This window comes from Carcharodon carcharias, chromosome 10, assembly GCF_017639515.1.
Source record: "Carcharodon carcharias isolate sCarCar2 chromosome 10, sCarCar2.pri, whole genome shotgun sequence".
Classification (NCBI taxonomy): domain Eukaryota; kingdom Metazoa; phylum Chordata; class Chondrichthyes; order Lamniformes; family Lamnidae; genus Carcharodon; species Carcharodon carcharias.
Window position 1 is genome coordinate 29052637 of NC_054476.1, and position 130161 is coordinate 29182797.

The following is a 130161-nucleotide window of genomic DNA, read 5'->3' on the forward strand; positions in this document are numbered from 1 at the left end:
CCTGTTTCTTTCACTCCATCATTGTTGGCCGTGCCTTCAGCTGCCTAAGCCCTAAGTTCTGGAATTTCCTAAACCTCTCTATTTCTCTCTCTCTTGTCTTTTAAGATGCTCATTAAAACACAACTGTTTGACCAAGCTTTTGGCCACCTGTCCTAGTGTGCCTTTCTTTTGCTCTGTGACAGCCTTTGTCTGATTTTGCTCTTTTGAAGCACTTAGGGATGATTTACTATAAGTGGAAATTATTGCTGTTGTTGTTAATTACTCCATTTAAAAATACATTAAGACATTCCAAAACACTTGATAGCCAATGAAGTACTTTCAAAGTTCAGTCACTGTTGAAATGTGAAAGATGCAGCAGCTAAATCATGCACAGCAAGATCCCACAAACAACAATGTGCTAATGATCAGATCATCTGTTTATTACTTGTGTTGGTTAAGGGATAAATATTGGTCAGTACACCAGGGTAAACCCCCCTGTTCTTCTTTGAAATAATGCCATGAGACCTTTTTATATTCACTTGAGAGGGCAGACGATGCTTTGGTTTAACATTTCATTCGAAAGATGACAACTCCGGCAGTGCAGCTTTCCCTCAGTACTGCACTGGAGGGTCAGCCTTGATTTTTGCATTCAAGTCTCTGGAGTGGGACTCAAATCCGAACCTTCTGACTTAGAGATGAGCAAATAAGCAACTAACTAACTTTTGCTACAGTTGTCACACATTTGATATTTAATTCTGCATTGGGGGAGGGGGAGGTTGCAGATCAGCAGAACATGTGCAGATTCCCTGCAATGCATTTGAGGAACCCAACTGAAATGGAGGGGCTTCCTGTAAGTTGCTCAAAAAAGGGCAAAATATAGCAGAGGATGAGATTGCATTAATGCTAAATGTCAAAAGAGGATATGCAAATTCTTAGGCACAGCTCATAATGTTTTATTGACAGTAAACATGTACATATTAGGTCTAAGAATTCTGCAGGCTGGCTTTTGAGGTTAAAATTCCAAAGGATCAAGATCAGCTGTTTTTAAAAAAGCACCTAAATTTCAAGCTGCAAAAACAAAAGTGCTTAATTTTTAAAATGGCACCAACGTTTCTTCATAAATACATTAAGGGGAAGTAGAGATAAGAAGTTTCCAAAACAGCGCTTTGTTGAAATTATTCTGCAGATAAGTTGAAAGTGACATTATTCATTACTAATGCATTTCAACATCCCTGGAAGACCTTCACGAGTCAGAGAAATTACTTCATTTTTCGTTGGTGAGGGAGGGGTGGTAGTGGTGGCGAATGAATACTATCTCTTGTTAGGAAAATGGTTGATTTCCCGAGATGCTGCAGGTTTTACTCCGACTCAGGCATGAAAAAAAAAGAAACCATTTTTTTTTTGACATACTGGTAATTTAAAGCCACGGGGAGATTTGTGAGTGAGCTTTCCCTTGTTTTGAGCAAGGCTGCAATTAAGTTTAATTTACTGCTTTGAAAGACGGCAAAAAAATGCGCAAAGGCACTCCTTGGAGATAGGCGTAGAAGAGGGAAAAAGCATACTTTTCCTGTAAGAGTTATCTTCTGCTCTTCAACAAGTATCAAGGTCACTCTTTGCAGCTACATACCACGGTACGTTGTAATTAATGTGCTTGCAGCTGGCAGTACCATTGTGACTGCTTCAGTCTCAGGCTGTTGTTCCATATTTCTGCAGTTTGTTTAACCGCATTTGGACTACTTCCCATCTCCCTTCAAAACCCTGAAAGTGCTGGATTTCAGTTTTTTTTTTGTCTTTGGAGGGGAGCCAGCTAGATTTTTAGAAATCACCCCATTGTTCCTTTCCATTGCAGTTTGGTAATCAATTATATTTTAGGATTCAAAACTTCAACACCAGTGTAACTGAAGGAGAGTGGTTAATATTTTTTTGAATCTCTGCTTTCTGATTGTAATACTCACATTAGTTATGGTGACAATTGAACGGTAGTTTCTTAAACTCCTGTCCAGGGGTTCGGGTGATAACAATTTAACTCTTTGGCATTCTTAGTGCTGGACTACATCATATAAGGCCAACAGGAACCACACTCCCCTGTCAAACCCTTCACACCCTTTCCCGGAAATAAGATCCTGCTTTATTTTCATACAGTACTTCAAAGACACTTTAAATTATTGTTCTTTCATGTAAGTAATATGTGGTGTACACAGGTGTATATGCAAGGGAATTGATGGTGGCTTGGCCTTTGATTAATTGAATTCCTCTTGTGAGCTTGTGTGGTGTTAGTACCTTAGAACGATACAGTGCAGGAGGAGGCCATTCAGCCCATCGTATTTGTACCTTGGCTTCATTGGTTTATTGTCCTCCTGGGCATTGAATTTAAAAGCATCATTCTTGTTTGCAAACCTTTAATGGAATTGGTTCCTGCTAACCCCACAAACTTCTCCTCATTACAAGAGGAATGGGAATTAGTAGGTGGTAGCTATGGAGGAGGATGGGAAGAACTTGATGGGCAATAGGGGGAGCTTGGAAGCTTGTTGCACTTACAAAAGTCATGAACAATATGTTTGCAAACGTTGATGAATGATGCAGTTGGAAAAACAAGCTTGAAAAAACCAATAGGGTAGGGGTCTCAGGGCATGTGGGAGGAGTTCAGCAAAACAATTTTGGGTCGATTGAAAGGGCACCTATTAAATTCTTGCTCAGATCATGGCTCGGCTGAGTGCTGGACTGGTGGGTCCAATGCACCATGAGCGAGCTTTGGGGCTTTGCTCCTTTATTAATTGTGTGCATTCAGGCAAGAATCCATTAAGTTTTGGTGCTGCATATTGTCCAACTGTTCCTGACAGAGGCATGTGAAAAGGGAAGGAGGATTAAACAGTCAAGGACCATGGCTGCTGCACAGAAGCTAAATGGGCCCTACAAGCCTCATTGTTCCCAGTGTACTGGTCATTGTTTACAGTCGTGACACAAATACAAGGATTGGGTATCAATAGTTATTGTCTAGGCTAATTGAGAAAAACTGACAAGAGCTTGATTGAGGGCTATAGCACATGGGTCTGTTGAGCCTAATGAAGACCCTCACTGTGAATGCGCAGTCATGTCTGAGGGGGATGCTCAGCCACCTGTTGACCAGGATGTAATCAGCCTGCAAGAGGTGGCCTGGGGATATCATGTCTAGACTGAGGGAAGGTCAAAGGCTTGAGACTGGATTCTTGCCTTGTTTATGGAGGGAGATTATTCGAGGGGGCTACCATTGATTGCTCAGATGTATCCATTCACAGATACGATGAGGAGTGGAAAATGCAGGCTGCAGGCAATGCTGCCTTGTTGATAACCATGATTAGAATGACGAGAAGAAGGGCCTATCACCAATTGGCACAGCTCCAGGAAGACCATTGCCCTTTGGGAGCAAAAACCAGCGGGGCCCTAGGAAGTTCAGATGCTCACCAAGGAGGAGTAAAATCCACAAAGACGCTTGACGTGACCAAAGGTCTGTGGAAGATGCATGGAGATGAGCAAAAGACAGTGCCGCAGGTGCCTTCACTTGTCTAGGGATGTGGTAGTTCACATTTTCTAACTTCTCTGTGAGGAACTCATGTTGTAAGGACTTGGAGGGTATCCCATGCTGGTTGCTTTGAAGGTAACTGCCGTACTTAACATTTTTGCCAATGGATCCTAGCAGGGCTCCACTGGGGACCTTTGTGGAATCTCACAATCAGACAGAAAACAACATCAGACAGAATGTGGACAGACTCCTCCATCCTTTGTTCCAGTCTGCTGATGTCCTCTGATGGCCTGATGTTCTCCTGCTTGTCTTTGCATCTCCAGCATTTCTTTTAGGGCCGATTCCAGACACATCATCAGACTTGGTCTCAGCAGGGGCCTGGTCTCCAGCAGTCCTTCAAGTGTCAGAGACCTCAGCTGCCATTGTCTCCATCTGCTGTGGATCCATGCCTTTGAGGTGATCACCAGACTGTGAAATCAAACCTGTTCTCAAACTAGGATCCACCAAGTTGAGTGTATCTGTGTTGGTGAACGCAGTGGCATATCTTTATCTGAGGGCAGGTCTTCTCCTCAGAGGTGGTCAGGGGGCTGTAGCTGAGTCTTCTCGTCGAGGACATCCTCCCCCTTTCCTTGCTGGTACCTGGGCCAGAATTTTCACGTCAGCATGTGGGGGCGAACCCAGCACGCCAACACGTAAAACAACACACGGTGACTTCAGGCGTGCATCCCGACGTCACCGTGTGTTATTCAGATCTTTCATTCAGCGGGCACGCGCCCACCAAACTGTCAGAGGCCTGTTAAGGCCATTAGGGTACTAATTTAGATAATTAACAGGGCTGCCCATCCAACCTTAAGGTTGACAGGCAGGCGAAGAGCCCAAGTGGTCCTTGCGTTTTTCAAGAAACCTCATTCACGGGCGGGATGAGGTTTCCTGAAGATTTAATAAAATCTAAAAACATTTTTTGAACAATTCATAAACATGTCCCAGCTCATGTGACACTGAGCGCTACTGGCCGCGCGCCATGCTGGGCGGGCCTTAATTGGCTTGCCCACGTAAAATGGCGACGCGGAGCTGATCGCGGGTGGCGATTGGCTCCGCGCCCACTCCCAACTGGCCTGCCTAACATGGGGAAAATTCTCCCCTTGGAGTAGAGAGAAGAGAGAATAAGTGATTGACTAGGCAGGCTCATACTTTAAAGAACACTCATAGTCATTGTCCGCATGTTTTCAGTGTATACTGGATACACCCTCACTGGCTTGTTGGGAGAGGTCAATCTCGCCTTCCGTGCAGGAACAATCCCTGTTTTCACTAACCAGCTCTGCGGCCTGTCCCTCAAACGGTGAGAGTTTCCTCAACTCCTGGGTTCCCCTGCCTGTCTTGGCTCTCTTCCTTTTTGTTATGGGGGATCATGTCCTGCATAAAGACGATGGATTAACTTCTGAGCACTATGGATGAAAAGTTTAGAAGCATGCATGCCTGTTGTGTCTGCTGAGCCCTACCCAGTAATGGATTAAGACACCACTTGTGCAGGATCTAACATGAGATGGCGAGCTTAAAGTGGCTGGCAGACATTCAGTACTGATATCCCATCTGCTGCTAGAGTGTGACATCGCTGTGGGTTCTAACCCTTAGACTACATGATGCCTTTATGAGACTGTGAGTTTGGAGTGAGTAGAATTATCATTAATCCTGGCAGAGCAGAGCAGATGATTCATCCTTTTGTGGCACTTCAGAGAAATCCTTTTTTGTTTGCCATGGGTGCTAACCTCCCTGGCGACCTCCTCCCAGGCTGGCGTGATCAGCTGGGAGGACCTCCTGCTCCCATCCCGAGGAAAGAGGACATCTGTTTTTCCTGGACAGCCTGGAGGAGAATCCTCAGGGAGGCCTCGCTTGAACGGTGATGCAGATGGTTTGGTTTTCCCCAGTGGCATTGATCCCCTGTGCAATGTCACACCTGGGCTTCAGCGAGTGAAAGTCTGTCTGGGTGCTGTTAAAATATGGTGCCAAAACCTTCAACTCCATGAGGTAACGACGGGGTGCGCAAATCCCCGTCCGCCCCGCCACAAGATTCGACGAACTTCTCACGGATACATAATTAATGAGCTGAAAAGCAGATCGCATGCGCCCAGCCATCCCACAGACTTTCCCACCCGCCACCAAACTTAGTCTCCAGAATGGAAAATTCTGCCCTGATTACTGATACCCTTGATATTTCAGAGGCTTGTGAAGGACTGTGTTTTTTTTATTAAATGGACCATTGGCACAATTGGATCTTTTTAAATTCTTTAGCAAAGCAAATATTTTTTGTAATACTAAAGCTTTAATAGTTTCTTACACATATATACATTGAATGCATGTAAAATTCAGAAGTCACGACTTGTAGATGACATAAGAGTTCTAAGGAACCGTTAAGCCAGGGCTTTAATATGCTACCATACACATAAGTCTTTAAGTTACTGCTGACAATATTCATGGATAATACAGGAACAACAACTTGTATTTATATATTGCCTTAACGTGATAAAATGTCCCAAGGTGCTTCACAGGAGCATGATAAGACAAACCAAATTGACACCAACACAAAGAAGGAGACCAAATGCTTGGTCAAAGAGATAGTCTTAAGCAGCAAGTTAAAGGAAGAAAGGGAGGTCAAGATGTTTGGAGAGGGAATTTCAGAGCTTATGGCTTAGACAGCTGAGAGTTGGCCACCAATTGTGGGGAAACAAAAGTGAGGGATGCACAAGAGGCCTGAACTGAAGGAGCAAAGAGATCTCAGAGAGTTTTGGACTGGAGTATTTTACATAAGTTGGGAGGAATTTGAACACAAAGTTTAGCTGTTAACATCTGATATGCTGACCAACCATTCAAATGTGGTTCTGAATATAAAAACTGTTAAACGTGGTGTGATGTATTATATGAGGAACATGCATTCAGGTACAAGCAACAACAACAACTTGCCTTTGTATTGTGCCTATTACACAGTAAAATATCCTAAGACACTTCACAGGTGTGTTACTAAGCAACAACCTGGCACTGAGACACATAAAGAGATATTAGGGCAGATGACCAAAAGCTTGGACAAAGAGGTAGATTTTAAGCAGTGTCTTAATATATAGAGAGAGAGGTAGAGAGGTGGACAGGTTTAGAGATGGAATTCCAGAGCTTGGGACGTAGGCAGCTGAAGGCATGACTGCCTCTGGTGCCTCCACTGAAATGCCAGTAGGAAGAATGTTATATGAGCTTATTATATTTAGCATGGCCTGTAGCGAACTCTAGTCCACCACTCTTTCAAAATATTTTTTTTCACTTATCTCCTTAGTTGGTGAGCTGTTTGGAAATCTACTGCATGATGGAATCACCAACAATGCAGCAAGATTAGCTGATCACTAAGAATGACTCACTGATCCAATTTATATCTACAGAAAAAATATTTATAACAAAGAATAGGAAGATGGAAAATAAAATAAAGAATATTCTTTCCGTATAGTCAGCTGACTCAGCTGGAAGATAAGTAGAGATATCACTGTTGCGGTTAACTGGTGAGTTGCTTAGGATTCAATTTTTTGGTTATCACATACAGGTCAGAGCTGTTAAAGGTCATTCTCACTCCTTACCTCCTTATAATGCCTGGACAATATGAATCTATCTAATGTGATAGATTAGATGCTGATACATGCAGGGGTAGAAATGCATTTTGTTATTAAATTGATCACCTGCACTAGATATGAATTAATGTAGGGGGATTTTCAGTAGAACCATAAAATTGTAGAAGTTCATCAGAGAAGTAAGACCATTTCAGTTCAACATTTCAGTAGCTCTTTTCATTAGAGTTATCCAGTTAATCCATTTCCCTAAGAACATAAGACATAAAAAAAATTGTAGTAGCCCCATTTGGCCCTCCAAGCTTGCTCTGCTGTTCAATAATATGATCACTGATCTTCTAGGTCAACTCCACCTCCCGCATGATCCCTGTATCTTGAGTATCCAAAAATCAACTGAACTCTCTCTTAAATATAAAAACAGAATTACCTGGAAAAACTCAGCAGGTCTGGCAGCATCGGCGGAGAAGAAAAGAGTTGACGTTTCGAGTCCTCGTGATCCTTCGACAGAACTTGAGTTCGAGTCCAGGAAAGAGCTGAAATATAAGCTGGTTTAAGGTGTGTGTGTGGGGGGCGGAGAGATAGAGAGACAGAGAGGTGGAGGGGGTTGGTGTGGTTGTAGGGACAAACAAGCAGTGGTCTATCACTGCTTGTTTGTCCCTACAACCACACCCCCCCCCCCTCCACCTCTCTGTCTCTCTATCTCTCCGCCCCCCACACACACACCTTAAACCAGCTTATATTTCAGCTCTTTCCTGGACTCGAACTCAAGTTCTGTCGAAGGGTCATGAGGACTCGAAACGTCAACTCTTTTCTTCTCCGCCGATGCTGCCAGACCTGCTGAGTTTTTCCAGGTAATTCTGTTTTCGTTTTGGATTTCCAGCATCCGCAGTTTTTTTGTTTTTATCTCTCTTAAATATACTCAGTAACTGAGCATCCACAACTCTGAGGTAGATAATTCCAAAGATTCACAGGCCCCTGACAGAAGAAATTTCCCCTCATCTCAGTACTAAATGGCCAACCCCTTATTCTGAGTGTGTGGCCCCCATGTTCTAGATTCCCCAGGCAGTGGATATATTTTCTCAATGTTAACCCTGTCAAATCCCTTAAGATCAGGTGTGTCAGCCTGGACTATATGCTCAAAGTTCTGGAATGGGACTTGAACCACCAGCCTTCTGATTAAGAGGTGAGAATGCTACCCACTCAGGCCAACGTGCATCAGAATAATAGAAATTTTATGCATATGAATACTTAGGTCAGTAAATCGGTGGTTCTTAGCACTTAAATATATCTCTTTAGAGAGGCTGTGTGTTTAGAAGGCACATTTAAAATTGGGACAGCAGAAGTAGCTGCAGGAAGTTTTGTTCCACTGGCAGCTTCAGGACTTCATAATTGAAGACGACACCAATACAGAACTGAGTGAATGCCGCATTGCTGGAGGCAGCATAATTTAGATGAAACACAAAATCAAGGCTTTGTGTTTTTGTTTCGGTGAGTTCCGATGAAACTATTCAAAGAGCATTGAGGTCTCTTAATCTCTTGACCAATATTCTTACATCAATTAAAGCAACCAAAGCAGATTAACTGGTCATTTATCTCATTTTCTGTTTGTGGGACCTTGCTATGCATCAACTGACTGCTTAAGTTAGCAATTCTTAACAACAATAACCAGACCTCTCAATATGTTGACTATGAAGTGCTTTGGAGTGTCCAGAGGTGAAAGGTCCTGTATATATGCAAATTCTTTACTTCTTTAGGCCAAGGGGACATAACCTTAAAATCAGAGCCAGGCCATTCAGGAGAGGAGTTAGGCAACACTTTGTCATACAAAGGTTGGTAGAAGTGTGGAACTTTCTCCCACAAAAAGCTGTAGATGCTAGCTGAATCAGTAATTTTAAATTTGAGATTGATAGATTTTTGCTAGCCAAAGGCATGAAGGGATATGGAGCCAATGCAGGCGGACAGAGGTTGTTGAATGGCTTACTCCTGTTCCCATGTGCACACCAGACAAAGATACCTGAGATTCATAAAGGAGCACTGTCTTCAGAAACTATATATAAGAGAGACTATGGAATTCCTTTCATGAACTTCTCCACCTTTCTCTCTTCCTTTAGACTTTCCTTAAAACCTACCTCCTTATGTGATTTGGTGCCAAATTTTGTTTGATAATGCTCCTGTCTAGCATCTTGGAACTTTTTACCACAATAAAGGTGCTGTATAAATGAAAATTGTTGTTGTCTTCTGTAAGAATACCAGAACATGAATATCTGCATTACATTACTCATGGCACTGAACATTATTAGGGTGCTGAATTTCTAAGTAACAGGGACCATTCCAATCAACCACTGGTGGCAGTTTTCCTTACACAGATTCATCACTAAGTCATGGATAACGTACTTCCATTTGTGTATTTGTGCCATATTTTGGATAGAAAGGGATTTGACTTCATTAGTGTCTAGCTGGTACAGAACAGCAAACACACAACGGTGTAGGTCAGCACTAAATATTCTTGGTCACACACATAAATGACAGGAATTTCCTCCTGGTTTCTCCTGCTGCATTGCTGTATCATTGGCAAAAGTTTAGAATGTGCAAATACGTAAGTTGTACGACAATGTTATGCTATTGCAGCACAGAGAGATTCCTGGCTAACAACTCCTTTTGAAGAATTCCCATTGCTAAAAGAGGACAGAAGACTGGAAAACTGGCATCACAGAAACATTGGTTATCTGTGCAGCTGTGGCAATTGATACTCTTGTGTCACTCGCGTGCACTGGTGGATGTGAATGATTATGACATTTGTGCACATACAAGAATTGAATCCTGAAGCGGTTCATTGATATTTGCATTAGTCAAGGTGGGGAGGATGTGGGAGTGAGGAGGGAGAGGTCTCCAAAATTATTGTCATTAACTGAGTGTCATGCAACTTCACTGTTCAAAGAGGCCTAATCGTGGTAGATAATGGGGTGTATCTTCAAATCATGACAGCCCACATTTGACTAGGATTCAGGGAGAACTGCCAGCTGTTCTCCAGAATACTATAGTGCCATGGGGTTTTTACATCCACCTGAGAGTACAGATGGGGGCCTCTATTTAATGTCTCATCCAAAAGAAATGCTTTAACCATTAGATAAACTCAGTTAAAACTTTGTTCTGATGGGTTGACGGGAGCGGAAGGGGAAAATGCAGGTAGATGATGTGGGCCGAGAGTTTATAGAATAAGAGGAAAGGCTAGTGTAATTGAGGCTGTTTGGAGCTGGCTGATCGTTTAATGATCCATTAAACGCAAGTGGCTGCACGTGCACCCAGAACCCTAATTAAAATAAATAATACAGTAACTTATCTGTATTTACAAAAAAAATTGGCAAGGAGATTGCCTTCAAGGCAACATTGCAAGATCCAGTTAAACAAAATCTTTAAGGGGCTTTGTGGAGAATTGATGTAAGCAGTCTGTCTACTTGGCACTAATTTAACATAACAGCCTTTTCATAATCAGTCTTTTGTAGAGATTAAAAAAAAAATAATCTTTGTATAGAAAGATTTATACAAGGACTGCACTGTTTAAAGTCTTCAGAAATGATGCAGAAGTTATTTATTATTGCAGGACTGGGGAAGATTGAAGAAGGTATTGGTGCTGTTGGATTTCCTTTTGCAGACAGGTTGGGAGTTTTGGCTTCTGCTTAGATTGTTGTTGGAGTGTGGGTCACACAAGTAAGGATCGTGCTTATTCCTAATATGCAACTGAGTGGCATGCCGGGCCATGCCAAAAAGAAATAAGGATCAACCATACTGGAGAAGAATTTATGATGGTTTTTCTTGACCTCGTGTTGTAACTTCAAACCAAATGTGCTTTGGTAGCTCCCGTAGTCATTTCTTTCCGATGCTCACTCACCAATTGCAGTATTCACTGATATATTTACGTTCCACCACAGATTGAACTGATGCCTACTCATTAAAAATGTATGAGTGTAGACCACAAACAGATTGGGTGAATAAATTACAAATATAAACAGAAAATTCTGGAGTTACTTTGCAGGTCGGGTAGCACCTGTGGACAGAGAAACGGAGTTAGCGGACGGAATTCTCCTAACCCTGTAGACACGAGGATGGACGTGAGGGGTCATGGGGAACAGGAAAATAGTGGGAAGCCTTGCCGGGACGATACACTCCCACCACCAAGCAAATCTTACGTACTCCAAGAAGGAAAGGCCACTCCCTTGGCTCCAAAGATTTCCTGGGTTGGGGGGGGGGGGGGGGGGGGGGGGGGGCGGTGAGGTGGCTTTCCTCTCTTCTGCAGGGTCTGCCGCCTTCCCCACTCTGCATTATTAATTTCAGTTTACACCTCTGTGGGTGCCTCCATTTTGAGGCTCCCTTTTGGTCTCCTAGCTGCCTCAGCAGCACCCATCTCTTCCAGTGGGGCTGCCGGAGCTCCAGATTCTGATTGGGCTGGCAGCGTCGAGATTGCACCCACCATCCCTAATAGGACAGTGAGCGTGGAGGTGGCCAATTAGGAGGCTGCCTCTGGGAATACTGCAACACCAGTTTTGTTGCAATCAAGTGTGGGCTTGGGAACCCCATTTGGACCTGATGTTGGAATATTGAAGTCTGCAGAAAAATCCTGTCCAATGTTTTAGGTTGCTGACCTTCCATCAAAATTGAAAAATGCAACAGATGTAACTTGTTTTAAGCATTACAGAGGCCAGAAAAGGGGAGAAGAAGGACAAAAGAGAAGGTCTATGATAAATTGGAAGACAGGAGAGATTAAATGACAAAAGGGATGATGGTGCAAGGAAAAAGGGGTGGTAAAGAAATAAAATATAGGTGAAGACAAACTGTAAATGACAGCAACAAAACCACTAATTACAAATATAGTTTTGTGACAATATAATTTAAGATGAATTGATTCATAGATGAATAATCCAGAATAGCCTTTTAGATTAGAGATCTGATTCTTCTCTCATTTTGAAAAATTAATGTTTGCATCATTGACAAGGCCAGCATTTACTTTCCATATTAGGGTGCTCTTGAGAAGGTGGTGTTGGGCTGCCTTCTTGAGCAGCTACAATCCTGTATGGTAACGGTTCTCTCGCAGTGCTGTTAAGTAGGCAGTTCCAGGATCTTGACCCAGTGGCCATGAAGGAACAATGATATATGGCCATGTTGGGATGGTGTGTGACTTATAACTTGCAGGTGATAGTGTTCCCACGCACCTGCTGCCCTTATCCTTCTAGGGCGGTAGGGGCCATGGATTTGAACCATGAATAACTCAAGTTATTCACAATCTTGGGCAACATCAGCTTCATTAATACATCTATGTAAGGTCAATAATAAGATGAAGAATGGACAACAACCTTAACCTTCAATGCAGCACATAAATTGAACACTAAAATTGACCAGAAAACTATATCTTGCTAACACTAAACTGCATTGCTTTGCTACTTCTCTCATAACCTTTAAAAATCTCCCCAAAACCAGTCTATTATTCATCACTTCTAACTCTCCTACTACTGCTGTCATCTGCTGTGAAGTGCCTTTGGACATTTTATACATTAAAAGTGAAATGCAGACATGCAAAAACTAGGAAGTTGTGAAGTGTGGAGAAGGTTGGAGTGGGTCAGTTGGAGAAAATGCAAGGACAATAAAGATGTTCTCAGAATGGTGGAGAAAGAAAGATCATTAGTGAATATCAAGAAAATGCAACAAGGTTGGACTGGCCTCTTCTAAGGCATGAGAACTTGCTGAAGAAGCTGATTGAATGAAGGTTAGAGGGATGTACAAGAAAAGAGAGAGAGTGGTGTTAAACAACTTGAAATTTAAAATAAGATGGCTCATATGAGCAACTGAACAAAAAAGCACAAAAACATGAAGCTTGGAGAAATAAGCAGAGGGCCTCCCTTAGGCAGATCATCTTATGTATGCACACGCAAGTTGTTGTTGATGTTGATGATACCCGGTTAGAGGAAAGAAAAATAGCTTGACATGGAAGTTAAAGACCAGGAATAATTATATTGGCATAGGGGCATGTTTGGTGCATACATTTGAGACTGAAAATGATGTTCATGCCCATAGGGCAGTCTTATGGAAAATAATAAATATTGGAAGTGTGGAAGATGTAGGAGCAAAAAGACAAGTGGAAAAGGATATACGTTTGAGAAGTCCCTGTTGGAATTACTAGTCCCTATGTACATTAATGACAAAAGGTCATTCACCTAAAACGATAACTTTGTTTCTGTCTCTACAGATGTTGCCAGGTGTGCTGAGTGTTTCCAGTTTCTTCTTTTAATTCAGATTTTCAGCATCCGCAGTACTTTGCTTTTGTTTCAAAGGTTAAATATTCTGATTGCCTCAATTATCTGATTAGCTAAATGAGAGCCGATCAGCAATTTCATTGACTGGGCATTTAGTGAAAGTTACCAACCAGAATAAAATTGTGGATTTTTTTTTCCCCTAAAGGAACCATCTGTGAAATAGTAAGTGTCACAAAGCTGAGCACTCAAATTGGTCAAATAATTTTACACCAACGGCTTTGATCGGCCATACGGCTTTTCAATGTTGCAGTGAGCTTTCCTGATGGTACTTCACAACCTCAAACTACAGTCATGAGGACTCGAAACGTCAACTCTTTTCTTCTCTGCCGATGCTGCCAGACCTGCTGAGTTTTTCCAGGTAATTCTATTTTTGTTACAGTTTTATCTGTTTACTGCCTCGTTTTGAAGGAGGGAGGGAGGGAACGAGGAAGGAAAAAAGAAATAAGAAAGAAAAAAAATGTTCATTCATTCTGGATTTAATTATTTATCCTAAATTTCCACTACATAAAGGAACACACTGTAGTAAAGGTAAAAATGTGCTCAGCTCAGTAGCCAGGAAGAGTTTAGTTCCCACGCAAGCATCGGTAACTCAGGGCAGAATTTTTCGCTCAGCGTGTGGGCGCGCGCCCAACCTGCTCGAGCATGAAATAGTACGTGATGATGTCGGGCAAGCATCCCAACGTCATCACGCACTTGCGCAATATTTCAGTCGGTGGGCGTGCACCAGAGTCGGCAGCAGACCCGCTGACAATTAAGAGGCCTATTAAGGCCATCAAAGTGGTAATCAATGATAACATTGGCGGATGGGCGATTCAGCCATGCAGCCTTTGCCTTTTTGAGGAAACCTCATCCATCATTAAAAAATGCTTGGACAGAATTTACATCAGCCATATGTTCAGGTGACTGACCCTGATGCGTGGACATTATTTTCGCCATTTGGAAACCTTTATTTATGACTTTTGAATTCTTCAGCTCCCTGAGGCAGCTCTCTGCCTTCAGGGGGCTTCCTGTGAGTACTCCCCCGTGTTCGCGCTGACTTCAGTGCTCGCCCTCCTCCCGCCTCGCTTCCCCCCCCTCCCACGGCGGCGCTGAGCAGTTCAGCACCCCTTTCATGCTAGCTGTCCGTTAATTGGCCAGCCAGTGTGAAATCGCAGTTGGGGGCTGATTGTGGGCCGTGGCCTGTTTCCCGGCCACTCCCAGACCCACACGCCGAACTCAAAATCCTGCCCTTGGACTTTGCTTGTTGGGGGGGGCGAGGGATGGTCTTTGAGAACATTCTGTGTAATTATTGCATTGGAGATTATTGGGACCAGTGGTGTCACTGCCCTGAATTAATTTGCAAAGTTCTTTTATTGACCCAGAAAGTTGTTTCAGTTTCTTAAAAATTAACTGCCACTGGTAGGAAAGCTATAATCCACATTAACCCCTGACTTTACTTGTCGATTCAGTTGATTCTTCAGTCACTTGCTGCCTTGTGGCTACTGCCCCAGAATCACTGCCTCCTGGCTTCCTAGCTCTAGCTCTTTCTCAGCTCAAGCAGACTCACCCTAGCCAACAGGAGCAGGACGAGAGAAAAACCACTGTGGGCCCTCTCATAGACAGTAATAAACACAGCATCAAACACTGACAGCACATGGCAACAGTATTATTAATAAAACAATCTGCTTGTCATGGTCCTAATTTTTACCATTGCCATCCAGTGCCAGCTCTGGTCCTTTGCTTCCGGTTCCTCACAATCCATGCACTGGCTTCACTTGCACCAACCTGAAAAGATGACAAAGACCTCACTTCCTCCTCTTCCCTCACCCCATCCTTTGATGGCCAACCCGCCAGGATTGCCCTGGACTCTCCAGGAATTAAAGATTATTCTGGACACTGCTTGTGACAAGCAGGAAAAAGATCATAGGGATCAAAAAGAACTGTGTCCTTTTTATCTTCTTTGACCATATTTGTTTATTAGTTATGAAAATGCCAGATATGGGAGGAGAAGGGGTGTTTGTTTAACAGTTAAGAATCATCCCATGAAGAATCTATTCGCTTTCTGATTGGGCAGGGTAGGTGCGCCACAGGCAGAGGTGGCAAGCACCAATGGTGGGTGTGTGAGACAGAGTCTTTGGAGGCATGGAGATCATGTGGTGACACCTCCAGGACTATGTTCAACGAGAGTTGGCAACCCTATGCCCCCGACCTCCAATCACAGAGTAAAAAGTGCAAATCAGCAGAAGATACTGGAAATATGAAGAGCATTATGTGTGATATTCAAATACACATTTAGTGCTTTGTTTTGTGGAGATTTTTAAAAGCAGGGAAGGAGGTGACAAGGCAAGAGGAACCAATAAGGAGTGCTGAAGAGCAGAAGTCTCACAGCTGATCAAAAGTTCATCAGAGGTTAAGTGAAAGGAGCATGGGATAAGGGGACACCTAAGAGGAGCAATGTGCACACACAGGGGCACTACTTTGAAAGTGATTTATAAAGTTGGATGATCAAGGGCATGGATGTCTTTGAAAGCAAGGACAAGAATTTTAAAGTTTTTAAAGTCAGCGGGGCACAGGAAGACTTTGGAGCTTGGAGAGGGTGCGGGTGATGGTTGTGAGGACTTTGTGTGCATGAGTACACAGGCATTGTGTTGTGAATGAGTTGAAGGTTGCATGTGTTGAATCAGGAGATGAAATACCGGTGGATGTGGCCAATATTGCAGAAAGTGGTCCTAGCAGCAGAGCAGAAGGAGGGGGGCGGTGGTGGGGAAACTGAACCTAGGGCTGTGCAACATGGTATTGTTCTGCACTTCCTGACACAACTTGAAATGTCACACAAGAATGTTGATGCTTGTTGGGGAAAGAAAAGATTGTTTTTGCTTTATTTATATTCAGCAGGACCAATGTTCAGTTCATCTGGTTCTTGGTTTCAGAGTATACTTTGGAGTCAGGTGACATCAGTATGCTCACTGAAACTAACAAGTGTTTCCTATGAACATTATGCATTATTACATAGCGGAGATTTTGTAATTTAATGGAAATGTTGCTGGTCTAGTAATTCAGAAGGCCTGGTCTGATATTTCACGACGAATGTGAGTTCATAATTCCATCAAGACCATTCGAGAAGCTGAACTCAGTTTATAATTGACCATGAAGCTGTCAGATTGTAGTTAAAATCCAACTGGTTCACCATTGACCATTAGGGAGGGAACCTGCCTTCCTCACCAGTCTGGCTCATATGAGTTTCCAGTCCCACACCAATGTGGTTGACTCTTACCTGTTCTTTGGAATGGCCTAATTCATTGGCATTGTGAAACCACTTTCACCACATGGACTGCAGCAGTTCAAGAGGACCCACCATGTCAGGTCAGCTAGGAATGGACAATTATTGTTGACTTTTCAGTGATGCCCACACCCTGAGAATGAAAAGAAAAGTTGTCAAGTGTGGTCCTGGTAACATTGTGTGTACATGGTAAAGAAGAGGAGAGAACATATGAAATAGGAGCAAGAGTTGGGCACACTCGTCCTACTGCATCATTCAGTAAGATCCATCTCATCCTGTCCACACATCCCAATTGATTCTGAATGGGTTATTTGAGATGGCGGAGAAAGCAGAGAAATGCTTGGACTGGAAAACCATCTAAAGTCTGAGGAGGAATGAGGGCATCAGAGATAGAAGTGAGGTCGTCACAGGTGGTGGGACAACGGGAAAGGTCAGCACTTTAGGTGGTACTTGTAGGAGAGCTACAGATTGGGGTTTTCCAAGGATTTGGAATGGGCAGAGGGATCATAGTATTGCAGTGTCTTTACAATGCTGAAGGAGACCCTTCGGCCCATTGAGTCTGCACTGGCTTTCTAAAATGCCATTCCGCCTAGTACCACTCCCCTGCATTATCTCTGTAACCTTGCACATTCTCTCTTTTCAGGTAGCAACTCAATTCCTTTTTGAATATCTCGATTGAACCTGCCTCCATCACCTTTTCAGGAAGTTTGTTCCAGACTCCAACCACCTTCTGGGTGAAAAAGTTTTCTCACACATCACTTTTACTCCTTTTGTCAATTATTTTGAATCTGTGCCCTCTAGTTCTTGATGTTCTCTCGAGTGGGAACAGTTTCTCACTACTTACCCTGTCCATCCCTCTCAGGATCTTGAATGTCTCTTTCAAGTCTCCCCTCAGCCTTCTTTTCTCCAAGGTAAAAAGTCCCAACTTCTCCAACCTATCCTCATGGCTACAGTTCTTCATCCTGGCAATCATTCTTGTGAATCTCCTCTGTACTCTCTCCAATGCCTTCACATCCTTCCTCAAGTATGGCACCCAGAACTGGATGCAGTACTCCAGATGAGGCCTAGCTATTGTCTTATACAAGTTCAACATGACCTCCTTACTCTTGTACTCAATGCCCCTATTAATGAAGCCTAAGATACTATCGTCAGGATTTTCAGCTCGGCGTGTGGGTGCACGCCTGACACGCATGAGCATGAAATAGCGAGCGATGATGTCAGGCGAGCGTCCCGGCATCATTGCACGCTCGCGCAATATTTTGGTTGGCAGGTGTGTGTGGGAGTCAGCAGCGCACCCACTGACAATAATGGGGGCTGTTAAGACCATTAATCCATTAATTAAAGTAAAAATTTCCCTGCCCGTCCAACCTTATGGTTGATGATTGGGCGAATAGGCCAAGTGGTCTTTTGCATCCACGGGCGGGAGGAGGTTTCGAATAGTGATTAAAAAAAAAATAATTTAAAACTCAGTTGCAAATTTTGAAATCATGTCCTGAACACCATATATCAGGAAGTGCAAGGGTCCCAACAATGACCCCTGGGGACCTCCACAACAAACCTTCCTCCAATCTGAAAAACAACCATTTATCACTGCTTTCTGTCTCCTGTCACTCAGCCAATTTCTTATCCAAGTGCCTACTTTCCCTTTTATTCCATGAGCTAGAATTTTGCTCACAAGTCTGTTCAGTGGCACTGTATCAATCCTTTTGAAAATCCTTATACACCACATCAACAGTGTCCTTTATCAACCTTCTCTGTTACTTCCTCAGAAACTCCAGCAAGTTAGTTAAGCGTGATTTTCTCTTGATAAATCCATGCTGCACTTGTCTAAGCGATTATTAATTTTATCCCGCACTATACTTTCCATAAGATTCCCTAACAAGGTCAAACTGACTGGCCTGAAGCTGCCAGCTTTACCCCTGCACCCCCTTTTGAACAAGGGATTAACATTTGCAGTTTTCCAGTCCTCTGACATCTCCCCTGTGTCTAAGGAAGACTGGAAGGTTAACACTCGTGCCTCTGCAATTTCCACTCTCACTTCCCTCAGTACCTTTGGATGCATCTCACCTTGTCCTCGTACCTTATCTATTTTAAGTAAAGATAGTCTTTCCAACACCTCCTTCCTCTCAATTGTAAGTTCTTCTAGTGTACCAGTTACCTACTCTTTCACCTTGGCGTGGGTAACAAGTTCTTCCTTTGTAAAGACAGATGCAAAGTACTCATAAAATACCTCCGCTATTTCTCCAGCCTTCACATTCAAGTCCCTAATCAACCCTACTCTTTCTTTTACTACCCTTTTATTATTTACATGCTTATTGCAGACCTTGGGGTTCCCCTTTATGTTCGCTGCCAGCCTCTTTTCTATAAGCTCCTTTTGTTTCTTTCTGCAAGTGAAGAAAATACTAAATTACACAAAACGGTGTGTCGTAAATCAATTTACATATATCTATTCTGGCTACAGACTAACTGTCTACTCAGTATAACATTCTTGACCAGGTTGATTTCTGTGTAAATTATGGTCTGCCACATCTTCATAAATACAGGAGATTTTCAAATTGTAGCATATATTGATACAAACTTTACGATACAGCAGCAGCAGTGTGCACCATCTACAAGATGCACTGCAACAACTCACCAAGGCTCCTTTGACAGTACCTTCCAAACCTACGACCTCTACCACCTTGAAGGACAAAGGCAGCAGATGCGTGCAAGTTCCACTCCAAGCCACACACCAACCTGATCTGGAACTATATTGCCATTCCTTCACTGTCACTAGGTCAAAACCCTGAAACTCTCTTCCTAACCGCATAGTGGGTGTACCTACACTACATGAACTGCAGCAGTTAAAGAAGGCGGCTCACCGCCACCTTCTTGAGGGCATTTAGGGATGGGCATTAAATGCTGGTCTAGCCAGTGACACCAACATTCCATGAATGAGTGAATAAATAAAAAAAAACACTTTTTTACCTCCAATTTAAATCATTAAAACATGTTCATATCATAAATCAGATAGCCCAGTTTGCTTTTATTTTGTTAATAAGTCAACTTGGTGCTAAATAAATCTGGTGATATTGCCACTTTGAGTACTAAGGGTGGAATTTTACACCGGTGGGATTTTACAGTCCCACTGAAGTCAATGGACTTTTGAACAGCTCACCGTATTTTACACCCAACCCCACCTCCACCGCTATGGGGCCATAAAATTGTGCCCTACCTCTCTACCTTTTTTTCTTTGATTAAAAATCTTGCATCAGGGAAGATCTGTTTACCAGAAAAGAGAAGACAGAGAGATGACCTGATAGAGGTCTTTAAGACGATGAAGGGATTTAATAGGGTAGATGTAAAGAAAATGTTTCCACATGTAGGGTATACCAAAACTAGCAACCTTAAGCATAAGATAGTCACTAATAAGAACAATGAGGAACACAGGAGAAACCTCTTTACCCAGAGAATGGTGAGAATGTGGAATTGGCTGCCCCAAGAAATTTTTATTCATTCTTTCACAGGATATGGATGTTGCTGGCTAGGCCGGCATTTTTATTGTCTTTGAGAAGGTGGTGGTGAGCCGCCTTCTTGAATCACTGCAGTCCACGTGTTGTAGGCACTCCCACGGTGCTATTAGGGAGGGAGTTCCAGGATTTCGACCCAGTGACAGGGAAGGAACGGTGATATAGTTCCAAGTCAGGATGATTTGTTGTTTGGAGGGGAACTTGCAGGTGGTGGTGTTCCCATGTATCTGCTTGTCCTTCTAAGTGGTGGAGGTCACATGTTTGGAACATGCTGCCAAAGGAGCCTTGGGGAGTTGCTGCAGTGCATCTGTAGATGGTACACACTGTTGCCACTGTGTGTTGGTGGTGGAGGGAGTGAATGTTGAAGGTAGTGAATGGGGTGCCAGTCAAGTGGGTTACTTTGTCCTGGATGATGTCAAGCTTCCTGAGTGCTGTTGGGGCTGCCCTCATCAAGACAACTGGAGAGTATTCCATCACACTCCTGACTTGTGCCTTGTAGATGATGGACAGGCTTTGGGGAGTCAGGAGGTGAGTTACTCTCAGCAGAATTCACAGTCTCTGACCTGCTTTTATAGCCACAGTGTTTATATGACTAGTCCAGTTCAGTTTCTGGTGAATGGTAACCATCAGGATGTTGATAGTGGGGGATTCAGTGATGCTAATGCCATTCAATGTCCAGGGGCGATGGTTAGATTCTCTCTTGTTAGAGATGGTCATTGCCTGGCACTTCTATGGCATGAACGTTACTTCCTACTTATCAGCCCAAGCCTGAATATTGTCCAGGTCTTGCTGCACATGGGCACAGACTGCTTCATTATCTGAGGAGTTGTGAATGGAGCTGAACATTGTGCAATCACCAGTGAACATCCCCATCTCTGACCTTACAATGAAGGGAAGGTCATTGATCAAACAGCTGAAGATGGTTGAGCCTAGGACACTGCCCTAAGGAACTCTTGCAGTGATATCCTGGGACTGAGATAATTGACTGCGAATAACCACAAACATCTTCCTTTGTGCTAGGTATAGCTCCGACCAGTGGAGAGGTTTCCCCCTGATTCCCACGGTTCCAGTTTTACTAGGGCTGCTTGATGGCACACTCAGTCAAATGCGGCCTTGATGTCAAGGACAGTCACTCTCACCTCACCCCTTGAGTTCAGCTCTTTTGCCCATGTATAGGCTAAGGCTGTATTGAGGAGCTGAATGCCTCTGGCAAAACCCAAACTGAGCGTCAGTGAGCAGGTTATTGCTGAGTATGTGCCTCTTGGTAGCACTGTCGACGATCCCTTCCATCACTTTGCTGAGGGGAATGGTTGTGGGGAATAGTATATATGCATTTAAGGGGAAGCTCGATAAGAGACTGGACAAACTGCAAACTCAATCGCCACAAAATTAAGAATCTATAATGTCTGTGTACTAAGTAGACTTCTGTGTGGTGCTGAGACTTGGACTACATATCAGAAGCAGGAACAGAGGTTATATTCATTTCATATGTGTTGCTTGAGAAAGTTCCTTGCGATCCATTGGAAGCACTAAATCCCCAAAATAGAAGCGCTACAGCTTTCAAACTCAGAATGTGTATGGCAATGCTCAGGCCATGTCAACTATGATGGTTAGGCCAAACTTACCAAAGGATGCACTATATGCAGAGCTTGATAGTGGCAGTAGACCATTTGGGCAGCCAAAACTCAGATACAAAGATTCATGCAAGCAAGACATTGGGCAGAATTTTCTGTGCCCATTGGTATTGGGCATGAGTGGACAATATGGTGGGAAGGCCAAAAATCAGTTTCATGGTGATATGAAACCAGATTGCAATTATCACTCTGCCTGTCAACGGCATTTCCCGCCGCCGCACATTGGGAACTTCATTTTAATACTTCTGCATTTCATTATAAGCCCTGGGCACTGGAATCATCCCCCCCATGTCAAATTTACTGCCCACATCAGCGGGAAAACACGCCGGTGCTGAACACATCTTGACAAGTGTGAGGTGCAGAAGTCAGGACTTACTGTTAGGGCCTTGCTCACATTGTGGACATCCAAGGAGCAGAAGATGCTGGAGACCTACAGCTATCGGACCCTGGAGGAACATGTGCATGGCATGTTCAGTGGATTCTATGGACATGGCTCTGCCATGAAACAGCTCATGGAAGGTGGAAGGTCACCATTGGGGGGTCTGCTTCAGGACATCAGTGTCTTGGCCCTGGTTTGCTACGGATAATCATCGAAGGGGTGGAGAAGAAGGTCAAGACTTGCCTGGGAGAGGACGGCATACCAGGCAGGGTGAGGTTGGGAGGTGGGGAATGATGTCATGGGGGTTGAGGCTGGGATGGGGCAAACGATGGTGTTGGTGGAGCTGAGGTTGCGAGTTGGGGAAGGGAGTAGGGGGGAGGAAGGTGTAATGGGCAAAATACGGCAACTGGAGATGTGAGTATAAGTGGGGAGGAAGGTGTAAGGAATGAGTTCAGAGAGGGGGAAGTAGTTCGGCGGGAGGTAAGACTTCTGGTAAAGGAAGGAGTTTGGAGTGGAGAAGGAGTCCAGAGAAAGGAGTCTAGAGGGTGGGGGGGGGGGTGCGGTGGCTGGAGGGGAAAGGAGTCCAGAGGAAGGAAGAAGTCCAGGGGGTGGAAGGAGTCTAGGGGAAGGAAGGAGTAAGGGTGGAGGAAGGAGTGAGGGTGGCGGAAGGAGTAAGAGTGGAGGAAGCAATAAGGGTGAAGGAAAGAATAAGCAGAGGAATGTCCAGGTGAATAGGAAAGGGAGGGCTCTGATGAGTCCATGACTGCTTCCTAGAGAGGGCGAGGGTGGGCATGGCAGGAGGAAATGGTGAGAATGAGACAGGGCAGAGTGAGTCGGTAGGGTGGGAGGATAAGGGTGCGATGGTAGCGGTAGACAGAATGGTGAGGGTGGTTGGTGGGGATTTGGAGGCAGACAAGGAACCTGAGGGCAGGAAGGAGGAGGTCAGGGAGGTCAATGTGGATGGGGATAGGGTTTTCTGGAAGGTAGGGGACATGCATGTTCACCTGGGCATCCCAGAAAGAAAAGGGCTCTGGCTGAAAGTTGATGGTGGGCAGGTGGGAGGTATTGCAAGAGGGTTGACAGTGATGGGGGAAAGGACATGGGTGACTGGGGGAAGGGTAACGCACAGGGGAACCGAAGACAATCTTTACCAGCACCGTGCTTCTAAAATTGAATGTGAAAGGACCCCCATGTTGGGTGGGTACAGGTGCTGCATGGGAGTGTGCTCACTGGATGGGCAGAGATGCAAGTCAGCTTAGATGGACAAATGAAAGTGATCCCAGCAGGCAGCACTGAAAATGCTCGGGACATTGAGATGAGTGTGATAAAGGAAGGCTCCGCGTACATGGAAGCATCCTTGCATGAGCCTCCTGCTGTGGACACGTGTCCATGCGGTGACCACCAGATTGTGAATCCGAACCTGTTCTAGATCTAGGTCCCATCCCACCGAGGTGTGTGTCTCTGCGCTGGTGGAGGGTGTGGGTAAGCGCTCTGACGGATCTTCCAGGCTGCTTATTTTCAGCTCTTCAATGGAGGAGGTGACCTCTTGGCTGGAGATGAGGACTTGGATGGAGCTGAGGGACTGGTTGGCTGAAGGTGTCAGTCACTTGGCAGGGGGATGCAGGGGGAGGACTTGCGAAGCCTGTCAATGAAGCTGAAAACACCACTGCACATTATTCACTAAAAGTGAATATATTTTCAGATTATAAAGTGACAAAACGTGTTCACCTGTGCAACCAATTGCGATCAGAAATTCTTAACTTTTCTAGGCCTAATATTTCTAGGCGCTGCCCTGACATCCGCAGCAGGGGCGGAGACAGCCTGTGCAATGGTTGGGCTTGTTGCCTCTGATGACTTTGGCATGCATTCTCTGGAGAGCTAAGGCTTTGAGGGCCCTGGCTTGCTTTGACTGTCCTCCTGTGGGCCAGCTGCTCTCTCTCTGCGGTGACAGAGGATGAGGTTGAGAGGGTCACAGGCAAAGGGGACTTGGAGGGAGAAGACAGCCTCTGAGATTCCTGAGCGGATGATCCAGGGTGTCCAGTTGCCACTTCTCCTCCCTTTAGGTGTCCGAGGGCCCAGCCTGACTCCTTGTGGGGAAGGAGTACTTGGAGGGATATCGAGGTGCCCTGTTTCCCTCTTGCATTGCCACTGCAGGAACTCACCCATGGTGACTGCGATGGAGTGCAGGTCTGTGTGCATCTCTATGTTCTGTTGGACCAGGTTCTCCATGGCGTCCGCTATCCTTTCCATGGAGACCTCCATACACGGACATGTGGGCACCATTTCATCAGAGACCAGGTGGACATGCTCCTCCAACTCACGTTGCACTCTGTTGAGGGCTTCCAACACTTCTGCATGATGTTCCCTCACCTTCTGCTGACTCTCCACGATGAGTTGTAAGGCTGAATCCAGAAGCTCGCCACCTGACTCAGACCTCACAAATGCCTCTTCCCCAGCAGTCCTCCGAGTGCCAGAGAGCTCGGCTGAACATACCTCCTCCTGCTGTGGACACGTGTCCATGCGGTGACCACCAGATTGTGAATCCGAACCTGTTCTAGATCTAGGTCCCATCCCACCGAGGTGTGTGTCTCTGCGCTGGTGGAGGGTGTGGGTAAGCGCTCTGACGGATCTTCCAGGCTGCTTATTTTCAGCTCTTCAATGGAGGAGGTGACCTCTTGGCTGGAGATGAGGACTTGGATGGAGCTGAGGGACTGGTTGGCTGAAGGTGTCAGTCACTTGGCAGAGCTCCTTGTGAACCAAAGTAGAGCTAATTAGTGCATGGTAGCAGTGTCAAAAACAGGAGAGAGAACACTCACATTTGCATTGAGAGAAGGATGATGTGGTGCAGGATCCTCACAAAGGCGTTTGCCACTGACCTCACCGTCACTGCAGACACAGTCCATGTCCTCACTGGTCGGCACGATGGCACACTCCTCAAAGTGAGTGAAAGGCCTAATGTGGGCCACTCCACCCCGGTCTGGAACCTCTCCTTGCTGATGTATGCACGCTTCTCCTGCATGAAAACAGATGTAGAGAGTGTGAGCAGGACACATGGGACTGCATGGAATGTTTGTGTGGTAAGCGGAGCCATTTATGGGATGAGGACGCGAGCTTGAGATGATAACAGCCTGATAGAGATGTGAGGGTGTGTGTGAGTTAGTAGTGTTGTCTTGAGGTGTGAGATTCCTGTGGATGTGTGATGAGTTTGTGAGTGTGTGAGTTGAGAGTGATAAGAAGAGTGACTTACCTTGGTGGAACAGATGAGACTATTCACTGGGTGGCTGTTGTCTTTTGCAGGGCATTGGTGCTGACCATCACTGCCACCGCCTCCCATGCTGGATTGGTGATGCAGCTGCCCATGCTACAGCCAGAGTAGGGGTAGTGGACATTGCAGCAGGACTCCACAGCATCCAAAAGGCACTCGACTGACACGCAGGACTTCAGTCTTTTTTCCTTTCGGGGGCACCCTGTCTTCTGTGCAGCAGTCTTGGGCTGGAAGCACTGAAAGGTGTGCGTGTGGCTGCACTTTAAATGTGGCATCTGGCATGATGAAGTGGTGAGGTGATGGCTTGGCGGGCAAATGAAAGTGTGCCCGCCATCGAAACGGTGTTTTTGCCAGGGTTTCATAATTAATGCAGCAGGTTTGGATGATACGGTGTGAGAAGCCGCCATTGCCTCTGGTGGGTAAAACATTGTTTTTCCTGCCCGCTACCACACTTAGTTCAATTCTGGAAGGATTGCGCCCACTGTACAGAAAGCAAAACAATGACTGGAATTATACATATCGGATTAAGGGAGAAATTTAAATAGAAAAGCACTAAAACTTAAAAAAAGTCAGCAACATTAAGTTTCTTCTAAGGGAATGAGATTCCATACTTGTAAAATTAATTGTTCATCAGCAATTATGATTTACTATGCCGTTAAAAACTCAGTTACTTCTGATTGAACAAGGATTAAGTTTTTCATCCGTTTTTAGTGCCACTGTAGCAGCTAATTAGTTTACATTCATGTTTTAACATTGATTTATGTGCAGGTTCCATTGGTGAAAACGGCAACAGCTCATCCCTTGGAGGAGCAGGGTATTTCTGACAGCAACCTTTGGACTTCCACATTTAGCGCTGCACATGCGGATGCCAGCAGTTGCTGTTAGTTTTATTCAGTAATATTGGTGAGCACTGATAGCCTTGCTGTCATTAGTACAGAAAAATCCCGGACTACATAATTCTGGGTAATCCTTCCATTTATTGTACAGAGTTTGCAAGCATGGACTTTCTGTGCATGCTCAACTTACAGAAGCACAAACTGCAATTGGATCACTCGCATAGTTAGTATCTGTAGCTCAGAGGCTGCAGAACTTAGGGCAAAGATCATCAGTGCTGAGAGACATGAGACCCCCACAGACTTATTCAGAGCAGGTTAACATTTTGGTACGCCTGCTATGTTAGTTTTGTAACCCTAGTGAATTTACTTGTGGCATGGCCCACTTTGTATCTGTGGATTTTCAATAAGTTGACAGGAAATGTATAAAAATGAAGGTGGAACTTGAATTTGAAGTGTAGCACTGAGGAGGATCTGTCAAAAAGCTTTTAATTAGTTGTGGTGTTCTGTGTTATGCTGTGTTGGTGAGTCTAGCAATGTCTGAATGGGAAGACTATAAAGAAAAGACTCGTGTTCCTTCCTGGGTCCTGAGGGTCACTTGCTGGTGAGCCAGACAATTAATCGTGAGATGGTTCTGGCTTACTTTCTCCACCACTGGCCTGTCAGGGTGAAAAGGTACAGAAGTCAGGCACAATAGCAATTGTTTCTGAAAGCATTTTCCTCTTGTCAATGAAATAGTGTGATTAATAAAGCATTCCTTTTATATCTATTGCGTTTATTGCATCATAATTCATAATGCTGGGGTGCGCTTAAGATTAAAAACATATTCTTAAAGGGGCACTCCCTTCCTGAATTTGTGGGGAAAGCATTTTCTTGTTTGTTTTGCAACGCTTCTAATTCCAACAAAATTCATTGTTACAGCACTTGCTTATGATCCCATTTTGAAGACATTACCATTTGGCTACATAAAGATAATGGTTTGGTCAGTAGCCCACATGTCTCTGAGGCAGATGGTTGTGGAATCAAGTCATACTCCATAGACCTTACATACCTTAGGCTGACACATTAGTGCAGTTTTGAGGGGGTGTCACACTGTCAGAGATGTTGGGCAGGATTTAGCCCTCGATGGGCATGCGGGCCCCACCGGCTCGGCGGCGGGTGAGCAGCTGAACTCTGCCGCCAAAACGGGCCCCTCCGCCATTTTGAGTGGGCGGGCCAATTAAGGCCCTCCCAGTGGGCTGCCTGATGGGAAGCGCTATGCGCTTCCTGTGCAGGGGGAGGAGCGATTCCCCAACTGCCAGAGTGCGCCCTTTTGCGCATGCGCACGAAAGAGTGCACGTCTCCCTGAGACTAAGTGCTGTCTCAGAGAGATTGGTGACAGTTTAAAAAACCTCAGAAATAGAAAAATAAAAAAAAATTAACATGTCCCCCTCGTGTGACAATGTCACACAAGATGGGACATGTTAATAAATATAACATAAAGTTTATTAAAGATTTTTAAAATGGACATGAAACCTCATCCCGCCGGTGGATGAAGTTTCATGTTTTTTCTACTGCCCACTGGGGCTCTTGGCCTGCCTGCCAGCCTTAAGGTTGGATGGGCAGGGCCTTTAATTGGGTTAATTATCCTGTAAATGACCTCAATTGGCCATTGACAGGTTGGCGGGCGGACAGCTGTCTGTCCACCTTCCTGAATATTTACATGGGGCGGAATGACATCGGGGATTTCTCCCGCATTCATCCCGCGTCATTTTCCATCAGCGAGCAGGCCCCGCCCCCAAATCGCTGATGGAAAAATTCTGGCCATTGTCTTTCTGAAGAGATGTCTGCCCTCTCTGGTGGATGTAAAAGATCCCATGCCACTATTCGAAGAAGAGCAGAGGAGTTCTCCAATGTCTTGGCCAATATTTAACCCTGAACTAACATTACTAAAAAGATAATGCAGTCATTTATTTAATTGCTGTTTATGGGAGCTTGCTGTGTACATGTTAGCTCTGCATTTCCTATCATTGTAACAGTGACTGCAATTCAAAAGTACTTCATTGGCTGCAAAGCACTTTGGGATATCCTGGGGCATTGAATTGTATAATTTGTTTTATTGGCTGGTGTCAAAATATCCTGACTATTAACACACTCTGCTACAAAGAGAAAAGAAAGAAAAATGAACTTGTATTTAATAAATACAGAAATGCAGGAAATACTCATCAGGTCATTAACCTGAAATATTAACTTTATTTCTCTCCCTGCAGACACCACCTGACCTTCATTTCTATCTTTATTTCAGATTTCCAGCATCTGTAGTATTTTGTTTTTGCTTTTAATAAAGCACTGACCATGCCCTCACGATATCCTTGAAACTGCTTCATCGGCAATGAAGTACTTATCAAAAAGAGGCATTATTGTATTGTAGGCAATCAATTTATGCACAGCAAGATCTTATATACAGCATTGAAATAAATGACCACTCAATTTGTTTTAATGGTGTTTCTGAGAGACAAATGCTGGTCAGGGCACCAGGGTGAACTTCCCTGTTCACTACTGCTAAATGTGCCTGTCTGAGCGATATCATATTTTGCGCCTGCATCGAGGGAAATAAGTGCTTGTTTTGACCATTGTTCACTGTTAAATATACTAATTTAGATAAAAGTTATAATGAAACTATGTGATTATGTTGATGGCACATTTATTTATATATATTTGTACATATGTCTTGCTTATGAGATTATTGCTAAGGCTCCGTTTGCCGGTTCAAAGGAATATATAAAAGATCCAATGCACTCACCACATCCAGCTAAAGCTCCTCCCTCAACAAAAATCACAAAAAACAAATTAAACTGTCATCTCATTTTTGGGAGCTTGCTGTGTGAAAATTGTCTGCAATATTTGTCTACTTAACTCAGAAACATAGAAACAGTAATGGCTCATTCAATCCCTCAAGCCTGATCTGCCATTAAATTAAATCATGGCTTATCTGTATCTCAACTCCATGTACCCTCCTTAGCTTCATATCTCTTAATATTCCTTATGTAACAAAAAATCTATCAAGATTAGTCTTGACAGTTCCAATTGTCCCAGCATCCATCACTTTTTAGGTAGAGTGTTACCACTCTTTGTGTGATTGCAGTGCTTGCTTCCTGATTTCACTCCTAACTAGGCTAGCATTAATTTTAAAAGATTATTGTTTTTGATTATTCCCAACCAGAGGAACTGATTTTCTCAATTTACCTTATCAAATACTTTTAACAATTGAATCAGCTCAATTGGATCACTCCTCAAGTCTTTAGCACTCAGTACTCTAGGTAGAAGAGGATGTGGGTTCAACTCCAGCTAAGCACAAAATCTCAGCTGATACTTCAGTGTAGCAGTTTTGACTGGCTGCATTATCTGAAATGTTGTCATTAAGATGAAACAGTTAGCCAATGTCCTGTGACCTGTTCCTGTTCTTCAGCTGGATGTCAAAGATCCTATTGCCGTATTCAGAGAAGAGCAGGGAATGTTCTTGGTGTCTTGGTCCATATTCATTCCTGGACCAGCACAATGAAAAATAGATTCACTGGACTTTCATCTCATTGCTGTTCATGAGACATTGGGCAAAAATGTTTGATCTGTTAGCTATAACAGCAGTTTATAAAAATCTACATATCATTTATTAGACTTTGGGATGATACTGAAAGACATGATAAGGTGCTACATAAATACAAGTTCTTTCTTTCAAGGGGAAAGGTAATGAATTGCTAAAATGTTTTTATGACAATCCTTTGGGATAGATTAATGATTAAACTTACCAGAAGAAGATTGTTTTACTCAGGCCAGAAAATTGAAGATTAGCTCTCAGGATAAGGTGGCAGTCCAGATGATCCTTGCCAATGACTGGAATAAATAATATACTGAAAAAACTGATGGCAGATGCACATTAGAATCCAATGGTTGATGCTTAAGCTTAATGCATTTCAAAGTATTGTGTAATTGTTACTGCATAATATATTTCATTAAATTGTTCCACTCATCCCCTAACAGCACACTTTGCAATGAAGAAGGTCATTCCATTATTCTATAAATCACGCTTATTTAGATGGTTGCTACTTTCATCAGATAAAAGGATACTGTACTCTGTAATTTGAGAACTGGAAATTTTGGAAAGCTGTATTTGAAATTTCAACATAAATAAACTTGTGCAATGCATTTCCAAGACATTCTGCAAGTTTCACTCATTAAATCCAAGGGAATAATGCAAACAATAAGAATAAACGTTGCTTTGTTTAAGAAGCAGTGACATACATTATTCTAACAGTTTCAGTAAACATGGCATGCACAAAGTATAAAGAATAATGTATGAAAGATTCTTTTTTGCTAACATCTGCTGCACATAATTAATGCTGGACTATTTTTCATCCTTGACCAATGCATTGCCCAAGAAAAGAGGCAAAACATGTTACTAGGTAAGTGATTGTACCTTATGTTAGATGGAACTAGAGAAATCAACTAAGTTTACACTCCAATGCAATGCTGACTGCAATATTCTTGGAGTTGCTGCCTTTTGGATGAGATGTTAAACCGAGGTACTTTCTGGCCATTCGAGATGATGAAAAGAAACCCTCTAAACTAATTGAGGGAGAGAAATGAGTGATCCAAGTGTCTCAACCAACATTCCGCCCCCAAGCAATGCCACCAAAACAGTTTAACAAATTGTTTAATCTTCATAAAGATTGGACAAAACAAATTGGCAAAGGTAGCCTTGAGGATGAGTTCAAAGAGGGTATTCGGGACAGTTTCTTAGAACAATATGTTCCGGAACCAACCAGGGAACAGGCTATTTTAAACATGGTAATGAAACAGGATTAATTAATGATCTCACAAGTAAAGGGTTCTCTAGGGAAGAGGGATGATAACATGAGGGATGATAACATGATAAAATTTCACATTCCGTCTGAGGGTGAGAAACATGGCTCTGAACTACACCTTAAACTTAAGTAAGTAAAACTTCATAAGTATGAAGACAGAGTTGGCTAAAGTAGACTGGGAAAATAGATTAAAAGATAAATGGTGGATTAGCAGTGGCAAACATTTAAGGAGATATTTCATAACTTTCAACAAAGATATATTTCATTGAGAAAGAAATACTCTATGAGAAGGAAGAAGCATCCATGGCTAAATAAGGATGGCGTCAAATTGAAATAAAGAGAGGAACAAAGTAAACATTGGTAATTAGAGGATGAGACTGAAGAATTTATGACAGGAAACAAGGAAATGGCAGAGAGTTTGAACAAGTATTTTGTATCTGTCTTCATAGCAGAAGACATAAAAACACCCCAAGTATAATAGAAAATAAAGGAGCAAAAGAGAGGGAGGAATTTAGAAAAATCACTATCACTAAAGGAAAAATACTAGGAAAGCTAATCAGACCAAAGGCTGACAAGTACCCTGGTCCTGATGGCTTGCATCCGAAGTGACTGCAGAGATAGTGGATGTATCGGTTATAATCTTCCAAATTTTCCTAGATTATGAAAAAGCCGCAGTAGATAACTGCAACTGTAACACTGCTATTCAAGAAAGGTGGCAGACACAAAGCAGGAAACTACAGGCCAGTTGGCTTGACATCTGTCATTGGGAAAATTCTGGAATCCATAATTAAGGAAGTAGTAGCAGGACACTGAGAAAATCATAATAAAACCAAGCAGAGTCGAAATGGGTTTATCAATGGTAAATAATGTTTGACAAAGTTATTAGAGTTCTTTGAGATTGTAACAAGCAGGTTGGAGAAAGGGGAATCGGCAGAGGTATTTGAATTTCCAAAAGGCATTTGATAAGATGCCACATAAAAGGTTATTACACAGAGTTTGAGCTCATGGTGTTGGAGGTAATATGTTAGCATGAACAGAGGATTGGCTAACTAACAGGGAACAGACAGTCAGGATAAATGGGTCATTTTCAGGATGGCAAACTACAACCAGTGGCATGTCACAGAAATCAGTACTGACCAGTGCCGGGACTCAACTTCTTACAATCTATATTAATAACTCAGATGAAGGGAATGAGTGCATTTTAGCCAGACTTACTGGCACTACAAAGATAGGAAGGAAAGCAACATTTGAGGAGGGCACAAAGATCTGGGCCATTAGCATGGATCATTGTCATCAGTTGTCCCTGGATTCGAGAATGACATTTATTCAGGGTTGCAAGTTTCTGCCATGGGTCTTCATGTGACCTGAACAGGCGGATTCTTGAGCTGCTGTTCTTTGGGCACTTGGGGCAGGATGTCCCATAAGGTAGTGGGATCTGGAATGCAGGATTTGCTCCCGTTTCTTTCCTTCTCTGCTAGCACGCTACCTCATCATTCAGAAGTTGTGACTCAAAGTGTGAGGCAACTTGATGGACAATTTGTCACATTCTGAACAATTGGTAGCAAGCTCCTCCCAATCATTAATGTCAATGCTGCCGTGCTTCAAGGAGAGCTTCAGAGTGTCTTTGAAGCATTTTCTTTGTCCTCCCCTAGCCAATTCTCAAACTTTTGCCATTTGAGAATGGGCAAAAAAAAAAATCCTGGTGGGGAGATGGCTTTCGGCCATCCAGAGGTAGTGTCCAGTCCATCAAAGTAGATTTTGCAGGAGTTTTGCCTGAATGCTTGTGGAGCTGGTTTCAAGAAGGACTCTCGCATTTGCTCGGCCCTCCCATTGAATCAGGAGGATGTGGCAGGGGCATTGCTGATGGAATTTCTCTAGCACTCTTATGTGTCACTGATACACAGTCTAGGCCTTTTAGTGGCGTGTGAAGGCTCTTGTTGTTAAACACTCGCTGCCATAGTTTGTAGAAAGCTGGGCTGGAGCAGCTGACCTCCTTGTCAATAATGACATTTTGAGAGAGGTGGCTGCCAAGGAATGGGAAATTTAAAAAAATTCATTTCTGGGATGCAGGCATCGCTGGCTAGACCAGCATTTATTGCCTCTCCATAATTACCCTTGAGAAGGTGATGGTGAGCTACCTTCTTGGATCTCTGCAGTCCATGCAGTTTAGATACACCCACAGTTATGGAGGGAGTTCCAGGATTTTGACCCTGTGACAGTGAAGGAGTGGCAAAAAATTTCCAAGTCAGGATGGTGAGTGGCTTGGAGGGGAACTTCCAGGTGATGGAACTCCCATGTGTCTACTGCCCTTGTCCTTCTAGATGGTAGTGTTCATGGTTTGGAAGTTGCTGTCTAAGGTGCCTTGGTAAATTCCTGCAGTGCATCTTGTATAAGGTATACACTGTTGCTATTGTGCTTCGTTGGTGGAGGGATTGAATGTTTGTGGATGGGGTATCAATCAAGGGGGTTGCTTTGTCATGGATGGTGTCAAGCTTCTTGGGTGTTGTTGGAGCTGCACTCATTCAGGCAAGTGGAGAGTATTCCATCACACTCCTGACTTGTGCCTTGTAGATGTGGACAGGCTTTGGGGAGTCAGGAGGTGAGTTACATGCCGCAGAATTCCTAGCCTCTGACCTGCTCTTGTAGTCATAGTATTTATATGATTAATCCAGTTCAGTTTCAGGTAAATGGTAAGCCCCCATGATGTTGATAGTGGGATATTCAGCAATGGTAATGTCACTGAATGCCAAGGGGTGATGATCAGATTCTCTCTTGTTGGACATGGTCATTGCCAGGCACTTGTGTAGCGCAAGCATCACTTGGCACTTGTCAGCCCAAGCCTGGGTATTGTCCAGGTCTTGCTGCATTTGAACACAGACTGCTTCAGTATCTGAGGAGTCATGAATGGTATTGAACATTGTGTAATCATCAGCGAACATTCCCACTTCTGACCTTATGATGGAAGGAAGGTGGTAGATGAACCAACTGAAGATGGTTGGGCTGAGCACACTACCCTGATGAACTCTTGCAGTGATGTCTTGGAACTGAGATGATTGACTTCCAACAACCACAACTATCTTCCTTCATGACAGATATGACTCCAATCAGCAGAGATTTTTCCCCCTGATTTCCATTGACTCCAGTTTTGCTAGGGCTCTTTGATGCCATACTTGGCCAAATGCTGCCTTGATGTCAAGGGCAGTCACTCTCACCTGACCTCTGGAGTTCAGCTCTTTTGTCCATGCTTGAGCCAAGGCTGTAATAAGGTCAGGAGCTGAGTGGCCCTGGAGGAACCCAAACTAAGTATCAGTGAGCAGCTTATTGCTAAGCAAGTGCCTCTTGATTGCACTGTTGATGGCCCCTTCCATCACTTTACTGATGATCGAGACTGATGGGGCATTAATTGACCTGGTTGGATTTGTCCTGCTTTTTGTGTATAGGACATACCTGGGCAATTTTCTACAAAGCTGGGTAGATGCCATTATTGCAGCTAGAATGAAACAGCTTGGTTAGGGGCGCGGCAAGCTCTGGAGCACCAGGTCTCAGTTCCATTGCTGGAATATTGTCAGGCCCCATAGCCTTTGCAGTATCCAGTGCCTTCAGTCATTCCTTGATATCACGTGGAGTGAATCAAATTGGCTGAAGACTGGATTCTGTGATGCTGGGGACCTCTGGAGGAGATCATCATATTCCAGGGTCACTCCATCATATGTGGAAGGTGGAATATTTGACTGACCGGATGTTGGTTGATATATGAGTTTTGTTTTGGCAACATTCAAGGACAGGATTGGTTTCCTGTTTGCAGAATTGAAGAGATCGAGAGTGCCTTGTAATTCTGGTGCAGAGTGGGCAATGACAATACAGCCATCCACAAACCAGATCATACATACCTATGATGGTCAGTTCAGTTTTGGCATGGAGGCAACTGACCTGCAGCTCAGCCATAACCAATATGACACTGTCATCAGCGCTTATGCTCCTATCCTTGATTCTGATGAAGACATGAAGTAAAATTCTATTCTGACCTTCATGAAGTCCTCATTATCATCCCAAAGAAAGGGGTACTTAAATGCCAGGGTTGGCCGTGACTCTGATGTCTGGAGTGGAACTATTGGGAAAAATGAGTGCAAATGGCATCTTCCAGCTGACAACGTATGCACAGCATGGTCTCTTTATAACAAACACCCTCTTCAGCCAGAAGGACAAATAAAAAGCACATGAAGGCTTACTAGATCAAAGCATTGGCACCTCCTGGATTATGTCATTGTTCAGAGATCTAAGTGATGTCTGTATCACTTGATCCATGTGGGAACTGATGCTTGCTGGACAGAACATTGACTTGTGGTGAACATCCACTTAGCACCCACTCTCCAGAACAATCAGTGGTGAACATCCACCTAGCACCAAGGCATGAAAGCCCAAGAGGAAAAAGATCAATGTCTCAGCCCTAAAGCAGCCTGACTGAGGAGAAGAATTCCAAGTGCATCTTATGATAAATCTGGAAAATCTTCACACATCCAACTCAATTCCAGAACAGCGGGATCAAATGCTTAACTCCCGTGCCCAGACCATTGGGTTTGAGCACAGTCAACACCAGGACTGGTTCTACAAAACTGATGCTGAAAAATGTGCCCTCCTAGATCAGGGATGAGCAGCCTTCATTGCCCAGCAGAACAACCCAAGAAGGTAGCATTCCAACAGCTCAGTGCTGATGCCCAAAGCCAAATCTGGAAGATAACAGACACCTGGTGGAAAGAAAATCCCAAGAGACCCAACAATATGCTGACCATAATGACATGCAAAGCTTTTTTGAAGCCTCCAGGGCCGTCGATTGACTGAGGTCAAATGGACAAAATCCCCTTCATTCACAGGATGGTGTTTCTTTTCTTAAGGATGCCATCCACCTACACTGGAAAGAACATTTTGAACAACTCCTCAACCTGGTATCCCGGATACTCTCCAGGCTATCCCCCAGTATCCTGTGGTAAAATTCACGGTGAACCACCATTGATAGGAGAGTTGTAACAAGCAATCAAATGGATGGAAAACAATAAAGCCTGCAGCCCCAATGGTATCCCAGCTGAGGTCTTCAAAACTCACAGTAGCATGGATGGGGGATTGGCTAACTGACAGGAAAGAGAGAGTCGGGATGAATCGATCGTTTTCAGATTGGCAAACTATAAGCATTGGGGTGACACATGGATCAGTGCTAGAGTCCCAACTATTTATAATCTATATTAATGATTTGGATGAATAAGCAGAGCGTATTGGAGCCAAATTTGTTGATGATACAAAGATACGTTGGAAAACAATTTGTAAGGAGGACACAAAGGACTAGATTTTTGTGCACCGATTTGGGATGGCATAGAGGCGGGCAACCAAAAACAATGGCATCGGCAGCCTGCGTGGTACTTGCGTTCTCAACACTGCTGACTTTTGTGAGGGTGGGGATGGCAAGAAAGTGAAGTCGCCTACATTCATTGGCTGCATTTATGTAAATAAGCAGCTCATTAAAAGCTTGCCTTCTAACTATCTCAGATTTGTCGGAATAGGGTTGACTTCGCAACAAAGAAATACAAAACTGAAACGTTCCTTGGTAGGGGACAGTGAGCCAAGCACGATGTTGACGGCCCTCGTGCAGTCACTACCCCTTCCACAACCCTTCCAACACATTGAGTGTCCGCAACAAGGGCAATAATGGGAGATCTGGAGGAGATAATTCAAAAGGTACCGAACAGCTTCCGGTTTACAAGAGAAAGCACAGAAACACCAGGTCTGTACCCTTCTATATGCAACTGGGGTCATAGCTGATGGTGTCCTGGTGTGACAAGGAGTCCAAGAGACCTTGGCATCCAATGATGAGGTTATGAGGGCCTTCTATAAGTACTTCAGTCCTAATAAGAATTTAGTTATTGAAAGAACTAGATTCAGCCAGAGGAGCCAAAGTCTGGTGAATCTGGGTGAATTCATTGGTTCCTTTATTAACAATTATGTATCGATTGGCTTATTACTTAAAGCATGAATTAATTTATGACTGCATCTTAGTTGCCGTGCTCGACAACACACTGTTGGATTTTTTGCAATGCAAAGAGGACTTGACCTTAGAGAAAGTAGTTTGTCAGGCAGGTGGAGCTGTGACAGCAGAATCAGGGTGTAATTTGGGGAGACATCAAGGCTTGAAAGAGGTCCATCCAGTATATAGGTCCAAAGTCAGGAACCTCGCCCACCAAAAAGCCTGCTAAATATTGCCGAAGAGGCAGGGAGAACTCTGCAACCTATTTTAAATGTTCCAGATTTGGAGCCAAAAGACAACAACACTGTGATGACTCCCAGCAGGGGTAGCTGAATAGTTTCTCTGTGGCAAGACCAGACATTTTAAACAGTTCTGCAGATCTAAAACATTATTTTAAGGGAAGAAAGCTAGAACATGCTCCCAACCATTTTGAGGTCCAGGTAATAGGAAATACACCATTCCAACCTGATGATTTACTAGAGGAAATCAAAATTTCCAATTTCTGTAGAGTTAGACACCCAAAATACAGAACTAAATTTAAACTAGACACTGGGGCAGGAGTCATAATCTTATCAGACAAATTAGACTGGCTTCAGAACTGATTTATGGGAGTAAAAATCCATGCATCTGACTTAAAGCCACAGGGGCCAGGAGACACATTCCTGAAAGTGAAGGGTCAGTTCACTACAACCCTAGGCATGAAGATAAAGAAATTAGCAAAATTCTTTATATCTTACAGAACTAGCAAATTTCTCTGCTCAGCAGGTCAGTTTGATTAAGACTTGGTCTTCTACAAAAGGTCGTTGAGGTGTCAGTAGAGGACAGTGAAGCAATACTCAGGGATGAATTACCAAAGCTGGTTAGAGGACTGGCAGACTGCGCGACTGCAGCAGGAATTGAAGTCCAATCATTACACTGTGAGCAGGTCTTTATTGCAGAAACACCATCCACTGGGCCATAAGAGGAGATTGCAGATCTCTCACTTCTCTTTGCAGACAGGCTAGAAGAGGTGGAAATGGAAAAAGAGAGTGACCATCCGCTAAAGGTGCTTCTAGACATTGGTTGTGTCTTTCCAGACAGAGTTTGGGAGAATAGATCTTTGTAGAGCAGGTGATTAGTTGGAAGAAGAAGTCCTAGATCTTACTACACTCTTTGACTCCACTGCCAATAACTCTGAAGCTTCTGTTGTCTTTCTTGAGGAAATGCCTTTCATTGATGATAGTAATAAAGAGATGAATTTGTTTACTTAATCCCACTGAACCCACCGATGACAATGCATCAACAATTGCTGGCAGCCAGGAGTAAGCTATCCAGGGGGAATAAGATCCTTAATTCCATGTTAGGTCAAACCAATAATAGAAGTTCAGAGCTTATTATTGAATCTCACCAGCAAGTCATGAGTATACTCAAATCATCTTTCTGTGAAGAAGCAGAGGCCCAAACCACACAATTTCTACAGCTGAAGAGTACTATTCAGGAACTTTGTATCTATCCAGGTCTGGAGATTTATTCAACTGTTGAAGATAGGGAAATCCTACTTTCTCATGATGACGCTGCGATCCCATTGTCTACCGCGGAGTAGCCTCATGCTGGAGCAAGCGCGGAAATGACACCACTACCTACAGCAAGTGCAATTCCTACCCTAGGAGTAGTAGGGAAGACTTTTCTTCAAATCTTGCAATGTCTTCAGGATGATCTTTATTCTTCTTTTCATCTACCACATTCATTCATCTCTCAGGTATTGAATACTTATTTCATCATCACAGCAGCAATGAATGATTCAACTGCAAAGTTCTTTATAGGTGATAGCACTACCTTTCCCCAGTGTGCAATGCAGAAGATTACAGAGAGAAAGTCAGTTTGCTCTCTTCCTTTTCAAGGGGTTGTGATCATCTGAGTCCTGAAGATTTCTCTCTTGGACCAATTTTTCCTTGATTGATCTCCACAACTGTTATGGTCAAGTATTTGTAAGAGTCACAGGCCAGGAATCAGCTGTCATGAGAAGCTGATGTCCCATTCCAAGGTGAATATAATGAAACACATACATTCAACATGTCCTTTAAGAGAGGCAAGAACATTGTTGGGGCTTGGTGCCTTTGGTGACAGTGGAGAGGGGAACATAGGAGTTTGATGGAAACTGTAAACAGTATATGAGGTTTACAGACAGTGGGAAGGTAATGTAGATAGTTTCACAAAAGGATGTAACAGGTTTGAGATTATACTTGGGAGATGTAGAGTGAAGGGTTAATGGTTATGTTAATGAGACAATGATGTTAAAGGTGATGTAAGCATGACAACAAGAGTCAGATGACCAAGGGGCTCCAAAAAATTAGAACGCAGGGCAGTCTGTGTCCAGGAAACCATGTGCTTACCCTGAGGTCTTCGTAACTAGTTCTTAATAAACAGTTCCAAGAAAAACTATATACCGACTATCTCAAGTCACTCGTAGAATAAGCAAAACCTCATCAAGACACGCTGAAACGTGGAGACGCCCCAAAACATGGTGAAACCTCATCAAAACAGAGGATAAGTTTCTTCATTATGTCTGAACACCTGTGTCACAGAAGGCTCAGGATGTCAAGTGAAGTGGTGGCAGACATTTCAACCTGCTAGAACAAGAATTGTTGCCAACTGGACCCAGGTGGCCACACTTTACCAGTGACTGTCAAAGTCATCACCACCTTCAATGTTTTTGTCTCTGGATCCTTCCAAAGATCTGCCAGAGACATTTACACAATCTCCCAGTTGGCAGCTCACAAAAGCACGAGCAAGGCGATAGATGGATAGTTGGTCAGGGCTGTCAATAATGTTAACCTTGCCTGTGATGATGCGTTCATGATCACAGTTCTGGCTGGCTTCACAGAGATGCATGGTGTCACTGACTGCACACACAGCAATTGAAGCAGCCCCCAGGTCACCCAGGAGTATTTGGCAATTGCAAGGGCTTCCACTCCATCAATGTGCAGCTAACGTGCAACTACAAGTCGATCTTTATGTAGATATGTGCAAGGTTCCTGGGTAGCTGCCATGATGCTTTTGTCTTGCTGACATCCTCCCTGATTTCTTCACACTTGGAAGTAGAGTTTCCAGAGACAAGGGATACCCACTTAAAATGAGGCTGCTGACACCTTTCAGAAACTCAGGGAATATGGCACAGGAGCAATGCAATGTATGCCATATCACTGCCAATGTGTCATCAACCAAAGCATCAGATGCCTGAAGATGTGTTTTGCCTGCCGACACAGATCTGGAATTACCCTTCAGTATTTGCCAACCAAGGTCTCCGGAACGAATATGGTTTGCTGTGCTCTGCACAGCATTGCATAGCAGTGACGTTTGGGCTTGCAGGAAGAAGAAAATGCAGAGCACAGGGCCTCTTCTGACGGGGAGGAAGATGAGGAAGTGGAAGATGTTGTGGGTAATCCATCAGCAACGGTGCACATTGTTGCCTGGGATGCTCTCATTAGTGTGAGGTTCACTTAAATTCCGCCACTTACTGCACCCATCTAACAGCTACATAAAAAAACCACTTTACTGCCCCTGCCTGCAATGGTACTAACTCAAAGCAGTCCCGCAAACTAACTAACCACCCCTTTCACAGCCCCTTATTGGTCACTGTCAATTCCTGTCTTCCCTTTCATCGTTGAACAACTGAAAAGGCCACTTCCACCCAGTGACTAAAAATAGTTAAGGCAGGAAAGTGGTGCAAAATAATAATATTTATGTGCTTCAAATAGACCACAGAAAATTAACAATATAACCAAGTATACCGATATGCATACCTTTGACATTTGTTAGATGAGAACCCAGAAGTAAAACGATAATGAGGTGGCTGAGTTAGAAAAGCTACTGACAGATGAGCTGAACTTCTGGATTTCCCACGCACTATCAGCTCTCTGTCCAGCTACAGCTTTCTCAGAATTAAAATCAAGCACTGTGTGTTTGTAAGGCCATTTTAAGTGACTGTATGGTTGTAAGGCTGGTTACTGTACATGTGTGAGTCTGTGGTTATTTACTGTACATGTGTAATTGTAAAGCCAGTTACTGTAACCGTATGTTTATAAGGACATTTTATCTAACTGTATAATTGTTAAGTTTACTCTGTGACTGGTGATTTTAAGTTTATATACTATAGCTGTATTATTGTAAGTCTATTTACTGTAATTGTATCAGCAGAAGTTTGTTCACTGCAACTCCTCGAGCAGATAAAACCAAGTTTCCAGTTGTACTTTAGTAGAGGACATAAAAGTGCATTGTCAAAGTTAGTTGTCAAAGTTAGCAGTAAGTGGTTGTGTGCTTGAATGACTGGCCATTTGCCACGAGTGCATATTTTGACGATTCCAACATTAGTGACCTAGATTTTGATATAATATGCATTTTAAATATAGAGGCCATTTCGTTTCTCTAAGGCTGCCATGCAAGTTAAACTGAATTGACAAATAATTTACGAGTGAATGATCTTACAAGTGTCACTCCTAAGAGGAGTAGTAAATATAAATTGCACCATTCTGATGGAACGATGCCTTATGCCGGGCGCAGATTGGCTTTATAGCCATAAATCAATAACAGCTAGAATCAACATGTTACATTCTCCCCTGCTCTGGGAAGTTTAAATGTCAGTGAATTGCTGAACTACACCTGAGAGTTAGTCCCAGGCTCTATAATTACAAAGGTTTAGGATTAGGGCATTGAAAGGATGCAGTGTGTGTTCCCCCCGCAACACAGTGTAAACCATTACTTTGATATTGCAACATAGATAAAGTGCTGTGAGGTAATTGCATCTCTCATTCAATGTCATTTTTTGGCAGTTTTACTAAAAAGTCATTTGCAAAGAGAGTTAAAAAAATCTTGGGAGTGCACAGTAGAATTCCACTGATGTTAAGTGAAAAAAGTCAGGGTCATCTAAAGGAGTGAATGTCCCTATAGGTGGCAAAACTAGAAAAAAAAACATGAAAAATTAACTCTAACCATGCAGGACAACTCACAATATAAGAATATACCAAACTGCCAATCTTGGACATATTTCAACCTTCGCTATAAGAAAAGGTGTGATTGTAATTTCCTGCATTTCACACCCTGTTTGGGTAAGCAACCCATAAATATAAGAATATGGCAGATTGGAAAGGAGGTTCATTGTTTGATAATCCATTTTTAAAGGAATACACATGTGACCTGCATGTCACATGTGTTGTCACCCATCAAAAGCCACAACTGAAATATAAATCATGGATTAGGCTTTAAAATTACTGGCTGTTTCTTCAGTACAAATAGCTTTTATGGATCTTGCACTTAATAGATGAGCGAGTTCCAAAGGAAAACACTAATATTTAAAACTACTTTGCAAGGACACCTGGATAGCTTCATATATCAAAGCATATAGCCTTTTCACATTCTGACACTTGGGGCAAAATCCAACTTAGTTAGCAGGGATGAGTCCAACTCAATATGGGATTCTTAGGAACATAGGAAAAGGAGGATGCTATCCCATCCTTTGGCCCTGCTCCATCATTCAATGGCTGATCTGTATCTTAACTCCATTTACACATCTTGGTTCTATTATTGCTGAATACCCTGAAAACATAAATCTACTGCTCTCAGTTTTGACATTTTCCATTGACCCCCAGCCTCAACAGCTTTTTACAGGGAGAGTTTTCAACTAGCCATGTGTGAAGAAATGTTTCCTGACATCACCCCTGAATGGCCCAGTTCTAATTTTAGTATTATGCCCCCTTATTCTGGACATCCTTACAAGAACACACGGGATAGAAGCAGGAAGAAGACCATTTGGCCTGTCAAGCCACCGTTCAATACAATTATAGATGATCTAGGGCTTCAGCTTCACTTTCCTACTCATTCCCCGTATCCCTCGATTCCCTAAGAAACCAAAAGTCTGTCTATCCCAACCTTTAATATAAATGGAACATCCATAACCCTTAGGGTAGATAATCCCAAAGATTCACAGCCCTTTGAGTGAAGACCTTTCTCATCTCAGTTCCAAATGGTCAACCCCGTATCCTGAGACTAAATGATCAACCCCTTATCTTGCCCCCACGTTCTAGATTCCCCAGCTGTTAGAAACAACCTCTCAATGTCAACCCTGTCAAGCCCCTTCAGAATCTGTATGTTTCAATGAGTTCACTTCTCATTCTTCTAAACTCCAGATAATATAAGCGCAATTTACTTAGCCTTTCATCACAGGGCAACCTTCTCATTCCAGGGACTAGCCCAGTGAACATTTGTTGTACTGCCTCCATATCCTTCCTTAAATATGGAGACCAAAGCTGCGCACAGTACTCCAAGTGTGGTATCACCAAAGCCCTGTACAGCTGTAACAAGACTTTTTTATTCCTGTACTTCAATCCCCTTGCAATAAAGTTCATCATGCCATTGGCCTTCCTGATTGCTTGCTGGACTTGCATGCTAACTTCCTGGGTTCCTTGTACGAGCACACCCAAGTTTCTCTGAACATCAATATTTACTAGTTTCATGCCTTTTAAAAATTATTCTGGTTTTCTATTCTTATGATCAAAGTGAATAGCATCACACTTACCAACATTATACTCCATCTGCCATCTTGTTGCCCACCCACTTAACCTATCTATATCTCTTTGCAGCCTCTCTGTGTCCTCCTCACAAGTTACATTTCCATATAGTTTTGAATAATCAGCAAACTTAGTTACATTGCTGTCTGTCTCTTTGGGTCATTAATATAAAAGGTAAATAGCTGAGGCCCCAGCGCTGATCCTTGCAACACTCTACTTACTAGTCACTGCTGAGCAACTTCGCAATGACTCATTTATGCCTACTCTTTTCTTCTTGTCCATGTTAATATATTACCACTAACTCCAGGAGCCCTTATCTTGTGTGTTAACGTTTTGTTGTGCACCTTATCGAAGGCCTTTTGAAAATCCAGGTATACTACATCTACTGGTTCCCTTTATCTACCCTACTAGTCATATAATCAAAAAACTCTAATAAATTTCCCAAACAGGAATTCCCTTTCATAAAACCAGTTTGACATTGTCTGTTCATACTATGGTTTTTGAAGTGCATCGTTAAGACTTCCTTAATAATAGATTCCAGCTTTTTCCCTATGACTGATGTCAGTCTGACTGGCCTTTAGTTCCCTGTTTTCTCTCTCCCTCCTTTCTTGAATCGGAATGTTATATTTGCTAACTTCCAACCTGCTGGGACCGTTCCAGAATCTAGGGGATTTTCAAAAATCATAGTGAGGCCATTCACTACCTTTGCAGCTATCTCTTAGAACCTGAGGATCCCAGGGATTTGTCAAATTTTAGTCTCTTAAGTTTCTCCAATATCTTTTCTCTGCTGATATTAATTACCTTAATTTCTTTACTCTTTTTAGCACATAGGTTAACCTCTATTTCTGTATGCAACACCTGTGTTCCACTGTGAAGACCTATACAAAATATTTTTTCAATGTCTCTGCCCTTTCCTTATTCCCCAGGATAATTTCTCCTGTCTCTGCTTCTAGGGTACCAATGTTTACCTTAGCTACTCTCTTCCTTTTTATATACTTGTAAAAGCTCTTATAATCTATTTTAATATTCCTGACTAGATTGCTCTCATTTATATTTTTTTCTGGCAGGCAGTCTTTCTTCTCCTGTGGCCTCTCTCACCACTGTCACTCTGATGCCCAGGATTCAGGCTGATGCGCTGCCACTCACTTTCCCACTATTGCTGCTCCTCCAATCACAGACTATCATTCTCCCAAGTTTGCTGCTGCCTATCAGCAACAAGTATGGAAGCGAATCAGCCTGTGATTGGAGGAACAGCTCTTCACAGATCCTGTCACTTCCATGCACCCCTGTGATTGAATTTTCCTGGGCGTTTTGGCAGCTTTCAAGGGCAAATTTGACCGCTGCCCCCATGTATTTTGAACACTGTTACGGTGCATTCATGCATTCAGATAAAAACCTTTTAATTTCATTTTTTATGACTATTCCCTGCATGGGCTTTAATTGCTGAATTACATTAAACTCTCTGTCACTTCTTGTCCCACTCTGCTTGTCTTTATCCACATCACTGCACTGTTCTATCACCTAAACTTTTCTCTTTGGATTTCTAAATTTCCCCTCACCTGAACCCTCCCTCTCCTCTGTTAGTTTAAAACCCTATCTTAAGAACATAAGAACTAGGAGCAGGAGTAGGCAATTCAGCCCCTCGAGCCTGCCCCACCATTCAATACGATCATGACTGATCTCATTTCAGCCTTAACTCTAATTTCCCGCCCTCTTCCCATAACCTTCCAACCCATTACTAATTAAAAATCTGTCTATCTCCTCCTTAAATTTAGTCAGCGTCCTGGCATCCACTGCACTCTGAGGTAGTGAATTTCACTGATTCACAGCCCATTGAGAGAAGTAATTCCTCCTCACCTACCACCTTTTAGCCTAAAACTATGGCCTCTCAATCTAGAATGCCTCACAAGGGGAAACATCCACATCCCCATCTACCTCCAACAACCTTTGATTCCCTTGCCTAACAAGAATCTATCTACCTCTGCCTTAAAATTATTCAGCAACCCCGCCTCCACTGTCTTCTGAGGCAGAGAGTTGCACAACCCTCTGAGAGAAAGAATTTCTCCTCATCTTTGTCCTAAATGGGCAACCCCTAATTTTAAAAGTGCCCCCTAGTTCTGGACTCACCTACAAGAGGAAGCTTCCTTTCCGTGTCCACCTTGTCGATGCCGTTCAGGATCTTATATGCTTCTTCCGACATCATTCTTTCAGTCACACATTTAATTCCCTAATCTAATTGACCCATGTCAATTGACATGTGGCTCAGGTAACAATGAAGAGATGACTACCTTTGATGTTCTGCATTTCATTTCGACCATATCTCTTCAAACTCTCTCAGTAAAACATCATTCCAAGTTCCACTTATGTTGTTGATTCCTATGTGGACCATATCAATTGGATCCTCCCCCTCCCACTCCAAGCTTGTCTCTAGCCGCAAGGAGATGCCCTTAACCCTGGCACTGGGCAGGCAACACAACCTTAAGAGCTTCCGGTGGCAGCTGTAGCAAGTAGTATCTATCCTCCTTACTATAGTGTCTCCTATTGCTACCATGTTTCTTTTGCTCACCCTACTTGAATGGCATCCTACACTATGGTGTCACAGTCAGTTCGCTCATCCATGCAGTCCCTCTCCTCATTCGCACAGGTAGCAAGCACCCCATACCTGTTGGATAAAGTCAGGGGCTGAGACTCCTCCATCACAACTTGCTGGATCCCCATACCTCCCTGACCATTGACCAACTCTAAATTTTACCAGGTGTGACTCCTGGAACAAAGTATCCAGGTAACTATCTCCCTCCTAATACTCCACAGTGTCCACAACTCAGACTCCAGTTCAGCAACTCTGAGCAGCAGGTACTCAAGCAACAAACAAAAACCACAGAAATGGTTGCCTGGGACTGCGATGCATTGCACAGATCCCCACAATCCAACACGTTACAGTCACAGCACACCACCATCCATGCCATATCTGTCTAACGTCATTTATTTAATTAGTCAATCAGTTGTTCATTTACATGGCTAAAGTAATAACAAGCCTCCTAACTTGGGGACAAAAGAAGAACATTCACCAGCTACAGAGGCTAAAAAGAGTATAAAAAGCAGCATCTTTTCCCCTCTGCACTGAGTTCCCACGTGTAGCAAATTCCTGACTTAGCACTCGTTCCTCATCACACTCAGTCATTGTTGTCCCACTCTGAGCTTCTGCTTTCCATTTATTCTATCAAATTCTTTAATCACCTTAAACACCTCAATTAGTTCACTCTTAAATCTCCTGTACGTGTGGGAATATAAGCCTAGTCTATGTTACAGATTGACTGACTTTGTTCTAGATGATAAGTTTGTCATTCTGTCTCACCTATGCATTTGTAGGTCTGGTGTCACTAATAGAGAATTTGGAATGCACTGCCTAAAGCAGTTTCATTAGTCACTTTCAAAAGGGAATTGGATAAAAGTCTGCAGGAGAAAACAATTGCAGGGATATGGGCAAAGAACCAAGGGGTGAGACTATCTGGATTGCTTTTCAAAAGTGCTGGCATAGACTTGATGGGCAGAATGGCATCCTTCTGTGCTGTACCGTAAATGCGAACCGAAGAAAAGTATTCAATGATTTGTTAGAATGCATAAGAATAGATCACATGATGCACTGAGAAGAGGAGCATTTGATTTTTTTTCCCATCCACCCTGTCTGCAGTTCAATGTCATTGCTTTTTCTGTGAAAGCATTGAGGGAGGGAGGGTGTTCTCCAATTATTAATGTTATTACAATCATTATTGTGGGTTTTTCTTCTGAGGTTACAATGGCAAGAACTTACTTGGTAAGTTTCTCATTCTGTTTTACTTCTGGGCCAGAATTATTTGCTCGTCCCGATCCAAATGAACGTTGGCTGAGCATCCCAACATCATCGCACACTTGTGCGATATTCCAGTCAGCGGGTGCACACGGGAGTCGACAGCGCCCGCCAGCAAGTAAAAGGCTGAGTAAGGCCAATAAAGTAATAATTACGTTCAATTTTTCACTGCCCGTCTAACCTTATGGTTGGCGGGCAGGTGAAAATGCCAAGTGGCCTTTGGATTTTTTAGAAAATCTCATCCACTGGCAGGACGAGGTTTTCCAACAGCAAATAAAAATTAAATAAAGATGGTTAAATTTCATTCATAACGTGTCGCTGCTCATATGACAGAGTCACATGAGGGAACATGTTTTTTTAACATTTCAAAATTATTTATTTTTAATTTTTTAAATCTTCAGCTCCCTGAGGCAGCGTTGTGCCTCAGCTGAGCGCTGCAACGTGCGTTTCATTCTGGGCAGGCCTTATTTGACCCGCCAGCATGAAATTATGGTCAGGGCCTGATCGCGGGTGGCAGCCGGCTTCCTGACCGCTCCCCCTCGCCCCCGCCTGCTCCGCCGAACCCGCCCCAACGAGGGCAAAATCCCACCCTTGGTGTTACTAATGGGAGAAAAAGTAGCCAACCTCAATTATTTGTGTGCACTATCTTCTGTGCAGAGAGCATTTGGCCACCTGGTTCTTTCCATTGTAGTTCAGATCACTGCATAAGTCTCATTTTTAATCCCATCCTTACATTGCAAATAAAACATCTCTGCTATCACTATTCTAAATTCTTCATGTTCCCAACCCTGCATCTGGCTTCCCTTATCTTATCATAGAGCTTTGATTCCATCCCTCTATTCTCTTGTGAGTCAAAAATATGTCAAGCTGTAATTTGAATACATCTACAGTTTTCTTTTTGCACAGCGTGGCTGTTTATTCTATATAATCAACATTCCTCTGTGAGAAGTCTTGGCTGAACTCCTTGATAGCTTGTGCTTTCCAAACTTCTAGAATGTGGGTAAAGTGCTCTCTTTTACTTGCAGTGGTGTAGGATTAATGATTAATGTGTGGCTTTACATTGCTACATTGAACATGAGAGTTTAGATGCATGTTTGATATTCTTTTTGCTAGGGATATATATGCACTTACCTATTAAATGCAGAAGTGAAAAGGAGATATTATTAATACTCAGTTATTACTGGCCAGCTTTTCCAGTGATACCCACATTCCAAACATAAATAAATTGCCTTCATTGAGATTCCTTGGACAATTCAGACCGTCAAAACAAATTGAAGCAGCACCATTTTTTTACTCTTCCATTTACTGTGAACAAAGTTTATGAATGTAATTAGGCAAATTTGTAAGACATGGTGCATCACACATTAGACAAGGTCAGGTTTTTGAGGAAAGAGGAACAGAATCCATTTTGTCAACTATGGGAATAGGGAAGGTTAAGAAAAGGTTTATGAGATATGGAAAAGGTAAAATGTGGAATTTTCTTTGAGGGAATAGGGGAAATTTGTTGCAGTATAAAGGCATTCAAAGTGACAAAACGTTGTCTAGGATTCTAAAGTTAGACATTGACTTACATCAACAGGTTTTCTGGGATGTCTCGATTTTTTCCTGATTCTGGCACCCAAAGTGCAAAAACAGCATTTCTCAAGAAATAGCTATTGAAACTTTAAAAACAGAATATGTTGGAAATATTCAAATGTCTGACAGCCTTTGTTTCTCTCTTCACAGATGTAGTCAGACCTGCTAAGTATTTCCAGTATTTTCTACTTTTATTTTGGATTTCCAGTATTTTGTTTTTATCTTAAAATGGGATGGTAGTTTTAGGCGTAAATACTGAACTATTGAAAAACTGCTATTGCAAAGTTATACATTTCGTGCAAATCAAGAGGGCGGTTATTAGTGAAGAGGAACAGAACGATCTCTTCCATCCTCTGCAATGTCCATGCTGAGCATTGCCAGATCAAAATACAACATTGGTCAGATGCAAAGTGAAATATTCATTGTCTTACCAATGCAATTAACCTTTGAAAGCTAGCAGTTTCAGGGAATTTTCTTTGGCTGGAATGACCAACTATATAATTGCATCTAGCACATGGTTAACACATTACACCTCAAGGTGTTGCACATTTGTGGGGCAAAAAGTAATGATTGGAAGACCTAAATGTTTGTTTGTTAAAGTAATCTCTTTTGATACTTATATTCCCTGAAAGTCATACCTTTTTCCTTGCTTTAATTGGCTTCTCCATTCAACAACAATAATAACATGAATTTGTATAGCACTTTTAACGCAGTGAAATGACTCAAGGTGCTTCACAGGAGTACTGTCAAACCAAATTTGACACCAATCCACATGAAGAGATACTAGGGCAGGTGATCACAAGTTTGGTTAAGCAGGTAGTTATAAGGGGCATCTAAAGGAGGAGACAGTGGTAGAGAGGCAGAAAGGTTTAGGGAGGGAATTTCAAAGCTTATTAAAATAAGGATGCTTAAGAGGCCAGATTTGGAAGAGTGCAGGGGTCTTGGTGAGTTGCAGAGGTAGCAGGCATTGCAGAGATAGGGAGGGGCAAAGCCATGGAGAGATTTAAACACAGGATGAGAATTCATTTAATGGCCATCTAAACTTTAGGTAACCAACTTATATTGCTCTTAGCAAACTGTTGGTAAGGTTCAAAAAGAAACAATGGCCCCAGGATAGCTCGGTTGAGTGCTGCATTGGTATATGAATGTGCCACATTGTGGAGATGGTTGGAACATATTCTCACTAGTGATTTATTGCAATCTGATCTCAATAAACCATTTAAATAGACAAGGGAAAAATGAGGACATGCCAGGACAATTTTGTTGTTTTTATGCCCCAAAGACAGTGGTCTAAGGATATATTGTCTAACCGTGTACAGTAGACAAAGTTCTGCAACGTGGGAAGAGTAACAAAGAAACAGGAGTACACTTTTTAATGCTTTGCGCCTGTTCCACCATTACATCATCGCTGATCTGTGACTTAACTCCATATATATGCATGGTTCCTTAACCCTTAATATCCTTGTTTGACAGATAGGATGTGATAGATGAGATTTCACAATCATAAGAATCTCTGCATTTTGAATTTTTTATTAAGGTTTATTAAGGATACATTGCTTTCCAGAAGGAGGCTCAACACCACCATTTTCTCAAGGTTAAGGCAAGAGCAATGAATGACAGCCTTTCTGGTGAAGCCCAATTCAGACAATAAATTTTTGAGTTGTCTTCTGCTGCTGCTTCTGGGCAATGGTCTGTATTTCTCTGTATGGGGAAAGTGTGAGGTTAGCAGTATCAGTTCTGATGAAAGGTCACTGACCTGAAACATTAACTCTGTTTTTCTCTCCCCACAGATGCTGCTAGACCTGTTGAGCATGTCCAGCATTTTTGTTTTCATTTCAGAATTCCAGCATCCGCAGTGTTTTGCTTTTTCCTTTGAAAGCTATTCTGCTGGGAAGTTTTCATTCAATTGTGAGTGATAATGATCTATATTCTGTAGGCCTTGGAGAGGGTGTGAAGGAGATTTACTAGAATGATATTAGGGATGAGTGACATCAGTTAGTTGCAGAGACTAGAGAGACGGGGATTGTTCCTATTGTGTTTTGAGCCTCAGAGATATGCAGAGATGTCACTCACCAGTTGTGTATGTAGAGAGGAACTTAATCTCAATGGATCTAAAATGTCTTTCTCAGGCTTACAGCTTGCTTTCAGTTTCTCTAACCACACCCACAGACTTGACTAACAGCACACAGCACAGTGAGCAGTCAACAGACACATACAATCAAACACCAAACAACCGAACCTGTCTCTTCCCCCTTTGTAAAATTAAAAGACTTTATTTTAAATTAAACCATCCTGAACAACAAACATATGTACATTGAGTCATTTCTTACAGTTCAGATTGATAATTTTCTCTAAATACAAAAATAGCCTTTGAAATATGAAGGTCATTGATGATGGCACAGATATTAATGAATTTGAGGATGTGGTTCCGCTTGATCATCTTGATGAGGCAGATGGTCACTCATCAGAAAAGGAAATGTGTCATCATAATCACTGTCATTGAAATATCCTGGTCTGCTCGCTATCAAGCGTCTCTGTGTGGTCATCGAACAGATAAGCATTGGTACTGAGTAACCTCTTGATCTGCTTTGGTCCTGATAGAAATGATGCGAGCTTGTTGTTGTAATTTGACCCTTTGAACCTAATCTCCAAATTCAAATCATGGTTTCCTTGCACGTGTTTGCTTGTCAAAGTACACTTTTGTTTTACCTTGTCGCTTTGCGATTTCTTTCGCTCTGACATCCTTGTTGGATAGCAGTGACAGCTTAGGAATGGTTGGCAGCAGTTTCTCCCTCTAATTTTTTCCATTCATGTGCAGAATGAATTTTGCTATCTGCACCAATATCAAGGTAATGTGCAGAAGTGCACCATCAGTAGAAACAAAAATAATCTATTTATAGTATATATTTTTGCAGAGTTATCATAGGTGTGGAAGATGTGTAAGAGGAAGAAAGAATACCACCTGCAGCCCCACAGCCATTGACATGGTAATGTACTAGTCTACAAACGATCAGATTTACCCAACTCAATTTTAAGTTTACCATGATGGCATTTGAATTCATGACCTCTAGGTTTTAAGTTCAGTACCATAACCACTTAACTACCATACATAAGAGAGGCATTTGTTAGTTTTTATGGCCAGCATGGCTGGCTTGTGTATGCACAGTGTGCACGATGCTCAGCAGAGCAGCAGCAGTGAATATCCATGACCAGGTGGAAGCAACCTATGGTCATGTGAATGGCGGAAATTGGTGGACAGTCATGTGAGATACCTTGAAATCATTTCCAAGTATCATGTCTTGTTGAGCCTACACTTCACCCTTTCCACCCTTGCCTTTTGGAGAATAGGGTCCACAACCTGGGGGAGATGGTGGGGACCGAGTTTGGGCCACCAAACCTGAAGGACATCAGACTTGCAGAGGAGAGGGCAATAGCTATGGCAAGAATGCCAGTGATTACAATTGAGCAGCTAGCTGCATTTCCTTCCTGGGTTGGCGGGGGGGAAGTGGGGGGTGCGGTAGGGGGTGGAAGAGAGATGGATGGTACTTGGTGACGGTAGGATGGCTGCTAAGGGTGGATGCTTCACCTCAAGTTAGGAATTGCACAGGCAGTTGATGTTATGGTGCCTCCTTGCCTTGGAGTCATGCATGTGGCGAGTAAGGTATTTCAGGCTATTGCTGTTGCTCCACCTGTGATTGTATGTACCACTGACGGGATCGGGCTGCTCCCATTCTAGACTGCAGAATTTAAAACTGCCTTTTTTTTAATACTCAGGAAGCTGAGTTTGAAGGCACAGGGGTTCCTCTTGCTAGTGTTCAGGGTGTGGCTATAAGGGAATCCTTCTTCCATTCCTCCCTTCCTGTCTGGCACTCAACTTGCTTGCAGGTAGCGTTTGATGGTTTAAAAGTTGCAGAAAGTTATTGCACTTTACTCATGAACTCTTTCCGGCCTGGCACATTTTTTTCAGTTTGCTAATTGCATGGATCCTGATGAAAATGACTGTAGTTAGGAAATGCGATTTTTGCCCCTAATTTATACTGGGGAACAACATGTCAGTGGGGATGGATGTGCATTTCACACAACAGGCATTCCCAACCTCTGAAAAGGGCATTTGAAAGTGGTTAGGGAATACGGAGGAAAACCGGATTTCTTCTGCAAAAATTTTTAAGTTTGGCCTTTTGCGAAAAGGAAAAGGAAATGTGTCCTCATAATCACTGTCGTTGAAATATCCTGGTCTGCTCACTATCAAGCGTCTCTGTGTTGTCATTGAACAGATAAGCATTGGTACTGAGTAACCCCTTGATCTGCATCCAGACAAAAATTTGGTCCACAGCGCTTATAAATTGAGTGAACATTGAAGGGCAAAACTACATCTGGGAACTGGAGAAGAGAGTGTTGTGGTGAAGAGAGAATGAAACCCTAGATGTGAGAATGACTAGAGAGTGACTGTTGAAATAGTTTTGGGGGAAGTAGTGGCATTTATTCCACCTAGTTTTTTTTTAGATTAAAAATTGATGAAATATGAAGTAATAAACCAGGTCACCCTTTTTAAAGTAAACTGTCTCTCATAATGCATACAAAATTAAATTGGGGAAAGGTAGTTGTTGTGTTATGAGTTCATTTGGTGTCTCATCATTGAGATCTTGAGATTTGTATGTTTAGACATGAACCATTTATTGTTGATCTTTAATTATGTACAGATCCTAGTCACTTCCATGCATGGTGCTGCTACTGCCATGTAGGTGCCTTCCAGAGTGTTCTACAAGTCTACTACCATGTGATTCCATACATCATACTATACTAGATGGTGCTATTCTCCAGTCCCACTTTAAATTACAATGGCAGGCAGGTACACACATCATACAACAGTAGTATGCATGATTTAACATATCACATAAGATAATTTCATAAGAACCTTTGCATTATCAGAAGGAGATCTGGGTTAGAAATCAAAAACTTTTCACAAACTCCCTAAAAATGCCCTTGCATTTTTAATGTGTCAAATGTCCTTTGGATAAATGTTCCTTAGAAAAACCAACTGCAGCAGAATGACTATATCAGTTATATTAACTGGCCCAAAAATCTCTTGCTAATTCTTAATAACTTGCTAACATTTAATTTACTAACACTTAATAACTCATTAACTCTTTCAACTTACCTCCTATCCGCCTCTTCCCAACTCCAGCTTGCCACCTCTCTCCCCGATCCTCCTGCTTGCTGCCTCCCTCCTGCTCACTGCCTCCCTCCCGCTCACTGCCTCCCCTCTCACCACCACTCCCTCTCGCTACCATTCTTCAGCTGCCACTCCTGCTCATCACCTCACTCTAGCTTGCTGCTTCTCTCTTGTGAAACCTTCCTGTGAGCGAGGGCTCAGGAGATGGAAAGTGAGAGGGAGGGAGCAAGTGAGGGAGAGGGGCTGCAAATGGGAGGGTCAGGGAGAGAAGCACCATGTGGGAGGGTTGGGGGAGGCGATGAGATTTTGAAGCTGGACTGATGAAGATGATCTGACCATCTGTAAATGTACAGAGGTCAATAGCCAGATCCTGACATGGCTAATGTAATGAGCGTTTGATAATTGGTGTAGAGAGTGAACTTTCCACCATGTGCCAAGGTTCACAAGCTTAGATGCATGCAGGCTAGCGCTTCCCGCTCTCCAGTAGAGTATTTGCACTCAGTTTCCGACAATGGACGTGCTGAGTACACGATTTGTCATTCACTGCCTTCAATGTACTGGGAGAGGACAGAGCCAATTGCATTTCCTGATGTAATTGTTGTGATGTACGTTTCCATGTGTGGATTGAAATGCATGAGGGCTGGCAGAGATGCTTTCTTCATCTTGAACATATCAAACGCTGTTTGCTGCATAATTGTCCATTCCCATTGTGTATCTTTCTGCAGTAGCTTTTAAAGATGCTCCATGGTCTCTGTGTACTTAGGAGTGAATTTATGATAAAAGTTGCTAATGCTGAGGAATGATGCCAACTCTCACATTAGATGGAGTTTGAAATGCATGAACAATTTTGACATTGTTGTGTGTCAGCTTTACTCCAGCTGCTGTCACTCTGTGTCTGAGAAAGTCAATCTTGGATGTCACGCATGTGCATTTGTCCTTGTGTTGTGTGAGTCGAATGAGAACCGCTGATAACTGCTGAGCATGTTCTGCTTTGTCCCTCCCATGGACAATAATATTATTGAGAAGCTTGAGCATCCCTCAATGTCTGATAAGACTGAAGAAACGATGTTCATTGCTAGGTGCTGAACTTGGCCCACAGGGCATTCTGTGATACCGAAACACACCTCTGTGAGTGACAAAAGTTGTAAGGTATTGACTTTTCTCTATTAGTGGTACCCAAAGGTAGCTCTGTCGCATGTCAAGCTTTGTGAAGACTGTGAGTCATGAAATGATATTGATAGTTTTTGTGTCATAGCAAGTGGATACTTGTGTGGAATGATTGTTTTGTTGACTGCCTTAAGGTCGTGCATGATTAAGTTTTCCATCTTTGCGTCATGCAATGACTAGATTTGATGTCCATGGAGATGAGTTGATTAGCTCAATGATACCGTCTGCTTCACGTCATTTCAGCTCCTGTGACATTTCAGCATAGATTGCAAATAGCAGCTGTCGGTGGAATTGACATGATGATGCAAGGAACATGACAGTACCCCTTAATCTCCCCAAATCCAGCAAAAAAGGAAGGAAACCAGTGAACAAGGTCAGTGTCATCGATCATGTTAATGTGTGTTCTGGTGCTAAGCTTGAAGCCAGGCTTATTAAACAGGTTTATCTCCATGAAGGTTCTGCCTTTGGCAATGTAGAATGTGAACTTGTTTAGGCTGATGTTTTTGTAGAGCTGGACATGGTGTTGTAAATCAATGGGTACCTTCATAATTTGGGCACATTTTTGAACCCTGGCCATTATATGGCGAGTGTTGATGAGCCTGTTGAAGTCTCTTTGTCCGTAATCCTTGAGTTGGTCAAGCAAGCTCTACCTGTGACCAAGTCTGAGGGTGCATTTCTGTGTAACTTCTTCCAATCAAGGATGGCAGATTCAACTTGTACTGCCAAAGTCGTGGCTTTTTCCAAGATTAAACCATCATCCTCCATGAGTTGGTGTTCCCTAATTCATGGAATTGAATTTTTTCAATAAATTGGTCACGACTTAGTTAATTGGCTAGTGTGCCAAATTTACACATGGAAGTCAACTGCCACAATGCTGCCATGTATTGTTTTAAGGGCTCACCATTTCCATCCCATCTCTGGCAGAATGTAAATAATTTGATTATCAAACTTTTCTTTGGTTGGATGTGTATTTTGAGAGCACTTAACACCAAAACAGATGTAAATAGTGCCACCTTAAATTTTGCTCTTACAATCTAACCTAGTCTCCAATTAACAGTAACGAAAAGTACTGTTTAAGCAGGCTAAGTTCTTTCTTTGTTGCAGTTTAGACAGGGTAAGCTCACTCTTAGCTGTAGGAGCTGAGTAGTTAATTAGCTAACTAGTTGAATTTGATTTCTGTAGCCCCAGTTTCGTTTGCTATAAATTCAGGGTTCTTCAGTGCAAATGGAATGCAGCTGAGTTAACTGAGTGAAGACTTGGAGTTTGGTGAGAGGGGAATTCAGTAAAGGTGGGGTAGGAAGGATGTGTTTGTTTCCTTTTTCTATCTTTCTCACCCGATAGAAATTTGTTCTTGCTCTACTACAGGGGAAGGAGCTAGCATCTGGTAAGGGAACGGTCCGTACGGAACACCCTGGTCCACTCCTCCATCACCCTCAACACCTCAACCCCCTCCGACGGCATCTTCCCATGCAATCGCAGAAGGTGCAACACCCACCCCTTTACTTCGACCCTCCTCACCGTTCAAGGGCCCAAACACTTCTTTCAAGTGAAGCAGTGGTCTCCTCTACATTGGAGAGACCAAATGCAGACTGGGTGACCACTTTGCAGAACACCTTTGGTCTGTCTGCAAGCATGACCCAGATCATCCTGTCGCTTGCCATTTCAACACTCCACCCTGCTGTTATGCCCACATGTCCATCCTTGGCTTGTTACAATGTTCCAGTGAAGCTCAACGCAAACTGGAGGAACAGCACCTCATCTTCTGACTAGGCACTTTACAGCCTTCCGGACTTAACATTGAGTTTGACAACTTCAGACCATGAACTCGCTCCTCCATCCTCATCCCTTTTTGATCCCCTTTTCTCAAATATTTATTTTTTAATTTTTATATTTTTTTTACCACCTATTTTTATTATTATTATTTTTAACATTTATTTCAATTTTTATTCCTTGTTTTCTCCCAACTTTTTAGCCTATTTCGATCTTTTTCCCACAGCAACCCCTCCCCCCATCCCACCCCCACTAGGGCCATCTGTCACTTGCTCATCCTGCTTTCCACTCTTAACGTCACCATTAGCACCTCCTTTAGTCAGTATCACCACCATCAACAGCCCTTTAGTTTATAACATCTTTTGCAATCTCTCCTTTGCCTCCACTGGCCTTCTATCCAGCTTCACCTGTCCCACCCCCCTTAAACAGTATATATTTCCCCATATTTTTACTTCTCTTTAGTTCTGAAGAAGAGTCATACGGACTTGAAACGTTAACTCTGTCTTTTTCTCCACAGATGCTGTCAGACCTACTGAGTTTTTCCAGCATTTTTTGTTTTTGTTTGTGAGGAAGAAAGCTCTGCATAGTCAATATGACTAAGCACCAAATTAAGAAGCAGAACCTCAAAAGTAATAGTTTCTGGATTATTACCTGAGCCACGTGCAAATTGGCATAGGACAAATAAGATTAGAGAAATGAATGTGTGGCTCAAAGACTGGTGTGGGAGAAGTGGCTTGTGGTTTGTGGGCACTGACACCAGTATTGGGGAAAGTAGATTTGTACCATTGGGACGGTCTACACCTGAACCGTGCTAAGGCTGGTGTCCTCGCGAGCTGCATAACTAGAGAAGTAGAGAGCATTTTAAACTGAATAGTGGGTGCAAGGGATCAAATCTGGGAAGATGTGGTAAACCAGAGAGTAGAGAATGACATTAATATAGGAAATGATAAACAGACTGTGACAGGAAGGGACAGAGAGTACAATTCTGAGAGTAAATCAGCAGATAAGGCTGGATGCTACAAAAATAAGAAAAGGACAAAACTAAAGGCTCTGTATCTAAATGCATGTAGCATTTGAAACAAAACAGATGAACTGATGGCGCAAATAGAAATAAATAAGTACCATCTGATAGCCATTACAGAGACATGGCTACAGGATGACATAGATTGGGACCTGAAATTTGAAGGGTACATGACATTTAGGAAGAACAGGAAGTTAGGAAAATGTGGAGGGCTGGCTTTGTTAATTAATGATGGTATTAGCACATTAGAGAGGGATGACCTAAGTTCAGGAAACCAGGATGTAGAGGCAGTTTGTGTTGAGATGAGAAATGATAAAGGCAAGAAGCCACTTATGGGAATAGTGTACAGACCCCCTAATTGTGACTACATGGTAGGACAGAGTATAAAAGAAGAGATAATGGGAACTTGCCAAAAAGGTACAGCGATAATCATGCAGGACTTCAATCTACATATAGACTAGAAAAATCAAATGGGCAAAGGTAGTGTAGATGAGGAGCTCATAGAAAGTTTTTGGGATAGTTTTTTAGAACAGCATATTCTGGAACCAGACCGAGAGCAGGCTATACTAGACCAGGTATTGAGCAATGAGATAGGATTGATTGATAACCTCCTAGGGACTCCTAGGTAGCAGCTATCATAAAGTCATTGAATTTTACATTCATTTTGAGGGAGAAATGAGTGCATCTAAAACTAGTATTTTAAACTTAAGTAAGGGTAATTATGAGGGTATGAAAGCAGAGCTAGCCAAAGGGAACTGGCAAATGAGGTTGAGGGATAGGTCAATAGAGGTTCAGTGGCAGATACTTAAAGGTATATTTCAGAATACACAGAATAGGTACATTTCAATGAGAAAGAAAAATTTGAAGTAGGGGCCCACCATCCGTGGCTGACTAAAAAAGTTAAAGACAGTATCAAGCTTAAAGAAAAAGCATGTAATTGTGCAAAGATGGGTGGCAGGTCAGAAGATTGGAAAGAATATGAAGAACAGCAAAGGATGACAAAAAGATTAGTAAGGAGGGAAAAATTTAGAGTATGAGAGAAAGCTAACTAGTAACATAAGGATGGATAGTAAGAGTTTCTATAGATATTTAAGCAAGAAAAGGGTTAACAATGTGAGCATTGGTCCTATAGAAAGTGCATCTGTGGAATTGATAATGGAATATAGGGAGATGGCGAATGAATTAAACAGTTATTTTGCTTCAGTCTTCACTATAGAGGACACAAAGAACATCCCAGAAAGAGCTGTAAATCAGGAAATGGAAGGGAGGGAGGAACCCAGGAAAATTACAGTCCCCAAGTAAGTGGTATTAAACAAATTGTTGGGGCTGCAGGCTGACAAATTCCCAAGTCTGGATGGACTTCGTCCTAAGGTCTTGAAAGAAGTGGCTAGGGAGATAGATGATGCACTGGCTTTAATTGTCCAAAATTCCCTAGGTTCGGAGAAGGTTCCATTAGATTAGAAAATAGCAAATATTCAGAAATGGGGGGAGTTAGAAAGCAGGAAACTACAGGCCAGTTAGCCTAACATCTGTCATAGGGAAAATGTTAGAAGCTATTATTAAAGATGTTATAGCAGGGCATTTAGAAAAATTCAAGGCAATCAGGCAGAGTCAACATGGTTTTGTAAAAGGGAAATCATGTTTAACCAATTTATTGGGGTCCTTTGAAGGAGTCACATGTGCTGTGGATAAAGGTGGATGTACTGTACTTAGATTTCCAGAAGGCATTTTGTGAAGTGCCACATCAAAGGTTACTGCAGAAAATAAAAGCTCATGGTGAAAGAAGTAATATATTGGCATGGATAGAAGATTGGATAGCCAACATGAAGCAGAGAGTTGGCATCAATGGGCCTTTTTCTGGTTGGCAGGATATGACGAGTGGTGTGCTACAGGGATCAGTGTTGGGGCCTCAATTTTTTACCATTTATATAAATGACTTGGATGAAAGGACCGAAGGAATGGTTGCTAGATTTGCTGACGACACAAAGATAGGTAGGAAAGTAAATTGTGAAGAGGACATAAGGAGGCTACAAAGTGACATAGATTGGTTAAGTGAGTGGGAAAAGGTCTGGCAAATGGAGAATAATGTGGGAAAATGTGAAATCGTTCATTTTGGCAGGAAGAATAAAAAAGCTTATCATCTAAATGGTGGGAGATGGCAGAGCTCTGAGATTTAGAGGGATCTGGGTAGCCTAGTGCATAAATCAGAAGAGGTTAGTATGCAGGTGCAGCAGGTAATTAGGAAAGCTAATTGAATGTTGGCATTTATTGTGAAGGTAATTAATTACAAAACTAGGGAGGTTATGCTTCAGTTTCACAGGGCATTGGTGAAACCACATCTGGAGTATTGAGTACAGTACTGGTCTCCTTACTTAAATAAAGATATAAATGCATTAGAAGCAGTTCAGAGAAGGTTTATTAGACTAATACCAGGAATGGGCAGACTGTCCCATGAGGAAAATCTGGACGGGTTATATCCACTCCAGCTTGTATCCACTGGAATTTAGAAGAGTAAGAGTAAGAGGTGACTTAAATGAAACCTTGAATATCCTGAGGGGTCTTGACAGGGTGGATGTGGAGAGGATGTTTCCTCTTGTGGGAGAATCCTGAACTAGGGGTCCCTGTTTAAAAAAAAAAGGTCACTCATTTAAGTCAGAGATGAAGAGAGTTTTTTTCTCTCAGGGTTGTGAGACTTTGGAACTTGCTTCCTCAAAAAGCGGTGGAAGTAGAGTCTTTGAATATTTTTAAAGCTGAACTAGATAGATTCTTGGTTAACAGCAGTGAAAGGTTATCAGGCCTGAGCAGGAATATGGGGTTGAAGTTATATTCAGATCAGCCATGATCTTATTGAATGGCCGAGCAGGCTCAAGGGCCCGTGTGGCCGACTCCTGCTCCTAATTCGTATGTCCGTACTCATACATTTTATGAACTGCTCAAAAACTTCCTCACTTTCTGCCCCGAGGCAATGGACTGGTAACACCTTCTTGCGGGTTGCTGCTACCTGCAGACCATCCGTACCCGTCCCAACTGAGTAAGTCTTGAACCCCAAACTCCATCAATCCCATGGCAAGGGTGGATCTTCAGGTGGAGAAAGGAAAGTTGCCGGAGCTGGTAAATTTAACTCTTCTCTACCTTTGTCGCCAGTTATTGTGTTTTGCACATCATTGATATGCAGAAATGACTCTCACCGGGTTCTGTGTGAACAGGAGCTTTATTTCAATGCTTCGAAAATATCTGCTTTCTCGCTCTTACAGCTTGCTTTCAGATTCCCTAATCACACCCACAGGCTTGACTAATAGCACACAGCACAGTGAGCAGTCAACAGACACATACAATCAAACACCAAACAATTGAACGCTATAGTTCTCTTGGCAGAGAAGACTAAGAGGAGATTTAATAGAGGTGTTCAAAATTATGGCAGGTTTTGCTAGCGTAAATAGGGAGAAACTGTCTCTACTGGTAGGATGGCTGTTAACAGGAGGACTAAGATTTAAGATAAGTGGCAGAAGAGCCAGGGGATTGAGAAGGAGAAATTTTTCATGCAGTGAGTTGTCACGATCTGGAATTTGCTGCCTGAAAGGACGGCGGAAGCAGATTCAACAATAACTTTCAAAAGTAGAATTGGATAGATACTTGGGAAGGAAAAATTTTCAAGGCTATGGGGAAAGGGTGGGGGAAAAGGTGGGACTAATGGGGTGGATGGGCAGTGGGCTAACTGCCTATTGGTGAGAGGCTTCTGCTCAATTCCACGGACACATCGAATTGCACAGCCAAGACGGAGTGTCCTGTACCAGTTCTGTGTCTCTCGGCTGGGTCAGCCTTGAGCAGCTCTTGGATGCACAGCTAATCGGCAGGGAGCTCTGCATTGCTGGAGATGCCGTCGTTCAAATGAGAGATTAAACTGAAACCCCATCTGTAACCTCAATGGACGTAAAATATTCCACTGCACATTTCAAAGAGCAGGATCAGTACACTGGCCAATATTTATCCTTCAATCAACTGATTAGATATTTATTGCATTGCTGTTTGTAGGATCTGTGTGCAAGTTTTTAGCCACGTTTCCTACATTGCAACAATGGCTACACTTCAGAAAAGTACTTCATTGGCTGTAAAACACTTTGGGATGTGAAAGGTGCTTTTTTTATCTTATTTGGGAGAACCGCTGATACTGAGCAATAGAAGAAGAAAAGGTTTTACAGACAACATGTGCTTAAAATATTAAGTATATAGAATTTTTAAGAAACAATAGCAGGCCATTCAACTCAGGCAGATATATCCATTTAAATTTTATACATAAGATGTGATAAGATAAAGTTCAGAGGTCAAAACACTAGTAACTCCCATTATTTCTATTACAGAAATGGGACTATAGTGAAATGTTACTAAGGCTGCAGCCACTGCTTTAAAGCTACCCAAACCTCTGCTATAAACTGTCCCAGACATTCTGTCTGGGGCCTAGCAGGGCCACTTGTGATAATGGATCTCAAATGTGTAGCTGCTACTTGCTAATCTGAGGCTGTTGTGAAGAAACATTGAAAATACAGGAAACCTTTTTTGCTGCGAACCTCAGGGGAAAGATATTCCCAATATCTATTTCGAGAATCATTCTCTGATTTTTTCATGTTTGGAAATAAATTCATTGTAACTTCCAAGGGAACAATTATTTCTCTGCTATATTGTGGTTAATGTCTCCTTGGATAATTAAGAAATGCCTTTCTATTCTTTGGGGAAATTTGTGGGATCACTTTGGAGCCTCTGAGCTTTGACATATGTACCATTCTTGCCTGGCTGGAGTTATCTAAAAGCAGCTTAAATAAATAACTTGTAAAAAAAAAAAGAAAAAAATAATTCATTTATTTGTACTCACAAGTGAGATATGAATGTTTTTTGAAGAGAAGTACAACATATGGAAGATTAAAACAGTGGGACTGCTTCCCTGGTCTGATGCTGCAAAAAGTGAAGTCAGTGGGGGGGAAGAGGGTAGGGATTGAAGTGAGAGTGAGAGAGCAGAAGAGAGAAAAGGGGGACAGAGAAAGAAAAAAGAGACGGAGAGCAAAAAAGAAAGAAAAGAGACAGGGAATGAGAAAGAAAGCGAAAAAGAGAGAAAGAAGGAAAGAGATGTGAGACAGGGGAGAAAAAAAGAAAGGGAAAGAAAGAATGAAGAAAAATCTTGCATTTCTATAACACCTGTCTTGACATCAAAGTGATACAGCCATTGAAGTAATAGTTGAACTGCAGCCACTGTTGTAAAGTAGGAAACAGGGCAGCCAATTTACGCACAGCAAGCTCCCACAAACAGCAATTAAATAAATTACTATATAACCCAGGTGTATATGCACACAAATATTTGAAGATGGCAGAACAAGCTGAGAAAGCAATTTAAAAAGCATATGGAATATTTGCTTTTATAATACAGGCATAGGAAAGCGAGGAAGTTACGTTAAACCTTTTATAAAACGTTAGACGTCAGCTGGAGTTTTGTTTTCAATTCTGGATATCACACTTTAGGAAAGATATTAAGGCTTTAGAGAGGGTGTAAATGAGGTTTGCTAGTACAGTACCAGGGATGAGGCACTTTGGTAATGTGGAGAGTTTAGAGAAATTAGGAATTTTCTCTTCAGAGCAAAGATCATTAAAAAGAGGGAATTTAACGGGGGTGTTCAATATTGGCGGATTTTATTAGGGTAAATTAGGAGCAATTGTTTCCAGTGGCAGGAGGGTCCATAATGAGAGAGCATAAACTTAAAATAATTGGCAAAAGAACCAGAGGAGAAATGGAGAAAATAAGTTCCACAGCAAGTTATTATGATGTAGAATGCTTTGCTTGAAAGAATGGAGGAAGCAGAGTCAATAGTACCTTTCAAAAGGGAATTGGACAATTACTTGAAAAGGAAAAACTTTGGTTTGTCAATCAGAAAGGAAATCAAGCAGAGAGCAAAGCAGGTTGCTAATTTACTGTTAACAATTTTGGGCTACTCCACCACACCCTCACCCCACAAAGATAAATTCATATTCACTGTCACCTATTTAATTTAACACAACAACAGTGTTTGTGTCAACTGTGACCCAGTACTCTCACCTCTGAGCCGCAAAGTTATAGGCTCAAGCTCCCATGGGAGTTCTGTACTATCAGAGGTGCTGCCCATTTGTGCCTAAATTTTGCAACTGAGGTCCTAACAACTTGATGCAAAACCCCGATTCACATATTTAAGGAGCCTGTTTCAGACGAATGGCAGGCTGTACTCCAATTTTACAGTCACTCCTGAATATTGCATTGGATGGGCTTGGGTATTGCATGGATGTTGAAATACCTTCAATATGTTGATCTTTTAGTCCTTCCATTGTTAAGGTAGGATACCCTAAAATTGCACATTAAAGGCATTGGGAGAAGAATGCTGTGGAGGTCAATGTCAGATGTTTGCATTTCACTAGGAGGAATTCTTCACAAACAAGCTGCTCAAAAAGGGAAAATAAAAGCAAAATACTGCAGATCTGAAATAAGACAAAAAGTACTGAAAAACTCAGCAGGTCTGACACAACCTGAGGAGAGAGAAACAGAGTTAACGTTTTGAGTCCAGTATGACTCTTCTGAAGTTCTGAAGAAAAGTCATATTGGACTTGAAACATTAACTCTGTTTCTCTCTCCAGAGATGCTGCCAGACCTGCTGAGTTTTTCCAGAACTTTCTGTTTTCATTTCTGGTCAAGAAGTGGCTGTCTAGATCACCTTCTCACTTCCTCTTTCTCCTCTACCTCTCCTTCCTTCTCCTCCTTCTAATGTTCCTGCTTCTCAGGTGATTATTTTACAGCTGGTGGCAACTGCTGCGCCATCTTGTTGGCAAGGTTGTGCAACATGCAGGAGACCACTCTGATTCTTGGCACTCTCTCTGTCAAGTACTGCGGTCCAGGCAGGAAAAGCATTGTTTCAGTATGCCAATGGTCTACTCTTTCACATTTCATCTGAGAGCCTGGTTTATATTGTATGCATGTTGTGCATGTGTGCGAAGGTTGCGCAGCAGAGCCATTAGCCACATGATCAGTGAATATCACCTTGTCATCCAGTAGCCATCTTTTGATTTGATGTAGTGAATTAAACAACAGACTGCCGCAGAATGAAAGCATACAGCCAGGAAACTAGGCACTGACCTGCATAATGCTCTGCGTAAGGTCATACACCAGCTGGACGTTGAGGGAGAGGAATCCCTTTCCATTCCAGTATAGGGCAGTGTTGACATGTGGAGTCTGCAAAGTGATGTGTCACCTCCAAGAGCTGTCAGCCAATCAGACGGTTAGCAGCTTCCAGTCCCCGCATGGCCACTGGGAGTTATGGCCACTGCTGGGGCTGAAGCCAGTCTCCCATGGGGTGCCAAGGAGGAATCTGGTTACTGAGGTAAGTCAGGGCCAGGGCCAGACAGGCAGGCCCCGGGGTGGGGATTGGAGGGCCACAATCAGTAGGCCAGGAGAGGGATCACCTGGAAGTGCCATTATGTTTGGTCAGGGCCTTTGTTGGGCACAGGGTGCCAAACAGCAGGAACCTTGTGAGGCCGCAGCCAGGTCACCAGGGTTTACCTGGCAGCCTCATCATGTGAAGTGGGCACCACCTGATTGACACTATAACCTTTCTGATCTGCATTCTTCTGGTTGACATTCACTGTGCACACACCAACACCGGCATCAACATGGTGTCCAGCATACTTCAACCCACAAGTGTGTAAGTACTATGGGTCCATTTTAGAATTCCATATGCAGTTGTAGTTCCCAAAAAATGGGTGCTAAAAAGCCCAATTTCTCATGCATTTGGTTCCTATGATGAAAATCAAATAAGATGAATAATCAGTGTACCTGTTTTTGGTGGTATTGTTTGAGAAATGCGAACCAGAGCATCAAGATAATGGCTCTGTTCTTTGATTAGTATCATGCAATCTTTTACATCCACTTTAATAGGTGCAAGTGCCCCAACTTAAAATCTCATCCAAAAGGCTCCATCTCCAATAACACCGCACTCCATCCTACTTCACTGGCTCAGGCCTATGCTCAGGCTTAAACCCACAACCTTTTGATTCAAAGGGCAAAATTGTTACCACTGTGCTAAGCTGACATTGTGCTAGAGCACGGAAACAGCCCAATTGGCCTCAATAGTCAATGCTGGTGTTCAAAATCCCAGCACGATGCCACAAACTTCCTACTCCAGTTCCGTCTTCTTATCTTGCTCCAGTATCTCTCTATCCCCTTCTTACTCACTTTAGCACTCCCCTTTAAACCGATCAAGGCTATCTTGTCTGCTCTAGCTACACCACATGTCTGCAATTTCCACATTATCACCACCAACTGTGTAATGAGGTTCTTCCTAAATTCTTTATTTTCGCTGCTAGTAGTCATTGTGTATTTATGTACACATTGTCCTGTTCTTATCCAGAAGTGGAGACATAATTATAAAGACCTCAATCAGATCTCCCCATTAATCAACTTATTTTTGAAAGAAGCTGTTGAAAACCATTGTGAAGAAGTGACCATCAAAATGTCTATGAAGCTTTCTGGGACGCTTTCTTGCAATCTTATTCCTAGAACACTGGTAGTTGCAGAGGTTTAACTTAAGAAGCCATTTCTAATCCTTACAATTAGCTGCAAAAAGTCTGTAACATGTTACCGCTGTCTTCGTAAAGGAAATGAAGCATGTAGTCTTCAGTGGACACAAAGCTTATATTGGATATCTATGTTTATCCAATTTTATTACTGGCGACTAAATAAATCATAAGTATTTGGACGGCTATCAAGAAATAAAAACATTTTTGCATAGTGTCACATAACTCTTCGCACAGTACAGTGGGTTATGGCTCCAACATATGTTTACCAGATTGATATCAAGTTAAAAAATAACTTTTAATTGATTAAAATAACAGTTTGTATTATTTATATAAGAATGGAGATCAGGAAGCTACGAGTTGTGGTCAGTAAGACAAATAGCTTGCATGCGAAAATGCTGTCTTTTGTAACATTAAGACTATTTTCACCACTACAAGACAAACAGAGAAAATATGTATGGGTATTTTCATGAATCAAATTGACTTTCAAGCTAACCTTCATCTTCCTGTTTTTAATTTATATGTACAATAATTTCTTAACCCTTAGATTGCCTGCAGCTCCAGGGAGTTCCAATCTGTGATGCTGAAATAAGTCCTAATATTAGTAGGTTTGATACAATAATATTAAATGTAAACAATTATACACAGAAGAATAATTTTCAATACAAGATATAAACACTTTAATTCCATGTCCTCCAATCCCATGCTCACCTATCCCTTGACCTCTAGACCCTCTTTTTCCTTGCCATCCATTCTCTTGCCTCCTATTCTGACGCTTTCCATTCCCTTGGCCTGCCACCTCCATTCACCGTAATTTCTCTCCTATGCACACTATTGTAGATACTCTAAAACATTTTCTTTCTTTTTTAAAAACCTATCCTTAACCCTTTTATCTATTATTTTTTCCTCTTTGTCTTGGCTTCAGTTGCCAGTTTTGGAGGTGGGACACTCATTCAAAGTAATAGCCCTCTAGCTGGCTTTCAAGGGCAGATTTTCTAGTCAGTTGAGCCTGGAAGTGTAAAGATTGACAGGGTTGTGCAATAGACATGACAAATTGGTGTTATCACATCTTATTATCCACTTAAACGAGAAATTAAGTTTGCCTATAGTTCCAATTGTCCAGGCATCCCGCGGGTATAACTTGTTAAATGAAAAGAAAGACTTGCATATATAAAGCGCCTTTCACAACCTCACAACATCCTAAAGCATTTTAAAACCAATGAGGTTTTGAGGTATGCTTTCTGTTTTAATTTAGGAAATGCAGTAGCTGAAGTTCCCACACAGAGCGATGCAGTCATGACCAGATAATCTGCATTAGTGATGCTGGTTGAGGAATAAATATTGGTCATTAGGTAAGAATAACTAAACTTTAATAAATGTCAATAATATTGTGATAAAACATGGTGTGCAGAAATGATATACTCATTTGTTAATGTACAGGTAGTTTTTAATCTATGGCCGGGATCTTCCTGCCCTGCTGTGGCGGGACCTGCCATGGGGAATGCAACCGGCCAGCCAAAAGCCCACTGACTTTCAGCGGGACTGGAAGGTCCCGGCGGCTGGTGGGGCTGGAAAATCCTAGCCTATATCTCAGCTCTTGGATATTTTCTATAGGTATGTCAAGTGACACTAAAAAGTCCAATCAAATTCTCAGCACATAATAGGTTGGACTTTGTTTCTGTTATCCCTAGCTCACTTTTAGTACTGCACTGAATACCATTTAAACAATGCGATATAGATTCCAACAAGTAACCTTGTAAACCTGTCTAGTGTTGCCTTTGTATTTCATTGCAATGATCTTCAATAAATCAATCTGAAACAGCCGAAAGATAAATTATGTTGTTTCCCAACATGCGTGAACAGTGTGATAGTGATGTCTTACATATTGTACCGTGTTTTGTGTGCTTTTTTAACCATAGAGTGTAACATGCAAAGTGTCTTTTGTGCTTGTGAAAGTTGAATCTTGGGTCAAAAGCCATTCTCTGTAACCTTAGACTGGAATTCCAGACGCTAAAGTCAGGACTAGTAGTAAGTCTCAGTTCATCAATTTCATGAGCTTGGGATATCTGCACTAGGTATATGGCCTGCCTCACAAGCCAATGTGGCATTAATGGAGAACAAATTGAGACATATCCTCTATATAATTGGTTCCAGAATCATGGAGATTTAACGAGAAGGAGTGCTTAGTGGACCATACACGACCGTTTCATGGTCCACTAACTGAGTGTTTATAAATAGTGAGCTCCATACGGCAGACCTGATAATGTGTAGACATACTGCAATAAAGGAAGATTTTAATGACACCTCACAGGGAGTGTTTATCGAATGTGTTTTCAATAGGTCTGCAAGTATTGAATGTCCTTCAGAAAAAATAACAGTATTTAACCTATTTAATGCCATAATTTAAAAAATGAAACAATAGCAATCAATGCATAAATGTTTATCATGCATTTTAGCACGATAAAGGTCATTTGGTAGATATATCCCATGAGAAATTCAAATAAATGCAGTTTTTTGTTACTGAATTTATATCATCTATATTTCCCTTGAATTTTGAAATGTATGATTGCTGGATGTGAATGTGATCTGATGCTGATTGAAACTATGATTCTATTCAATGGTTCCCAGCTACCACCGTCACCACTCTAAATTTATCAAGCTCATGATTTACTACTCCTGAGCTATTTTCCTCATTGAGTACTTTTAATATGTTACCCCTCACACACACAGAATTCCTTGTAAACATATTAGAAAGATTTCCTGTGATTTTTATTTCTGGTAAAATGGTAATGGCACTCTTAAAGGAAAAGCCTGCACTTTTGACTTGAGCATTTATCTAGGCTGACTCTCCAGTACATCACTGAGGGGATGCTGCGCTGTTGGAGATGCTGGGTGGAATTTTCCAGTTCCTCCCCACTACCCCATCAGGTTTAATGGTGGGCGGGGTTGGGGGCGGAGGGGGGGTGGCCGGGGGAGGTGGGCTAATGCGGTGGGAGCTGAAAAATCGGTTTCCTGTCAGCATATAATGACAATGGGAACTTGTGTTCTCGCCCTTCATGGCAGGTCGTCATTCCTGCCAGAGGCTGGCGTGAAAGTGTTTTACAACCATTTTAATGGGATGCAGATGAAAGACCACCTGGAATTGTCCCACCCACTCCCCCCCCCCCCCCCCCCCCCCCCCCCCCACTGTCCGATTGTCCGCGCTGCCAATGGGATATCACAATGGTCTGGAACATATATGGACCAACATGGCATGCACATGTCGGGCTTACCTGCAAGGAGGCCGGGGGAAGCTCGCAGAGATCAGAAGAGAAGATGGAGGCCTCCCATGGCCAGATCTTGGAACACCACATGTAGCAGTGGGTGGGTGAAGCATAAGCCACGTGGATCTTCTCACTGCAGCAGTTTCCAGGAGGTGGATGTTCAAGCTAAGGTGGACAGCTGCATCAGGTATTGTTGGGTGATGATGGTCTTTTCTGGGAGGGGATTAGATGGGGAGGAGAGGAAGGAAGAGTTGGAGCTGACGTGGGGGCCTATGGCGGGGCGGGGGTGGGGTGGGGGGGGAGTTTGGTTGGCGAGGGAGGTTGGGGGTGGTGGGAGAAGGAGAGAGATATGCTGTGTGAGTCGTGGAATAAGTCAGGTGGTATGGAGTGGGAGTGTGGAAAAGGCTGTGGTGGAGGGCCTGCGGGGGGTAGGGGTGGTTTGTGCAAGTGTGAATGGGCATGGGGGTGGTGTGCAGGTGTGAATGGGCATGGTAGGAAGAGGGGAAAAGGGTTCAGAGGGAGGGATCGGTGGTATCAACTGATGAGTCCTGGAAGGCATACTGAGGGAATTGGTAATAGGAAAGGATGGAAAGGGTTAAATGGGGCTGTGGGAGCCTGTAGGGTCCAGCAATATCAGGTGAAGGGCTGCTGAGGGTTGTTGGAGGGGATACGGAAGGAGAAATGGATTAAAGGGGTCAGCAGAATGATGGGGGACAGATCCACTGTCACTGGGGTGGGCTGCTTGGAAAGGCAGGGTACGTGGACATTTACTTGCATGGGATGGAGGTGATTGGGTTGAAGGGTCACTGTGAGGAGGTCAAATGTTACATCTGGGAGGTCAATGGTTATGGGGCCAGGATATTGGTCACTGAGGGAGGGATAAAGGTATTTGATTCTACTAGGAATGTTACTTGCACCATGGCCACTCGCAACTATCAGAGCCTCATGGTGGAGATCTTGAGATGCTGCATGGGAGGTGGGTCATCACGGGTGGGCGAAGATGCAGGTCATCTCAACTGGATAGCTGAAGAGGAACACCAGCTTGTAGAACTGACAATGCTAGGGCATTCGAAAAGATAAGCATGTGAAGGGTAAAGGCTCAGCGTGAGCGGGTGATTTCTTGCACTTGGATCGCAAAGGCCCTGACAAATACCATTGCCTCCCTGCACATGCCTGATTCCGGGGGGCCATAGACCCAAACTGGGGTGTCCCACTGCAGACGGTGGAGGGGATGGCTAATATGCTTAAGGACCGTGGATTGCAAATAAACCACATAAGACCTCATTAAAGTGCAAGTGAACTCTACTTACAAAAATGTCACAACATTAACAATCATTGTGCACCCAAACAGCCACATGTGAAATCAAAACCTCTTAATCTTGCGTTTCCTACTACTTCTTCTGGGTGCTCCCTCGACATCAGCAGCAGGGGTGGAGGCAGCCTGCTGATCAGTTTGCCCCCTGTTTTGGATGTCCTTGGCGGCCATCCTCTGGAGATCCGAAGCCTGGAGAGCCCTGGCTTACTTTGGCTGTACTGCTGCGGGGCAGCTGCTCCCTCTGTGGTCACAGAGGACAAAGCTAAAGGGGTCATAGGCAAGGGGGACTCTGAAGGGCTGGACACGCTTAGAGAGTCCTGAGTGGAGATCCCAGGTGTGTCCAACAGCTGCTCTTCCTCCCTTTGGGTGTTCGCAGACCTGCACTTCATCGCTGTAACTATGGGTGAGCTTTTGCAGTGGCTACGCAAGAGGGGGATGGGACACCTTAACCTCCCTCCAGGTGTCTGAGGGCCCCTGCCTGACTCCTTGATGGGAAGGGGCACCTGGAAGGGGCTCGAGGTGCCCCATCCTCCTCTTGCGCAGCCACTGCAAGAGCTCACCCACGGCTGCAGCAACGGAGTGGAGTTCTGTGTGCATCTCTGGCAGAAGCTGAATGTTCTGCTGGACCAGGTTCTCCATGGCATCTGCCACCCTCCCCTCAATGTGCACACATGTCGGCTCCGCCTCATCAGAGAGCAGGGGGGCCGACTCCTCTGCCTCACGTGCTGTTCTGTTGAGGGCTTCCACCACCTCTGCCTGACATTGCCCTGCCTCTTGCAGCATCCCCAGCAACTCGTGCAGGACCAATCGCAGAGGCTCGTCATCCATCTTGGATGTTGCTGATGCCTCTTCCCCAGCAGACCTACAAATGGCCGGTGAGCTTGGCTGATCCTGCCTCCTACTTCTGTGGACAAGTGTCCGTACAGCGACCACCAGAAAGTGAGACCTTGCCTGAACTACATCGAGTACCCACCGAGGTTTGTGTCTTGGGCTGGCGGAGGGTGCAGGTTACTGCTGTGATGCCTCTATAGGCACACTTTCCTCCTCCTCCCCAATGTCCTCGGTCCTCGGTGGGCTTGTGTGACTGCTGGGCAGGGCTTCGTCCTCCGGCCTTGCCCTCTTCCTGCTGGCACCTGTAAATCACAAAATTTTTATGGTGCAGAAGGAGGCCATTCGGCCCTTCGTGTCTGCACCGGCTCTCCAAAAGAGCATCATGACTTAGTGTCATTCTCCGGCCTTTTCCCCATACCCTTGCACATTGTTTCTATTCAAGTAGTCATCTAATGCCCTCTTGAATGCCTTGATTGAACCCACCTCCAACATACCTCCAGGCAGTGCATTCCAGATTCAAACCACTCACTGTGTAAAAAGGTTTTCTCACATCACATTTGCTTCTTTTGCAAATCACTTTAAATCTGTGCCCTCTCATTCTCAATCCTTTTACAAGTAGGAACAGTTTCTCCCTATCTACTCTACTCAGCCCCTCATGATTTTGAGCACCTCTATCAAATCTCCTCTTAGCCCTCTCCTCTCCAAGGAGAACAGTCCCAACCTCTCCAACCTATCTTCATAACTCAAGTTTCTCATCCCTGGGGCCATTCTTGTAAACCTCTTCTGTGCTCTCTTCAATGTGATCACATCTTTCCTATAGTGAGGCACCCAGAACTGTACACAATACTCCAGCTGAGGTCTAACTAGTGTCTTCTATAAGCTTAGACTAACCTCCCTGCTCTTGTACTCTATGCCCCTACTAATAAAGCTCAGGATACTGTATGGTTTATTAATTGCTCTCTCCACCTGTCCTGCCACTTTCAATGATCTGTGCACATATACACTCAGGTCTCTCTGCTCTCTGCTCCTGCACACCCTTAAGAATTGCACCTCTTATTTTATTTTGTCTCTCCATGTTCTTTCTACCAAAAGAAACCACTTCACACTTCTCCACATTGAACTTCATCTACCACCTATCTGCCCATCCCACCAACCTGTCTATGTCCTTTATAAGTTCTACACTGTCCTCCTCACACTTTACAATGCTTCCAAGTTTTGTATCATCCGCAAACTTTGAAAATGTCCCCTGCACACTAAGATCTAGATCATTAATATATATCAGGAAAAGCAAGGGTCCCAATACCAGTGGGGAACTCCACTACAAACCTTCCTGCAGCTGAAACATAGTCATTGATCATTACTCTCTATTTCCTATTACTCAGCCAATTTTGTATCCATGTTGCTACTGTCCTGTTTATTCCATGAGCTATAACTTTTCTCACAGGTCTTTTGTGTGGCAGAGTATCAAATGCCTTTTGAAAATCTATGTACACCACATCAACAGCATTACCCTCATCAACACTTTCTGTTACCTCTTCAAAAAATCCCAGAAAGTTAGTTAAACATGATTTCCCCTTTAGAAATTCATGCTGGCTCTTCCTAATCAACCCATATTTTTCCAGGTGACTACTAACTCTATCCTGAATTATTGTTTCTAGAAGCTTCCCCACCACTAAAGTTTATCTGGTCTGTAATTGCTGGGTTTATGTTTACAACCTTTTTTGAACAAGGGTGTAATGTTTGCAATTCTCCAGTCCTCTGGCACCTCCCCTGAGTCTAGGGAAAACTGAAAGATTATGGTCAATGCCTCTGCAATTGCCACTCTTACTTCCTTCAGCATCCTTGAATGCATCTCATCCAGTCCCGGTGCCTTGTCAACCTTAAGTACCGACAGTTTATTGAACACTTCCTTCTCATCAATTTTGATCCCTTCTAGTGATAGTGTTTCCTCTTTTGTCACCGTGGCCTTGGTAGCATCAGCTTCCTTAGTAAAGACAGATGCAAAGTACTCATTTAACAGCTCAGCCATGCTCCCTGCCTCCATGTGTAAGTCCCTTTTTTGGTCCCTGATTGGCCCTACTCCTCTTTTTACCACCCTCTTACTATTTATGTGCTGATAGAAGACACTGGGATTCTCCGTTATGTTGGCTGCCAGTCTTTTCTCCTGATCCCTCTTTCCTTCTCTTATATGCTTTTTAACCTCCCCTCTGAACCTTCTGTATTCTGCTTGGTTCTCAGTTGTATTTTCTACCTGACACCTGCCATAGGCACATGTTTTCTTCTTTATCTTAATTTGTATCTCCTTTTTCATCCAGAGAGCTATGGATTTGTTTGCCCTACCTTTTCCTTTTGAGGGAATATACCTTGACTGTTCCCAAACCATTTCTTCTTTGAAGGTAGCCCATTGTTCAGCTACAGTTTTTCCCACCAGCCTTTGGTTCCAGTCTATCTGGCCGAGCTCCACTCTTGCCCCATTGAAGTTAGCTCTCCCCCAGTTAATTATTCTTACTCTGGATTGCACATTGTCCTTTTCTACCATCATCCTAAACCTTATGATACAATGATCACTCTCTCCTAAGCGTACCCCCCACTGACACTTGATCCACTTGGCCCACCTCATTTCCAAGAACCAGGTCCAACAGTGCCTCTTTTCTTGTTGGACTGGACACATACTGCTGTAGAAAATTCTCCTAAACACAATCTAGGAACCCTTGCCCTTCTCTGCCCTTTACATTACCACTATCCCAGTCTAAATTCAGGTAATTAAAGTCCCCCATTATAACTACTCTATACTGCCTGAATCTCTCCGTAATTTTCCTGCAGATTTGTTCCTCTACATTCTTCTTACTATTTGGCAGCCTATAGACTACACTGAGCAATGTAATTGCACCCTCTTTGTTTCTTAGCTTCAGCCAAATTGATTCTGTCCTTGAATCCTCTGGAACATCCTCTTTATCCAGCACTGTAATGCTCTCCTTAACTAATACCACCACCCTTTCTCCTTTTCTTCCTTTCCTATCTTTTCTGAACACCTTGTATGCAGGAATATTTAACACCCAGTCCTCTCCTTTCTTGAGCCAGCTCTCTGTTATTGCCACATCATATTTCCACATGGCAATCTGCACCTGTAACTCTCCAATCTTATTTACTATACTCCATGCATTCACATACATGCACAGTAACCCTAATTTAGACTTCATGACTTGCTCCCTTACTCCGACTCCACCTATTAACTTATTACTTTCTATGCTAGTTCTATCTGTCTCTCCTAGTATTTTGTACAGCCTGGTATTGCTCTCCAATATTCTCTCCTGGTTCCCACGCCCCTGCCCAATTAGTCTAAAGCCTCCTCAACAGCATTCGCAAAACGCCTCACAAGGAACTCAGTCCAGGCTCTGTTCAGGTGCAACCTGCCCAGCTTGTACAGGTGCCATCTTCCCCAGAGCCAGTCCCAGTGTCCCAGGAATCTATAGCCCTCCCTCCTGTACCATCTTTCCAGTCACTCATTCATCTACCTTATCCTCTTATTCCTGTACTCACTTGCATGTGGCACTGGGTATAATCCAGAGATTACTATATTTGAGGCCCTGCTTGCTAAGTTTCGACCAAGCTCCCTAAATTCTGATTGCTGGACTGCATCCCCCTTCCTACCTAAGTCATTGGTACCAATACAAATCACGACCTCTGGCTGATCACCCTCCCCCAGAAGAATTTCCTGCAGCTGCTCGGTGACATCCTTGGCACCTGGGAGGCAACATACCATCCTGGTGTCACATCTACGGCCGCAGAAACACCTGCCTGTTTCCTGAACTAATGAATTCCCTATCACTATTGTTCTTCTACACTTCTTTCTCCCTTCCTGTACAGCCAAGTTGCTTGTGGTGCCATAAACTTTGCTCTGACTGCATTCCTCTGAGGAACCAATGCCCTTACCAGTTTCCAAAACAGAAAACCAATTTATGAGTGGGATCCCAGGGAACTCCTGCACTACCTGCCTGGCTCTCTTGGACTGCCTGGCAGTCACTCATTCCCTTTCTGCCTACATTCTCCTAGTCTGTGGTGTGACCCCTCTGAACATACTATCCATGTAGCTCTCAGCCTTGCGGATATGATGCAGTAACTCCAGCCACTGTTGAGCTCCGAAACCTGAAGCTCAAGTCTCTGCAGCTGGCAGCACTTTCTGCGCATGTGGTCATCTAAGGCACCAGCAATGTCCATGACTTCCCACACATTACAGGGCATGCATTCCACATGACCGAGCTGCCCTGCATGTCTTAACTTTGTTTCCCTTACATTAACTTTAATGCACTTTGGTTTACTTATGCTACTTTATTTTACTGGCCCTGACTTAATTTTACTCCCCTATTCCAAATGGTTTTTACTTAAAAACAAGTAGCAACTGCTTTAAAGATAATTTGCTTTTTTAATTTACAGCTATTTAAAGACACTCCCTAACAGCAGTTTCTCACCAACCAATGAACTTACGGTTTTCCTGTGATGTCACTCTTCATTTTTAATTTCTTCAAACTTGGTATTCTAGAGCTGAAGCAGCTGTCTCCTCTGCCTTCTCCAACCAGGCTCACTTTCTGCCTCTCTCCTGGGTATAATAGAGGAGAGAGTGAGTGACTGCATGAGCTGTGCCTCCAACATGGAGGATTGCATGACCTTTAGGTTTCTATGTGACATGCATGGATCCTTACTGGATGCAGGCTGCCTGCTGACCTTTCCATCTCTGCAGGCTCGATCAGGTTCCTCCCCTTCCAGCTGGGCTGCCTGCTCCTCGAAGTTCGTGAGATTCTTGAGATCAGGTCAGCCCCCTCCCATCTTCTCCCTCTTTCTCCTGCTGTGCCGTAACTTTTCCCGTGCAAAGAGGGAAGATGGCATTTCATGTATCTTTCTTATGCTTCCAGTCTTACAAATAACCCACTGGACTGTGTGCCATGTGATTAATGCATCGCAAGTTGTTCGCAAGGGTTCTGGGGCAACACCCTCCAGAACAGTGAAAACATGCAGTTATAAGGATAAGGCTCACAGAGACATGTCATTAGTGGTGCTTGCTGCTGCCCTCAATGCCTGACCCCCTTACCTCCAACCCTCGACCCCTTCCCAGGCAGCATCTGAGCTCTCTGTGTGGCAGGGTTAGGGACTCACAGTGGCCTCTCCAGTTCCAGACTAGACAAACTGCAGTGGAGCTATGAGACATCACATTGAGTAGCTTTTTGATGCATGGGCTGCACAGATGGTGCCTCTGTCACTGAGGCCCATGACCCTTCTATCATTCAGGGAGGTGAGAGTGAGCAGCTGAAGGTTCACTTAAGCTCTGCGGGGCAGTACTATGGTGGAGGCCCTGGGCACTGACCACCTAGGGACTCCCTCCCATGCAGGGTTGGTCTATCGGCTCAGCCTCCTCCTTCCATCCTCTGGGTAGAGGACACCCCTCCTAACTTCCACTGCATTGAGCAGGACTTCCAAGGATGCAGCGCTGAATATAGGGGCTGGCGCTCCCTGTGATCAGTGGGCCATCTCCTCCTTCAATGGTGGGTAAAAGGCGCCTGGATATGACAGTTGGGGCACATGCCATCCAACCCGCCCACCATGCAAAACCTCAGGAAACCCCGGACTGCATAATTAATTAGGCCAGCATTATGTGATACGGCTGAATTCCCACTGGTCTCTGTGGCGGGAAAGACTCCCCATTCCCACCCCCACCACGGGACTCTGTCCCAGAATGGAAAATTCCGCCCGCTGTCTTTTGGATGAGTTGTTAAACAGAGGCTCTGTCTGTTCTCTCATGTGTATGTAAAAGATTGCATGGCCCCTATTCAAAAAAGTGCTTGGGAACTCTCTCTGGTGCCCTCGCTAGTACTAATTCAACATCATTATAGACTTGCTAATTCTTTCTTGTCTGAAAAGGCAACGAGATACTTCACTTCTATTTAGCTATTGAACTTCCCATGGGGTAAATTCAGCTGGTGCTTTACAACATACCAAAGATTATGTCTAATGTCTTAATAAGTAAATGAAGAAACTTAAATATTGCAGTCTTTTGCAGTCCAGCGAACAGGCAGCTACATTAATTATCGCTACTGGGTAGATATACTGCACTATTTAATGCAGCAAATTAAGATAACACTGTACTCTGGCTTCACTTCATTCTGTAGATACATTGGGCTGGATTTTGTTGTCAACAGTTAAGCAACAGCTGAGCTCAAAGAAAGCAACCCACAAAGGCCTAATGGTCTCCATGGAGTGGACCTCTCCTTTCCCAATGTCATTTTGAATCTGGCGTCAAATCCCAGGGATCTCCAGGTGTGCAACATCAGGGATGACATCAAGCAGCGTAAGCAGGCAATCACGTAGAAGTATCCTCACAGACAGCAAACCAGGAAGTAAAAAACATTGAATCTCTTCAGTTGTAATTTTTAAACTTTACAAATAATGAAATCAATGATTGGGACATGGCATTAAGGTAGAAGCTAAAGTAACATACAAACCTTTAAAATAAATGACTATTCTAAAAATATGTTGATTTGTTTTACAGTAATGGAGAAATTTGACATTCAACAAATATAAAATTACTCTCTCAGGGCCAGTGAATGCATTTAACAGTTATTATGAACTTAATACACTGTTCAAAACTCAGTCACATCTCATTCAACAAGGTATAACTTTTTAAGGATTTTTACAATGAGATTAACGGCAGTATTTAATGCAGGCAACAGGGGTCTCACCCATTGGCTAGAGACCCAGTGCGAGCTCTGTGTCACCTACTTTCAGAAAGACCCGCCATGTCAAGTGGACAGCAGAAGGAATTCCCTGGGATCAAGGATCCAGGGGGGCAGAAAACCCATCCCCAAGAGCTGCCAGCTAATCAGAGGCCAACAGCTGTGCATTGTTGGGAGCGCCATTGGGAATGGTGACTGCTAGTGGCAATGGACCCATGAGAGGCCCAGAATTGCCGAGGAACCTGAGGCCATAGGTGGGTGAGGACGGGAGGGGGTCCCGGGGGGAGGGGTCCCAGGGAGGGGAGTGAGAAAACAGAGCTTTCAGCAGAGCCCCCTCCTTCCTGATGCTAGGACTTTGATTGAAGCACTGAGTGTCTTTGAACCAGGGACCCTTCCCTGGGATCATTAATGACCAATGTTGTTTGTCCTTCGGTACCGAAGGAAGAAAACTGGGATAGGAACAAGAGTGGGCCACTCATCCCCTCAAGCCTGTTCCACCTTTCAATGAGATTATGGCTGCTTTGTATTCTAATTTCATCCACCCGCCTTGGCCCCATGATCTCTTAATACCTTTGACTAGTAAAAGATTTATCAAAGTCATTTGAGTTATTAATTGAACTAAAATTTACCATTTTTCTTGTGGGAGAATTTCAGTCTTCTACCACCCTTTACATGAAGAAGTGTTTCCTAATTTTCCTCTTAGACTCTTCCAGCAGCAGAAACAAATTCTCTCTCCACTCGCTCCAAGACCCTAAAAATCTCAATTAAATCAGCCCCTTTCCTTCTATATTCCACGGAACACAAGCCTAGTTTATGTCATCATTCCTCATAATCTAACCGTTGGAACCCTGGTAGCATTCTGATAAGTCTGTGCTGCACTCCTTTCAATATATCCTTCCTAAGCTGTGTTACCCAGGACTATGCACAGATCTCCAAATGTGGTGTAACTAGCTGATTGCACAGCTGTAGCAAAACTTCCCTCTATATTCTAGCTCTTTAGTTATAAAGGCCAATATTGCGCTGGACATTTTGGTTATCTTTTTGTACCTGGTATTTTAGTGAACTGTGTACATGAGCTATTAAATCTTATTAATATCCACAGTTTCTAGTTTATTACCATTTAAACAAGACTCAGATCTATTATTTTTTTCATCCAAAATGGATGATGTCACACTTATCTGCATTGAAATGCATCTACCCACTCATTCATTCTATCAGTTTCTCTTTGTCATAGAGTCATGGGGCTGGATTTTGACGGAGTCAGGGCTGACTCTTGAGGCCTTTAAAAATCGTAGGCAAAAATGGCTCATCCATTTTCCTTTTGAAATCATTCATCATCTATGCTCCCACCACCCTTGTAGCCAGGTCATTATCATGTGCTGCATAAAAAATTCTTCCTCTCATCCCCACTACATCTCTTGCCCAAAGCCTTTAATGTGTGTCCCCTAGCCCTTCTGCCATCAGCTAATCAGAACAACTTTTACATAGATACATGAGTAGGACTCTTGGACTCTTTTCTTGGACTGTGGCTTTAAAATTGGGCTGTGGTTTTAAAAACTACCATGGCTGCATGTGAAAGACATGATCAGTGGAATAGGATGAGGAATATCTACAATGTTGCTATCCTGGAACAGAGTGTGCCATAAAAGAACAGAATATTGCCGGAAAGGAACCCTGGACTAAAGGGAACTGCCCGGTGACAGCATTTTAATCGGCTCCTGACCAGGTGACCAGGGTTTTGTGTGGTAACAGTGCAGGCAGAACAGCTCCTAGCCTGCGAAGAGGGAAGATCTAAAACCTCTCTCCCCTGTGTTTGTAAGATTTCAGTAATTCTGCCATAGTAGCTAGCTGACTATTCCTCACATCTCTGTAACTTTTCTCTGAAAACCCTGTCGAGAGGAAAAATAACCAGTAGAGACATTGAAAAGCAATTTTTCAACCAGTGAGCCGCAGACTGAAAGTGCTGGGAGACCACCTTGTGTCATCAATAACAAACTGCAAGGAGTTTGGAAGTCATCAATCAAAATCAATCCATCTAATTCTGTACTCCAGATTAGTGCTATTGAATTGTTTTATCTCATTCTTGAAATCCATGTTTTGTGTGCCTTATATGTGTGTGTTTGTATATAGGGGTTTAAGAACGGGTAGACCTTAAATTATAGAGTTAGAAGTTAGCAGTTCATATTTCTTTCTTTTGCCACTAGTTAAAGACAATTTGTTCAATAAACAGTTATCTACTTATTGAGCAGAATTTTGCCATTGGCAAGCAGGGGGTGGGGCCTGCTTGTCGACGCATAAAATGACGCGGGATGACATCAGGGGGAACCCCTGACGTCATCCCGCCCCACTTAAATTTCCAGGAAGGCGGGGGCACAGCCAAATCAGCTGTGCGCCTGCCGACCTGTCAATGGCCAATTGAGGCCAATGACAGGATCATTTAAACAATTAAAGCACCTGCCCTTCCAATCTTAAGGTTGGTGGGCAGGCCAGGAGCCCTGGCGGCAAATAGAAAAAACATGAAACCTCATCCACCGATGAGGTGAGGTTTCATGTAGGGATTTTAAAAGTTTAATAAACTTATAATGTAAATTATGAACATGTCCCATCTCATGTGACATTGTCACGTGAGGGGGACATGTTAGGGAATTGTTTTTTTCTAATTTTCATATTTTTAGAAGTGTAAGCGATCTCCCTGAGGCTGCACTTAGCCTCAGGGGGATGTGCGCTCTTTTATGCGCATGCGTGAAAGAGCCCACTCTCGCTTTTGGGGAATCCCCCCCCCCCCCCCCCACACAGGTAGCGCATAGCGCTTCCCGCTGGACGTCATGCTGGGCGGGCCTCAACTGGACTGCCCACGTAAAATGGCGGCAGGGCCCGCTTCTCCGGTGGAGATCTGCTCCCCACCCGCCAGAGATTGGGTCGGGCCCGTCCGCCTGGTAGGCAGAAAATTCTGCCCGGTAAGTTTACAAACCTGGTACTTGTATGTTAACCTAAATTAAACAGTTAGGTAGAATTGGTGGTTTAGTCAAACTTTTCACATTTTTCACAGCTCGGGGAACAGTGGGGCTTGATATTACAGTGCACTATCTCCAGTGATTCATGATACACTTGGTAGCACTGTTGAAGACACCATCCAACACTTGGTGATGATGGAGAGTACTCTGATGGGATGGTAATTGGCTGGGGTGAATTTGTCCTGCTTTTTGTGTACACGACATACCTGGGCAATTTTCCACATTGCCAGGTAGATGCCAGTGTTGTAGATGTGCTGGGACAGTTTCACTAGGGGTGCAGCTAGTTCTGGAGAACAAGTCTTCAGTACTATTGCCGGAATGTTGTCATGGCCCACAGTCTTTGCAGTATCTAGCACCTTCAGCCATTTCTTGATATCACGTGGAGTGAATCAAATTGGCTGATGACCGGCATCTGTGGTGCTGGGGAGCTCAGGAGGAGGCCGAGATGAATCATCCACTCAGCACTTCTGGATGAAGATGATTGCAAATGCTTAAGCCTCCTATTGTGCACTGACATGCTGGTCTCCCCCATCATTGAGAATGGGGATATTTTTGAAGCATCCTCCTCCTATTAGCTGTTTATTGGCCACCACTATTCATGACTGGATGCGCCAGGACTGAGATCTGATCCGTTAGTTGTGGAATTGCTTAGCTCTATCAATTGCAAGCTGTTTACACAGTTTGGCATGCAAGTACCCCTGTGTTGTAGCTTCACCAGGTAGACACCTGGTGATGCTCCTGGCATGCCCTCCTGCACTCTTCATTGAACCAAGGTTGATCCCCCGGCTTGATGATAATGGTAGAGTGGGGGATATGCCGGGCCATGAGGTCACAGATTGTGGTTGTTTGCAGTTCTGCTGCTGCTGATGGTCCACTGCGTCTCATGGATGCTCAGTTTAGAGTTGCTAGATCTGTTCAGAATCTATCCCATTTAACACAGTCGCAGTGCCACACAACACAAATTATATATATTTATATATATCAATAAAAGCCATGGGCTCAGCGCTGACCATTGGGGAATAGCAATGTCTACCATCCTCCATTCTGAAAAAACAGCCATTTACCATGACTCGCTGTTTTCTGTCCTTAAGCCAATTTCTTTTATCCAAGCTGACATTGGCCCTTTTATTCCATGAGCCACAATTTTGTTAACCAGCCTTTTCCATGGCACTTTGTCAAAGGCTTTCTTAAAACCCATATAGACAACTGTAGTTCAACAGAACTAGTTCTGTTGAAGGGTCATGAGGACTCGAAACGTCAACTTTTTTCTTCTCCGCCAATGCTGCCAGACCTGCTGAGTATTTCCAGGTAATTCTGTTTTTGTTTTGGATTTCCAGCATCCGCAGTTTTTTGTTTTTATTTTTATAGACAACTGTAGTGCTACTTTGGGCTGCATTAGAGGGCTTAAGTTGGAGTTTGGTGAGCGAGACACTTTTAAGGGTTAATTTAAGGGTTAGTTTCTATCTAAAGTCTAATTTTTCTTTAATTTATCAACTAACTAAAAGTTGCTCTTTGGGTTGGGAGAAGGTGCATTTTAGTCCAGCTTTAAAACCGGGGTTATACAGGCTCTGCTTGTAGCTGCAGCTTGTTAATTAGATAACTGGTTTAAACTGGTTTTTAGAAGCTAATTTCAGACAGCATAAAAGCAGGCCATTGACAGCGCTGCTTTTGTCTGCACTGGAGGGCTGCTTTGGGCTGCATTAGAGTGCTTAAGTTGGAGTTTGGTAAGTGAGGGGTTTAGTGAAGAGGGAAGGAGGGATCCTTTCATTTTCTACATTTCCTCAGTAAGAAGAGCAGCGGCCTTGATAAGTGGGACCTTCTGAGTATTTCTTCGGTCCTTAATATTCTCTAAATTAGGGGAAGTAAAAATAAAGCGAGTAATTTAGGGGTAAGTAATGGCAGGGCAGCTTGGCCAAGTGGAATGCTTCTCCTGTGCGTTGTGGGAAGTCAGGGATGCTTCCAGTGCCCAAGGCGACCAAGTATGCAGAAAGTGTCTCCAGCTGCAGCTGCTCAAAATCTGCATTTCAGAGCTGGAGCTGCACTGGAGTCACCGCAATACAGACCTTCGTGGATAGCACGTACAGTGAGGTGGTCACACCGCAGGTCAAGATTGCACAGGCAGAAAGGGAATGGATGACCGCCAGACAGATTAAAAGAACTAGGCAGGTAGTGCAGGAGTCCCCTAGGTCCACCTCCCTGTCTAACAGATTTTCTGTTTCGGATACTGCTGGGGGAGATGGTTTCTCAGGCGAATGCAGCAAGAGCCAAATCTGTGTCAGCATGAGTGGCTCAGCTGCACAGGGCAGGAGGAGAAAAAAAGAGTGGGAGAGCAATAGTGATAGGGGATTCTATCGTAAGGGGAACAGGTAGACATTTCTGTGGCCGCAGATGTGACACCAGGTTGGTATGTTGCCTTCCTGGTGCCAAAGTCAAGGAAAGCCACTGAGTGGCTGCAGGACATTCTGAAGGGGGATGATGAACAGCCAGAGGTCGTGGTCTATTTTGTTACCAACGACATAGGTTAAAAGAGAGTTGAGGTCCTGAAAGCAGAATATAGGGAGCTAGGAAATAAATTAAAAAGCAGGACCTCAAAGGTAGTAATCTCAGGATTACTCCCACCGCCTTGTGCTAGCAAAATCAGAAATAGGAGAATAGACCAGATGAATGCGTGGCTGGAGAAATGGTGTAGGAGGGAGGGATTTAGATTCCTGAGGCAGTGGGACCGATTCTGGTGAAGATGGGACCTGTACAAGCTGGACAGCTTGCATTCCAGCAGGACCAGGACTAATATTCTCTCAGGGGTATTCGCTAGTACTGTAGGGGAGGGTTTAAACTAGAGTGGCAGGGGGGTGGGATACTGAGCGGGAAGACACAAGAGAGGGCAACAAATAGGAATGAAAGGCAGAAAAATGAAAGCAAAAGTGGAAGGCAGAGGAAACAAGGCTAGCAGCAAATAGGGTCATAGTACAAAAAATGTGTAAAAATGTTAAAAAGACAAGCCTAGAGGCACTGTATTTGAATGCATGGAGAATTCGCAATAAGGTAGACAAACTAACATTGCAAATAGATGTAAATGGGTACAATATGATTGTGATTATGGAGACATACTGCAGGGTAACCAGAGCTGGGAACTGAATATCCAAGGGTATTTGATATTTAGGATAGATAGGCAAAAAGGAAAAGGAGGTGGCGGGGTGGGGGGGTGGGGTGCGGTGCAGGAGGGGGGCATTGTTAATTAAGGATGAAATCAATGCTATAGTGAGAGAGGATATTGGTTCAGGAAATCTAGATGTAGAATCATTCTGGGTGGAGCTAATAAGCAACAAGGGGCAGAAAACATTGGTGGGAGTTGTCTATAGGCCTCCAAACAGTAATGGTAAGGTAGGGGATGGCATTAAATATGAAATTAGAGATGCATCTAACAAGGGTACTATAATAATCATGGGTGACATTAATCTACCTATAGACTGGGCAAAACCAAATTAGCAATAATACCGTGGTGGATGTTTTTTTTAGTCTAGTACATCAAGGGACCAACTAAGGAACAGATTATCCTAGGTTTGGTTTTGTGCAATGAGATGGGGTTAATTAATAATCTTGTTGTGCAGGGTCCTTTAGGGAACAGTGACCATTACATGGTAGAATTCTTCCTTAGGATGGAAAGTGAAGTAGTCCAATCTGAAACTAGTGTCCTAAACCTAAACAAAGGAAACTAATAAGGTATGAGGTGTGAGTTGGCTAAAATAGATTAGGGAACTTCATTAAAAGGCGAATAGGCAATGGCTAATATTTAAGGAATGAATATATGCATTGTAACACCTATACATTCCTTTTTGGTGCAAAAATACACCAGAAAAAGTGGCCCAACCATGGCTAACAAAAGAAATTAAAGATAGTATTAGATCCAAAGAGGAGTCATATAAATTGCTAGAAAAAATAGCAATTCTGAGGATTGAGAGCAGTTTAGAATTCAGCAAACATGGACCAAGAGATTGATTAAGAGGGGGAAATAAATTATGAGAGTAAACTTGCAAGGAACATAAAAATGGACTGTAAAAGGTCCTATAAATATGTAAGAAGATAAAGGTAAGTGAAGACAAATGTAGGTCCCTTACAGTCCAAAATGGGAGAATTTATAATAGGAACAAGGAAATGGCAGCACAATTATACAATTATTTTAGTTCTGTCTTCATGGAGGGAGACACAAATAACTTACCAGAAATACTAGCAAGAGTTTAGTGAGAAGGGGGAATTAAAGGAAATTAGTATTACTAAAAAAAGTATTGGAGAAATTAATGGGACTGAAAGCCAATAAATCCCCAGGGCCTGATAATCTACATCCTAGGATACTAAAGGAGGTGGCAGGGAAATAATGGCTGTTCCAAAATTCTGTAAATTCTGGAAGAGTCCTGGCAAATTGGAGAGTAGCAAATGTAACCCCACTTTTTAAAAAGGAGGGAGGGAGAAAATGGGATTACAGACTGGTTAGCCTAACATCAGTAGTAGGGAAAATGCTAGAGTCTATTATAAATGATGTGATAACAGGACACTTAGAAAAGATCAGCAGGATTGGACAAAGCCAACATGGATTTATGAAAGATAAATCACGGTTGACAAACCAACTGGAGTTTTTTGAGGATGTAGCTGGCAGAATAGATAAAGGAGAACCAGTGGATGTGGTGTATTTGGATTTTCAGAAAGTTTTTGATAAAGCCCCACATAAGAAGTTAGTGTGCAAAATTAAAGCACATGGAACTGGGGGTAATATATTGGCATGGATTGAGAATTGGTTAGCAGACAGAAAACAGTAGGAATAAATGGGTTGTTTTCAGATTGGTTGTGGTGACTAGTGGGGATCGGTGCTTGGGCCCCAGGTATTCACAATATATATCAATGATTTGGATGAGGGAACCAAATGTAATATTACCAAGTTGGCTGATGACACAAAACTTGGCTGGAATGTGAGTGATGAATAGGATGTTAAGAGGTTTCAAGGCGATATAGACAGGTTGAGTGGCCCTGCGTGTCCTTGTACACCAAACACTGAAAGCAAGCATGCAGGTGCAACAAGCAGTTAAGAAGTCAAATGGTATGTTGGCCTTAATTGCGAGAGGACTTGAGTTCAGGAGCAAGGATGTCTTACTGCAGTTGTACAGGGCCTTGGTGAGACCACACCTGGAGTACTGTGTGTAGTTTTGGTCTCCTTACCTCAGAGAGGATATACTTGCCATGGAGGGAGTGCAGCAAAGGTTCACCAGACTGATTCCTGGGATGGAAGGATTGTCGTATGAAGAGAGATTAGGCCGACTAGGCCTGTATTCACTGGAGTTTAGAAGAATGAGAGGGGATCTCATTGAAACATATAAAATTCTAACAGGGATGGACAGATTGGATGCAGGGATGATGTTTCCTCTGGGTGGCGGTCTAGAACAAGGGGTCACACTTTCAGGATACGGGGTAGGCCATTTAGGACTGAGATGAGGAGAAACGTCTTCACTCAAAGAGTGGTGAACCTATGGAATTCTGTACAACAGAAGGCTGTGGAGGCCATATCACTGTATATACTTAAGGAGGAAATAGGTAGATTTCTAGACCCTAAAGGCATCAAGGGGTATGTTATGTTCTACTGTTGTGTCATTTTGTTTGCGAACTGGTTGCACGTTTATCTGTTGGTGGGTGAGTTGACAACAATATACTGCAGATGCAGAGACCAATATAAGATGAAGCACATGCTGTTTATTTACACAGATAACAGAGCACTAACATGATGTGTGCTTCTCCAACCAGACCCTACTCTAAACTAACTCTTAACATTGTAGCCCATGTTACACAGCAATTGGATCATACCGTCATGTGGTCAATCTGCTCACATTCTCTTAAAGGTGTATTGCACCTCAGATTACCACATCCCTCCCCCTTTACTTGAAAATACAATTCCAATTTTTACAATATATTAACTATTTACATAAATAAACTATTTTAAAAATCAGTCTCTCTGGAGGCTTCTAATGTGTTGACCATCGTAGTTCTACCACTTTGGATGGTTTATCTGAGGCCTCCCTCTCAGGAGTTATCTGTCCACTAGGCTCTCCAGTAAGAACCTGTAAGTTTGTCTGTTCAACCCTCTCAGGTTCAACGGATCCTACAGGTACTTCCAAAGCAAGGGGAGTTCCTTCTACCTGTGGTGTAGACTCCAACACGAATGTTTTCACTCTCTTTCGGGCTCATCGCATGCATTCCTGTTGCCCCTCTCTAAGTTCAACAATATGAAGGGCAACTGTCAGGCAGGTTCTGAGAATCAGGATGTTGGGCAAGGCTAAATTCAACATGGAATGATCAGCCTCCTGTTGTGTAAAAAGAATTTCGGGGCCTTGTTAATAATTCTGCTTTATCTTTCTAAGTGTCCTCTTTTGATGGGTTTTCTTCTTGGGAGCGCTGACTTTAATCTAGGCCTTCTTTTCTATTTCCCTGTTGGCCAGACTAGGCTCAGGTATGAGCTCAACTTGAGTGAACTCGGTGGCTGAGTCTTCTCTCATCCATCAGCTCCTTTGAAATCTCAGAGGTTTTCTTGGCTTCCACGTAGCTGATTCTTCAGTTCTTTCATTTCTTTTTTATATTTGTTAGTTGTTTCCTAGAGAATTAAGTATTGTTGTGCTTTCTTGGCTAATTGATTCCTCATCTCGGCCAGAGATATGCTGAATTCTTTCTGTTCTTCATCGTACCGTTTCAGTGGTACAAATTGGGAGCTGAGGGAATCCTGCAAGATGGGAAAGTCCTTCAGCAGGTTTTCTTTTTCTTTTTGGAGCTTACTGACTTCAACACGAACTCTGTCCTGAAGCATCAGCTCCACGAGTTCCTTTTGCTGAGTCTTTACATGCTCCCTTTTCCAAACAACATTTCCTGCTTCTGACTGAGATCTCAGTAATCTCTCAAGATTCATCTATCTTAACCAGTTTCTTCCTGCCTGCTATCACTGTGAGGGGTAGATTAGCGGACTGGCTTCCATGCTGTACTGGAACCTTGCATATACCTCTTACTCGTATGTCTTTGCCGATATACGTCTTAAATTTAGCATCTGAATTTTCCAGCTTTAGTGAGTGACCGCCCCATTGTTTAAATATTTATTTAAATACATGTTCCCCTATAACATTTATGGATGCTTCTGTATCCACCTTCATTCGGAAAGGTTTTCCATTGACTTCCACTGTCGCATAGATTGGCTCTGTTTTACCCATTTTTAAATTGTGTAGCGAGTAATTACCTGACTCTGTTTCTTCTGGTTCCTCTATTATATGGATTTCACGATTTCTGCCTTTTTGTTTGAAATGTTGTCTCAATCTGTCTTTGCAATATCGCATAATGTGCCCATTGCGACAGCAGTAGAAACACTCAGGGCAGGATTTTCCCGTTGGCGAGTGGGGGGGGCGGGGCCCACTCACCAACCCGTAAAATGATGCACGGTGATGTCGTGCGGAACTCCCGACGTCACCGCGCCCCATTTAAATTTTCAGGTAGGCGGGGGCTCAGCAGAATCAGCTGCACGCCTGCCAACCTGTCAATGGCCAATTGAGGCAATTGACAGAATCATTAAACTAATTAATGGACCTGCCCATCCAACCTTAATGTTGGCGGGCAGGCCAGGAGCCCTGGCAGGCATTACAAAAAGCATGAAACCTCATCCACGGGCAGGAGGTTTCATGTAGGTTTTTAAAAATTTCATTAAGGTTTTTTAAAAAGTTATGGACATGTCCCAACTCATGTGACAGTGTCACATGAGGGGACATGTCAGGGAATTTTTTTTCTATTTTTAATAATTTGTACATTACAGCCGATCTCCCTGAGGTAGCACTTAGCCTTCTCTTAAAGGTATATTGCATCTCAAATTACCACAGGGTATGGGGAGAAAGCAGGAGTATGGCGTTGAGATGGAGGATCAACCATGATCATATTGATTGGCGGAGCAAGCTCGAAGGGCTGAATGACCTACCCCTGCTCCTATTTTCTATGTTTCTATGTTTTCTGGCATACCCTCCATCATCTTCTCTGTTAGTTTATCAAAAAATTCAATTAGATCAGTCAAGCATGATCTGTCTTTTACAAATCTGTGCTGGTTCTCCTTAATTAACTCAAACCTTTCCAAGTGCCTGTTGATTTTTTTTCCTTGACTATTGTTTCTAAAATTTTACTCACCACTATGTTAAACTGACTGGCTTATAGTTACTAGGGATGTCCTTTCATACTTTCTTGAGTGAGGGCATCACATTTGCCACTCTACAATCATCTGGCACCTCCCCCATATCTAGAGAAAACTAGAAGATTATAGCCAGCCTTCCTCTATCTCCACTCCCACTTCCTATAGCAACTTGGGATGCAAGACATTAAGACCAGGCAATTAATCCAGCCTAAGTGTAGCCAGCCTTTCTCATAGATCCTTCCTATCAATTTTCACTCCATCTATTACCTCGACCATCTTAGATTCTATCAATATTTTCAGTATCCCCTCCCTTAGTAGAAGCTGATACAAAATACTCATTGGGCAGAATTTTCCTGTTGGCTTGTGGGGGTGGGCTGGTGATGATGTTCGACGCGCTCCCGCCATTAATTAACGGGCCACTTAAGGCCCTTCCCTCACCAATCAATGTCGATTTTTTGGTGCCTGAGAAATCTTCGGGTCGGCACATGGGCGCAACGGGCAGACGGGTAGGACACAATTGTATTAACCTCATCTGGGGGGCGATAAGAGGGCTCACTGGGGTCACATGTGTGCATTGTCAAGTATTTATTTTTTAAAGATTTTGAAACTTGCCTGTGTGATCTGCAGTACTTCAAAATGCATACCAGCTGCTTTTTCTGGACTCCTAGCCTTCAGGTCAGCACTCTGCAGTGAGGAATCTTTTCTGGGCCTGTAGGTTTCAGGAAGCCTTCCCTTAGCCTGGGAATGGGAGCTGAGCTGTCCACTAGAGGCAGCTCCTCTGAGGATGAAGGGAGGGCTAGAAGGGGGAGGAGTCCAGGAGTACACATTTAGCCTTCTGGGGAGCCACCTCTTGGTGGACAGGCCGAGGCACAAGGGGTGCAGGGCCAAGAGGTAGTCCAAGGCGGAAGGGGCTGCAGAAGATGCCACTCCCCTGCTGCCAGGGTATACAGGCTGTGAAGCAGCTACCTCAATATGTCTGGGGTGCAGTGCCAAAGGACGATCTGTCTCTCAACTATATCTGTCAGATGATAGGGCCTGAAATCTCCGCTAACTGTGTGGGTGGGCACCCCATGCCAGTGGCTCTGAAGGTCACAGCTGCCCTCAACCTCAATGCCTCTGGCTCCTTCCAGGGCTCAGTGGGTGATCTTTGCAGTGTCTCCCAATCAGCTGTTCACGCTTGTGTCAAGAGCAGGTTACGGACACCCTGTTCAGGTGTGCATTGACCTTCATCCACTATCGCTGGGACCAGGCAAGCCAGATACAACGAGCCAGAGGCTTTGCGGCCATTGCTGCCTTTCCCCGCGTCCAGGGTGCAATAGACTGCACACATGTGGCCATCAAGGTGCCAGCATTTGAGCCCGGTGCCTTCATCAACAGGAAGGGTTTCCACTCTATGAACGTGCAGATAGTGTATGATCACAGGATGTTGATTTTACAAGTCTGGGCAAGGTACCCAGGCAGCTCCCATGACGCCTACATCCTCAGACACTCCCAGATGCCGGGGCTCTTCAGAGCTCCGGCCCAGCTTGATAGATGGCTGCTGGGTAACAAGGGCTATCCCCTCAGAAGGTGGCTCATGACGCCTCTCTGCCATCCAAGAACAGAAGCTGAGCAGCGATACAATAGGAGCCACGCCTCCACAAGGGCTGTAGTGGAGAGAACCATTGGTCGTCTCAAAATGTGCTTCCGAAGTCACTCAGGGGTTGCACTCCAGAACCCCCCAGATCGTGCCTCGGTGATAGTGGTTGCATGCTGCGCTCTCCACAATCTTGTGCTGGAAAGGGGAGACATGGTGGACGATGAAGATGTCGACGCAGTGGCTGCGGCTGCACACAATGAGTCCAGCAGTGAGTCCGAGGATGAGCATCGAGGGAAATTCTGAGAGGGTAGACACTGATCTGGGCATACTCCAGAGAGGAAGGGACACCCGGGAGACTTTAATCCAATGAACCTTCAGCTAGCACACCACAGATGGACACTAGGACACGCCTAGTCTGTAGGCTTGATACTCGCCACCTAAGTGCAAAATCTGCCAGGTTAGGAACAGTCACTAAGGGCATTGTTATTAAAGATGAATGTCCAAGAAAGCATTCATTACAGTTTTGGAGACCATACACATGCAGAAGAAAAGAGGCAGCCTCAGCCATGGTGACATATCTGAATTTAATATGTCAAGCAAACCAACTTATTCCAAAAAAAGGACAATAGTGTTACAACTCAAAACAAATCGTAAAGGCCTCATCTCAGGCCAACACAAAAGCACCAGTGGTGTGCCTAAGGTGCCTTATGTTTTCGTTTCTGGGTGCTACATCTTGGTGCTGAGCCATCGCTGGGAGTGGCATCTGAGACAGCCTGCTGACTCTGCTGTCCTGTTGGCCTCGATGACCTTGGCAGTTGTTCTTTGGCCCGTGGAGCCTGTGCTGGTCCTGCCTGGCAGGGGGCTGCCAGTTCCACAGCTGGCATCTCTCCAGTTGTCGCAGCCTCATCGGATGCTATGGTCACTGGAAGAGGGGCGGAGGAGCTGCCGCCCTCATCCGGAGTTGCCTGAGAGGACCCCACCGAGACGACAGGCAGCTGCTGTGCTTATGTGAAGTCGCTTCGGACGTCCCTGCTCACCGGGGTGGATGGGTACCAAGCTGGGAAAGTTGATGCCCAAACCATCTTCCAAACTGGCACTAACCAGCTGAAGTCAACGCCAATGTGAGGGCCTGCTGGTCAGAGCACATCCCCAGGAAACCCTGATGGGTCTCTTGGAGGAACCTCTCCATGAGAGTCGCCACTCTCTCCATGGAGGATGCATGGCGCTTGGACATGTGGCTCATTGCTTCAGTGATCGTCTGCATAGACTTCTCCTTCACGGCGACCAAGCCAAGCATAGCTTCATGTATCTCCCCGAGATGCTCCTGCACACCTGGCCACACTTCCTGCACCTGCTGCATCGCGGACGACTCTAGAGGCACATCATCAGGCACCGACTGAGCATGTGCCTGGTCCACTGCAGTCCTCCGACTGCTGGCACCATGGGCACTCTCTGTCTCTGCCAGCTCCTCCAGTGACTGTGAAGTGCCTTCACCACTGTGCCGCAGGGTACTAGCTGATATTCGAATTCCCACTGAGGTGCTAGTATCTGCGCTGGTGCCTGCCTGGCAGAGATGGTGTGACTCTGGTGAGGCTCCAGGCCCCTCAGGTGTGAAAGGGAACCTCTGCTGCTCCTCCTCCCAGCCCTGCTCCGTTGATGCTGAAAGGAGGAACAAAGACACTGGATCAGTTAACGTAGAGACAATGACAATGTGCACCCATGTGCCCCGGATCATTGTGCGCTCATCCTTCCATAACCAATGGTTAAGCCATGTTGCAAAATTAAATCTAATAACATTTAGCAGTGCTATGGCTGTTGCTGACCTCACTGTCCAACATAAATACCTGGAACTGGCACCCCAGCCTCACTGACACCAGTGACCTGGGCGCATGGTGCCTCTCTAGATCCAGGGCCTCCTGCTTGAAGTGGCTAAGAATGGTGATCTGCGCCTGCCCCCACTGCCAGTCCTCGCACACTCTGCCACATTATGAGCATTCTTCTCCTGAAAATGAGAGATGAGCATTGATCAGTTCAAATTGCACATGTACTCTCTTTGTGCACAGCCACCCCAACCAGAGTGGGACATATCAGGGCTCCAGAGTCTCCTCACCCCACTGCTGCTGAACACATGATAGGCTTGCTCCACACCACACCACCCCACCCCACCTCACACTGCGCGCCCACCCCAACCCCCCACCTTGGACACATGCTGCCTACATCACATTAGGCACCACATGGTATATCCTTCCAAAGCAAGGAGGTGCAAGCACATGGAGCGCAGAGTGCAGCAAATGGTTCGTTGCCACACCACCTTGAAGCTCCCCTCCCAGCATGTCATCACCTGACTTGGTCATGTCCTGCAGTTCAAGCAAAGCGCCTATGTGCAGCTCCTCCAGGTTGCCCCGAAACCAGTCATGTGGGACTTAGTGTAACACATGCTGCGGGGGCAAAACACATCTTTTCATCACCCTCTCAGGCTGACCTCAGCATGGGCAATATCTGCTGGCCCACCCAGCAAAGGACAAATGCTGTCAATGGTTCAATGCAGGCCCTACACTCAGACTTGTGGTGGGGAGGGGTGCAGCAATGGGTTAAGCCGACCTGCTGGGTTAAATGACCAATGCCAACATGGTACTCACTCTGCCAGAGTACAAGAAGTCGTTGAAGCACTTGCGACACTGGATCCAGGTGCACCGCATCACATCGCGGGAGCTCACCACCTCCGCCACCTCCTCCCAGGCACGTTTCCTCACGTGGGGGAGCCCACTCCTCCCATCCTGGGGAACCAGCGCCTCCAGCCATGCTGCAACCTCCTCAAGGAGGGCAGCAAGGCAGTCATCTGAAAAACGAGGGGCACACTGGCTCCCTGCCCTATCCTCCAGCCTGGCCTGCTCCACTGGCCTACCCTCCGGATTGGCCTGCTCACCAGAAACCCTCTGGTGAGCCCTTCCACTTGATATTGTGAGCAGTCCAATTTTCCTCTTCTCTTCCCCTCTTAATGTATTGTATTTGACCTGGTCCTCACTTAAATAATTCACCTAAGACGCATCATACAGTCTCTTTGTTTGTTTCATCATATTCTCTATTTCCCTTGTCATTCAAGGATGCCTGGCTTTGTTTACCCTGCCTTTTTCTTCTGTTGAAATATACCTAGCTTGTAGCTGAAACATCTCTTCCTTAAAGATCACCTATTGTTCCATTACAGATTTTTCTGTCAATCTTTGATTCATTTTACCCTGGCCAGATCCCCTCTCATCCCATTGAACTTAGCACTCTTCCAATGTCGAAGTAAATTAGTAAATTTGTAATTTTATGCTCCTGTCTACACTACTTACTATGCTATCAATCTTTGTGTCATTGGCAAACTTGAAAACATGGCTCTCTATTAAATTATGAAAGCCATTACTATCATCTCCATTTTTGCAACAAGATGACCGACAAGACCTATTTTAGCTGGGCTCAGCTGACTTCTGTTTGGACAGTGGATCCTGGATTCACCAGGTCAGGGATCTTGGTTCTTCAGGTGAGACTTCCTCAGTAATCAGCAAGTAACCTTTCCTCCAGAAGCATGTGACAGGCAATGTCCATCTCCAACAAGAGAAAATCAAGCTATCTTCATTTTACATTCAACGGCATTACTGTCATTGAATCACCTACCATCAACATCCTAGGGGTTACCAATGACCAGAAACGTAACTGGACCAGCCATTTAAATACCGTGCTACAAGGGTAGGTGAGAGGCTGGAAATTCTGCAGTGAATAACTCACATTCTAACTCCCCAAAGCCAGTCCACTATCTACAGGGCACAAAGTCAGGAGTGTGATGGGATACTCTCCACAGGCCTGGATGAGTGCAGCTCCCACAAGACTCCAGAAACTTGACACAATCCACACAAAACAGCCTACTTGATTGGCACCCATCAACCACCGTTTGCATTCATTTCCCCCAGCACCAGTGCATAGTGAGAGCAGTGTGTACCATCTGCAAGGTCTATTGCAGCAACCCGCAAGACTCCTTTGACCACACTTTCCAAACCTGTGACCTCAACCATATGGAAAAACAAAGGCAGCAGATGCATGGGAACACTACCAACTGCAATTCCACTCTAAGTTACTTACCATCCTGACTTGCTAATATATCACTGTTCCTTCCCTGTCCCTGTGTCAAAAATCTTGGAACTCCCTCCCTAACAGCATGGTGGGTGTACCTACATCACATGGACTGCAGTTGTTCAAGAAGATGACTCACCACCACCTTCTCAAGGGTGTTTGGGTATGGGAAATAAATGCTGGCTTGGCCACCAACGCTGGCATTTTCACTTAGTGTCAGCAATACAATTGGCATCATAATAGGAGGTGCTTTCAAAGGAGCTTTTCATCATGCATTCTTGACTATATAGTAATCAACTGGAACTCTTTAAAATCCTTTTGTGCCTAATATGTTTATAAAAAGTGTCAGCCATAGCTCAGTTGGTAGTATTCTTGCCTCTGAATTAGAAAGTGGTGAGTTCAAGACCCACTCCTGAGACTTGAGCACAAAAACCTGGGCTCAGGATGCTGCACTGTTGGAGGCACTGTCTTTTGGATGAGATGTTAAATCAAGGATCAGCCTATCCTCTCAAGTGGATACAAAGATTCCTTTACCATTACTTCAAAAAGGTTCAGTGGAATTATCCCTGGTGCACCATCCAATATTTATTCTTCAATTAGCATCACTAAAAAACAGATTATAATTTTTGCTTTCGAATCTGGTCATTATCATTACATTTTGTGGGAGTCTGCTCTGTGTAAATTAGCTGCAGCCTTTCCTACATCACAACAGTAACTACACTTCAAAAGTACTCCATTGGCTGTGAAGTGACATGGGACATCCTGAGGCTTTATAAAGTTTAAGTCCTTCTTTCTTAATTGAAAATGGTATGTATTATTCAAGCGGTCACAAGCATTAGGCAGAGGCCAATTACATTAGCAACCTTTTTACCTTTGTGATGAATAAAGATATAAATATGTGACCTTTTATAACATTTTAAAATCTCAGTTACTGTGGTAAATCACATGTTTAGTATAGTTCGGCAATACAATCCTGTGGAGATTATATTATTCAAGAGTTATTGTTCAAGTGCAGTGTCCGTAACTGATGGCTTCAAAACTATTAGTAGTGGGACTACAAAACAACAGCAGCATATTATTCTATGGAAAGACAGTGCTCTCTAGTTCCTATAATAAAAACCCTTCAAGTTATCTAGGCCTATTTTTAATGATGATTTGATTCAAGAATTAGTCCTATGCATTTAAAAAAAGCTACATAGTTCAAACTAGTTTTCGGTTTATCCATTATTTCACCTGCAACAGAGGTCAGAGGTCACAGGGTTTAAAATTAGAATCACTTAGGCAAAGAGCCTAGCATGAACATGTATACCTAGGATGAACACGTATACCTTATGCCCCATTTCAACACAGGTGTGAAATACAAATGGCTATTCACCTCTAGTGAAATCTCAAGGCAGTGAAATACTGTAAGACTGTGTTAAGTATTTGTTTGCCAATTCAAGCAGCTGTCTAGGGCTTAGATTCTGGAATTCTCTCCCTAAACTGCTCTGCCTGTCTACCTCACTCTGCTCCTTTAAGGTCCTACTGAAAACCTGCCACTTTGACCAAGCTTTAGGTCACCTGTGCTAATACTGCTTTCTTTGGCTCGGTGACAATTTATTTTGTCTAATTACGCTCCTGCAAAGCACCTTGGGACATTTTATTACATTAAAGGTTCTATATAAATGCAAACTATTGTAGTAAGTTCTGGTTGAGTTGTGTAGCAGACTAAAGATATAGAGAGAAAAAGGATCTTGCTTTTATATGGTGCTTGTCATGTTGCCTCATGGTGTTTCTTAGCCACTTCTGGAGTACAGTCAATGTTGGATCAAGTAAAATGGAACAATGCACAAGAGGCCGTAATTGGAGGACCACAGGCATCTCGGAGGTTTGTAAGGATTGCAGAGATAGCGAGGGTCAAGACATTTAAAACAAGGCTGAGAATTGAAAGAATGACTAGTGCTGAGTTAAGCGACCAAGGTGCTCAACTATCTCAGTGAGATAGTGACACGATTTCATCCTTATGGGATATTACCAGTTACTGCATAAGTTACAGGGGAAATTTAAAAAACAAATATTATCAAAACAACTGCACTTAGATAAAGAACTGCTGATTACACAATTGCACTGTTATTAAGTCCTTCTTCAACTGCTCTTTTGAAGTTCCAGGTAGTCAGTTTGACCAACAATCTGACCTTTGAATTAGAAATTTAGGGTCCAAACTGTACTGCAGGATTTTCAGCTGTTGCTTCCTTACACCCTTCATGGTTGAGCTGTTAAACTCCCCATCTGTTCATTCAGATCGGTGTAAAAAAAATCCACAAGGTTATTTTAAGGACAGGGAGATCTCATGCAATCTGGGCCTATATTTATCCATCAACCAAAACAGATCAACATATAATTTATTTAATTTGTTGTTTGTGTGATCTTGCTGTGCATGATTCACCTATGGAGGAACATGTATACCATCAGTAGAAGTTCATCAGCTTTGGGATGCCACAAGAATGGAACAGATACCACATAAACACAAGTTCTTCACGTGCTTTTCCAACAATTTCTGTCTGGTGAGTTCCTTTCAAGTGAAGAGAAAGAAAAATACCTCACTTTACTTAGAAAGGGGAATATGAGGACTTCAGACCATGTTCAATTTTTTTTTGTAACCTCTCCTTGCTTGACTACTGTTAAACCCACCATAATACTAACAAAGCAGTTGAACAGGGGCTGGAATTTGAAGAATGAGAAGGAAAAGCCTCATAATTGATAGAAAGGAGTGGGATCGTGCAGGTGCAAGAGCATCCGTGTGGGAATAAGTCCTCCTCAGTCCTCAAATGCAACTCCTCATGATGCAATACTTCAAGATCATGTTAAAAAGACTTTCTCCTTGGAACATGAAGCCTTTTAAACCAAATTTCTTGCACATAATCACGATGTTTGTTGCATAGCTCAAGTTGGATTATTACATTGTGGCCCAATTTGAGGGTTCAGCACCCTGCACCCCGCAGCCCAAGGAAGCCTGAAAAAAAATGACGAATAATCAGTAGTGAGAGGCCTAAAGCCTGTTTTAGGAGCTGCTCTGGGTTACCAGGCTCCCCTGTATAGACCAGGCATGAAGCCTCCCTGGATGGGGCCTATCCAGGAGCCAGGATGTGGAGCCAGAAGAATCATTGCTAATACCAATGCTGCAGCTCCTAATGGCTGATATTACCCCTCCTCCCACTGTCTTCACCACGTTCCACCGCCAAACCCCCACCTCCATGCTCCAAGGGCTTACCTGAGGCCCACAGCTGCGGAGGCTGAAGACCCAAAATTTGATCATCTAGTTGGGTGAAATGCCTGTGGGTGGGACAGGCGTCAGCAACTCACCGCAATCATGGTGCCTGAGGACCAATTTCACACCATCCTCAGGCTTCTTTCTTTTGCTGTTGGGATCATTCCCTGCATTATGTGCTGATAGGCTGGTCTAAACTCATTTTCAGACTAAAGGATTTGCTTCAGGATTATAGAATCATAGGATTTTACTGCACAGAAGGAGACCATACCACCCATTGTGCCTCTGCCAGCTCTCTAAAGGAGCTATTCAATTAGTCCCACTACACTGCACCTTTCACATAGCCCTGCAAATTTTGCCATTTCATATGATTATTCAATTCCATTTTAAAAGTTGTTGACTATACTTCCACTACCCCTTTAGGCAATCCATTCCACAACAATTCTCTCCCTCTCACCACTTGGTCTTTTGCTAACCATATTAAATCTGTATCCTCTAGTTATCGGCCCTTTTGCCACTTGAAATAATTTATTCTCGTTCACTTTAACAAAACACTTCATGATTTTGAAGAATTCTATCAAATCTCCTTTGGCCTTCTCTGTTTGAAGGAGAACAGCCCCAGCTTCTCCACCCTCTCCAATACTGTTTGCCACACTTCTCATAATTATTGTCAGCTCTTAATTAAATCATTGGAAGATTATCACAGCTCAGGAGGAAATAAATCATCTTTGCACCAGCCATTCTGTTAGCTAAGCACAGTAGCATCCATTGAGAGTGCTGCTAGAGAAGTCCATTTTATCTCGCATGAAAGTAACTTAAAAGACCCTCTTTTCCCCTTTGATTGTTTCACCATACGTTCAGGTTTTTCTCTAAAAATACATTGTCTAAATAAAGGAAGCAGCAACTTGACATGGTTCCCAATGGGTTAAGTTGTATTCATTTATAGAAGAAATTATTGGCGGCTGTTATTTCTACTAAGGGCAAAGGAGGGTCACATTCATTATCCGCCTACTGTTTGTAGTTACACTGCTCTCTCAGGCTATTGGATAAAAGAAAAACTGTAAGGAGAATGTAAGTTTTGACAGATATCTGTTTTTTTGTCTGTTTTTACAGTTGTACTCTGAAGTCATAAAGGAAACAGCAAAGAGCCTGCCGAGAAATATATGCGGTTCCCTTTAGGGATTGACTAACTTAGTTGCTGAGAAGAGGTCAGAGTTCAAAAGAAGAGTCAAGGGACTAAGAGAAATATCTCTTCCCATTTGACTCATCCCTAATGATCACAAAACAATAAAACAATAATTTATTTTTCTTTACCTTCGCTATGCTTTATTAATGTAACTTGAATTACGAAAGCAATATTTGGGAAGAATTTGTTGACACTATTATTGGATTCACACAGTACCACCTTACGCAGATCATATATTTGTTGCATGTTTGATTGTTGTAATATTAATATAACATGCATCAAGTGACCTTAATGCTGACATGTATTCACATATGGGCCGTTAGTTATTATTGGTGCTTAGAAATAACCTAATTTGAGAGCCTGGAGAAATTAAATACAGGAGGTGTGGTGGAGCAACTCAATAGTTTCAGAATACTGAGAGGTATTGTCTAGAGTCAAGAGTACCTAAAGAAAATTACAATGGTGAAAAATACACAACTCTATCCCCTTATCTTTTAATAATCCCATTGACGCGGGAAATAGGATTACATGATTATCTGAATTAAAGTTTGCTTTCCTGTTTGATGAGTTATTTATTAAGTGTTAACTGTGGCTGAATAGGTAGTACTCCTGGTTTTGAATCAAAAAGCTGGAGATTCCAGTCCTAGTGCCACGCAAAATCTAGGCTGATACTCCAGTGCGGTACTGAGGAAGTGCTGCATTGCCTGAGGTCCTGCCTTTCTGATGAAACATTCAACTGAAGCCCCATCTGCCCTCTCAGGTGAATGAAAAAGATCATTTGAAGAAGAGCAAGGGTGTCCTGGCCAATATTTATCCCTCCAACAACATCTTTAAAAAAAAGCAAATTATCTGGTCATCACATTGCTGTTTGTGGAAGCTTGTTATACACAAATTGGCTGCTGCAATTCTTCCATTACAACGGTGACCGCACTTCAAAAATTGTTTATGACATTGGGACATCCAAACCATTTTAAGTGCCAATGAGGTACTTCTGCAGTGTACTTTCTGGGTAACCATAACATACCTTTTATAACCTGACATGTCCTCATCTCTCAGCAACTTGTTCAGTTCCCTTGCGAAGAACTCTTGGGAATCCATACTCATTGCACATTTTGGTAATCTGTTCTTGATGTCAATGATTCTCTTTGAAAAGAAATACTTTCTATCATCTAATCTAACTCTTTGCTTCGGTATTTTATAATGATGCCCTTTTAATTGATCTTCCCGATTCTTTTCAATAAGGGATCCAACTTATTCCCTTCTTCAGACAGATCCCACCAATAGCAAATGAGCCAAAAGTTCAGTTAATTGTTTTTTGCCTGAGGGTTGACTGCTGACCAGGAAACTGGGAGAACTCTAATCTCCCTTGAATGGGGTTTTTCACCTCCACCTGAACCAGCTGAGCAGGCAAAAAGGACCTAGATCTGAAGCAACAACGAGCCTCTACAATATATTGTAGCTACTCACTTCTAGCCTTGATGCATTCCTGATTTTAATCGCTCCTTTCATTGGTGACTGTGTCTTCAGCTGCCTAGGCCCCATGCTCAGGAATTCCCTTCCCAAACCTTTCTTCATCTCTCCTTCTTTAAGGTGCTCCTTAAAACCTACTTCTTTGATCAAGCTTTTGATCACCTGTCTTATGTGGCTCAGTGTCAGGTTTTGTATGATAATGCTTCTGTGAAGCACCTTATGACATTTTACTATGTTACAGGTATTTATATAAATTAATACCATATTCTAGCGTAGTAGTTGAGTCACTGATCTAGTAATCCAGAAGCCTCGTCTAATGATCTGGAGGCATGAATTCAAATCCCACCATGGCAGCTGGAGAATTTAAGTTCAATTAATTAAATAAACCTAGAAGGATAAAGCTCATATCATTAATGGTAAAGATCCACCTGTTTCACTAATTCCCCTTTAGGGAAGGAAGTGTGCTGTCCTTACCTGATCTGGCCTACATGCGACTCCAGACTCACAGCAATGTGGCTGACTCTTAACTGCCCTGTGTAATGACTTAGAAAGGCACTCAATTATACTCAAGAAGGTGGGTCATAACTGCTCCTTGATGATAATTATGCTCACATCCAAAAACATGTTTTAAAATTGCCATGTTGTTACTGGATCAGACAGGTATAAGATATCCTGAAGATTATCAACTGTTAGAAGAAAATAAAAAAAAGGAAAATGTTAGTTATACCACGGAAGCACAGGAAGTAACCTATTAATCGGTCATGGATACAACAACAACACAGGTCCTTGACATAAAGGTTTTGAAAAGTTCTTGTGTTATGATTGAGATAAAGCTTCCTTTGGAAGTAAATGTGGGGGATGCAGATCAAGGTTATACAAATTACTGTATTATTAGAAAAGTTTTAACAGGATATCGTATAAACTTATGATTCTAAGTTGACAGACAAACAGATAACAGATACATAAAGGCAACATGACACTGTACGCAAATGTTAAGACACACTGCTGGCATTGTTCGAACATTCAAAATCACAGAGGTGCCTCGCATATTTGGCTATTGGCCATTTTTTAGAACACAGTTGGAGTAGAGGTTTTCCAGACATTATTGAGAAATATATGGTGTGAAACACTTAGAATTGTAGAAGGATACAGCAGGGAAGGAGGTCATTCAGCCCATCATTCCTGTCCAGCTCTGAAAGACCTATCCAGTTAGTCCCACTCCCCTGGTCAGCACATAGGCCTGCATTTGTTCATTTTGGGGAATTCACAGTGTACACAGATCATGCATTATTAACTTTAGATATAGGAAGAGTGAGTCAGCATTTAAATAATCATGTTGCTCAGAAACACTCCGATGTGCTTCACCCATGGAGGACTCGTTACAGTGTTTATAGGGATAAACACAGCAGTCGTGTTGCACAGCAGAGTCCCAGAAGCATGACTGAGATGAACGACCAGTAGTTACTATAGGGAGGATTTCCTCTGTACAATATGTGCATAAAAATCATAAATCCATTCTCCATAAAGTCTCAGATGACAAAAATGACTTTTGAAGTTGTGCTGTGCACATGCACAAATATACCTTTCAATGTGTGGTCTATCAATCTCCCAAGGATTATAGACTACTAACCCTGGTTATAGTCTGAATGTAACACTTTGTTAGTTTGATACAATTGGCTTTGTGATGGCTAAGATAGAGAGAGTTGATGCATCATTGATGTCTCTTCTTTAAGGGTCCTTGATTAAAATAGAAAAACCATATCTAGGTTAAAACTGCTGTCCAAAAATGTAGCTGTTCCAGGTGCTCCTCCTTGTGTCTGAACTGCAATCTACTACTAATCCCTTTACTGCACTACACTCTACAGGTCCCAAATAATACTCCATCCACTTGAGAGTTCTCGAATGATGGATTGTGACACTGTGTCAGGAAGAATTGATGCTCTTTTGCATCTTGTGGACTTGAAAGGCCTTTCAGGCATTTCAACCTCCCTTGTAGGGTGACTTGGGTTCATTGAGATGTGAAATCTTAAGGAACTGCCATGATCACCTTCATTAACATGCCAACATAAAGAAGAGTTGAATTACTGACCTCAAACTATGACCATAAAATATTTACTCTGCTTCACTTAGTAGTGCAAGTCAGCCTGGATTTTTCTAATAATACATTCTGTGATTATGCGTGCTCCATTGGAACATATGTGAGTCAATTAGCCCCTCAATCCTGTTCCGCACGTTCATTTAGATCATGGCTGATCTGAATAATTGAATTGGTTTGTCGAAGTTATTGTATAAAATTAAACTCAGAACCGGTTTGTAGAGGTCATTTTTGAAAGATTCATTCATAAGAGCATTACTGACCATTCCTAAGTTTCTTTGAGAATGTACTTGTGAGATGCCTTTTTGAACTGTTGCAGTCCATGTGGTATAGATACACCCACAGTGTATTAGGAAAGGAGTTCCAGGATTTTGACTCAGCGGCGATTAAGGAATAGTGATATATTTCAAAGTCGGGATGGCGTCTGACTTGGGGGAAACTTGGAAGTGGTGGTGTCCTTGTGCTTATGCTGCCTTGTCCTTCGAGGTGGTAGAGGTTGTGGGTTTGGAAAGTGCTGTTGAAGGAGCCTTGGTAAATTACAGTGCATCTTGTAGATGGTAAATGCTGCTGTTACTGTGCACTGGTCGTGGAGTGAGTGAATGTTTAAGGTGGTGGAAGGGGTGCCAATCAAGTGGGCTGCGTTATCCTGGATGGTGTCAAACTTCTTGGGTATTTCTGGGGTTGCGCTCATCTAAGCAAGTGGGGATTATTCCATCACACTCCTGACTTATGCCTTGTAGATGGTTGTCAGACTTTGGGAAGTCAGAAGGTGAATTACTCACCACAGAATCGCCTCTAACCTGCTTTTGTAACCACAATATTTCTGTAGTGGGTCCAGTTAATGGTCAATGAACTTCAGAATGTTGATGATGGAAGATTCAGTGAGGGAAATGTCATTGAACTGCAAGGGGGGGTTGGTTAGGTTCTCTCTTGTTGGAAAAGATAGCATTTGGATTTAAATAACACTATATCATATCTTTCCAAAATGTTCCCAATGGACTGAATTAATCAAATTAATTATATTGGGCATTACTGCTTTTGCACACAGAGAGGTCCCTTGAACTGCAATGACATGAATGACTAGTTATTCAGTTTTACTAGAGAGAGCAACGTTCGGTAGTAATACTCTGCACCCTTTTTCAAAAAATGGCAACAAATCTTTAATGCTCAGAAAAGGCCCCATTGCAGGGATAACCCTTCCAATAATGGAGTATTCCCTTGTACTGCATTGACGCGTCAACTTAGATTATGGGTAGAATTTTACATTTGCCCGCCAGTAGGTTTTTAGGTGGGGTGTAAGCAAAAAATTTCTTAGATGGCCTTTCCGCCCCTGACCTCTCTGTAATTTTACGCTTGGACAGGCGAGACCTGCCCACTCTAGTCCTAAATGAGGCTCTTAAATGGCCAATTATTGACCACTTAAGGTCCTTTTCCAACCAGCCTCAAGTTACAGGCTGGCGGGAGAATTTCCAGTGCTGGGGGGGAGCTTGAATATTAACCAGGTTCAGGCATCGGACGGGAAGGGTGAGGGCTGCCTCCAACAGCAGCATCCTTTTAACATTGGGCGCCCTCCCCGCAGGTCCCCCCAACCCCCTCCCCCGCCTCTCCACCAGCACCCCAACCCCGATCCCCTGCCCACCCCTCCAGACCTCAACTCCGCTCCTTGCCCTGAGACGCCCAAAACTTGCCTGATCCTGGACTCCTGAGGCTTAGACTCCGAAGACTGCATGCAGGCCCAGTACTGTCCACCGCAGCTTCTGGCACTGCAGGGGCTAGAGAGCTAGTGACCAATCAGATCGGCTGGCAGCTCACTGAGCCTCCCGAGTGAGGGGCAGAAATCCCGTCTCTAGCCAATGAATGCTCATTGGAGTGTGAAGGGGGAGACAATGGTGTAGTGGTATTGTTGCTAGACTAGTAACCCAGGGTAATGCTTTGGGGACCTGGGTTTGAATCCTACCATGGCAGATGGTGGAATTTGAATTCAGTGAAAATCTGGAATTAAAAGTCTAATGATGACTGTGGAACCACTGTCGATTACCATCTGATTCGCTAATGCCCTTTAGGGAAGGATGTCTGTTGCCCTAACCTAGTCTGGCCTACATATGACTCCAGACCCACAGCAATGTAGTTGACTCTGAAATGGCCTAGCAAGCCACTTAATTGTAACAAACCACTACAAAGTCACAAAAATGAAATGAGACTGAAAATGACAACCGCAATCTCAGCCCTGACGACCCTGCAAAGCCTCCTTACCAATATCTGGGGGCTAGTGCCAAAACTGGGAAGCTGTCTCACAGGCTAGTTAAGCAACAGCCTGACGTAATCATCCTCACAGAATCATACCTCACGGATAACGTCCCAGATACCACTATTCCCATCCCTGAGCCTGCCCTGCTGGTGGGACAGGACATACCCAGCAGAGCTGGTGGCACAGTGGTATACAGTCAGGAGGGAGTTGCCCTGGGAGTCCTCAACATCAACTCTGGCCCCCATGAAATCGCATCAGGTCAAACATGGACAAGGAAACCTCCTGCTGACTTCCACGTACTGCCCTCCCTCAGCTGACAAATCGGTGTTCCTCCATGTTGAACATCACTTGGTGGAAGCACTGAGTGTGGCAAGGGTGCAGAATGTACTCTGGGTGGGGGACTTCAATGTCCATCACCAAGAGTGGCTCGGTAGCACGACTACAGGCCGAGTCCTAAATGACATTGCTGCTATACTATGCGGCAGGTGGTGAGGGAAAAACATCCACAGCAACCTGCCTGTCGCAAATACATCTGTGTTGTACTCAAACACAATCTGTAACCTCATGGCCTGGCATATCCCCCACTTTACCATTACCATCAAGCCTGGGGATCAACCCTAGTTCAATGAAGAGTGCAGGAGGACATGCCAGGTGCAGCAACAGACATACCTAAAAATGAGGTGTCAACCTGGTGAAGCTATAACACACGACTATGTGTGTGCCAAACAGCATAAGCAGCAAGTGATAGACAGAGCTAAGCTATCCCACAACCAACAAATCAGATCTAAGCTCTGCAGTCCTGCCGCATCCAGTCGTGAATGGTGGTGGACAATTAAACAGCTCACTAGAGGAGGAGGCTCCACAAATATCCCCACCCTCAATGGTGAAAGAGCCTAGCACAGCAGTGCAAAAGATAAGGCTGAAGCACTTGCTACAATCTTCAGCCAGAGGTGCCGAGTGGATGATCCATCTCGGCCTCCTCTGGAGGTCCCCAGCATCACAGATGCCAGCCTTCAGTAGATTCGATTCACTCCACGTGATATCAAGAAACGGCTGAAGGCACTGGATACTGCAAAGGCTACGGGCCCTGACAATGTTCTGGCAGTAGTACTGAAGGCTTGTGCTCCAGAACTTGTTGCGCCCTTAGCCAAGCTGTTCCAGTACAGCTACAACACTGGCATCTACCCAACTATGTGGAAAATTGCCCAGGTATGTCCTGTACACAAAAAGCAGGACAAATCCGACCTGGTCAATTACCGCCCCATCATCAGTAAACTATTGGAAGGGGTCATCAGCAGCGCTATCAAGTGGCACTTGCTTAGCAAAAGCCTGCTCACTGATGCCCAGTTTGGATTCCGTCAGGGCCACTCAGCTCCTGAGCTCTATATAACCTTGGTTCAAACATGGATAAAAGAACTGAACTCCAGAGGTGAGGTGAGAGTGACTGCCCTTGACATCAAGGCCACATTTGACAGAATGTGGCATCAAGGAACCCTAGCAAAACTGGAGTCAATTGGAGTCAGGGGGGAAACTTGCCACTGGTTGGGATCATACCCAGCACAAAGGAAGATAGTTGTGGTTGTTGGAGGTCAGTCATCTCAGCTCCAGGACATCACTGCAAGAGTTCCTCAGGGTAGTGTCCTCGGCCCAACCATTTTCAGCTGCTTCACCAATGACTTTACTTCCCTCATAAGGTCAGAAGTAGGGATGTTCGCTGATGATTGCACAATATTCAGCACCATTCACAACTCCTCAGATACTGAAGCACTCCATGTCCAAATGCAGGAAGACCTGAACAATGTCCATGCTTGGACTGACAAGTGGCAAGTAACACTCGCTCCTCACAAATGTCAGCAATGACTATCTCCAACAAGAGAGAATCCAACCATTGCTCCTTGATGTTCAATGGCATTACTGTCACTGAATCCCCACTGTTAACATCCTGATGGTTGCCATTGTCTAGAAACTGAACTGGACTTGCCATAAAAATACTGTGGCTACAAAAGCAGGTCAGAGACTAGGAATCGTGCAACAAGTAACTCACCTCCTAACTCCCCAAAGCTTACCCACCATCTACAAGGCACAAGTCAGGAGTGTGATGGAATACTCTCTACTTGTCTGGGTGAGTGCAGCTCCCACAACACTCAAGAAGCTTTACTATCTAGGACAGAACAGCCCGCTTGATTGGCACCACATCCGCAAACATTCACTCTCTCCACCACTGACGCACAGTGGCAGCAGTTTGTACCATCTACAAGATGCACTGCAGGAATTCACCAAAGCTCCTTTAACAGCACCTTCCAAACCCACGACCACTACCATCTAGAAGGACAAAGGTAGCAAAGAGATGGGAACCCACCACCTGGAAGTTCCCCTCCAAGTCACTCACCAACCTGACTTGGAAATGTATCGCTGTTCCTTCACTGTCGCCGGGTCAAAATCCTGGAACACCTTTCCTAGCAGCAGTGTGGGTGTACCTAACCCACAGGGACTGCAGCGATTCAAGAAGGTAGCTCACCACCACCTTCTCAAGGGCAACTAGGAATGGGCAATAAATGCTGGCCTGGCCAGCGTAGCCCACATCCCATGAATGAATTTTTTAAAAATGGCTGCGGGCAGCAAGTATGGATGGGGGTGTGTTTGCCGCCGATTCCTGGAATGATGGGAAGGGAAACTCCACCAATCTAAAAATCCTGGCCTATGTACCACAAGGTCTGATGTAGGGATTGAATTTCAAAGACAAGAGAGTGTGGCCAGCTCAGCAACTGCGGTGGAATTATGGTAAATACATTTTGACTCATGAAGAGTCATGTGGACATTTTTCCTGTTACAACCACATAGCAATATGGGAAATTTCGGTTACTACAAATTGATATAGTAACCTTTGGGGTTGACGCCAGCTGACTACATGTGTATGCTTTGCTATTTGTGTCAGCTGTGGTTCAGTTGGCAGCGCACTCGTCATGTTCTAGGCTCAAGTCCCACTCCAGTAGTTCAGTTGAAAAATCAAGGTCTAACACTTTGGTTCAGAACTGAAGGAGTGCTGTACTTATGGAAGTCACAATAATATAAGAATTAAAAGCAGGAGTAGGCCATTCAGCCACTCAAGCCTACTTCCCCATTGGTTAAGTTCATGGCTGATCTGATTGTGGCCTCAACTCCACTTTCCTGTCCACCTCCCCCATAACCCTAGACTCCTGCCAATTAAAAATCTAACTCAATCTTGAATGTATTCAATGACATGGCCTCCATTGCTCTCTAGAGAAGAGAATTCCACACTCTTTGAGAGATAATCTCCTCATCTCAGTCTTAACTGGGAGACCTCTAATTTTTAAGTTGTGTCCCCTAGTTCTTGTCTCCCCTACAAGATGAAATATTCTCTCAACATCCACCCTATCAACTCCCTTCAGGGTCTTTTAAGTTTCAGTAAGATCACCTCTCATTTTTCCAATAACCAATGGGTTTAGATGCAACCTACTCAACCTTTTCTCATAAGATAACCCCATCGTCACAGGAATCAGTTGAGTGGGCCTTCTCTGAACTGCTCCTAACGCAATTGCAGCCTTCCTTAAACAAGGAGACCAAAACTGTACACTGTACACGTGTTGTCCTTAGGATTAGATGTTAAGTTGAGGTCCCCATCTTCCTGCTTGTGCTTGTGTTAAAGATCTCATAATATCATTTTGAAGAAGAGGAGGGGTTTTAAATCCAATGTCTGGCCCATGTTTATCCTTCAATCAACATCACTAAAGTGGTTAATCTGATCATTATTCCATTGTTGTTTGTGGGATTTTGCTGTATTCTAATTGGCTGCTGCAATTCCGACATTACAATAGTAACTACACTTCAAAAAGTACTTTTTTGGCTGTAAAGCACTTTGAGACATCCAGTGGTCATGAAGTGCAAATTGTTCTTTATAGAAATTTTCACGCGCTTGTTAATAAAAAATATGATGTGGTAGTAAAACTAATTTCAGGATGTACTGACCAAAACCCTTATTTTTACAATTGCCAATTGGGCTCTTTTATGTAATATCAGTAAACTAATTGGAAATGTTTCCACGCTGCTGGGTCACGTAAAACAGGCAAGTGTAGGTGGTTCATTGTTATAATTATAGCTTTGCATGACTAAATGTTACAAAAGTCCTTTTATAACTATCCAGCACTAGGTACAATCTGTCCAACTGAATCATTTATGTGATCTTTGAAGCAGTTATGTTAATCATGAGGATACATCATATTCTCTGTAGGAAAATGCAGTAGAGGATTTAACTTTTAAAATGTTTATAGTCTGGAACATAACATTGGTCTAGAACAATAAATCCACCCTCTATACGGGGTTGTGCTTACAGACCACATGCCAGCTTGACCCCTCTGAGCCAAAAGGTTGTGACTTCATACCCCCTTTGAGATTTAACTCACAATCTGTCTGACACTTCAATTAGAAATATCCTTTGGTTTAGATATTCAACTAAAACCTCATCTGGAGGATGTTGAAGATCCCAATTCTCCTCTTGCGGAAGAGAAAGGAGTTCTCCTAGTGTTCTGGCCAACATTCTTCAATTGACCCGAAGAAAACCAAATTAACCTGTCATTCATTTAATCATTGTCTGTAGGATCTTACTGTGTGGCAACTTGCTGTCATGTTTACCTATATTATAACTGACTGCATTATGATAAAAAGCAATTCATGTGAAGGACTTCGAGACTTTTCTTAGGAATGTAATGCGGTCTTTTCTAAACCACTTGCTAAATATAAAGTTTTTTTGTTACAGTTTTTTGGACCTTGGAGTAGGGATATAACTGTGAAAGTGTACTTAGTTTTTGCTAAATTCATCGCTCCAATACAATACTTCAACTATATTTCATATTGACGATAAATTATACCAGTTCTTCTGATTGTGATTTTTGCCACTTTCACACGTTATGCATCGTACCCATTAATGAAGGGTGCAGGAGAGCATGCCAGATACAGCGCCAAGCATACCTAAAAATGAGGTTCTCTCAGGTCCAACCCTAACATTGTCATCAAACCCGCTGACAAGGGTGGTGCTGTTGTTGTCTGGTGCACTGACCTCTACCTTGCGGAGGCTGAGCGTCAACTCGCAGACACTTCCTCCTACCTCTCCCTGGATCATGACCCCACCACTGAACATCAAACCATTGTTTACAGGACTGTCACTGACCTCATCTCCTCTGGAGATCTTCCTCCCACAGCTTCCAACCTGATAGTCGCCCAACCTCGGATGGCCCGCCTACCCAAAATCCACAAACAGAACTGTCCCGGCAGACCGATCGTGTCAGCCTGTTCCTGCCTCACGGAACTCAATTCTCGTTATCTTGACTCCCTTCTCTCTCCCCTTGTCCAGTCCTTTCCCACCTACATCCGTGATTCCTCTGACACCTTACGTCACATCAACAATTTCCAGTTCCCTGGCCCCAACCGCTTCCTCTTCACCATGGACGTCCAATGCCTCTACACCTCCATCCCCCACCAGGATGGTCTGAGGGCTCTCAGCTTCTTCCTCGAACAGAGGCCCGAACAATCCCTATCCACCACTACTCCCCTCCGTCTGGCTGAACTTGTTCTCACACTGAACAATTTCTCCTTTAACTCCTCTCACTTCCTTCAAATAAAAGGTGTGGCTATGGGTACCTGCATGGGCCCCAGCTATGCCTGTCTCTTTATGGGGTATGTGGAACATTCCTTGTTCCAGTCCTACTCCGGCCCCCTTCCACAACTCTTTCTCCAGTACATCGATGATTACTTTGGTGCTGCTTCATGCTCTCGTTGGGACCTAGAAAAATTTATTAATTTTGCTTCCAATCTCCACCCCTCCATCATTTTCACGTGGTCCATCTCTGACACTTCCCTTCCCTTCCTTGACCTCTCTGTCTCAATTGTCCACCAATATCCATTACTAGCCTACAGACTCCCACAGCTACCTCGACTACAGTTCCTCACACCCCGCTTCCTGTAAGGACTCCATCCCATTCTCTCAGTTCCTTCGCCTCTGTCGCATCTGTTCTGATGATGCTACCTTCAAATACAGTTCCTCTGACATGTCTTCCTTCTTCCTTAACCGAGGGTTTCCACCCACATTCGTTGACAGGGCCCTCAACCGTATCCAGCCCATCTCCCGCGCATCCGCCCTCACACCTTCTCCTCCCTCCCAGAAACGTGATGGGGTCCCCCTTGTCCTCACTTATCACCCCACCAGCCTCCGCATTCAAAGGATCATCCTCTGCCATTTCCGCCAACTCCAGCATGATGCCACCACCAAACACATCTTCCCTTCACCCCCCCCCGGCGGCATTCCGTAGGGATCATTCCCTCTGTGACACCCTGGACCACTCCTCCATCACCCCATACTCATCAACCCCTACGGCACCTCCCCATGCCCACACAAAAGATGCAACACCTGCCCCTTCACTTCCTCTCTCTTCACCGTCCAAGGGCCCAAACACACCTTTCAAGTGAAGCAGCATTTCACTTGCATTTCCCCCAACTTAGTCTACTGCATTCGTTGCTCCCAATGCGGTCTCCTCTACATTGGAGAGACCAAACGCAGGCTGGGCGACCACTTTGCAGAACACCTTCGCTCTGTCCGCAAGAATGACCCAGTCCTCCCTGTCGCTTGCCATTTTAACACTCCACCCTGCTCTCTTGCACACGTCTATCCTTGGCTTGCTGCATTGTTCCAGTGAAGCTCAATGCAGACTGGAGGAACAGCACCCCATCTTCCGACTGGGCACTTTACAGCCTTCCGGACTGAATATTGAGTTCAACAACTTTAGATCTTGATCTCCCTCCTCCATCCCCCCCCTTTCCATTTCTTCTCCCTCCCTTTTGTTTTTTTCCAATAATTTATATAGATATTTCTTTTCCCACCTATTTCCATTATTTTTAAATCTATACCTTTTATGCCCTTTTCGTCTTTTTTCACCCCACCCCCACTAGAGCTATCTGTACCATGTTATCCATTCTTAATTAGCACATTCTTTTAGATAATATCACCACCTTCAACACCTCTTTGTTCTTTTGTCTGTGACATCTTTTGATTATCTGCTCCTATCACTGCTTGCTTGTCCCTACAACCAACCCCCCCCCGCCACTTCTCTCCCCCCACCCCACCTTAAATCAGCTTATATTTCACCCCTCTCCTATTTTTACTTAGTTCTGTTGAAGGGTCATGAAGACTCAAAATGTCAACTTTGTTCTTCTCCGCCGATGCTGCCATACCTGCTGAGTTTTTCCAGGTATTTCTGTTTTTGTTTTGGATTTCCAGCATCCGCAGTTTTTTTGTTTTTACCTAAAAATGAGGTGTCGACCTAGTGAAATGTCAACACAGGACTACTTGCATGCTAAACAACAGAAGCAGCGTGTGATAGATAGAGCTAAGCAATGCATGTTGGCAGGAAGAATGTGGAGAGACAGTATGAAATAAAGGGAAAAACTCTAAAGGAGGTGCAGAAATCGAGGGTCCTCGATGTATGTGTACATAAGTCATTGAAGATGGCAGGGCATGTTGAGGGAGCCGTTAATAAAGCACATGGTACCTTGGGCTTTATTAATAGGGGCATTAAGTACAAGAGTAAGGAGGTCATGTTGAACTTGTATAAGACATTAGTTAGGCCTCATCTGGAGTACTGCGTCCAGCCCTGGGCACCATGCCTAAGGAAAGATGTGAAGGTATTGGAGAGAATACAGAGGAGATTCACAAGAATTATTCCAAGGATAAAATACTGTAGCTATGAGGATAGACTAGAGAGATGGGACTGTTTTCCTTGGAGAAAAGAAGGACACTTGATAGAGGTTTCAAGATCCTGAGGTGTATAGATAGGGTGAATAGTGAGAAACTGTTCACACTCAGTGGAGCATCAAGAACTAGAGGGCACAGATTCAAAATAATTGGCAAAAAGAGTAAAAGTGATGTGAGGAAATGTTTTCATCCAGAGGTTGCTTGGAGTCTGGAATGAACTTCCTGAGAGGTGTTGGAGGTACGTTCAATCAAGGTGTTCTAAAGGGAATTGGATTGCTATCTGAAAAGAAAGAATGTGCAAGGTTACGGGGATAAGGCAGAGGAGTGGGACTAGGTAGAATGCTATTTCAGAGAGCCAGTGCAGACTCGATGGGCCGAATAACCTCCTTCTGCACTGCACATTCTGTGGCCCTGTGATTCTGTGATCCCAGAACCAACAGATCAGATCAATGCTCTGGAGTCCTGCCACATCCAGTTATGAATGGTGGTGGTCATGTAAACAACTAAGCGGAGGAAGAATCTCCACAGATATCCCCATCCTCAATAATGGGGGAGCCCAGCACATCAGTGCAAAGGACAAGGCTGAAGCATTTCAACCATCTACAGCCAGAAGTACCTAGTGGATGATCCATCTCAAAGTCCACCTAAGGTCCTCAACATCACAATTGCCAGTATTCAGACAATTTGATTCACTCCACATAATATCAAGAAATGGCTGAAGGCGCTGGATACTAGCAAAGGCTATGGGCCCTGACAATATTCCGTCAGGATACTGAAGACTTGTGCTCCAGAACTAGCCATGCTGCTAGCCAATGTGGAAAATTGCCCAAGTATGCCCTGCCCATGAAAAGCAGGCCAAATCCAATCCGGGCAGTTACCACCCAATCAGTCTACTCTCGATCATCAGCAAAGTTATGGAAAGTGTCATCGACAATGCTATCAAACAGCACTTGTACAATAACCTGCTCGCAGATGCTTGGGCCACTCAGTTCCCGACCTCACTGCAGCCTTGAACAACATTTTAAACAGAAAGCAAAATGTTTAGCTGATTAGAAGGATTGAAAGGGTAGAGAAAGAAACTATTTTCGTGGTGGGAGGGTCCAGAAAAGCGGGCATAGTCTTAAAACTAAAGCACAACGGTTAAAGATGATGCCTGCAATCACTTCTTCACACAAAATGTCGTAGAAATCTGGAGCTCTCTCTAAAATGCTGTTGAGGCTGGGGGTCAATTGAAATTTTCAAAACTGATATTAACAGGTTTTTATTAGGCTAGGGTATGAAGGGTTCTAGAATTGAGGCAGATAAATGGAGTTAAATTACAGATCAACCATGATCTAATCAAATCTCAGAACAGATTGGAGGGGCTGAATGGTCTCCTCCTGTTCCTATTTTCCTGAAGCAAATTAACATACAGAGAAATCCCAGTGTTGAAGAAGAAGCTTCTTCCATTTAAATCCTTGATAATATTGATAAATGTTTTTCAGTTATTACTCATTTAATGAGCTCCAAATAAAATATTTTTGTTAGAAAATATTAATCCTATTAATCCTCATCCCAGTGATCACGACAAGCACAGTTATTCTCAAAGCAGCAAGAATTTGCATGATTAAAAAATTCCATTATGTGGAAAAACTTGTCATATGACTTTGCATAAAAAAGCCTACCTGACTGGTTGAAAAAAATTGGATTTTTATGTAAACGTTGCCTGGTGATTATTGCATGTCATCCACAGGATAATGTACAATCAAACTGTCACTAACTTCCTGGTTCAAAACGAGATATAAATTCTTGGGCAATTCATAAAAGCTTTAGTTCAGACTTGTGACCTTTTGGAAGCCTCACTTCCTATGCACCTAAGAAGGTTCTTAATCGTACTTGTGAAATTTACTGCACAATTGCGACAGGGGCACATAGGACTAAATCCTTTCTGGACTCAAAATGACGCATGGGTTTTCACATCCTGGACTGAGTGCCAGACCTGCTTGTCTCCTCCTAGCAGGGTGTTCATCTTTCTGATTTCAGTGTTACTGCAGAATAATTGGTGATTCTCTAAAAGTTATAGAGAACACATATACATTTTTTCCCCGGCCGGGGGTGGGGGGGGGATGTGGGTGGGGGTGGTTGCGGAGTGGGACAAGGGAGAGGCTGGGCGATCTATTTTGGGGCATGGAAATGTGGACCAGAGAGAGAGTTGGATCAAGAACTAACTAATGGCATCCTATTATGTCCTGGAGCAACAGGGCTGGAGATGCTTGCAGATATGAGATCAGCAGCATATAATTCTATTTATTGGGCTGGGGTGGGTGGGGAGGGGTGTGTGCTGTAGGCGTCAATCCTGTATGACTCATGTAAGTATTTGGCCTGATTACAACATTACATGCTTGTCTATCCTACAGGCTTGTCACTGGCTACACTACAGCTTCCTATACACCAGAATGGGCAGCAAAATATTAAGCAGTGTGCTCTCGTTTGCAAATGAAATTGATAATAGATGCCAAATAGCTAGGATTGTGTTTAAAGTCTTCCGCTATCTGTTTGCAAAATCCCTGTCTTAATTAAAGGAGGGCAAGAAACTCAGACCTGCTTCCAGACAAGCCTACATCAATCATCTCAGACATCCATCACCACCCAACCCCCAACCCAACCCCCAACCCCTGGCCCATCAAACTTCTGCCACACCTGGAGAGAATTTAGTAAATTGGTTTGAGATGCCCAGCTCAAGCAGGTGCAGAGATTTAAAGCTTTTTTTTTTAAACAATAAAGTATAGATGCAGAATAATAGATACCAGGAGTAAGTTACAAGGCTGTAATTCATTTGAGATCCTGATGATATCATAAACTGTGAGCACATCATTCAAGTGGTTCATGAATGCCAGTGGAGTCTTTTGATTGAATTATAACCTGAAAGTGGAATTAAAGACTATTCATGGGTAATTCATTTCATTACTCATTCCTGTCAGTTTACTCACTGTGAAATGTGTTTCAGCTGCTTCTTCATTCTTCATTCTTCATGAATTCTTTACTCACCTATTTAAATCCACATGACATCCCGCTGCCAAGTTTGCTTGCTTAGAACTATAGTGAAATTGGGTAGATTTGAACTGGTATTTTCATTGTGAAACTCACCTCTATAACATCAGCTGACTCCAAAGGAATATTATTCACTTGCAACCAGGCTTTACACAAGAGCTGTAAGTCTGGAATGTATTCAAGTACTCACTATACTTGATGAATGAAAGGAATGAGTTGTTTTGCTTTTACATCTTCCTGATGTCCCAAAGTGTTTTTACCATCAAATATTTTATGAAGTGTACCAATTGTTGTAATATAGGCAAGCGCAGCAGCCAATTTGTGCACAGCAAGCTCCCACACAAGCAGAAGAAGAGATAAATGACCAGTTAATCTTTTTGGATGGAGTCCAAGATACTGCTCTTCAAAATAATGCCACAAGGTCTTTTGTGTACACCTAAACAAGCAGATGGGTGTCTGCTTAACATCTCATCTGAAAGATAGTACCTCAGTACATCATTCTCTCACTAAAGTGTCAGCTTACACTATGTGCTCCACTTCTGGAGTAGAGTTTGGACCCATAGTCTTCATAACTCAGATCCAAAAGTACAGCCAAATAAACCAGTCTGAAACTTTGTGAGCACAAAATTGTCTGAGTACAGGTTGAAAAAAAAAACAGTTGAAAAGCTAGACATTAATTCACTGGAGGAAGACTTCACTGTGGGGGTTTTGTTTGGCTTTACCATGCTTCACATTTTATATGAGAAACTAACTATGAACTTAAAACTCAGATAATGAGGGCTCTGCAGAAAGTGGCACAATGTTACCTGGAAGAAGCTACAGCAGCTGTTTCCAATCTTCCTAACGCATAGCACTTAAATGGGCAATAGAACCTAACTATTTTATTGCAACTTTAAAATGGAAACCCACAGATAATCTGTAACTGGGTATTAGCTGAACTTTTGGTGTGAGTATCTATTAACAGTACATAAGAAAGTATAAATAATACCCAAACCATCTCATTTACTGCTTTAACAATAGGACTCGTTCACACTTCCCCTTGGTTAAACCTGTTCTTTTCTTAAGGATCTTCCTTACCTTCTACATTCTCTCAATGTAGCATCCAGGGTTGCTAATCTTGACTATGGGGCAAGGCACAGAGGAAGGCCCAAGAACTATCTCAGCAAGGACAAGGATTGAACCCATGCTATTTCATGTTATTCTGCATCATACTTTAGACATCTAAGCTAATGAATTCCCCCTCAGAATTCACTTTATCTTAATTCAGGAAGCCTTTAAACCCCAAGTTCTAGGTGGTTGGAAAGGCTAATTCTCTCTCCTGCTGTTTTTTACTTTGATGCTGTTCTGAGCTTTAGGTACATAGGAACAGGAATAGACAATTGGGCCCCTCAAGCCTGTTCTGCCATTCAGTGGGAGCATAACTGATCTGTGACCTAACTCCATAAAGCTGCCATTACCCCATATCCCTTAATAACTGTCACAAACAAAAATCTATCAATCTCAGATTTAGAATTAACAATTGATTTAGCATCAATTGCTGTTTTCAGGGGAGTTCCAAACTTCTATCACCCTTTGCATGATGATGTGTTTCCTAATTTCACTCCTGAAAGGTGTGGCTTTAATTTTCTGACTATATGCCCTAGTCCTAGACTTGCCCCCGGCCCCCCCGTCCCACCCAGTTAATGGAAATAGTTTTGTCCAACCCTATCTTTTCCTCTTGACATGTTCTCAATGATAAAAAAAACAGTAGGGAACAGTTGAAAGCTTAACAATGGTAGCAAGTGCCAACCTTGGCTCAGTGATAGTGCTCTGAGTCAGGAAGGGCTTGAGTTCAAGTCCCATTTCAGGGACTTGAATGCAGAAACTAAGCTAGCACTTCAGCACAGTATCAGGGAACATTGTGCTCTCTGAATTGCGGTTTTTCTGTTGAAATGTTAACTGAGGCCCTGCTTCTTCCCTCTCAGATGAATGTTAAATATCGCATCACACTATTCAAAAAAGCCAGAGAGCTATCCTCAGTGTCCTGGACAATAGTTATTCCACAACCAACGCTGAAGAAAATAGATGATCCGGTCATTTGTCTCATTGCTGTTTTTGAGAGTTTGCTGTGCACAACTTGGTTGATGCATTTCATACAGTACAAGAGTGACAATGTTTTATTTAAAATACAAGGTACTTAATTGGCTGCAAAGTGCTTTTGGGTGTCATGAGGCTATGAAAGGCGCTATATAAATGCAAGTCTTTTTTCTTTAGGTAAGAATACTATCACTGTTTTTCAGAATCAAAGAATGTGGGGAGCTTCAGTTACACCTTCTATTTCACAATATATTTATCTAATATTACCCTGCGGGCACCTTATTAACCCCAAATGAGAACATTATTGCTAAACTACTTTAAATACTGAACAGTAATAATGCAGAGAGTATGTAGTAACTCATTTAGTAAAGGAGAAAACATCATTAAGCCTTCTTGGATTAAGTTGATTTGTACAAAGCAAGCATTGTGTTACTGATGTGCAGTGCAGTACAGCGTATCATAGAGACTAGGGTCATCTCACATTACTGATAGATTTTAATCATTGTGTTAAAGCCAAAGCTTGATAGCATGAGAATGCTTTGATCAAAATATTATTTAATGGATTGCTAAAGATAACCAATAAGAATGGAGAGGTTGGAGGTAGTTTTATAAACTTGTGGATTTGGTTGATGCTCTGAACAATAGCATCTGAATCCCTGGCTTTATGTCTCATAACAATATATTATTTTAAATATTTGTCCCTGTCCAAATTAAACTAGTTTGAAAACTAGATATCAATTTAATTTAGCAAGCAGCTTGGAAATCAGGGTCCAGAAATACTTATCCCTGGCTTTTACTATCAATGCCTACAAGTAAATAAGCATTGGGTTCTATGTCAATGGTGTCAGCCATGGCTTGGTGGGTAGCACTCTCCCATTTGAATCAGAAAGTGATAGGTTTGTGCCTTACTCCTGAGATTTGAGCACATAAGCAAAGATACCTACTCCAGTGGAGTACTGAGTGAGTGATGCACTGTTGGAGGCGCCATCTTTTGCATGAGATCTTAAACCCTCTCTGTTGTCTCAGAAAGACGTAAGATTTCATGGCAATGTTTGAAGAAGAGCAGGGGAGTTCTCCCCAGTGTCCTGATCAACATTCAATTCTCAATTAATATCATTAAAACAGATTACCTGGTCACGTATTGTTGTTTGTGGGAGCTCTCTGTGTGCAAATTGGTTGCTATATTTCTACATTACACTTCAAAAGTGCTTAATTTGTCCTAAAGCCCTGTGAGATGCCCTGAAGTTGTGGAAGGTGCTATATAAATACCAGTTGTGTTTTTTGACAAATGGAGTGACATTGTCAGAAAATGCGTGTAGGTAATGGTTTTATCCTCACTGCTGTGAATTTTTTTATAGAGGAGGCTGATTTTACCAAGCAGGAATGGCTGAAGTCTTCTTGACCCTGTTGCTGATAATGGCTGACATTGACCTACATCTCTGGTAATGGGAGTTGCTATTGGGGATTGGGCAGGGATAGAGAGGACACCATTCATTCAGGCTTGCCATGCCCACTTCTTTCATTACCACTGTTATTGCTTCAGGCACTGATGCTGTTTCTATTTGAGTGACAACAAAGCTAAATGTCTAGATTCACGCCTCCAATATTGAGAAAGCCATCCTCGCGGACATTTTCTGATAAACTGAACAAAATAAAATGACCATATTTAAAATAGAATGCAAACTAAGGGCTAATTATGCTTCTGTTTGCATTGCATCATCACTAAATTTCAATCCTCAGCCAAACATGAAATAATTCTTAAATTAATTTCTTGTACTTCTATGAGCGGTGTTTTTATAATATAGCAAAATGGTGTTAGACTATTAAGGGGTGATCCAGTTGAAGTGTTTAAGATTATTAAAGGATTCAATGGGGTAGATAGAGGAACTATTTTCTCTGGTGGAAGAGTCCAGAACAAGTTGTCATAACCTTAAAATTGGGACTAGGCTGTTCAGGGGTGATATCAAGAAGCACTTCTGCACAGAAAGGGTAGTGGAAGTCTGCAACTCTTTTTTCCAAAAAACTGTTGCGGGCTAAACCACTGAATATTTCAAAACTGAGATTGATAGATTTTTGTTAGGAAAGAGTATTAAAGATTACAGAAACAAGGTGGGCAAATGAAGTTAAGATACAGATGAGCCATGATGTAATTAAATAGCAGAATGGGCTTGAATGGTTTGCCCCTGTCCCTGTATTCCCAACAAACCTTAAGGCCCCATTCCATTCTTTCAGATACAGCAACGACCACAACTTGTATTCATATCATACTGCTAACAAAATAAAATGTCCCAAGGAGCTTCATAGGAATGTTATCCAACAAAATTTGACAACAAGTAGACAAGGAGGTATCAGGGAAGATGACAAAACCTTAGTCAAAGTGTAAGGTGCGTCTTACAGGAGGTCAGAAAGGTAGAGATGGTCAGAGAGCTTTAGCAAAGGAATTCCAGAGCTTAGGTCCTTGGCAGCTGAAAGCGTAGCTGCCAATAGTGCAGCAATTAAAATCAGGGATGCGCAAACAGTCTGAATTTAGGAGTGCAGATATCGAAGATTGTTATAGAACTACAGGAGGTTACGGAAATAGGGAGAAGTGAGGACATGGATGGATTTGAAAACAAAGTTGAGAGTTTTAAAATCAAAATATTATTCAACTGGGAGCCTTTGTGTGTCAGGAGATATAGGGTGATGGGTTATTGGGAATTTGTGCAAGTTAGGATATAGGGAGCAGAGTTTTAGATGAGCTCAAGTTTATGCAAGGTGGAAAATGGGTGCAATGGAATAGTCAAATCCAAACGTAACAAAGGCATGGATGAAAGTTTCAGTGGGGTGTGGCGAGGTAGGGGAGTGGGGTGGGGGGCAGTTGTGGAGTATCTGGGTGATGTTATAGAGGCAGAAGTAAGCAGTCTCAGTTATGGTGCAGAGATGAGGTCACAAACTCATCTCCAGGTCAAGTGCAGTTAGATGTATCCATCCATCAATTAATACGGCCAGGCCTATCAGCACTAATTCATTTTTTAAAGAAGTTGTTGTGTAACAAAATCATGACTTAAATATTTTAATAAAATTGTTAATTTTCTTAAAATAAAAATAAATGATCTTTTATATTTATTATCAAAAGCAAAAATTCCACCATAACTACCTCATCTAATCCCATAGACCACTCAAGAAAGCTAAATGTACAATCTGTACACATTTAAGAAAAGAAACGGATGGTGGATATGACAAACACTGACATGTAATGTGATAAAATCTACCATAAATGGTAGACTGGATTCCGCTAAGGAATACTTCAAATTCAATGCAACATAACTTTTGAATCATTTATAACTAAATTGATTTAAAATTGCAAAGTTCTTATTAAAATTTGAAATGCTTCTTATATGTGTCAACTATGGCTTAGTGTAACTCCACTATTTAAGAAGGGAGGGAGAGAGAAAACAGAGAACTGCAGATCTGTTAGTTTGATGTCAGTAGTAGGGAAAATGTTTGAATCTATTATAAAGGACGTGATAGCTGGACACTTAGAAAATAATGGTATGATTGGGCACAGCCAACATGATTTATGGAAGGGAAATCATGTTTGACAAACCTTTGGAGTCTTTTGATGATGTTATTTGTTTCATAAATAAAGGAGAGCCAGTGGATGTGGTGTATTTGGATTTTCAGAAGGTTTTTGATAAGGTCCCACACAGGAAGTTAGTGAACAAAATTAGAGCACATGGGATTGGGGGTAATATACTGCTATGGATTGAGAACTGGTTAACAGACAGAAAAAAGAGAATAAGAATAAATGGGTCATTCTCAGGGTGGCAGGCTGTCACTCTTGGAGTACCACAGGATCAGTGCTTGGGGCACAGCTGTTCACAATCTATATAAATGATTTGGATGTGTAGTCTGAATATCCAAATTTGCTGATGATACAAAACTAGGTGGAAATGTGAGTTGTGGGGAGGATGCAAAGAGGCCTCAAAGGGATTTGCAGAGGCTAAGTGAATGGGAAAGAACATGGCAGATGGAATATAATGTGAATACATGTGAAGTTATCCATTTTGGTAGAAAAAACAGAAAGGCAGAGTATTTCTTAAATGGTGAGAGGTTGGCAAGTGTTGATGTCCAAAAGGACCTGGGTATCCTTGATCAGGAGTCACTAAAAGCTACCATGCAGGTGCAGCAAGCAATTGGGAAGGCAAATGGTATGTTGGTCTTCATCGCAAGGGAACTTGAGCACAGGAGTAAAGATGTCTTGCTGCAATTATATAAAGCCTTGGTGAGACCACACCTGGAGTATTGTGTACAGTTTTAGTCTCCTTATCTAAGGAAAGATGGAATTACCATAAAGGGAGTGCAGGAGTTCGCCAGACTAATCCATGGCATGGGTAGGTCTTATGAGGAGAGATTGAGGAAACTGGGACTGTATTCTCTAGAGTTTCAAAGAATGAGAGGTGATCTCATTGAAACTTACAACATTCTTACAGGGTGAATGTAGATAGGATGTTCCTCTTGGCTGGTGTTTCAAAGACCAAGGGACACTGTCTCAGAATAAGGGGAAGGCCATTTAAGACTGAGATGAGGAGGAATTTCTTCACTCAGAGGGCAGTGCATCTTTGGAATTCGGTACCCTAGAGGCCTGTGGAAGCTCAATCATTGAGCATGTTCAAGGCAGAAATCAATAGATTTCTGGATACTAATGACATCAAGGGATATGGTCTTAGTGGGGAAAATTACGTAAAGGTAGATGATCAGCCATGATCTGTTTGAATGGCGGAGCAGACTCAACAGTCAGTATGGCCTACTCCTGCTTCTATTTCCAACATTCTGATGATCCAATGGTAGCATTCTCAGCTGAGTCAGCAGTTTGTATCTTGCTACTCTAGGTGAGTATAAAAATCTAGGTGGACACTCCAGTTGCAGTACAGAGGAAGTCCTGCAGTGTTGGACATGCATTCCTTTGGATGGGAGAGTTTAACCAAGGCTCTGTCTGTTCTTGCAGTGGTGTAAAAGAGCTCAGGGCACTATTTTGAAGAAGAGCAGATGAGGAGTAGCCAATATTTATCCCTCAATGACCACCAGTGAAAAAGCAGACCATGTGATCATTATGGGATCTTGCTATGCACAAATTGTTCCCATATTTCCGACATTAAACATCGTTGACAGATTGAAAGTACTTAACTGGCTGTAAAGCACTTTTGAATTTCCTGAGAGCATAAAAGGTGCTATGTAAATTCGAGTCTTTCTTTTGTTTTTAGTGAATACCACTCTGCCCAGAAAACAATCATGAGGATCACAGCTGTGAATTCCATATTTGCTCATTTGTATGATACATGGAAAAGACTGTGTGGAAATGAAGAACATTTTAATCAGGAGGGCCTGTGGTGGTGGGGTATATCCTTTTACCTCTAGCAGTTGGGTTCGAACCTTGCTCAACTGAGGTAATATGCTTCTCTCTGATGCCTCTGTTCCTCTTGACCCTCTTAGTTGATTTATTGCACTTATCTCAGTGAAACTCAATCTTACTTGCATTATCCCGTGTCTGAATATCTTCATAAACAGTGTGCTGGGAAAGAATCCACCTGTAAAGTGGTTTTCAAACAGACCGGTCCTAAATCAGTGCCAATATGAGGTGGCAGCTTTTGGTGAAATGTGAAATAGTGGCTTAAGAATCAAGTGCAGCCTTGTTCATACACATCCAAATACTTCACATCACAGAGAAACTGGAATTGAAATTGATTTTGAGGTAAAATGCAAATCTAACAGACACTGTTCAAACTTTTGCAGCCTCAGACTCCCTTATTAAGCCCCAGAATTCTAAATCTTCAGCTTCATTGCTGGAATTATAGTGTCTCCTCCTTTTATTAGACCAGGGTATTAAGGGTTTGGAACTAATTGAATAGTGGAACAGGCTAGAGGGGCTGAATGGCCTACTCCATTCCTGTACAAGTTTGCTTGCTCTCTGTGTCTAGCAGCTTTGCTTTCATACTGATGTTGGGCTTGAGTGATATAACTGAGGTGTTAACACTCAACCTGCCTTTGGCGTGGAACAGGCTCATAGGGACCTCTCACTCCACTTGGCTCCAGTATCCCTAAAACTGGAATGAGGCTGTATTTAATGTTCACTCCAGTGTAAGTGCAAAACCCAGCCCACTTTGCCCTGACAATGCAGCTGAAGTATAATACGCCCTTTACAGTGAAGTTTTTCTGCATGACAGCTCGTTAATTTCTATGCATTAAGATGGACCGAACATTAAGGGTGGGTAAATGGAGAGGTGGGAGAAATCTCAGCACTGATATGTCCCATCCACAACTCTCTGAACTTTTTGAGCAGGAACTCCTAGTTGAGGAACTCCACAGATCCCCAATGCTCTATCCTGGGCTGGGTAATTGAAATTCGAACCAGATAGAAGCCAAGCAAAGTAAATAAAGTACAAAATGTTTGTGGATGCTGGAACTCTTTAAGTAAAGTCGATTCCTGAAGCGTTGGCTCTGATTCTCCCTCCACAGGTGCTGTCTGACGTGCTGAGTATTTCCAGCATTTTCTGGTTTTATAACTTTGCTGCAGTGCTCTCTGTCTGGAACCCATGCTCTAGTTGTTTGACTGAGGGCAGTATAACTGCAGCCTAAGCTTCATTTGGGAAACTTCTGACACAAGTGTCATTACAAGTTGCACCTCTCCTGCCTGGTTGAAAAGGTGCTACATTGCAGTCTCACCGAGAGTACCAATTTTGCATCATAGAATCACACAGTGCAGAAGAGGCCCTTCAGCCCATCGAGTCTGCACTGACAGGTGAGAAACATCTGACCTGCCTACCTAATCCCATTTACCAGCACTTGGCCCACAGCCTTGAATGTTATGATGTGCCAATTGCTCATCCAGGTACTTTTTAAAGGGTGTGAGGCAACCCGCCTCCACCACCCTCCCGGCAGCGCATTCCAGACGGTCACCACCTTCTGGGTAAAAAAAGTTTTTCCTCACATCCCCCTAAACCTCCTGCATCATTGTGCATTGACAGACCGTGACTTTGCCCCCGTGTTTTGTCAAAGTTGCCAAACGGTACAAATTGATACTTGGTAAACTGAGCAAAGTTGCGCCACACTTGCCTATCAGAGGGAAGCGCAAGTATTGATCAAGAACCATATATAGAACCATGTCCACTGGCCAGCATACCCAGGCCAGTGTGATCTCTGGTTATATTCCCACCATCCCGAATGCAGGGCAGTAGAGCACTGCATCACAACGGTCAACATATCCGCTTGTTGTGTTAAATAAGAACACGAGTCACTTGCCAATCCTTTCACGGACAACTTCCAGCAGCAGTGTGTAAAAGAGTAATCTTAACTTTTTTTTGCCTTTGGCGTGTTGCGTTTCCATCCGTCGGGTTGATGCTATTCCTGATCGTCTCTGGGAGCTGCACCAATGATCAGGCTGGTGATCCAGGATGGGGAAACAAACTGTCTGAAGCCACTTACCCCACCCACCACGCCCCCCAACATAAAGCGCCGAGTGTAAAACCGAATCACAACCCGAAACGAACCAATTTGTCAATTTCAAAACGAAATAGCTTTCATTTCCAAAACAGTAAGAAGTGATCGGCGGATTCTCCCAGCCAAAGTAGAACAAGCCAATCTGCACAGAGTAGGTTCAATTCTTTGATGTTAATGTGTAAAACAACCGTCTGACTGTATGAGTCGACTTTTTTCGTACTTGTTAAAAAGATGTGTTTATTCTTCGTTCTCGTAAAGTTCGGGACGCCGAAGGCAACTGGTTATAAACACGGAAAGTCAGCATACAGAATTGGGGCTTAAGTGCAATAAATAAGATGGTTAATTGGACATTTTCCAGTTTAAAGGAAATCTAGCCAGTGTCCTTCTATCTCATCGAGGAAGGTGTCTGCAGTCATAGGACATTTAGTTGCAGTGATGATGAGTGACACAGGGTAGGGAGATAGTTACGTAAAGGTGATAGATGGTCAGTCCTCCCAAATCGCTAACACTGAGGTTGGAGCTGAGTGAAATTAAACGATGGACGTTGTTTAAGGACAGAATTGAAATTGAAATTGCAAACTTCGTTCAATGTTGGAGCCGTTTCATTAAAGATCCTGAAACCAATTAGCAACATTTAAGCTAAAATTTCCATACTTGGCAGAAAAGACGATGGGTCGGAGTGGGGATGGGGTGGGGGGTGGGGATTGGGGATGGGGTGGGGAGTGCCTGGGGTGTGTTGGGGGGACGGTAGAATTCAAACTGGAAACGTCTCTTCCAATTGCTTCACATCTTCTGCCGACACATCAGCGAAATTCTCTAATCCTGACAATTAACCAGCGGAGTAGCCGCAGAAAACAGGTCCCATTTCCAGCACAGAAACAGGCGGAACGCTATCTTCTTGCCTGTTACTCGCAGCAAATAGGCGCCAAACTATAGCCTTTATATCAATCCCCGAAAGTACAGTGTGACTGAGGGCAAACCCCCGCTTTACTAATTCTCTCTCTCCCTTTACCTGCATCTTTTACTCCACTAAGGTATTTTTGAAATGTGATATGATAACCTTTAAATGTGCGCACGTGTCAAGTCCAGTTTTCTGCTCCTTCACCTATCCTTCAAATAAACCTCATCACAGGCACCATGCTGCTCCTCTCCCCGTAAATTCCGGTCTTAATCTTCAGTTTTATTCCCTTTTAAACAAAGCAAATGAACTCAAATGATTTAGAAATTATCTTAAGACTTCCAAATTTTACTTTCCGATTTGCTTGTTTTTAAATAAATTTCCGCTCTTTTTTTGAGAGACCGAACTTCTAACTTTCTCCACTTTTTCAAAAAAATTCAAAAGTTCAACTGACTGACTTCATCTAAAACGATTTCGGCATGTTCAACTTGTTGTTGCAAGTGTGTTTTCCTAGGGGAAATTGTAATTAGATAAAATCCTGACATACTCGGTAACGTTGGGTAAAATGTAACAAACAGCTCGAACACCTGACCTACTCCGTCCTCTCAGTCAGCGTTTCCCTCTATTATCGTTAGGCTCTTTCTAAAAGTGACCCAGCATCGAGTCCAGTCACACCTCGGAGGAATTTAGCGAAGAAAGGTGCGGTGTAACTTGGCGTGGCGTGGCGGGGCGGGGGGGAAGCCAATACTATTTTTTAAAAACGCATGTATTTTCCTTCCATATTGATAACGCCTAGCTGGGTTTAAGAGTGACTACCAGAACAGGGCAGATCGTTACCAAAAACAAATGAGTTTTTCTTCCTCTTACTCATTTAGCAAACAGTATGATGATCGTCTTTAAAACAATAGAAAATTACACCATATATAATGCGTTCTTGTGATCTAAAACCACTGTGAAAAGCACACTAACACGTTTGATATCAAATATAATACATATATATAACTATAATATAGTAAAAGATGTTGTCTTTCAGTAACTATTCTTCATCTTTACTGATTAATTGACTTTTCCCTAAGCTTCCCGTGACAATTTGCAACTTCAGTTATGGCTATAAAGTTACAGGCCATAAGGGGCAAAAAAAGGAAAAACGTCTCCATGTTATTGGACCAGCTCCTACCTTTCCTGGAACGGCTCTTGCTAAATTTGCCAAGTGCTTTGAAGGTGGGGGGATGGGGGGTGGGCTGATATTTGCTGAAAAGAGTGACCATTATTTTACTTCCACGTACACACCGATACTTAGGAAATCACAAGGATGCGATTAGACAGGGCGAAAGTTCACACTTCCCAGGACCACAACCCCAGACCATTCCAGCAATTCGAAAATACCATTTTCCACGCCGAAATTACTATTTACGGAGCTACGGGAAAAATAAATATCCATGCTTCTCACAAGGCAGCTTCAGGTAAATAATTAGTAGAATTGTTTCTACACTGTAGCCATGCAGTTTTTTGGGACTTGGAAAGAGTGACATTTGCGAATGGAGCTGCGGCAATGTATTATGAATGGGTCTCATTTACAGCTCAATACATTTCAGTTTGCACATTACCTGCAAATAAAAAACTTGAAGATCTATTTAGTAAATTACTGCTACAACATCTGCGCTTTGATGATTGTGTTCCATTACTTAGAGAGTATCCCTGCACCACAAAACCATCACCTCCATCACTTAGTTGGTTATATATCTTCAGCAAACTCAAACTTTTAACGAGTGCGTTGAGCAACTTCACGTTTCACAACAATTGTTTGCTTCTAACTTTTGCTCTAAGGTTGCCCTCCTGACACTCGATTTAGCTTTCACCTGCTTGAATGAAAACAGATCTCGGTTGTCCCAGGCAAAGCAAATTAACGAGATCGCTGTTTAACTGACCGTCGGATTCCTGGACCGTGTGAAAATTAAAAGGAAAACATGTCAGGCAAAAAGTAATCGTCTGCGAGGGGAAAGTTCATTAACGTTTTAAATGGCCGTTTACGCGCTGCTCGCTTCTTTAATGGATTGCGGTCTGTCACTTCGGAACTGATGCTTCTCTCCTGTTCTCCCTGTGTTGTTTTTGTTTGCAAGGTTAATAGTTTATAATATATTTCATAGTTTTGAATATGTTCCCTGGTCGCAAATTACCTGTGCGCCCATCAATAGTGCGCGTTCTCAACTGAGATAAAGTGACAGTTTGATGGTTGGCATTTTCTGGAGTAATATTGCAAGGTGAATAACGAACACTTTAGTCTGGCTATTCTACACCAACCCACCTACAAATCAACACCCAACTGACATCAAACCACGTTGCCCCCATGTCCGAACATTACAATGACAATCGATTCTTTTTAGAGCCCCGCTTTTTAAATTTACGCCCAGATTTCACCCCATTCATTTTCGGTCACTTGATATGTTACTGACACAGTAAATGAAGTGATGTATTGCAGAAATAAAACCGGAGATGTCATATTTGTTTTCCAAAAAAAAATTCAAGCAACGATTTAGATTCTGTTTGGGGATCCCAGCAGCGGATTGCATGAGAGTTAAATCCGACAAATACTCTAATAATAAAGCAATTGTTCTTGCCCCCCCAAAAAAGAGAGAAAAATCTACGGCGCTTTCTAGTTTTGTTGCAAGAATATTACAAACATTTGATCCCGGGCAGTCAATTTCGTTCCCGTCCCGAATACATATATTTTAAAAATGTAGGTGGCGCCTCATTCTATATGTCATTTCGACTTACTGATCTGATCCACGGCCTCCATTATTGCAGGACAACCTCTTCAGAAAAATAAAGAGAAATTCTGCTTAGATTCG

The 130161-nt window shown here is 43.2% G+C and overlaps 1 long non-coding RNA gene across 3 annotated transcripts; it reads left to right on the forward strand.

The window, feature by feature from the left end:
• The first annotated feature begins 1385 nt into the window (after positions 1–1385).
• LOC121283244 lies at positions 1386–100384 on the forward strand. Of its 3 annotated transcripts, none has more exons than XR_005944215.1 (4): positions 1386–1610; positions 55666–55795; positions 68049–68145; positions 100185–100384. It is a non-coding gene; the product is annotated as an uncharacterized LOC121283244 (long non-coding RNA). The 3 variants fall into 3 exon arrangements; XR_005944216.1 differs by lacking the exon at positions 100185–100384 and adding an exon at positions 78364–78452; XR_005944214.1 differs by lacking the exon at positions 100185–100384 and having other exon boundaries at positions 68049–68390.
• The last annotated feature ends 29777 nt before the right edge of the window (positions 100385–130161 follow it).